Source organism: Mytilus edulis, chromosome 4 (assembly GCF_963676685.1).
Source record: "Mytilus edulis chromosome 4, xbMytEdul2.2, whole genome shotgun sequence".
Classification (NCBI taxonomy): Eukaryota; Metazoa; Mollusca; class Bivalvia; order Mytilida; family Mytilidae; genus Mytilus; species Mytilus edulis.
In genome coordinates, this window is record NC_092347.1 from 97462391 (window position 1) to 97584286 (window position 121896).

General features: G+C 32.0%; 2 protein-coding genes across 19 annotated transcripts; both read left to right on the forward strand.

Annotated features, from left to right (window-relative positions):
• Positions 1-4008: 4008 nt before the first annotated feature.
• Positions 4009-13525, forward strand: LOC139521189 (lim and transglutaminase domain protein ltd-1-like). The gene is made up of 10 exons (XM_071314511.1): positions 4009-4210; positions 4604-4944; positions 6140-6262; positions 6906-7132; positions 7697-7947; positions 8927-9912; positions 10425-10593; positions 11465-11736; positions 12328-12513; positions 13283-13525. The coding sequence occupies exons 2-10, from the start codon at positions 4606-4608 to the stop codon at positions 13394-13396; spliced, it is 2667 nt and encodes an 888-aa protein (XP_071170612.1). The 5' UTR covers positions 4009-4210; positions 4604-4605; the 3' UTR covers positions 13397-13525.
• A 60452-nt stretch (positions 13526-73977) lies between these two features.
• LOC139521190 (tetratricopeptide repeat protein 24-like) lies at positions 73978-121488 on the forward strand. Of its 18 annotated transcripts, none has more exons than XM_071314513.1 (17): positions 73978-74106; positions 83810-84469; positions 84962-85174; positions 89053-89181; positions 90527-90750; positions 91115-91147; positions 91844-91926; positions 92303-92320; positions 97249-97446; positions 98690-98722; positions 100506-100705; positions 101361-101449; positions 101999-102102; positions 103070-103323; positions 109102-109216; positions 114353-114376; positions 119380-121488. In XM_071314513.1, exons 2-17 carry the CDS (start codon positions 83824-83826, stop codon positions 119495-119497), a joined length of 2481 nt encoding a protein of 826 aa, XP_071170614.1. In that variant the 5' UTR covers positions 73978-74106; positions 83810-83823; the 3' UTR covers positions 119498-121488. The 18 variants fall into 18 exon arrangements, with proteins under 18 accessions (XP_071170614.1, XP_071170613.1, XP_071170624.1 ...); XM_071314512.1 differs by lacking the exon at positions 73978-74106 and adding an exon at positions 80339-80465; XM_071314523.1 differs by lacking the exon at positions 73978-74106 and adding an exon at positions 80339-80465 and having other exon boundaries at positions 103070-103209.
• Positions 121489-121896: the final 408 nt, after the last annotated feature.

The window sequence follows — 121896 nt, forward strand, 5'->3', positions numbered from 1 at the left end:
AACACATGCTACAAGACCAAAAAAAACACTGAAGTATAAAGTTCGTTTGTTATAAATATTGTAGGCTTTAATGTGGAATACATGATTGAATATGGAAAATTGACTTTATTGTAAAACAGTGCTAAATTAAAGCAATCATGTCACTGCCTAGTTCTGATAGTTGGTATATAGTACATTAATAAATATGGTGCTTGAACTTGATGGCAAAATGTAGGATTGATGATGTGACTTAGTTACTAACTAATGGATATTGAAACAATATGATACTTCCAAAGGCTATCTAGATTTGGAAGTAAAAATGTTATACCAAATATACATGACTGTTACTTGTATAAATGCAACTTAACGCAAAACCTCAAATGAACAAATATTACTGATTTGTGAGTTTCTTCTGTATAAATGATGAAACATTTATTTATTATTCAAAATATACTAAATTTTATTTAAAAATAAAATGTAACAAGTTTACTATCGCCTATTTTATATATATATTTTTATAAAAACATACAGGAACAAATTTACTGTCGAATTTTAGAAAGACACCTTACATACCTGCCAAGTTTTTAAAATGCCCATGGGGGTTTTGCGTGCAAGATGGCTGCTATACTCCTAAAAAACCTTCAAGGGGGCTTTCAAATACAATGCTATGTTGTTTTTTGGCTTGTTCATACTTTTATAAGCCTCAATTCATTGTAAAATTAATTGTTTTGTTAAAATTGAGGACATCATTGCTCTTTAAAAATTTCAATCTGGGAGCCTCCATGGGGGAAATGCCCCGCAAATAGTGACAGTTGGCAGGTATGACCTTATTATTACTATAAACAAACAACCCAATAATTAACAAAATCAAAAAGTTGGCTAAATGAGAATACCTTATTTTAAAAAGTTGGATAAATGAGAAGACACCATTTCTTGGCACCATGAAGCCATTTAAGTGCAAAGCCACGTTGACATTTTGTTGTTTTGATAATTAGTTGATCATCTTTGATATTTTTTGGATAAATTTTGTTTACAATGTTGGTTTATATACAATAGTTCAAGAAAAATACAAAAATACTTTTGTAGAAATAAGTGTTTTTTATTCAAAGAAAATATTCAGAAAAAATGAATTGTGACTTTTTGTCCGTGACTTTTTGTCTGTGACTTTCTGTCCTACATTCTTTTATTTTCCCGCCAAACTCGTATTCTGTCGTCTACTGATGGTAACAGAAACCGACTCTTATCTGACAATGATTAATTTCCAGCTTCTTATGTTCCTGCGTCGATGGTTATTAGCCCATTGAAACCTGAGTATACGTGGTACTTAAGAAATAATTCATGGAAGCCATAGATTGTTGGAAATTTACACATGGCCTGGGCCGTGATATTCGAATTTTATCCCTGAGCGTTAAAATTAACGAATATCACGGCCCAGGCCATGTGTAAATTTCCAACAATCTATGGCTTCCATGGATTATTTCGATTCTAATAGGACAAATACGGTCATTAAAATACTGAAGCGATGGTTGGTTTGGTGTGTGTGTGGCTGATCTATTTTACTCCCTGTTATATAAAGCTCAAATATCTTAATAAATCCGTAGCTTGCATGGGTTATTTCGTGAACATCCGTTAGAAAAAAAAACTGATTAATTCTTCTAATTCTCAAACCCAAAATTTGCCATTTTTAATTTACATAATTTTCTCGTAAGCTTCCGTCAAATCCCAAATTGACATTTCGTAACTAAGGAGCCGCCATGTTGACGTGCTCAAATTAGTAAATATGCAAATAACTGCAATAGAATAGAAAACAAAACAAAACCTACCTCAAAAATCAGTTTTAATACAATATCATACGAATTTCGATGGTTCACGTAACAGAAAACTTTCAACTTTAGCGGTTTCATTTGTATGACGTCATGTTTTGAAATCGGACTTAAATGCGCCAAAAAATTAATAGACTTTCGCAGAATTTTATTTTATTTTTATTTTGTTGATTTCTCCGAGCTCTTGTGCATTACAGCTTTTTATTATGCATCCGAATAAGAATAACAGTTATTTTGTCTTTTTTTAATTGCACTTTTTAAATTAATAAAATTGTCAAATAGGTTCCAAATACATGTAGTTTTACGTGGGAAGTATATTGCAACAGCCATTATTATGTATATCTCTGAGTCTGCGCTAAGTATAGATATATCGAGAATTTTATCACAGTGTTGTTCACAAAGCGAAAGAAGCACGTCATATTAGAATTGGTTATTAGCAATAGGGCAGGTCTCTTGACCACACGATGTGCTCTTAGGTTATGTCAATGAAGTCAACGGATAAATGTGCGAACACTAACCCGACCACATAGAGGCCAGTGGTGTCTTTGCTGCGGAGCAGGAGTACTGAAATAAGTTGGCTTTAGCACGACAAATAAGCAGTCTGTCGTCATGACGGGTAGTTAAACGGGGTGTTTCAGAACCTTAGTCTATCATTTACAGTTCTTTTGTCAACATTACCGTACGTTGTAAAAGTCTGACAATGACGGAGTGAATAACATTGAAATGCTCCTAGTAGATGTAGTACTCCTACCGGCATTTGACATCAGTGTTTGACATGCCAACGTTCAACCACAGATAACTTATGCCTTGCAATGTTACGCAAAGACTCGATGAAGGTCAAATTTCACCTGTACGCGTGACTTGTAAAAGTGCAAATAACCTTTTATTAATAAAAAGTTGCTATGCTGGTTTATCGGAGGTCAATTTTTTTTTGGTAGTAATGAATTAGCTTAGTGTATGTGAGGGTAATTCATAACATCACACATTAATAATTTGTTCGCAATAGTTAAACAAATATTGCCAGTTATATTCATATATGGTGCTTAACTTTTGGCGGACTGTATATATAGGTATGTGCAGTTTAAACATATCTAAAACATTATTGTGTCGAGCTATTAATTATACACATGCAATTAGTAATTTGATCTCCGGCTATTATTGTGTCTCGATCGTCTCATAAATACATGTAAAACCTTGATTGGAGACAACTCGAGTATTCAAATTATTTAATGGCCGGAACTCGTCGTTTATGAAACAACATATAGATCTATTGGGATATGTTAAAAGATCTTTTACAAAAACTGCAAGAATGTATGATTTCACAAGTCAAAAAAGCAGATGATATATATATAAAGAACATTTGGAACATTTATATATATATATTGTATCAACGTATCCGGACAAGCTTACATCATCTACAAAAGAGATCGACCGACCTGAAACTTAAATCCATAATTCTTCGTGTTGATAATGATTTTAGTGATGACTATCCAGTTCATTAAAATCTTTACACAAAACTCTGAACAATAAGATTAACGTAGTTACAGACAATATCAAATAATTCTTAAGTTTTTATCGGGAATTTAAAAAAATACTGGTATGATAGATAAGCCAATGTTACTTTTCCTTTTCAAATTCATACTTCTTTGGAGTATATTGGACTTGGAAAGTATCGGAAATTGTTTTTATAAGTCCGGAAAACTTTAAACACCAAATCTATTGCTTTTCTAAATATATATTTCTATCACTTGTAACGTTTTTAAAATTTTTAAAGCAGTTACAATGGAAAATTCGTTCACATCTAAACAAATCTTTACAATAATGAATAACTTTATTACACAGAAATTTAAAAAAAAGACAACCATTGTTAACACCTATATATATACTGTATGCTTTACATTGAGCTATTGTGTGAAAAGTTTCCTCAGCAAGAATAGAAATATAGTATGTACAAATAACAATCTTCACAAATTTAAATTATACAAAATGAACAATGAATCGGAAAACAAATAGGCTATATACCGTGACAACCTTTATATACTTCTTGTATATCAAGACCTATCATCAAGTCTATTGTCACTGTATTATAAATATCCGCCAATACAACAACTATCGGTATTGTGTTAATTTGATTTGGTGATAATTGAATATTTGTTGATGATCTTATGTTTAAACATTATCCCATAGTAACTTAAACCGGGCTTAAATTAGGCTCTTTCTTTTAAACACATGTTGCATTTTTTTGATAAAAATGTAATTATTGATAAGAAATTATTGGATGAGTATTATATATCTTGTAATAAAAAGTCTACAGACTACATAATATTAACATGTGCATGTAGATTCCAACGAATTCTAGGACTTTGCAATAAATTTGAACCTGTGATATATCGTTTCCATAGTAACAGGTAAGTTAAGTTTAAATGATGGCTCTCACAAATTTTCATATCCCGATTTTTCATTAAGCTCAAACACTGACTTTCTAAAAATTAAAATGTTATCAATTCTTTTTTAGATTTATTCTGTTTTATATTTTATTTTTAAAGACATTTCATTAAACATTTAATACATTCAAACCATTTATAAGACTTATGGCAAATTAAAAGCAAAGAAGAATCTATAATGTCTTCATGTATATTTTGTTACACTGGAGGTTGCTTTTTTTTTAATGAGTTTACATGTAGCAACATGGTAATATTAGGAATAAAATACGGCCGATAAACAACGAGATCGAAACAACAAAACTATTGTCACTAAACAAGACTCATACTCCACACAAATTTCGCCTATTTTTTATTAAGATATGGAGGATAGACAGTCATCATACTTCCCTACGTCATCCACACCTCGACCAGATCAACATTCATCCATGCGACAGCCATCCGCCATAGACACGTCATCACGAATGGGTCAAAGGTCGAGACTCGAACACCAGGAAAGCGACCGTTTGTCTAGAACCGGACAACCATCTGCAATTCAAAGACAACGTAAAGAGCAAAAGATATTTGAAACTGAAATTGAAAATGATTTAATAGATACTAAAAAGATACATAAATCAACCTCTCTAAAGAATACGTCTACAAAAACAGACGAGAAAAAAACACAAGTCGACTTCCAATTGACAAAAGACTTAAAAAAAGAGGTAAATATGGCAAAATTATATCAAACAAGTATCACAGGAGTTCATCGTAGAATGCACATAGATTTGTACTGATTAGATAACCAGCTCTCATCTGACATATTGAACATCAGTGATACTACACTGTTATAAAGGTCACCTCTTTGCAGAAAAAAACAGTCTTGTCAAAGTTATGTGTTCCCGTTACAGTAAAACCTATGCATTTTGAACATCTGTTTAAAGGTCGCCTCTCTTTGAATTTTAGTTTTCTCCCTTAGGATGAACTTTATATACTTATTTGACTGTCCACATACAACCACATACATGTAAGTACATACAGACATTTATTACTGTAATAATACAGTACGAAACATTTGAGATATTTCAATTTAGTTCAGTTGAAATTCTGAATATCAATGAAGATATAAATATGAAATAGATATAGGAAGATGTGGTGTGAGTGCCAATGAGACAACTCTCCATACAAATAACAATTTAAAAAGTAAACCATTATAGGTTAAAGTACGGCCTTCAACACGGAGCCTTGGCTCACACCGAACAACAAGCTATAAAGGGCCCCAAAATTACTAGTGTAAAACCATTCAAACGGGAAAACTAACGGTCTGATCTATATAAACAAAACGAGAAACGAGAAACACGTATATATTACATAAACAAACGACAACTACTGTACATCAGATTCCTGACTTAGGACAGGTGCAAACATTTGCAGCGGGATTGAACGTTTTAATGGATCCAAACCTTCTCCCTTTTTCTGAAACAATAGCATAACATCACAACATAGAAAAACATACGATAAAATATCAATTGGCAGACTTAACTCAATCAAAAAACCTATGATTAAACAATGAACGAATAAATTTGATCTGCGATATCTGAATACAAATGCACAGTTAATTAAATATTAGAGACAAACATAAGTTTGAGAACCAAACAATAGATTGCAACCACAACTAACATGTGGTACACACTTTAGAGATAACCTTTATAAACCTAAATAGTATGAAGTTAAAAAAAAAGAACACTTCAAAAATATAAATTTGAAGTAATTTAAAAGAGAATGGCAAATATATGACACTGTAAAAAATGGGAAGAAATGCAAAAGTTTAACATCATATGAAATAATCATTAATATATGACTCATGTTTGGTACACTACTTGTCGTCGCTCAACAATGAATACATGTTGATTTTCCCAGGTTGATGTTCAAGAAATTAAGAAGAAACAACTAACATATCCAATACCAAAACCCCCTCCAACAAGGAAAGCTGATATATTCAAAATGGAAACTGCTGTAGAAATTGATAAAAGAGTCCTAAACGTAAGATTAGAATAGTGAAATGTGTTTTAATAATAATCTGCAAAGAGTGACAACCTAATGCTCTGACGTCTGACAGTTTTGCAGTAGATGTGGGACCACCGTTTGAAAAGTCTGCGAATATCCATTGAAGGTGTTGTCGCTGTTTTATTTTCATCCAACATAAGTAGTTCAGAATTTTATGAGAAACGCCTGAGTCAAAATACAAAGTTATCTATTGTTTTAAATATCAATTTACAAACGAGAATAAAGTATCATATCTTCAGTTGAGACGTCATCATTATGGAATAGACAGAAGTGCTAGTACAGCAGTTTTATAAAAAAAAAATATACTTTTGAAGGCCGTACTTTGACCTATGATGGTTTACTTTTATAAACTGTTACTTGGATGGAAAGTTGTCTCATTGGCACTCATACCACATCTTTCTATATCTAATTATCGAGGAAGAACTGACAGAACAAATCAAAATATATGTCACACATACTACATGAAGTAACTCAATATTCAGCATTACTAACTGGGTAAATATTCGACTTCTCTGAATTTGTAAGTAATTCCTTATCTACAAATGACACCCGTTCCTCTTTTTTTTATTCAGCTATGCTATTGCTATTGATTTCACAAATATTTTACGTTTTATTTAAGGTTGACGTTGAATCAGCTCCTGACATGAAAGCTTTAACTTTATCATTGACCGCAAGATATTACAAGGATGTCGATAAGGTGCGAGCAATATTTGCCTGGATATGTCTTCAGAAGTTGGATCAACTTGATTACTCACGCTCAATAAACGACAAATCACCTCTTCATCATCTAAAAGAAGTGAAAGATAAAAAGTCATCCTATCCTGAATTGTTTGCAATTATGTGCAAGTGAGTATAAAAAGGTCTATTGAAACATAGTTGCATGATATTATATAGTCTAGATAATGTGTTGCATACTCATAAACACAAGTATTCTTGACGGTCTAAGAACAAGGAATAAAAAGGGAAAAAATGAAGAATAGAGAATGACGAATAAAAACATAAAGAAAAGAGACAAATAGCTTTAAAATTAAAGTACAGAAAGGAAGAAATCCATACCTCATGTATTGGTTATAAAGATAAATAAAACTTGTGTGTTGACAATGCTGAATTTATCATCAATGGAAAGATAAATACTTAATTTAAAGACTTGATACTGGAAGGAAAACAATTATCAATAAATTCAAAGAAAAATTTAAGAGTTTTCTATGTTTTTAAATGTAAAACCCAGAATCTTGAACATTTGTGCTTTCAAATATTAGGCTTATTGGCGTTTCTAATAAAGGTGAATCAAGAAAAGCGTTTAGGACGCATGAACTTATAATGTGTTGTTTTAATGTTTTTACATGTTTCTTTAAAATGACAGTGAATGATTTAAAAAGAAAATTAAACAAGTAATATTTCTTTCCACAGGAATGTTGATATCCCTTGTCATGCTGTATCAGGTGTTGCAAAACTAGAAAACCATGAAATAGGCGAAACAGAAATCGACAAAAACAGAGTTAAATGGAATACGGTTTATTGTGCAGATGGATGGAGGATTGTTTTCTTTCAATGGGCGTTCGATACTGTATCAACCAAGAAAACAGAGCAGCAACCAGTTCCCTTAGAAAACACGCCACTCTCGAGTAAAACAGGTTCATTTAAAGAACCTTATCAAAACGGTACCTCTTTTCTTCATTTAACATGTAATCAACAAATACATATCTTTTTCGTTTCATATATTAGTAAAATTTATTCATTGGATTTACTGTGGACATGCGTCATTGTTAAACTACATTTTAAAAATCCTTTCAGTCAGTTCCTTTGTTCATTGCGCAATATGATTTAAACATCATTTGTTACTTTGTCATTTTTTAATGCCAGACTTGAAAAAATGACAAAGTAACAAATGATGTAGGTTACCATTCACGTGATGCTATGTAACGAACGAATAAGAATCAAAAGTCAATCATAGTCTCTGTATGTTCCATTCGAAACAAAAAATCAACAAAAGATAGTTAATCATCTATACAAAATTGCTGCCAATCTCTTAATCGTATGAAGATAAACAAATGTATTAACAAAAATATCCAACACAAAATTAAGGGAGCTACCATTTGATTTTTATGGGGGGGGGGGCTAGGATGAAATTTGAAAAAAATAGGCAGGACAGGAGTTTTGAGTAAAAAAAAAAGGCAGGATGAGACACTTTGCAAAAAAAAAAAGGCAGGATGACATAAAAATCAAATGGTAGCTCCCTAAGTTAAAAAAGGTAGAAGGTTGTAAAACTAAACCATATCCAACGTTAGACGATATCACCAACGGACCGTTTAGAAAGAGAAACAAAAGATACTAAAAGGATATTCAAACAAATAATTCGAAAACAAACTGAAAATGTCATAGCAAGAAACGAAAACCGACGAAAAGATTAACAACAGCACATGGGAAAACACTTGCCTCCACAATAACAGCATAATAGATAAACAAAATGCAAAACGATAAGAAACAATATAATATCAAAGAATACTCACTATCCTTGAGAAAAAGCCTGAATAACATGATCTATTAATATGTAATCATGTCGCATTACACTCTGTTTTCCTTAAAGACGACGAGCTAAATACTCTAAATAATTTTGACTTGGCTTTGTATCTACTTCAGGTGAATCGTCGACCCCGAAACTCCCTGCGATTTCTAACTCTTCAGTAACATCAAGATCCTCAAAGACATTTGCGCATACAGGCAACTATAACCACGGTGTTTTGAAAAAGTTTGAGAAAGAATCCATTTTGAATGTGAATGAATATTATTTCTTGACTGATCCGGAAGAGTTTATCTTTCGATGTTTTCCTGATGAAGACATGTGGCAACTGCTTGGAAAACCACATTCAATAGAAAAGTTTCTGAAACTACCAGTTGTATCACAAGCTTTCTTCGATCATCATTTGAAAATTTCAAGTCGCTTAAACGGCATTAGAAAAGCTAAACACGGATCTTGCATAATATCAATCAAGCGGATGGACTCAAGACACATTTTTCTCGATCATAAATTTGAATTGATTGCATCTGAGAGCCCCGATGTTGATGTGGAACTAGATTTTAAGTTCTTGGTGGCAGTTGTTCATGACGAAAGGAAAACACATTTCCATATGCGTTTCCCAGTTGAAGGAATGTATGATTTCAAAGTATTTGGAGGAGCTAGTGAAAGTGATTCAGAATTCTTGTGTTCATTCAAGGTGAATTGTGAAGAACCAAAACTGAGATTCGAGGCACTGCCGTTAGTGCCGGAAATAGGATTTGGACCTTGTCGTGTGACAGAGCGTTTCGGCATGAAATTGGTTTCGAAGGTTACAGGGTTGATAACAATACGTGGGCCAGACACAATTGAAATCGATTTCAAGGTGTTGAAAGACATCAAAGTCATTGCGGAGATGATTCATCATACGACTCCTTCTTCGGACCTCGAAGAATATATTTCACTTAAACAACACAATGACGATTTATTCATTACTGTTGGTGTTCCAAGAAACGGAGAATATGTTTTAAAATTACATGCAAAACATAGACGTTCGAATAAAGACTTCATAAATGTGTGCAATTTCCTTCTGATGTCAGAAGATCCAAAGAAACCAAGAAAACCTTTTGAAGTAAGTTTTAAATCATTCTATCTATTTTAAACTCAAGCTGACTGGACACAAAATTCGCTTCTTTCAAAATTCCTATTCATCAGGTTCACAGAGTAAACGCCCCAACTGTTTGGTCTTTTTTAAAGTATGAATGAACAAGCATTTTATTTCTTCTAGTAAAAAAAAATTTCATATTCGAGAATCCTCATACTTACTTGGAGTTTGCTAGTTTTGTTATACTATTTTTTCTAGTCTTTTTATAGGTGTTATTATAGAAGTATGCATCTAGTTTTCAATTCTAGGTATAGGTGTTAATTTTTAAAATGGAATTTTAGAAGCTAGCGTTGCACCAACTCTATCAAGACGAATTCATTACACGTACAGTGCCAGGTGATAGGAAAATGTGCTCACATGTAATTGAACAACGCAAAAATGAGAAAACCACATGAATACTAAACATATTATGAAAAAAGCAAATCATTTAGTATGGCACTTCAATTTCATTTCAATTTTTCGACCGAAATTATTTTCAGAGTGCAGGAGATTTGATGATTCGACAACAATTGATGAATACACTTAAGACATCCAAGAATCCCGAGGATGTACAAATGGCAATCGATAAGTTAAATAAGGAGGATTTACCAGACGATGGATGGCTAACGAAAGCATATGAAAGGCTAGAATATCTGAAATTAGCTAAGGGTAAATATCTTAAATAGGTTAGGTTTCCAGATATGAAATACCATAACTTAAATGGCTGTGGGTTTTTTTTAATTTGCCAATGAACAAAAACAGGTACAAATAAATGGTCAATATTCTTAAGTATGGAATTCTCGTTTTTATTAACAAATCTGCTTTTATTTAGTTTTTTCACGCACAAATACAAGTGCAACATATCTGTAGATAATATGGTCTTAGAAAGAGAATTGAGACCCAAAAAAATCATTCTTTAAGAGTAAATAAGTACTAGTTTTTACACAATATATTCCAAAAATTTGAGACAATAAAATCATTCTTTTTGACTAGATTATAGAAAAATTCGTCTACATATCCGTTACTGACGAACAAATAACTAAACAATCAAACGTTCTTGTAAGAATGAAAAGGTTAGTCCTACAAAACTGACCTAATTTCCCTATCTGCAACTAAAGAGGACTCTGGGACTTGTTTGAGCTGCTTTGATTACTTTTGCTGAATCTTGATTACAGATTCAGAGATATTTAAACAAATTACACACTTCAACGGTCAAAATAACGAACAAAGTTTTTCCCATTTTTGTTTTGTTTTTAGATATGCAAATTTTTCAAACCTCAAATACCATGTGTATTGATACATGTGATATAAACACACCAAAACGAGGATAGAATATATTTGGTTTTATGGAAAATGCATTTACAATAAAGTCATCATAGATACCAGGACTAAATTTAGTATATACGCCAGACGCTCGTTTCGTCTACAAAAGACTCATCAGTGACGCTCGAATCCAAAAAAGTTAAAAAGGCCAAATAAAGTACGAAGTTGAAGAGCAAGCATTGTATCTTATCAAACTTTCAAATTGTTTTTCCGATAGCATTGCGAAATGGCATCAATCGTAAAAATGCTGATGTACTAGAAAAAGCAATACAAGATGCGAAGCAGTCAAGTCTATCAGATAAGTTGAATAATTATATAAGGGAGGGAGAGCAGATGTTACAAGAGGCTGATAATAACTCTATGTTTATACTGGAAATGAAACGGACAACAATATCTGAGGTCCATCGCTACAAGAAACCTAAACCTGTGATGTACGATGTAATGAAAGCAACGTATATCTTACTAGGAGAAAAGCCAGAATCGTTGACGGTACGTATAATATTAATGATCAGTTGTATAAACTAGATTTGAATTTCAACACTATCACCAACATGTACACCAATGATTAAGTACCAGATTTTCCGGGTTTTGTGGTGTCCTTGTGTTATGTTATGCCCTTTTGATTTGAGTGAAGTAGAAAAACCATGTTAATGAACCTGGTTTCGCTCCTTTTTAGAGTTTATGCAGTATTTGTTTGTTACTGTGATTTGTCTGTTCCTAATCGATATACGAGATTTTAACGCGTTCAAATTAGCCGAATCATAATGTACTAGCATTTGTACAATGTAAAATAATGTTCAATCTAAAAACAGACCACTGAATTGCACTCTAGTGTTTAAGTTTTAGAACGTCTGTTTCTGGTGAAGGTTTTTTTTTATAACTTCAAAACGGACTAGAGCTGATAAACATACAAAGTGATATAAACTTAACTGTGAAAACAATGTATTTTATTTTTTACATTTGAATAAAACAGATATTTATGTCCAGTAAATAAGAGCAGTTAAATTAAACTTAGTAGCAGGCTAGTTATGAAATTTGCTGAATTCAAATTGTATATATACATAATAATTTTATTTCAAGACATGGGATGCGATTGTTTACCTGATGAGAATGACAAGCAGAAATAGTCTCTTATATAAGGTCAAACAATTTGATAAAAACTACATTGACCCTTCCACTGCTCAAGAAGTGGACAGACTCCTTAAAACTCACACATTAGAGGAGGCAAAGGCATCTAGCGCCGGTGTAGGCACTTTCTTCATGTGGGTATGTATAAATACGAATTTAAACTACTACAACATAAGCTCTAGGTACATGCAAACATATTTTAGTAATAAAACTGCATTCTCTGTTTGAAAGTAATTTGGGCTGCTTTTTGGTGTTTTTAATTTTCATATGATCATGTTTTTGAAATCTTCTTTTTTTTCTGTTATATATGTGTTCTATTCAGTAACTTTTAATCGTCCAACGCTTCCTCTCTCTGTTCGTAGAATGTTTTATTTGTTTTCTTCATTTAATGAAAATGAAGAATTTAATTATATAACTAAAGTTAGTTATGATTGTGACTTTAGCAATGAGTGCTGAAATACTAAGGCTTTTCTACCTCAGGCATAGATTACCTTAGCTGTATTTGGCAAAACTTTTAGTAATTTTGGTCCTAAATGCTGTTCAAGTTCGTACATTATTTGGCCCTTTTAACTTTTTTGGATTCGAGCGTCACTGATGAGTCTTTTGTAGACGAAAAGCGCGTCTGGCGTATATACAAAATTTAGTCCTGGTATCTATGATGAGTTTAATTGATATTTTCTCAGAAAATCTTAAATTTGGATGACAAAAATAAATAAAAATAAGTTAAATGATATCTTTATTTGTTGTCCTACTATATATATGATATAGATATGATTGTTAGTTGCAGGTCTTCTTGTTACATAATAAGTTATCATGTAAGCTACACTAATGTTGTACATACCTTGTTTTAAACTGTATTAAAATATAATAAGAATTTAACGATAACGATAATGTTCACTTTTTTCAGGCGAGCGATATAATAAAGCCTTTGACAAAAGTAAAGAAATCCACTCAACCGAAAAAAGAACAGACAACCAATGGATATAAAGAGGAGGACACAATACATACTACAGAGAAATAGACATTTATAAATTACATTATATCATGAGATATCAAACAGGGTGTTGAAAAAACATTTGTCTATAATCTATTAATATTATATATTGTTGATTGATGCAAAAATGTCTTTAAGGACCTGTTGTCATGCACTTCATAGAAAACTTTGTCAAAGGTTTGGTTACAACCGTCAAAGAAAACTTTGAACAAAAACTTTGACGGTCTTTTTTGAATAGAAGAAGGACACCATATGACACCTGGTCAAGTCTTCTTGTTCCAAGTTTTCTTTATCAAACTTTTTAAAGTGGGAAAGATTTGATATTTAAGATGATGCAAATATTTCAAATATTTGTTGATAATTTGTATTATTTTATATAATCTATTAATACGTATACTGTAGGAAATATGATATACTGGGGTTTGTATACTGGGATTTTGATTCATATCTGAAGTACTGTAAACCAACTAATTTTCGCGGATACTTTATTTCGCGTTATACCCTTTCTAGTCCACTTCGCGGATATTTAATTTCGCGATTTTCTAATTTACTTGATGTAATTTGATAAAGAAAGATCCAAATTTTACATATTCGCGACGAATTATTTTCGCGTAATTTGTCTACTCGCGAAAGTCGCGAAAATAAATCGCTCGCGAAAATAAGTTGGTTTACAGTAATATGAATAAAGAATTAGTTAACAATAATAATGTATGTTTGTTGCTTTTGAATAAGTATAGATCTGAGCATCAACCTTTAGAAGACCCGTTAAATAAAATAAGCTTCGAGGTTTAAATCATTTGCAGACATGCATGGGTGGAAGTATAGCATTACCAATACCATCTTATATGTTGCTCAGCTTTCTGTGTTGTGTTTTCCTTTCCTTTGGAGAAATGGCAGTTTATATTCGACTTATTCTTTCGCCTTACTTTTAATTTTCTTTCAGGTTTTATGGACGTTTGAATTGTCAAATAATTAGTTTTTCAGTTGTTTTGGTATCTGCCTGTGTATTCATGGTATGATACTATTTCTAATTTACAAATCTTAGTTAAAAATTGTGTTTGAGTTGTTTCTCTTTTTACTATAAAGATCGGCTTTGTATTTATATTAATATTCGCGTTTACCAAGTCAGGAATATGGCCATTGTTATATTATAGTTCGTTTCTGTGTGTGTTACATTTTAACGTTGTGTTTCCGTTGTGTCGTTTGTTTTCTCTTATTTTTTAGTGTGAATTCACATTACTATAAGACGTGTCACGGTACTTATCTATCCCAAATTCATGTATTTGGTTTTGATGTTATATTTGTTATTTTCATAGGATTTTGTCTAATGCTTATTCCGTTTCTGTGTGTGTTCCATTTTAATGTTGTGTCGTTGTTCTTCTCTTATATTTAATGCGTTTCTTTCAGTTTTAGTTTGTTACCCCGATTTTGTTTTTTTTCCATGGATTGATGAGTTTTTAACAGCGGGATACTACTGTTGCCTTTATTTTTCTCTTTGTATTCTTCTGATCAGGATAAATTCTTTATGATTGTTTGTTATATCAAGCAAAAAGTAAAATCACATAACTACTGAACTCGGAGGAAAATTCAAAACGGAAAGTCCCTTATAAAAGGATATAGAGGTACAGCAGTCAACATTGTGTTATAAATTCAACATCAAAACGAATAAATATGTCAACAAGAAAAACAAAAAGGTATATAGACAAAACATATGAGCAAACACGGGAGAAAAGAATAAAAACAAATCATCACAGCACAATGACTCAATGACTAGATGTACACGTACCGAGTCACGTCAGGTGAACACTATACCAAAACAAGACTTTAGTAAAAATAATGATTTACAAAGACAAATAAAAGTACTATACCACGTTACTAAGACGTGGAACTACGTCAGTACCTAGAATCTATACTTCAAGGCCAACGTGTTCTATAATGAAGTTGATACGAATTATTTATCAACAACGTCTTTGTATCGATGATTTTTTTAAGGAAACGGACGAGACGTTGTTTGACATATGCCTGGTTCATCAACTTTACTCTGACGATGGTGATGTTACAAAGTCTGAGTTGCAGTTACAAGCTTTGGAATACATAAAGAGTTCGGAAGTTTATAGGCAATATGCAGGTGAAGTTGGTATATTGCTACTCAGTTTGGGGAAATTGGTCATTTCAAAATTAAACTCATCTCGTTTATAATAGATTCTGGTACTGACCGGTTATTTCGTATAATTTCTAGTTCTGGATGATATACTAATGAAACCAATTCAGAAAAGTTTGGATTGTTTATGGAAAGAACATCATCAATATATCTGAACATGAAATTAAATGATCTGGCTTCTTTGATCTTGTTTTTGACATGTTGGAAGGAACTCGGATTTACATGAAAATAAGTAGAGATCGACACGAAGAGGCCCACAGTTTGTTCCCATAGGAATGCAGACAGTTTGTTGAACAAGTCTACCTTCAAATTAAAAATTTGCTATAAATGAGAAAAAAAAACTCCAGCATATTGATCACTTGTTCCTCTGTGTAACATTTTTTATTGTTATTAATATATGTTATATCAGTATTACAAATCTAATCTTGAATTCTATCCTAATTCTATCTTATTTTTGGGATTTTTTTTTTTAGAAATTCAAATGTGACGCTTTGTGCGTTGATGACTTTGGCTAACTAGTGTATTTTTATGTGCTTGTTTAGGTTGTGTTATGTAATGAATCCGTTTTTATTCTGTAGTTTGTCACCACTCCAGGTTTATCATGTATATGTATTATATAGTCATTTTATAAAAAATATTTACTGTTTGTAAAAGTATGAATTATTCTTAATAATAAGGGTGTTCTTATCCAAGGCAGTAAATCCTAGCCGTATTAGGCACAACTTTTTGGAACTTTTGGTCCTCAATGCTCTTCAATTTTATACTTGTTTTGGCTTTCAAACTTATTTCTTCCGAGCGTCACTGGTTAGTCTTGTGTGGCCGAAACGCGCGTCTGGCGTATTAAATTATAAACCTGTTACCTTTTGTTAGCTATTATTCGTGTGCTTCTCTGTCCTACTAGTAAATGTTCTCCCATTTATTTGTATTGCAGTCCTGTCATGTAATGTTGTCATTGTAATGTAATATTTAACATTGCCATAAAAGCGGGAGGTGTTGCATGCCGCAAAACCAGGTTCAATCAACCATTGTTTTCTTAAAATGTCCTGTACCAAGTCAGGAAAATTGCCATTGTTATATTATAGTTCGTTTCTGTGTGTGTAAACTGTTACATTTTAATGGTGTGTTTCTGTTGTGTCGTAGTTCTCCTCTTATATTTGATGTATTTCTCTCAGATTTAGTCTGTTACCCGGATTTGTTTTTTTTTCTCAATCGATTTATGAATTTCAGCGGTATACTACTGTTGCCTGTATTTACTTTTTTGTTCACTTTTAACAAAATATGCCGTAGGATATCCCAAAGTGATAATTTCATAGCGTTTGCTTATCAATGTTTTGATAGAACTAATTTCAGCAACTGTCATACAAGTGAGTTGTTTAGCTAGCTTTAAAACCAGGTTTAATCCAGCATTTTCTGCATAAATAAATGCCTATAAAAGTAAGGAATACGACAGTTGTTATTTATTAGTTTGATGTGTTTGGGCTTTTAATTTTGCCAATTGATAAGGGACTTTCCTTTTCAAATTTTCCAAAGAGTTCAGTACTTTGTGATTTTACTTTTTCAGAAAAAAGTTAAGATTTAAATGTATCCAGAAGTTCTTTTAAGGTTCATCATAACAAATGGACAACTATGGCCGTATTTTCACCTCTAAAATTACTCTGTGTACAAACTTACCTGTGCTGTTTGGAAAGTTTTAAGGCCTGACATCCACTAGATATATAAAAGTTAAATGCATTTTGTGCTTCAAAAAGATAAAATCGTTTTTGGATTTTGATGGGCATTTTTTTTCCTTCCTGCAGAAGATGTAAAAAAACAACAACTGAATTACATTGATACTGTCCACTCAGATAAACTCTTTAACTCACCTATAAATGTGTAGATATCTATTGTCCATGCCAATCAAGGACAAACATATTTTTACACCATCTACAGGAAAGAAAAAAAAGGCCCAGTAAAATCCAAAAAAGATTTCATCTTTCTGATATGCAAAATACATTTAACTTTTATATATCTAGTGGATGCTAGGCATTAAAACTTTCCAAACTGCACAGGTAAGTCTGCACACAGAGTGATTTTTTAGTTTAAATTACGGCCATATTTGTCCATTTGTTATGATGAACCTTAAGCTTTTAGAATCCACATATGGATATCTCTACGCGAGTAAACAATTTCTAGTTATTTGTCCATCCTGGTCGTTATTTTGGTAGATAGATATAAAATGTGCCAATGAGACAACTCTCCATCCTAGTTACAATTTATGAAAGTAAACCAATACAGGTCAAAGTCCGGTCTTCAACATCAGCCCTGGCTCACACCGAACAGCAAGCTACAAAGGGTCACAAAATGACTAGTATAAAACAATTCAAACGGTAAACCATCGGTCTAATCTATACAAAAAAACAAGACATAAGAAACACTTATGAACCAAATCATCAAACGATAACTACTGAACATCAGGTTCCTGACTTAGGAAAGGTGCAAACAAAAGCAGCGTGTTTAAACGTTTTAATAGTTACCAACCTTCGCCCTTACATGAAATAGTGTAACATCACAACATAGAAAGACACAATAAAAAATATCAATTAAAAAAGAAATATGTTGCTTCTACCGATGATAAATGAATTCCTGATGATCAGCAATCCATATAAAAGAGCCATCCAACGTATCGAAGAACTTTTAAGGTTTAACCTTTTCATTATTTTTAGATCTCAATATTATTTTTAAGATGGATTGAGATACACTTGATGTGTCCCACTGTTATAAAAAAAACAATTTCAACAAAATACCAAAATACTAAAATCCAATGCAATTTCAAATAGAGGAAGTAAAAACTGACAAAATAAAACTATATCAATCAAATAACTATATACACAGGACATGCCTATACCAAGTCAGGAATAAGACAGATGTTTTCTATCATACACAGTACATGCCTATACCAAGTCAGGAATAAGACAGTTGTTTTCTATCATACACAGTACATGCCTATACCAAGTCAGGAATAAGACAGATGTTTTCTATCATACACAGTACATGCCTATACCAAGTCAGGAATAAGACAGATGTTTTCTATCATACACAGTACATGTCTATACCAAGTCAGGAATAAGACAGATGTTTTCTATCATACACAGGACATGCCTATACCAAGTCAGGAATAAGACAGATGTTTTCTATCATAGACAGTACATGCCTATACCAAGTCAGGAATAAGACAGTTGTTTTCTATCATACACAGGACATGCCTATACCAAGTCAGGAATAAGACAGATGTTTTCTATCATACACAGGACATGCCTATACCAAGTCAGGAATAAGACAGATGTTTTCTATCATACACAGGACATGCCTATACCAAGTCAGAAATAAGACAGATGTCTTCTATCATACACAGGACATGCCTATACCAAGTCAGGAATAAGACAGATGTTTTCTATCATACACAGGACATGCCTATACCAAGTCAGGAATAAGACAGATGTTTTCTATCATACACAGTACATGCCTATACCAAGTCAGGAATAAGACAGATGTTTTCTATCATACGCAGTACATGCCTATACCAAGTCAGGAATAAGACAGTTGTTTTCTATCATACACAGTACATGCCTATACCAAGTCAGGAATAAGACAGATGTTTTCTATCATACACATGACATGCCTATACCAAGTCAGGAATAAGACAGATGTTTTCTATCATACACAGGACATGCCTATACCAAGTCAGGAATAAGACAGATGTTTTCTATCATACACAGGACATGCCTATACCAAGTCAGGAATAAGACAGATGTTTTCTATCATACACAGTACATGCCTATACCAAGTCAGGAATAAGACAGATGTTTTCTATCATACACAGTACATGCCTATACCAAGTCAGGAATAAGACAGTTGTTTTCTATTCGTTTGATGTGTTTAAGCATTTGATAAGGAACTTTCTGTTTAAAATTTTCATTTGAGTTAATTAAATTTTGAGAAAGGAAATGGGGAATGTGTCAAAGCGACAACAACCCGACCATAGAACAGACATAAAAAAAGACAACTAAGTATTTTTTGCATTTTAATTTTTTGGTACAAACATTTTCCGAAGATAATTCGTAATTGAATGTAACAAATGCCGAGCTTCTAGTAGATTATCTAGTGTGAGCAGGATACACTTTTCTTTTCCCGTTTGTAGATGGTGGTAGTTATTAATAGAAAGTTAAATGTTTTTTTTCCTTTAATATGAAAACAAAACGATAAAGTATCATGATTAAGACAAAAAGACAGGCATTCAGAGGTTCATATACTTTTGATTTTTATGATGTTTTTGTACTCTACGATTTCCGTGTAAAAACGATAAGTTTATTCTCTGTCCAAATTCTGAGCCCGTGAACTATTATGTCGACAGTACTGAATAATAGTCTTGGTTTTTTTTCAAGTTTCCTTTTCGATACTTGGATATTCCGTACTGCAGTTACGGTTCTCTGCTAGCCCGTCTTTTTATGCATCTTTCGAGAAAATATAGTATACAACAAATCAATGACATAGTCATGACACGAAAAACAAATTAACACTTACCGGTGCAAAGGAACAACAACGGTGCTTATATGTGTATTATTAGTTTTAGTCTTCGTTTACTTACCATCTCACTAAGCTTAAATACAGTTTGAGTTGCTTCCCTTTTTCTTTATGTTTGATAAGATCATATTTTGTGTATTGGGCACTTGTCACTTTTTGTGAGCTGTTGGTTACGTCAAGATATATGGTTTGATAAGTTGATTCGGTGTATGACACATACCTCACATCTCCTTTTATTCGGGGTAAATTGAATTGATAGCTATCAGTTGCTTCAATGATTAGATGATTCGGTGTATGACACATACCTCACATCTCCTTTTATTCGGGGTAAATTGAATTGATAGCTATCAGTTGCTTCAATGATTAGATGATTCGGTGTATGACACATACCTCACATCTCCTTTTATTCGGGGTAAATTGAATTGATAGCTATCAGTTGCTTCAATGATTAGATGATTCGGTGTATGACACATACCTCACATCTCCTTTTATTCGGGGTAAATTGAATTGATAGCTATCAGTTGCTTCAATGATTAGATGATTCGGTGTATGACACATACCTCACATCTCCTTTTATTCGGGGTAAATTGAATTGATAGCTATCAGTTGCTTCAATGATTAGATGATTCGGTGTATGACACATACCTCACATCTCCTTTTATTCGGGGTAAATTGAATTGATAGCTATCAGTTGCTTCAATGATTAGATGATTCGGTGTATGACACAAACCTCACATCTCCTTTTATTCGGGGTAAATTGAATTGATAGCTATCAGTTGCTTCAATGATTAGATGATTCGGTGTATGACACATACCTCACATCTCCTTTTATTCGGGGTAAATTGAATTGATAGCTATCAGTTGCTTCAATGATTAGATGATTCGGTGTATGACACATACCTCACATCTCCTTTTATTCGGGGTAAATTGAATTGATAGCTATCAGTTGCTTCAATGATTAGATGATTCGGTGAATGACACATACCTCACATCTCCTTTTATTCGGGGTAAATTGAATTGATAGCTATCAGTTGCTTCAATGATTAGATGATTCGGTGTATGACACATACCTCACATCTCCTTTTATTCGGGGTAAATTGAATTGATAGCTATCAGTTGTTTCAATGATTAGATGATTCGGTGTATGACACATACCTCACATCTCCTTTTATTCGGGGTGAATTGAATTAATAGCTATCAGTTGCTTCGGTGTATGACACATACCTCACATCTCCTTTTATTCGGGGTAAATTGAATTGATAGCTATCAGTTGCTTCAATGATTAGATGATTCGGTGTATGACACATACCTCACATCTCCTTTCATTCGGGGTAAATTGAATTGATAGCTATCAGTTGCTTCAATGATTAGATGATTCGGTGTATGACACATACCTCACATCTCCTTTTATTCGGGGTTAATTGAATTGATAGCTATCAGATGCTTGAATAATTAGATGATTCGGTGTATGACACATACCTCTCATCTCCTTTTATTCGGGGTAAATTGAATTGATAGCTATCAGTTGCTTCGATGTATGACACATACCTCACGTCTCCTTTCGTTCGGGGTAAATTGAATTGATAGCTATCAGTTGCTTCAATGATTAGATGATTCGTTGTATGACACATACCTCACATCTCCTTTTATTTGGGGTAAATTGAATTGATAGCTATCAGTTGCTTCAATGATTAGATGATTCGGTGTATGACACATACCTCACATCTCCTTTTATTCGGGGTAAATTGAATTGATAGCTATCAGTTGCTTCAATGATTAGATGATTCGGTGTATGACACATACCTCACATCTCCTTTTATTCGGGGTAAATTGAATTGATAGCTATCAGTTGCTTCAATGATTAGATGATTCGGTGTATGACACAAACCTCACAACTCCTTTTATTCGGGGTAAATTGAATTGATAGCTATCAGTTGCTTCAATGATTAGATGATTCGGTGTATGACACATACCTCACATCTCCTTTTATTCGGGGTAAATTGAATTGATAGCTATCAGTTGCTTCAATGATTAGATGATTCGGTGTATGACACATACCTCACATCTCCTTTTATTCGGGGTAAATTGAATTGATAGCTATCAGTTGTTTCAATGATTAGATGATTCGGTGTATGACACATACCTCACATCTCCTTTTATTCGGGGTAAATTGAATTGATAGCTATCAGTTGCTTCAATGATTAGATGATTCGGTGTATGACACATACCTCACATCTCCTTTTATTCGGGGTAAATTGAATTGATAGCTATTAGTTGCTTCAATGATTAGATGATTCGGTGTATGACACATACCTCACATCTCCTTTTATTCGGGGTAAATTGAATTGATAGCTATCAGTTGTTTCAATGATTAGATGATTCGGTGTATGACACATACCTCACATCTCCTTTTATTCGGGATGAATTGAATTAATAGCTATCAGTTGCTTCGGTGTATGACACATACCTCACATCTCCTTTTATTCGGGGTAAATTGAATTGATAGCTATCAGTTGCTTCAATGATTAGATGATTCGGTGTATAACACATACCTCACATCTCCTTTCATTCGGGGTAAATTGAATTGATAGCTATCAGTTGCTTCAATGATTAGATGATTCGGTGTATGACACATACCTCACATCTCCTTTTATTCGGGGTTAATTGAATTGATAGCTATCAGATGCTTGAATAATTAGATGATTCGGTGTATGACACATACCTCACATCTCCTTTTATTCGGGGTAAATTGAATTGATAGCTATCAGTTGCTTCGATGTATGACACATACCTCACGTCTCCTTTCATTCGGGGTAAATTGAATTGATAGATATCAGTTGCTTCAATGATTAGATGATTCGTTGTATGACACATACCTCACATCTCCTTTTATTTGGGGTAAATTGAATTGATAGCTATCAGTTGCTTCAATGATTAGATGATTCGGTGTATGACACATACCTCACATCTCCTTTTATTCGGGGTAAATTGAATTGATAGCTATCAGTTGCTTCGGTGTATGACACATACCTCACATCTCCTTTTATTCGGGGTAAATTGAATTGATAGCTATCAGTTGCTTCGGTGTATGACACATACCTCACATCTCCTTTTATTCGGGGTAAATTGAATTGATAGCTATCAGTTGCTTCAATGATTAGATGATTCGGTGTATGACACATACCTCACATCTCCTTTTATTCGGGGTAAATTGAATTGATAGCTAAGACACCCCCCCCCCCCCTCCAGCTATCAGTTGCTTCAATGAAATACAAATTATTCAGCAAGTATAAAAAGAAAATGTATGTTTGACTCTTAATGGATGAGAAAAATATCATATGATGTCTATTTTGACAGTTATACATTACTAGAAATAGAAACAGACAAATAGCACACTTCATTTCAATCTATTTATATCTTTAACAAATGTTTAAAAAAAATGTTTATATCTTAAAATATCTTATTTATCTTAGAATTAAGATTGTGATATATATGATGAACTACACTTGATCTGCATTTAAATAATGACTTTGCGTTTTATCTTAAAATAAAAATTATGATGGATATATATTATTCTCTTCTCAATTTGATCATAAATTTATTTTAAAATAAAACACCAAGTCTTTACAGAAATGCAGACCAGTGGCAGTCCAATTAGAACTTTGGACTATCACTGATCTAAACACGTGATGATATTAACAGCCAAATATGTTATTACTTCTGTGCTGGCATGACAGTGAGGGTATTGTTTTATTGAAATTTCTTTCATTAAACTAAGAAACTCATTTGGAAGTAAGGCATGTATCCCTTGCGCATGACTGTGATTCCTTGTTCGTGTTTTGCTAAACTGTTCCGTTTTCGGTTTTATCTTTTCTTTGGCGTTTTTATTTAGTTTTAAATTCTCAAACAAATTTGCCTCAAGGGTCACTGAAAAGACATAAATTGTCGGAATGCACTTTTATTCCATTTACATTGATACTTCAGTGTTCTTACACATATTGGTCGATACCGCTGCTAGTGGAATGTTAGTCACGAGAGTATCACAAGTCCATTAAATCAAGTTTTTCATACCGGCAAGATATTACCAATACTGTCTAATTGAAATTTGCTGTAATTAAACTAAGACTAAGAAAATAAGGAATATGTCTACCTTTCGCATAACCCTGCTCCCTTGTCTCGATTTGGATATACTATTGTGTTGATGGGATTCCCGCGCTTTTAGTTTGTTACCCCGATTTGTTTACGTTTTATCGATTCATGATATACTTGTGTTCCATTTATTTCGTCTTTTTCTGTTATATTTCCTCTTTAAGCTTTTTAAAGGTTTTGGATTTTTTAAATACTCGAACTTCATTTAAAATATTAATTGTCGAAACGCGCTTCATGTGCATTGAAATTTGTTTTATTTCATATTAAAAAAAAAAAAGATCTGAGAACAAGTCATCACAATTATGAGGCAAAATACTCGTTTGGTTTTTTCCACAAAAGTAGCAGACTGAAACGTCATTAAGTATCTATAAGATATGGACGGTTGATTGTTTTGGTTTCTCTCTTTTGGAGTAATACAACTTCACCTTTCTTCGGTAATTTTATTTAATAAGGTAAAAAGTCAAATCACAAAAATAGTGAACTCTTAGGAAAATTCAAAACGGAAAGTCCCTAAATGAAATAGCAAAATCAAACGCTTAAACACATCAAACGAATGGATAACAACTGTCATATACCTGACTTGGTACAGACATTTGCTTATGTAGTAAAGTGTTGGGGTAAACATAAGCAATGGTAGTTTGAAAGAGCTGTCATAGAATCTACAAAGGCCGAATAAAAAAGGTGCCTCGTTTTCATGACCAATATAAATTCAACTGTAACAAAAAGTATGTCTCCAAATATATTTTATATCGTCTAGTGCCTAATGCCCGTATATTTAACTCGTCAAGCCATCTAATAAAACTTATGATTTCTTTAGAGGTCAAATTTCAAATCTTGTTATAATTTCGGAAAACGTTTATTTGTTCTCATATCAGTCTTTAATTCGATTGGTTGCCTTTTCATCTGTGTGTTCATTCCCCATGTCTTGTATACATAAACTGTTCTCTTATTTACAAATCTTAATGTGGAACATACTGAAAGAGTTTTAAATAACTTATGAAAACCTATGTTGAAAACACATAGGATAATTCAGGACAGCTAAAAAGACTAATGTCATCGCATTGCCAAACATCAGACATAACCACACCTAAGCAAAACCAAAAAGGCGATTCAAGCTTATGAAATACAAACTAACTTACATAAATACAGTGAGTAATATTAGGTGATGCTGATAACCTGACATATCTTGTTGGTCGAACCTGCGGTTACAATACCACAAATAGTCTCCCGTTATGTTAGAAACATCTGTGTGATGTTGAACCAACTCGTGATGGTGTTAATTGTTCATAGTTTTGTCCCTATGTTGATCAAATCTTTCCCGTTCAACTTGAAAAAAGAGTTATATATATTTGGTTCATTCAATAACCAAAACCTAAAAGAGCAATTTACGTTTTAACTGCTTGATAAAGGTATTGACAATTCACTTGGAAACTCAACATATACCATCATGACACTTACCAAAGATGAAATCCTGGATAATTATAGGTCTGTTATATGTTCCTTTGGAACTTCAACCAAAGATGAAGAACTGAATCTTCCATCACTGTATTGGATACCTAAACTACATAATTGTCCTTACAAACAACGGTATATTGCTGGGTCTTCCAAGTTCTCCACGAAACCTCTTTCAAAATAAATAACATCTAATGTATCAGCAATCGAAGCCGGGCTTCAAAGTTATTGTGAAACTGCCTATTCTAGAGGTGGCGTGAATTAGATGTGGATACTAAAAAATTCCAAAGATCTTTTAAAAGAGTACATACAATCTAACTCTCTTTCATCTTGCAATAGTATCAAAACATTTGACTTTTCTTCACTTCACACGAGTATTCCACATTCCAAACGAAAAGACAAATTAAAAGAGTTGGTATTGATTTGTTTCATAAAAAAGAATGGCCAACGTAGATAGAAGTATCTTGTCTTAGGGAGGGATAAATCCTACTTTTTAAAGGATCGCTCTGATTCAAAAAAAAATTCTCTGAAACTGACATTATCAAGATGCTTGATTTCACATTGTGAACATTCAACTTTATAAAACATCATCCGAGCAACTCCTGGGTAGCACTTGAGTATAGAGATAACTATATGCCTTGAAAATGGAGCTGAAACAAGGGTTCTTACGGTGGCTGGGTACAGATTGTGCAAAATTGTCTGATTTTTTTTTTATAGATTATGCATGGAAAATCAAATTTTGCGTAATAAAATGAAAACTACATAATAGAATTTAAAGATATACTAGTAATGCTAGAAGATACAGCTTATAACATGCTTTCAGATTAGAAAAAGTAAAAGTGGGATCACCGAACTTATTTTCTTGCTACAGATTAAAATAGGTAAATTCACAACACTTTCTATTATAAAAATTATCTTATCTGAGTTATCTTCCCTTATTTGGCAAAGTTGAAAAAAAAATAACCAAACACAAATTAAGTGTTTTTGAGAAATTACCGCCGTAATAATGATAAAAAAAACACATTTTTCTATATTTACATCAAAAGTCTTACACATAAATTACATACTACTCTAAAATTTGCACATTTTATCAAAGATCTAGACCAACGTTATCTGCTAATTTAAAATCCAAGATGGAGGAAAACACCCGACCCACCTTAATAGTAAAGTTGACGGTATTTACCACAGGATTTGGTTGGTCGTTAAAGAATATGTTACATTGGATACCATGTATACGTTCGTTTAGTACCAGCACAATCTAGTGCTACTTTCCGCGTTTTTTTTTTTTTGTATGCATTGTAACACCAGACGTTTACTGTTCATGAACAAGACGACGATAGCTTTAAATGCAGCACGAGTTTCTCACCATTCCGGACAAATAGATTTGGCCTCATGTTTTGATTGAGCTCGTGTTGCTTTGTTTGTTATTCCGTTTCTCTGTGCTAAGTGTTCTTGTTTTTGCGTTTGTTTGTGCTGCATTTCTGTCACATAGGGTTGTCATTTTAGCGATATGTTTAAACATTGCCACGTAAGCGGGAGGTTCGGATAGCTATAAAATTGGGTTCAACTCATCATGTTTTTCTTAAAAAAAGGGGTTGTTCCAAATCATGAATATGGCTGATGTAATTAAATGACTGTTTCTATGTATGTTGGCGTTTGTTTTTGTTGTACATTTTTGTTTCTGTTGTTTCGTTGTTGTCCTCTTATAGTTGATGAGTTTTCCACAGTTTTGAACAGCGGTATACTACTATTGCCTCTATTAATTAAGCACTCCATGTGGTGTTTCCTTAAATGGTGTGACTGTACGTCTTTATGGAGATGGTATTATTTGTTCCTCGTCGATTGGTCCAATATATGCCATCTCACTTTTTATACAACACGATATAATTCCTGTGTAGATTATTTTTTATCATCATTTATATGAATCAATAGAACTACATTGTTTTAAGATCTCTTTGAAGAGATTTTTTTTCAATTTCCGGCATAAAAACTTTTGCCATTATTAAAATAATAGTACCAGTTGCGTGTTTGTATGCTATATTTAAGATAAATATTATGTGGAATGTTAAAGACTGTTCTTTGTAAATATTAAAATAAAAGGCGGCTAATACAAGGTTATATGCATCAAGGTCATTCTATTTGCTTCATTCTGGATTCATCAAAAATAGACCTGATTGTATATCTTGTCGAAATCGCTGTTTTCTTATAAGTATGCTCTTTCTTGGTTCCAAAAGTATCATGCCATGTAGGTGCGTTTAAAGTTACATTTTCTGTTTTACTGCTGATAAACTGAATTTTCTTTTCACAATGTAAATTATTCCTTTTCGGAGAATATTTATCAGGTAAGGAAACACTCTTTGTTCCCTGGGTTGTTTCTGTTTCCCTGAAATCAAAAGAACTAACAATTGAATTGGTATGACCTCATTGCAGATTTCCTTTTTGAATGCATACATGTCATTCTGTTGATGGTGATTCACAAAACATGTGTTATCCCTTATCATCTTTTACAATTCAGTCACAATAAAAAGTATTGAACATCTCTCCTTAACGTCCTACAAGAACACAATAAACGGTATACAAGCCTTAAAATAAATATGTCTTTCGATAAACAAGATTGCACTTTCTTTTTTCAAGAATGGACCAATAATGCAGATATATTTCGTTGGAATGAATGAAAACATCTTCAGAGAATATGAAATAAACTCATCATAGACACCAGGACTAAATTTTATATATACGCCAGACGCGTGTTTAGTCTACAAAAGACTCATCAGTGACGCTCGAATCCAAAAAAGTTTTTAAAAAAAAGAAAAAAAAAGAAAAAAAAAGCCAAATAAAGTACGAAGTTGAAGAGTAATTTAGTTCAATCAAAGGGATATCGGATATGTTCCTTACGTCGTAACTACAATCCCCTTCCCTTTCATGAATGTGACCTACCGAATTAGACTATTTACCGGATTTGTAATCACATAAGCAACACGACGGGTGCCACATGTGGAGCAGGATCTGCTTACCCTTCCGGAGCACCTGAGATCACCCCTAGTTTTTGGTGGGGCTCGTGTTGTTTATTCTTTAGTTTTCTATGTTGTGTCATGTGTACTATTGTTTTTCTGTTTGTCTTTTTCATTTTTAGCCATGGCGTTGTCAGTTTGTTTTAGATTTATGAGTTTGACTGTCCCTTTGGTATCTTTCGTCCCTCTTTTATTTGATTTAGAAGGCTTTAGGATTTTCGAATTTCCAACACTTTGGTTGGTTATTACATTTTCCCGTTCATTGAAATCAACCGTAAATACTGTATTCATATCTAAACTATAAAGAACATTTTATACAAATTGCATTTGGAAAAGAAGTGGAAGGTGTCAAAGCATGAATCAAATTTTCAAAGTAGAGGAGAGACCTACAACAGTTTGACGAAAAGACAAACATTAATCTAAACAACACCAAATAAAGAACTAAAACTGAGCAATAGAAGAATTTGGCTATTATTCTGGGTAATTTTTTATTATATAGCTCTTTAACTGTTTCAGTTTTATACATCCTCGACTTTCCTATTTTCGACTTTAAGCGTTCCTGATGAAGGTAAATCAAGGTTAGAGCTTCGGACGCAATAAACGTGTTGTTTTCGTTTTTTATTCAATACGAATTCCAGCGACTAATTTTGTTGATGGCTATATGTTTTGTTGATTTATCATTAATGGCAATATGCAAAACGATATCAATATCAACCTATTTGAATAAAAAAAAAATTCTGAACAAATAGTGCTGGGAAAAAAGTGATTTTAGATTCAATCAAATAGTACATCTAAAACAGCACCTCAAATTCCGAAATATTGGTAACGTTGTCTACGCTTCTGATGTCCTTCGTGAAAGTTCTAAAAAGTAACATCGCCACTCAGTGTTTAGAAGTTTGACGACCCTTCATCAGACACCAAATCAACCAATGAACACCTTCATGTCTGTACATTGAGTGACGATAACCTTACAATTGAACACATTTTAAATCTTTCTGTCAACTGAAATTTTTTCAAGTATCAGCATCAATGTATCAATAATGTCAAAGGAAATGTCTTGGCTAACCGAGCTGCTGATGGCCTCGAGATTTTACAGTCGTCAATACTGGCATCAACCAAGTACTACATATCAATTAGAAAATATATGATGCAGTCATAATTTCATTCTGACAGCATATGTGCATTCCGAAAAATGCTTTTGTGATCAGTAGTGCTTGAAAAAAAACGAGTTAAACTTTATAGATCAATAAATTAAAAAAACATGAAATGGCACCAAAACCATGCAGCTGAAAATTTAAGATGAATCGGTGCTTTGATAACTGATAATCTAGGCCAATCGAAATATTATTCGATAGTTTTTATCGAGGCGGCTTAATTTCAATCAAATACTGGTATCCTAATAATGTATTAAAAGTTGATACAAAGCTGGATTTTTAGATAGGAGTAATTGTTGCGAGGAAATATTAACACGGAATAAAAATATACAGATATTTTTTAATTGGCAGTCGTGTGTATTTTTAAGCATATATGTTTTTACATTATCGGATTAATTGTTCAAATATTGGTCTCCTTTCTTAAGAAACGGAGGCGGGTTCGATAAAATGACCATTAACAAAATATTTAATTAAACTTGAAATAAAAGTCATACATTTGTCATAAAAATCTTTCATGCATAAGAAGTTTACGTTTGACAAGTGAAAGATATCAAACGAAAGGAAATGGCCTTTCATTTCTTTTCACATATCTCAATTTATTTTTTAAAATGTGTTTTATATGAAGTCCTGAAACTAAATGATCTCTGAACGGAACACTGCACAAATGATTTGAAATGAAATTTTGTGTATACTGAATCGATCAAGTTAAGTGGGCTTTTATACCTAGACGAATTTATGCGAACCCAGTCAAGGTACTTTGACAAAGAACTACATCAGTTTTATGTTAATATTTTCCTTCACGTCGATTCACATGGTTGCATTTATATAAATGTATGTTGATTACCTCGCCATTCCTGTTCCAATAGCTAAGGGAAAAATAATCAAAATATTGATAATAAAGTTTGCCGCGTCCATAGGCTTTCATAAATTGTTTAGATTTCGATTTTCGTTTCGTTTCAATTGTGGTATTTAACGCCTGATGAGGATATTTGAAACTGGTTTAGATAAAAATTATTCTATCAAGGGAAATGGTTTCATATCTGGCCATTTTATCAGCTTTGACAATTTTAGTGAAATTTGGTATGTACTGATTTTAACTTAATTGTATAATCGTTTTAATATGTAAAAAAAAGACGAGTTTTCATTTTCTAGAATAGACGAATAATAACATTGTACAAGAAGTTTCAACACAACGTAAACGTGCAGACATACTACATTCTTAAGGGATTATAGTTTAAAATTGGCTAATACGTAAAGTTTTTAATTGGAGAAAGGTTATGAAAGTTCGCCTTTTGTTATTTTAAAGCGATTAAAAGATCGCTAACATCAGACGAAAATAATCTTGGGTTTTGGAATTAAAAAATGACCTTATGTGAGTTTATTTCAGACAGCTAACTTACTGCATTTTAAGAACTAAAATATGATGGATTGTCACTGGTCTTTATTTGTTATGTAAATGGATGCTCGAATATTTGATGTTCCTTCGTCTGGCACATAAACAAATTTCAATCCTGGTATCTATGATGAGTTTATTTACAGACTTTGAAGCCTTCAAACGGAAAGGACAATTCATACATCTTACTAAAACCGTTTGGAAATAACTAATTACTATAACTTAGATGCAATACCAGCTAGAGTTCCTGAAAGTTCAAGGTACAGTTTTGCACGTTTCGTGTGCTTTTCGCACAATGTAAACAGAAAGTTAGAACATGGTGATGTCTATATTGAGGTAAGGTTGTGAATGTATCATGAACTCCAAATAAAGGAATTCCCCGAATGTTTTCTCGTTGAGACTTTAGTTATTCATCCATCATAAGGATCGAACGTTTTAACCCTTAGGATATTTGTCCGTCAGATTAACATGCTCATAAATGTTTGAATCTTTTAAATCCTTATTTATTTTGCCCTAACGGTAAATGTTTTTATTTCATTATCGCTACTTAATGGAATTTATAAGTTTGATTTGTTAATACTAAAAATACAGTTTCAATATAATTATTACTTAAAGTCCAGTTATTGTCCGTGGTAGATGTTTGTTTATTCATATATATACAAATAATGGAATGGGTATTTGTGGCACTTTTAAAAGTATTTCAAAACTGTATTACTTTATTTGATTTATTTCTTATTGTCAAAATTTGTAATTTATTAAATTAGAATACACATTAAATTTTACTTAAATTCTACAAATACCTCAGATTTTTATATGAACTTACAAAAATATATATGATTTATATTCGTCACTGTTAATCTTCTAATGAAAATGTTCGAGTTTGCTTAAGGAAGTATTTTAATGTTTAATTACCTCGCCATACATTTATAGTATCTTTTATTTCAATTCTTTTGAACAGGATTCATTCTTAAACTAAAGACACCAAATATTTCAATAATGTAAATATGTTTATGATTTGAATCTCAGTGACAAACAATACTTTTGTCTTTAATTTTAAGGTTTTTTTCTATTTTATTTTCATTCTTCATTTTTTACTTGCTATGGTTGTTGTGTTGCAAACAACGCAGATTTCGAGCAAAAATATACCACATATATTGCAACTTGAAAATAAATGTTCAAGAAAATAAAAAAACACATGGCATAGACTGCTTCGATTCGAAACTAAGACTAACGAATAGAGTCAAATCTAATTCCTAAGAAAATATAATATCTGTCAAAAATGTATCCGTTTTCAATGAAGTATATGGTTTTCAATACATAAAATAAAAAATAAGACGCAATCAAAATACATGATATTATTATATTTTTCATACTTTTTGTTTACAGAAATCCTAAAATAAAATTTCGTTAATTTGTAAATCTCGTATAATTAATTCTATATTTGTTAAATCAAAATGATGACTTGTAAATCCTCAACACATATTAAAAAAAATTAAAAAGGGAAATTTATTTATACAAACTCCTTGGAGTAAATAAATATCCATACATCATGTATTCTCCCTGCATATATTCCGTAGCTACATCGAGGTGACCTTTTACTTATCATGTATTCTCCCTGCATATATTCCGTAGCTACATCGAGGTGACCTTTTACTTAATAAATAAAATCAGGCATATATATATATATATATATATATATATATATATATAAATTAACATTAATCAATTTTGTTCTTCCCATCCTATCGTATAAATTCAATATGTATACTGAATGTTTTGTCGTTTGACTTCAACTATATGCCACAAACGTGTCTTGCAAGTTGTCTTGTCTGAGTGAAAAATCTCTTTATATGTTGTTGCATCCATGTTTCTTTAGATTCCAGATCCATAAATTACACTACAGAACAAATGACTATTAACTTCATACTTAATGATTTAGGATTTATATGTTTGTTTGGATTTGTTCGTTTTCGACTTGTTCTTGATTGTTTGTTGGTTTTTTTTTTTTTTAATTATTTTGATCATTTATTGTTGCATGATTGTCATAAAATTCTGCGTTTAAGTATCTTCCATTTTGGTGATCTTGTGAAGCTTTGTCGATGCCTCAGTGACGTTTTGAACATATGAATAATTCAACATTTAAATTATCCATTACCATTATAAATAATGTTGTACTTACAGATGAAAGATGGCCTAGAAAAAAATATCGTTTTTAACAATTCAGAATAAATTATATAATTGAAATAATTTCTTCATTCTTTTTAACAATTCTATAAAATCAAAACTTAATTCGGTCATAGTACATTTTAGTCACTAGTGAATATTTCTGCTTATTTTCATTTTCATTTTTATTTTTACATTGCAGCACATTTCGAAACCAAAACAAATGAATATCTGTTCACATGAGCTTTCTTAAAGGACTTTTGTTTTTGATTGAGATAAATCATATTTTGGCTACATGTTTAATGATACTATGTAATTTTGACAAAAAATCAAAACGGGGTGGGTTAGAGTGAAATTCAGTATACAAAATTTAAGGACATTTTGGAAATGACAAATGTATAAAATATTAAAGTGGATGTTGGCCTTAATTAACTCTGTCTGAACACCCCTTTAAATAGTATAAGATTCGTAAATGTTTGAACTAATATCAGCATTAGATTTGGTAAGGTGAGAATACTTGGGAGGAAAGGTGGAGTGGCAAAAGAGGAATAATTGCTACATACCATTTGGACCTCTTTCCTATAGTTTTAGGAGATCATTAATGAATAAAATGAACATCTTATACTGTAATTTTGTTTTAAATGTGCTGAAAGGAATGGCGAGATATATTTTCCGGTCTCTTACGAACAATTAAGACTTAGTGTTCTTTATGAGTATTCTGACAACTGAATAACACTGTGTTTTGGTTACTTTAGTTTGTGTTTATTTTTTATTTAAGTACATCAACGTGCATTTTACTTTTTTTAATATATGGCCTGTAAAAACCTATAGATGGGAAATTATTCCTACCAACATTTGTCACATCAAATGTGAAGCTAACTAACAAATGGTCATTTAAAATGTGAAGCTAACTAACAAATGGTCATTTAAAATGTGAAGCTAACTAACAAATGGCCATTTAAAATGTGAAGCTGACTCACAAATTGTCTCACAAAATGTGAAGCTGACTCAATGATGGTTCACACCAGAACAGGACCTAGTTTGAAAGGCGGGAAAATCTTTTCGGATCGATGTTCACAGGTTTAACGAAACTTGCTGAACCATGATCAAATCTCGTCTTCCGTAAATGCGTTTTCTATTCGTGATAATTCCTAAGTTTTGCTGATAAGAAATATTGGAAGCATTTGAAAGGGTCCTGTAGACCGTGACTATTTAGTGAAGTTCGTCTCAAAGTTAATCGTATTAGAATTTCCCACTTAATTTTAAGCCTACAGTTTGAGAGTCCATGGCCCAGATGCACTCAATGTAAAATACTAGCAAACAATTGGATTATTTTTTTTCATTCAGATTTATCTGATATTTGCAGCTAAGACGTTCATGCATATTATTATAACGAGTCTGAATCATGAGTTTACGCCATTTTTCTCCACAAAATATGCATTGCTTCTTCTATAATTTGTGTTTGGGCTAAGTTTGATTTATGTATAAAATAAGATATACTGTATATTCTCCCTGGATATCAGTTATAATTGTATGAAACAGAGATACTTGATGGAATGTTGTACATTAAGTAATTTGTTAAAACAGCAAAGATTGCAATAAAGAATTTATGAATGTTAAAAAAAAATCCAATCGCACCATGACTTCTTGTGACTTCATTGGAATAAAGCATTTCACACAAGTTATATGTCCTCAAGTTAAAAAAATTAAATTAACCTTTTATAAAGGAGTTGCTTTGCTAAAGTATCATATATTACAAAACAGAATACGCATTTCCCGGTCATAAATCATTAAGAAGATACGGACAAGTTTGAGTTTTTCCCAAATACGTTTCAAACAACTCGAACGTGAATTAACAAAGAATTGGTGGACTATTAAGATAATAAAATTTGAGATTTTGTGTTATGTCAATCAATTGTCATATTTCTTTTGTAACAACCAATTTGAACCTTGCGTCTAAAATATTAAGTAAAATAAATTTAAAATATCAATGTTCCGCCAACTACTGGGATATCAAGTTCCCTTAACTCTAGATATAACACGGTTAAATGAGGGTTCAAGTGTCATCCTTAAACTTCATAAATATAGGGTCATTAAGTTATTGTAATATGAGAGGAACAACACAATTCATAAATTATCACATGGTAAACGCATCTTTGGATTATACAAGATACACGCAAATTTATTAAGGCGCTTTATAGTTTGCATAAAATCCAAAAATTCAAAATGCTTTTATTTGAATGATTTTTTTAAGCACACTTATACACTAGAAACTTTTTACGATCTAAATTTTTCAGCAAGAGAAAAAAAATCTAAAAGAAGACTTATATAAATTTTACTTGATAATGTTACTCGACATTGTAGCGACAATCACATGGAATGCTTGTTAATTCCTGGTGTTGTTCATACATGTACATTTTCATTCTGATTTAACGTCTTATAGGACCTAACATGTACTACAGATGGGTCTGTCTGGATTTTCCTTTCCTTTTTTATCCCATTATTTTTGTTTCTTTATATATTAGCACCCAATTAACCTCTTTTCTTTATTTCTTAGCCTATTTTTCTCTATATTATTTATGTCCCTTATTTTTTATTCTTTATGATAAACATTTAATTCATTCCTCAATCAAAGTTCAATGTGAACACTATGTTCTGTAAGTAACCTTTGTTCACATTTATTATGCATGGTCCAAGAAAATCAGAGATTTCAATTAAATAAATCTGAAATTGTATAACCTCCAATCTTTAAGAAAAGAGAATAATAAATGGATCGCACTGCCCAGTTTTTTCTGTCTTCGTACGTTGATCTTTCATTCCTATTTCTATTTTGGCCGAGAAAAACTAAATTGTAAAAAGCAACTCTTTCTGATAACCTTAAAGATTTACTCTTCCAATTCATATTCTGGCAAAATTTTGTTTCAATCGTATAGAAACGCAATGGTATGGTCTGAATTCTATGATCTTTCGTAGGAATGCAGATTCGAAGAATTCTAAAAAAAGAGTATTGTTTAAGATTTGTTTGTGAACACAGTTATAAACTGTATCTATAATTTATGAAGTTGAAATATCAAATGTTCTAAATTAAATGGTTTTTTTTTTATACATGTGTGTATGCAAAATGAAACCAAAATCTTTTGGTATTTTAATTAAGGACGAAATATTAGCTAAAAGAGTTATTTCACCTTATTAAAAATTATTATTATTAATTGCGACTGTAAGGTAGAATCATAAAATTGGTATTTTTCATAGAAATATAGTAATTCCACCAAAAATAAAATGGGTTGTAATTTTTGTTATGTATGTCTGATGTCATATTACAAATTGTCCCCGGTTAAATTCTGGAAATTGAAATGCGTTCATAAATTCACATTTTAATTAAATACATTGATAATTACAAAACAACGTTTTTGAATTTTTACATCAGAATGAAAGTCTGAAATATGTATATATTACTAAACATCAGTTCGGGAGAGACCAAAAGTCACTCAGTCTGTTACTAAGTTGGTTACATTATCTTAGTCCAAGCGTGATAGTATATTCTATTAAAAAGTATTTTCACGTGGAAATTATAGAATACTGCTTCGCTGATATGTCCTGTGCCTTCTTTACTCATTGAAAAATCAAAAGTGTGGTAGAAATGTTTTTGTATCAAAAGAAGATACTGAGAATGTTATCCTCAGTTTACAATTGGACACAACTAAATTGATATAATGAAAAAATTGAAAAAATGATGAGATAAAAAGCAAAATATGAATGGGGACTATAAACACGTTTTTTTTGGGGAAAAACAAGGATTGTAATAAATATAACAGTAAGGATTTTAAGCTTTTTTTTCTAGTTCTAGTTTTAGCACAGTAAAGACATAAAATAATTATCTTTCGACATCGAAATGATTTGAAATCAGTTCCTCTAAAGATTCGTTTTGGGGAAAGCATTCATAATAGCCATATTTTTCTTGAATTTGAAAAGAAATGGACAAGTTCAATTTTCAGAGATCGCAATTCAATGTTTCACGTAAGACTGTTCTACTTCTAAAACCTATTTTTTTTTAACCATAAACAATATATATTTGAAAACCAAAGAACCTTAATATTCATTTAATAATTTTATTTGATAATTAGTTGCATCAAAATATTAGATCATTTAGAAAAGAACAAAGCAACGAAAAGTGTTTCTTGAATCAGAAAAAAACAGCCACCAATACACTGAAGAAAAGTTTAGTCCATTTATTTACCTATAAAGCAGTTTTGGCTTTTGGTCCTATATAATGAAAAGAAAGAAGAGTTTCTTGTATTTTAAATCTTCATTGAATAACATTTTCAGGAATTGAATGGTTTCCAAGTTGACACTTAATGTTTTGATGTTCATGTTTTGGTATTTTTACAATTTTCGAAAATTACATGAAAAAAGCAGAAGTATGTTAAGTATTTCTTTTATAAACGAAGCTCAAACTTCTAAGATGTTCTGCAATTAACTACCATGTAAACTAGAACAGTTTTTTGCAACAGCGCCCATTATAGACAAAAGGCTTCTTTGCATCGATTCAGATAGAGGTGCCATGAAACTTTTTACACGACATGAAACATGGGTAACTATAAATGTATAAACATATCTACACGTTTTATAACTGTGATTGATTTTAATATGTTCGATTTAACATTGCCTAAAACAAAGTAATGCCTGAAATTTTATGTTTGAAATTTATTCTCTGAGAATTTCCCATTGACATATATTAACAATCAACCCTTAACCAAAAGAGAGTATAGGTTGAAAAGAAAAAGATTCAATTATTAGTATGTCATAGTTCTAATTTCACTTTAATCAGTGGACAGATCATTACTATATAAATGGGAGAAATAATGCAGACTTGTAGGCTGGTGAAATCTATTTTTATATAGAAAGTGTTATATCAGTTATCTCTGAATTGTTAAGTCTAACTGGATTGGTGGTGTCTATCATGTCGTGAAAATGGTCGCTGATGGTACTGATGCTGTTGTCTAGTCTGAAGGATTTTGATATTACTGTGTGGTTGCTTTCATTAGGTTTGGATTGATGTCCTGTTGAAAATGTTACCCTTGTCTTGGTTTTTCTGACATTGTGGTTACTACTGTTTATTATGGCTGTCAACTGTTAGTTCTTGACGGTATTCTTGGTTTTTTCAGTTACCACTTGCAAATCTCCAGTATAGTTCATTAAAACTTTTATTAATAGTCGTATTTTTTCTCACGAATTATACATGTATGTACATAATTACATATGTATAAATTGTATGATTTTACATTGACTCATAAACAATGTTTTCTAACGATCAGTTATAACTGTTGACGTTAGGTTTACCTGAGGGGCTATAGTCCGTCTTTACACGACGGCATACCATACTTCCTTTTCGATCTTCCTCTTCCGCGGGTATATATTCAATCTATTCCCCGACATGGTCATTCGGAACATAGAGTTCAACCGCAATACAGGGTAGGATTTGACTAGACTGCATGGTCATTTTGGAACATAGAGTGCACTCTCAACACGAGGTATGATTTAATTAGATAATCTAAATTTTCCTTCAGTTTTATTTATTTTTATTAACTACATGTAGTTTGCTTGACACTCTAACATCTTAAGTTTCACTTCCAACGTGTATTATTACCAATTTTCAATTTCAGTTTCAAAATATCAAATATGAAAATTGATTACACGCCCTTTCTTTCATTTACGTCTATTACTTTTCCTAACTATTTAAACGATTGAACTATTTAAAATAATGTTTAAAATTCATATAAGAAAATACGTCAACATTAAGTGAATATACATTTTATAAAAGAAAGAAATATGAAAATATTAGGACAGGACAAATAATATTTAGTATGATTCATGAGAAAAAGAGAGTGGTTGTCTTTTTAATGATCTGACTGACATTAAGGGCGAGTATCTTTGTCATTTATTGTAGGCAGATCGTTACACGGTAGAAATCACAAAGAAAAACCTCACTTTCAAACTAATGATGGTATACAATATATCATCGATAGCTATACATCTGTAAAATTATGCGCTCATTGTGTGTGAAAGCTTTAACCATCGAATTATACATGTACTTGTATACATTTTATTTTACTCAGTTTTCGGATGTACCAAAAGTAATGTACTGAATATCTATGTAAAGGGATCTTTGAAATGGAATAGATTTTACAATTAACACCATAATTATGATTCATCTTTTATTTTAGGGGGGGGGGGAGGGGGTCGTAAAATATTTACCAGTAACAGTTAACTTCGCGATAATACTTCACTATTTAGAGTTAGTCTACGAAAGTAATAAAATGAATTATTTTTTTTGGAAATTGTGAAGTCTTTTATTTGCTGACGATTTTATTTAGATTAAGGCATAACTCCGATACTATTTATTTAACTAGTTTTAATCTATAGATTTGAAATTAAATTTTGTCAAAACATGTTTTAGTCAATTGGTATGTAATAAAATTTATTCAAATATATTTTCATATTTCACCCTCCTCAGGCAGATATTTTTGCTTCAATAATTTGGAATGGTACGTATTTCTCTACCCTCAGGGAAACCATGTTAAAACATGAAATGTATCGCCAAATCTTGCCGTGGCACTTCAATGATTTTTTACGTTAAATTGCTATTTAAATTGCTTTAAAAATAAGTATTTACTTGTACATGTATCATATCTTAACTACATTAAATAAATAATTTCATAAAGTGAATTGTCATTCAATGCATTCATTTTTCATCTCGTATTTACAAATTTTAAATTTATATTTAAATATTAATATTTAAAATGTTTTTTTTAGGTTTTGTTAAATATTCTTATATTGTAATATTTTTATTAAATACTTTGCGTTTGTCGGTAAAACATTCAAATGAATGAGAGGCCGTAGAAAAATCAAAACTTTTTGATTTATTAAACATCTCTAATCAAGCATATTTAAAACATCTTTTTTAATCGACATAATTGGAATTTTTAAAACAATTTTAATCTTACGAAGAAACAATTATCTGAAACCTCTAGAAGCTGATCGCCTGAATACTTTATCGGTTTCGTAGCGTTCTAGAGCCCTCCGAATGTCAGTCGCAATGGACCTCCGAATGTCAGTCGCATTGGACCGATCAATGAGTTTGTCTGGTTGTGACAAGAAGGCGGTTACCATATGAATAGGCACAATCTGATGGGTGGTCTCATAGTTGTTAACATATTGCATTGACAAAGCTCAAAATTTCAAGCACTATCAATTAGGACAAAATACATATTTTAGGATAGTTAAATAATATTAATTTACTGAGAGGGTTATAATATTAATTTACTTTGAGAGTTGTGTTTTACTAGATGGAATGTCTCCAAAAACTGAGATTTATAGGATTATTCCACCTTTTGTTTAATAATTTTCAGCTAACATGTACCTCAAAAAATATTTTTGAACCTAGTAATTGTAAGCTATCTTATTTAAGGAATACTCCAGTTTTTAAGAGAATACCAACTAACACATTTGGTTCTTGGAGTAAATTATTAAAACACATTAAAAATGACAATTTTACTATTGAAATAGACTAAATTCTATGCTTATCAACAGGCTTTTGAACTTCAAAATCATTGTAAAACTTTTGAAAACAAATTGTCTCATTCGTAATCATACCACATCTACATATTTTTTTTTTTATAGATAATAAAAATACTATCATCTGTTTGTTCAAATCATCAAACATACTATATAGCCCGAAAATTTGTCTAAGAATATTCATTTTAGTTGATAAGATCAGCCATTTTTGTTCCGAATGTCCTAGCTGTAGTCTGGTCGCCTTGCGGGACTGTTTAGAGCCTGTTCCATGTCATCAGCTATAAAATAGCCGCCATGTTGTGTCATAGCGTCCACGCTTCAACACCTTTCCTCGTGTTCTCCACATTTTAGTCTTTTTGAAGTAATTTAAAGACTATCATTTAATTATCAAGAGAAAATTGGATATACCAGGATTGGGTTTTCCAACAAATAATGTATGTTAATGAGATAATGTTAATGAAAGGAAAGCTAAACTTTATAGCAAGAGGTGTAGCTTCTGTTAATGAAAGGAAAGCTAAACTTTATAGCAAGAGGTGAAGTTTCTGTTCGAGATAGTAAGATAAAAGAGGTAAGTTGATCTCTTTTTCTTTGAGTACAAACAAATATATTTAAAAATATATAAGTATAGGAATATAGATGATTAATTTTTCAAAAAATCAAGGTTTATATTTTTCTTCTTTTCTGAGATTTTATTTTTGCTGCTAAAATATATAGGCTAATTTTCCTTGATTTTTTTTAAAATGTTAAATAAAATAAAGATCCAGAAATTATTGTATATTTATTATTTTAATCGAATAAACGCAACTTACAAAATATTTCTTTTGGATATATTGTAAAGTTTTGTATATTTGTTAAATATATCATGACGATAAATCTTTTCAATTACAAGTATAAATGTAGAAAATTATATTTTAAAATTTTCACCTAGTCTAATTAGAATTTTCTTGTTTTAAAGAATCAAAGTTTGTTCATGGATATATATTATTAATAAGAATTTATAAATTAATATAAATATTTTTTTAATTTAGAGTTTATTAATTGATATGATTATAAAACTTGAAAAAAATGAAATAAATTGAAATATGACCATTGTTCATTAAATAATACAATGCAAATTCTTTCTGAAATTATTTCTTGTAAAACAATATCAGGATAAAACTACAAATCAAAAATCTAATAATAAACCGAACACAGGTTACGCCATCTGTTGACTAAAAGCTACATGATGTTCAAAGTTTTATCATTAAACTGAGTTATTTATTTTTACATTAAATATCTATATAGCCAGCTAAACTAAGAAAAAAATCTGTCGCCTATAAACCTGCAGTAACTTGAAAGAAAACCATTGAACCTTACTGTGTGAAAATATCCTATATAGTCACTCAATCATATCTTGTCACTCATTTGCATATTTACTTATAAATGATTCATTTTCTCTATAGCTGTTACATATCTTATGCATATTTATAATTCTTGAGAAATGAACATACAGTATTGACAGAGATTTTTTTTAATTTTACAAAGTAATTGTCTTAATGGAGTCTGAAACTGATGAAACTGATGAAAATTCTAGCTTTAGGAGTAAGTTTATTTTCAATCTTCTATTTTTCTGGTGGTGATGTAATGATATTTTCACTAGAGATTTGTGTCACTCAATCTTGTGGGCCTATAGATGTAACGAAGAAATAATTTGCTTTCTTTCAGCATTGTACTATTGGAAGTTCATTTTCATGTTGCTGATCACGCAACCGTAAAGAAATCAGGACACGTCATGAAATGACGGTACGCAAGAATGACAATTGGACAAAGTGTATATACATTTTTAATGGAAATACTTGAATAAATTTAAAAGATGCCTTCAAGTAAACCATTAAAAAACAGATGGCTACAAGATAGCAACACCAACAGTGAGCATTCATGCCGGAAGACCAGAAGATTGTAAACCGGAAGTGCAATGGAAACAACGTGGAAGACGCTAGTTTTGTCTTTGGTTATCTAGCTGTATGATTGTAGTTGATAGATTATAAAGCTAGGTTACCAAAGGCAAAAATGGTAGTTCAGTTCTTCACTGTAAACAAAGATGTATCTCAGTAAAAGAGAGGAATAGATACCAAAGGGGTAATCAAATACAGAAGACGGAAACGGACTGTAAGTACTCTATGGAGGTGGCATCAAATGTAAACAAGTTCTTTTGGGTTTTTAGTGGAATATTCTGCCTTCATATTCGATGGTTTGCTCTGTATGAAGTGGTTTGGCAAATCGAGACTGGTACTTGATTCAGAATCTCGATTGGCTGGACCTACTACCAACACATTTCAATAGAAAGCAGACTGTCAATAATGACCTTCCTAGTTGAACAATTAACCTCTGTTGCATGACTACGTGATATATACGTACATGTACTAACTGAAGTTGTACCAGTTATTCTTATTATTCGGTCTTTCGGTGAATGGTCTCATTTGCAATCTTGTCAGATCTATGTTTATGTTTTATTCATGCAACCAAGGCTTCGTGTTGAAGATTGTACTTTGATCTATATAAATGGTTTTTCTTTTACAAATTGTGACTTGGATGGAGAGTTGACTCATTGGCACTCATATCGCATCTTATATCTATCGATCTCATTTTTTTCATAGTTCATTATGTGTTTGGATGGAGCAATTTGATATCTGTATCTTCTACACAGTGTGTGTGTGCTCGTGCTCATTCTGCCTATGTACTGTTGGGTCACTGTCTCATTTACATTTAATACAGAAGATCTCAAATTTTGTTTTCATATTTATTTGTTTTTTGTTTAAGGAGATAGAATTGTGACTTTTCAACGACTGTTCATGTGGTGCAATTATTTAACATATTGTAATTGATATGTATGTACTTTGGGACAAAAAAAGTTGATGCACATGTCAATCAAATTGTTCGTGGTTGTCAAGTTTTTTTCTCTCCTCGTTTTTTTAGGATAATTTGTTCATTTAGTGAATTTGTTTTTATTGAGTTGTTTTTACAATTGGTAAAATTTTAGCTCATGAAGTTTATACTCATTTTAAATGATTAAGAATTAAAGGAGACGCGTCTATGGTAAGTAATAACCCAACGACACAAAACACCTAAACATCTGTTCTTACTCTTAAAAAGGGGAACTGTTTTTAGCGTTTTAAGGGGTATTATCACATTTTCTTGTGTATTTTCTCTAAAATGATTTTACTCAGCAGCCTATTCACTTTTACTCAACTTTTATTCATCTCATTTATGCTTGATTGATCGGTTGTATTTGTTACATATTCAATGAGTACTATGTCTGTTACTGTCATGTGAATCTATCTGCTCTTTGGCAGACGGACATGACAAGTAAGATTTTAAATGTACTTACACAAAAGAGTCCGCAGAAAAGATTGTTATCATATTTGGAAACGTTATATCACAATTTCGAGTTAATATAATTCCTTGAGATGATCTTTGTTTATCGGGAAACACAAGATATCTAACTTAAAAGCTTTCAGTCGACTTGACCATAATATATCTGCACTCGAGGCGAGCGAGTGAACCATTTTCGCAAGAACTAGGAATGGCCAAATATATTAAATAAGTTTATAGTGTTTGTTTTTATGATTAATATGAGATATTCTGTAATCTAAACCTTTTACCCAAAAACTAAAATTATTGAATCTTCTATATATAGAATTACTTTGTATTGGAAATTAATCATCAGCTCACAGTATGAGGCGTAAGTACCAATATCTGACATTCCATAAGTACTCAAAATCTTCAAAATTTGATATAAGCCAAGACCTTACCCTTAAAGACGTTTTACCCCAATTTACATTTTTTTATAAAACATTATGGAGCAAACATCTTTAAAGATAAGACTATTAAAGCTAAAATTTGGAGCTCATCGGTAAATCTAATATAAAATATTAAAACTAATATCATACTTATAACTTGTGAATTATTATTATATTGATGTTTTGGGAGGCGACTTTCCTGGTATGGAACTTGCGCCCTTATAACTTGTGCACATCTGAAAAGGGGTATTTATAGATATATCATACTTTTCACCTGCCAGAGTCGAGAGCAGATTCAATAACTGCTCCTGCCAGTCTGTCCGTCTGTTCGAAAAGATGAGTGCCGTTACATAGTTGGTGTGAGATCTGTCTTCTTTTTTTTTTTCATTGAATGCTTTAAAGGTTATCTTGTTACTCCAACATTTTACCTACAATGTTTTTCGATCTTTGCCTATTGATTGTACAAATATTGAAAATATGCTGATCATGCGGTATGGGCTTTGTTCATTGTTGAAGGCCGTACGGTGACCTATAGTTGTTAATTTCTGTCTCATTTTGGTCTCTTGTGGAGAGTTGTCTCATTGGCAATCATACCACATCTTCTTTTTTATATTCTTATTCTGGACATAATAAGGTCTCCAATGGGTGGGATGAAGTCGTTCAGTTTGTCTATATACCAATAAGAAAAAGAAGATGTGGTATAAATAACAATGGCAATGAGACAACTCTTCACAAGTTTGTTTCATATTTAATTCAATTGGTGTTGCACCCGCATTATTGAATATATTTTGCACAGTGGTTGCAAACAAATTCAAAATATCTTCTCAAAGATTGGACAGGTTTGAATAAATAAGAATTCCAGTTTACCTCTGTGTGTGGGACTTTTGTGGGATCAATTATGTCAAGTACCTGGATTTTGTCATATATTTCCATCTATGTCGTTCAAGCCTTCCATTTAGGACCAAATGGAGAATGTATCTTTTGTAAATTTGTCAAAATTGCCAGAATAGTATCTAGCTATTGGTCAATTGAACTGAAAACTTTCCTGAAGGAAATATTAATGGTGGTCTGATAGTTATCCCACTGAATGGTCCCCGTTTCTGAGAGGTAAACATCTGTATATTGTATATAACCTCAGTAATGTATTTCACGTAAAAACCCTGGCTATCATTAATAATAAGATCTTTTTTCGCGCCAACGTTATAAAATCATTTTTAGTCTGAAAATTACTATTCAAAATCGTGACACTGAACTGTTTTTAAAAAACGGATTGGTGCGACGCAGGTCGAGACACGGTTTTGGTTGTGTTGGTTCGTATTTCAAAAGCCAAACAGTGGCCATATTCTACCTTTTTTTCCTATTTTAAAACTTTTGAATTAAAATTGACAGATATTTCTTTCCGAAACTGTTTCAAGAATGGCTCACCTTGATTTTAGTGTATATGAACTCAGAAATGTTTGTCAACTATCGATAACACCTACAAAACCTAAAACCAATCCTTCTTTGAAGCCATGATGATTATCTTTAAAAGTATTATTGTTTTCATTCATAATGCAGGACTGTATTTAAAAAGTAATTAACGCTATTTCATTCAGACACAGAGATGCAGAACGGTAGATTTGAATAAGAGGCTTATTTCTGAGCTGATTTTTTTTTTTTGTCGATATGTAAATTTGACATGATAAATTCTAGATACATTCTAGACACTTTAAGATATCTGGCATTAATTGATTTTATCATTTTAACTCGTAATTTTTACTAACATTTGAGATATCCCTCAGGAATACATATCCAAAATACACAAACTTTGAAAATTGTCTTTAATTTTAGTACTACATGTATAATAGCAACATTAGTAAAAATTGTTACCTCTAAATTTATAAAATCCCAAAGTTCCCTGGCTAAATTTTGCCACTTATGCCAATCAATGCCTGTTTCCAACAGAAAGTTAAAAGCTGGCGTATCTATATATCATCAAAATGTGTCGCACATAGAGGGAAGTTATGATTTAGTAAGTGCTTCGATTTATTTACAGAATTTGGAATATTACTGCTGTACATAAAATGCTGGTCTTTTACAAGCTCGGACCTGTACGAAATATGTATAAAAATAAGGAGATGTGATATGATGGCCAATGAGACAACTCTCCACAAGAGACAACTATAGGTCACCGTATGACCTTCTACAAAAGTAAAATCCATACGTACAGTCAGCTATAAAAGGACATAAAATGACAAATGTAAAACGATTCAAACAAGAAAACAAACGGCTTATCTTCTAAATTAAAAACAAAAAACTCATTATTTGATTAAAAGTTTAGATTTGGACAGTATCAGTTATCTCCATATTATTTCATTTTGAAACCGTCCCCTCAATGAGTTGTGCAGCCGTCCCCTCAATGAGTTGTGCAGCCGTCCCCTCAATGAGTATTGCCGCCGTCTCCTCAGTGAGTTGTTCATGAGTACCCTCAATAAGTTGTGCAGCAGTCCCCTCACTTTGTTGAGCGGCCGTCCCGTCAATGAGTTGCAGTCGTCCTCACAATGAGTGATGTTGTGGTTTTCAGATAGCTGTTTGTATACAAGATCTTACAGAATATTGATACAATATGGATACTGAAACACATTTAACCAATCCTTCATCTACTGTTTTATTGCTCCCCACATAACTGTTCTTTCATTCATAATGTATTTAAAAAGTAATTAATGGAATTTCAGTAAATTGAGTCACAGAACAATAAATATGAAAAAAACATATAAATTATCGATGACTAAAAGTCAGCTTACTTTTGTTGATACGTCCACTACTTTGATATATACTTCTGATATGTCAGTTAAAGTCATATTGATTTATCATGTATTCAATGATAAATACTGGGAGTTTGTATACACATATTATCAGAGAATGGTTAATTCGATATCAATTGACTGAAATTTGATATAACACCCTGAAAATCGCACGATCCGTATACACACTCGTGGCTACATTCTATTATTCATAGCTGGCAAAAGACCTTTAAAAACAATATGTTGTTTTATGATTGTTTAGTTACTCAATGTTCTTCATCTTCGTACTTTATTTGGCCTTGTAACGTTTTTGAATCGAGCGTAACTGATGGGTCTTTTGAAGACGAAACGCGCGTCTGGTGCATAAAATTTTCAATCCGGATATCTATGATGAGTTTATTTGTGAGGTTTTCAGTAAAAACACAATGTCAACCATCGACTTTTATTTGTATTCCTTAGGATGCTATAAACAAGTTCTGTTTGATGTTATTATTTGAGAAAAAAATGTTTAACAACCATTGCACAAGGCAATGTGTTTCTCAGATATTTATACTAAATCCTTTGGATGTTTACTAGGCTAATTTAGTCTGAGGGATCTTTTATTTATAAATTTTAAACTAGCTTTCGGTAAATGCGAATACTCTTGTTTCGGTACTTTGTTTTGATTGTTTTGATCTAAGTTATTTTTTGTTTGTGTGTGTTTTCCTGAATGATTATTTTTTTGTGGGAGGGTAAGGGATATGGAGAGTTGGGAGATGTTATTTTTTTCTTTACTCATATAGTTAATTATAAAAAGTAAAAAAAACGCTCGTTTGGTCATCTATTCAAACAAATCTGCTAACTGAATACAATTTAGAATAAATTTAACCGTTCAAAAAAGTTATGGAGTTATCCATAGTATCACAAAATGTGTTCAGCTTTTGTCTTTATCTTTTTTTAGATTTTGTCTTTTATTTTTCAAAATTATTTACTAGTATTACTTATTAATTAATTTCCTGATACTTTTATTTGGATTTCATATTCATCATTATGGTTTCATATTCATCGTTATGGTTTCATATTCATCATTATGGTTTCATATTCATCGTTATGGTTTCATATTCATCGTTATGGTTTCATATTCATCGTTATGGTTTCATATTCATCATTATGGTTTCATATTCATCGTTATGGTTTCATATTCATCGTTATGGTTTCATATTCATCATTATGGTTTCATATTCATCGTTATGGTTTCATATTCATCATTATGGTTTCATATTCATCGTTATAACACGTAAAAGTACAACAATATTAAGTATATGAAATGCGACCTAGCAGGGAATATGCTGCATTGTTTTGGGTTACAGATAAGGAACTAAGTAGAACATCAAATAATTAACAATTTATTCATTGGACGAAGGGGGGTTATTCTAGAATCTCCATGATTAGACTTGCACGCGATTCATTTAATTGTGAATGAGTATTTTTACTCTCCCTAATTTATTATTTATGTTTGGTACAAGTGAATTGATACTCTCGACATCATTATCACATATGTAGTACACAGAGATAGTAACATATTGATGCTTTAAAGTTACCATGCTCCAAGGGTTGTACTTTACAATGTTGATGCTATAGACTCGAGTGTTGGTTGTTTTGTTTTTTCAGACCTTAACTTTTTTTTAAGTGTTTAATGAGACAGTTTGACAAATGAATAATTAAAACATTTAATTACATACTGGTCTTGCCGTACCGAAAAAAACTTAATCGGAGTACCTGAGTTCAGCTCTGAATTTAGATTAGGTTCATGGTGTTAGTGTTTTGAATCAAGGCAACAGTAGTATACTGCTGTTCAAAAGTCATAAATCGATAGCGAGAAAACAAATCACGGGTGAGGAAAACAACTGAATAACAAAAACACTGGGGTGCACCAAAAACAAACGCCAACATACATAGAAAATATTTGATAACAACTGCCATATTCCTGACTTATAAAGAAGAAATATAAGAAGTTAGCAACATCCTTTAACTTTTCTTTTCGCTGTATAGATGATGTTCTCTCACAAAATAATTCAAAATTTGGTGACTATGTGGAACGCATCTATCCCATCGAACTAGAGATAAAGGATACAAAAAGAGGGACGAAAGATACCAAAGGGACAGTCAAACTCATAAATCTAAAACAAACTGACAACGCCATGGCTAAAAATGAAAAAGACAAACAGAAAAACAATAGTACACATGACACAACATAGTAAACTAAAGAATAAACAACACGAACCCCACCAAAAACTAGGGGTGATCTCAGGTGCTCCGGAAGGGTAAGCAGATCCTGCTCCACATGCGGCACCCGTCGTGTTGCTTATGTGATTACAAATCCGGTAAATAGTCTAACTCGGTAGGTCAAATTCATGAAAGGAAAGGGGATTGTAGTTACGACGTGAGGAACATATCCGATATCATTTGTGAAATGGTTATTCCATAACGGTCAACCAACTCGTGATGGCGTCCGTAAAATTTACGAAGGGATGATTTCAACTTCACCATTTGGAACTCTTGATTTAATAGCTTCCTTGTGAGCAGTAACCCTCTATCAAGAAAATCATGATAGGAAATGCAAGCACGGGAATATCGTATCAATTGAGAGATATATACCCCGTATGCAGGTGCTGCTGGAATGTTGCTACTTAGAAATGGAAAGTTCACAATTGGAAAGCTGAAATCATCTCTTTTGTCGTAAAGTTTTGTCTTCAACCGACCCTCATTGTCAATTTCTAGATGTAAGTCAAGATATGAAGCTGACTTAACTGTATCTGTAGTATCCTTTATCTCCAATTCGATGGGATAGATGCGTTCCACATAGTCACCAAATTTTGAATTGTTTAGTGAAAGAACGTCATCTATATAGCGGAAAGTAGAGTTAAAGGATATTGCTAACTTCTTATCTTTCTTCCTAAGAAGTTCCTGCATGAAGTCAGCCTCATAATAATAAAGAAACAAGTCAGCAAGTAGAGGGGCACAGTTTGTTCCCATTGGTATGCCGACAGTCTGTTGAAAAACACGTCCTCCGAACGTAACAAATATGTTGTCAATCAAGAAATCAAGCATCTTGATAATATCGGTTTCAGAGAATTTTTTGTTTGAATCAGAGTGATTCTTTACAAAGTAGGATTTATCCCTCCCTAAGACAAGATACTTGTATCTACGTTGGCCATTCTTTTTTATGAAGCAAAGTAATACCAACTCTTTTAATTTGTCTTTAAGTTTGGAATGTGGAATACTTGTGTAAAGAGTAGAGAAGTCAAATGTTTTAATACTGTTACAAGATGAAAGAGAGTTAGATTGTATGTACTCTAAAAGATCTTTGGAATTTTTAAGTATCCACATCTGATTCACGCCACCTCTAGAATAGGCAGTTTCACAATAACTTTGAAGCCCGTCTTTGATTGCTGATAAAATGGATGTTAATAATTTAGAAAGAGGTTTTGTGGAGCACTTGGAAGACCCAGCAATATACCGCTGTTTGTAAGGACACTTATGTAGTTTAGGTATCCAATACAGTGATGGAAGATCCAGTTCTTCATCTTTGGTTGAAATACCAAAGGAACAAAGAACAGACCTATGATTATCCAGGATTTCCTCTTTGGTAAGTGTCGTGAGGGTATATGTTGAGTTTCCAAGTGAATTGTCTATACCTAATTCGTTTATCAAGCAATTAATGTAATGACTTTTACAGACAAAAACGATGTTATTTGGGGCTTTGTCTGCGGGGACAACAACATATTTATCATGGAGGTCGGATAGGTGTTTAGCAACATTTGGGTCTTTAAAAATTGACGTAGCATGGGCATTGATGGACCCATTCAGTTTCTTAATTCTGATTTGTATTAAGGACCTCACTGCCTTTATCCATTCGGATAGAGTGTCTACGTCTTCCTTCTCGCGCTTAGCCCATTGCCTGGCATAATCCTCGACTGAATCCATCAAAATTTTAAAGTTGTATTTCCAATTGATGGATTTAGGCTCACGATATTTCGGACCTTTCGATAACACGTTTCGTAGAGAAGTGTTATTAACAATGTTAAGGTCACCGGTAATAACGTGGCCAGCGGGATTATATGTGAATTGTATGTACAACAGATACAGTTAATTCTGCCTCATATCTTGACTTATATCTAGAAATTGACAATGAGGGTCGGTTGAAAACAAAACTTTACGACAAAAGAGATGATTTCATACGGAGTGTATATCTCCTAATTGATACGATATTCCCGGGATTGTATTTCCTATCATGATTTCCTTGATAGAGGGTTGCTGATCACAAGGAAGCTATTAAACCAAGAGTTCCAAATGGTGAAGTTGAAAGCATTCCTTCGTAAATTTTACGGACGTCATCACGACTTTGTTAACCGTTATGGAATACTAGTAACCGTTTCAAAGACGATATCAGATATGTGGCTTAAGTCGTAACTACAATCCACTACCCTTTTAACCCCGAATGTGGCCTACCGAATAAGACTATTTACGGGTTTGTAATTACATGTACAACACGACGGGTGCCACGTGTGGAGCAGGATCTGCTTATTATTCCGGAGCACTTGCACTTGCGATCACTCCCAGTTGTTGGTGGGTTCGTGTTGCTGAGTCTTTAGTTTTCTACATTGTGTCTTGTGTACTATTATTTGTCTGTATGTCTTTTTAGCTCACCTGGCCCAAAGGGCCAAGTGAGTTTTTCCCATCACTTTGCGTCCGGCGTCCGTCGTCGTCCGTCGTCGTCGTTAACTTTTACAAAAATCTTCTCCTCTGAAACTACTGGTCCAAATTAAACCAAACTTGGCCACAATCATCATTGGGGTATCTTGTTTAAAAAATGTGTCCGGTGACCCGCCTAACCAACCAAGATGGCCGCCATGGCTAAAAATAGAACATAGGGGTAAAATGCAGTTTTTGGCTTATAACTCAAAAACCAAAGCATTTAGAGCAAATCTGACGGGGTAAAATTGTTTATCAGGTTAAGATCTATCTGCCCTGAAATATTTAGATGAATCAGACAACCTGTTGTTGGGTTGCTGCCCCTGAAATGGTAATTTTAAGGAAATTTTGCTGTTTTGGGTTATCTTGAATGTTATTATAGATAGAGATAAACTGTGAACAGCAATAATGTTCAGCAAAGTACATTTACATATAAGTCAACATGACCAAAATGGTCTGTTGATCCCTTTAGGAGTTATTGCCCTTAATAGTCAATTTTTAACCATTTTTCGTAAATCTTAGTTATCTTTTACAAAAATCTTCTCCTCTGAAACTACTGGGCCAAATTAATCCAAACTTGACCACAATCATCTTTGGGGTATCTAGTTTAAAAAATGTGTCCGGTGACCCCACCATCAAATCAAGATGGCCACCACGGCTAAAAATAGAACATAGGGGTAAAATGCAGTTTTTGGCTTATAACTCAAAAAATAAAGCATTTAGAGCAAATCTGACCGAGTTACATTGTTTATCAGGTCATGATCTATCTGCCATAAAATTTTCAGATGAATCAGACAACCCTTTGTTGGGTTGCTGCCCCTGAATTGGTAATTTTAAGGAAATTTTGCTGTTTTTGGTTATTATCTTGAATATTATTATAGAAAGAGATAAACTGTAAACAGCAATAATGTTCAGCAAAGTAAGATTTACAAATAAGTCAACATGACCGAAATGGTCAGTTGACCCCTTTAGGAGTTATTGCCCTTTATAGTCAATTTTTAACCATTTTTCGTAAATCTTAATTATCTTTTACAAAAATCTTCTCCTCTGAAACTACTGGGCCAAATTAATCCAAACTTAGCCACAATCATCTTTGGGGTATCTTGTTTAAAAAAATGTGTCCGGTGACCTGGCCATCAAATCAAGATGGCCATCATGGCTAAAAATAGAACATAGGGTTGAAATGCAGTTTTTGGCTTATAACTCAAAAAATAAAGCATTTAGAGCAAATCTGACCAAGTTCCATTGTTTATCAGGTCAAGATCTATCTGCCATAAAATTTTCAGATGAATCAGACAACCCTTTGTTGGGTTGCTGCCCCTGAATTGGTAATTTTAAGGAAATTTTGCTGTTTTTGGTTATTATCTGGAATATTATTATAGATAGAGATAAACTGTAAACAGCAATAATGTTCAGCAAAGTAAGATTTACAAATAAGTCAACATGACCGAAATGGTCAATTGACCCCTTTAGGAGTTATTGTCCTTTATAGTCAATTTATCAATTTTCATAAAATTTGTAAATTTTTATTAACATTTTCCACTGAAACTACTTGGCCAAGTTCATTATAGATAGAGATAATTGTAAGCTGCAAGACTGTTCAGTAAAGTAAGATGTACAAACACATCACCATCACCAAAACACAATTTTGTCATGAATCCATCTGCTTCCTTTGTTTAATATTCCCATAGACCAAGGTGAGCGACACAGGCTCTTTAGAGCCTCTAGTTATTTTTGGTCATGGCGTTCTCAGTTTATTTTCGATCTATGAGTTTAACTGTCCCTCTGGTATCTTTCGCCCCTCTTCTGTCTATTTTCAGGGAAATCTTTGTTAATATCAGTTTCATAAGTTTTAACAATATGAATAAAACACGCCTGCAAAGATAAACAGTGTTGTGCTAAACACACTTTTTCGCATTTAGATTTACCATTATATCTGTAACACCTTTTGATGATCAGTATTGTTACTTCACTAACCCGTATGTCTTTTGTAATCTATACACAGTTGTGTTATTACTAGTTATATGCTTTCATACAGCAAATATATCGTAATTCATAGTTTGTTTGTGTAGTATTGGTTTTGCAGTCATTAATGCTACGTTTTGATTCTCCAATCCCGTACTGGAATCATATAGCGAACCGTTCAACAACCAAGAACTTTACCAAAGCCAACATATTTCTGTTATGAATACGACTTATTTTCCTAGTATTATACTCTTTTCAAACATTCCTTTGTTTAGAAAGAAATTCAGAAAACACAATGTTTATTTTGTCTCTAGATATATATCAGTGCAAATTATGTGTTAATAAAACACACAAAGGTGATGCGAGTTTATGGATTGCAGATTCTTTGATTGATAAGCAACTCTCGAGCAAACCGTGCCAACAGAACTAAATTCATAGATCCATATCCTTTGACAGCACTACAAAATCACCAAAGATATAAGGCTTTCAGATTAGTACGACAGACACGCATTTTGTCTTCACAAAACTCATTTATACTGAAACTCGAATTAAAACAGTTGAAAACCAAACGATGAGGATTTTGAAGAAACTCGCATTACCTAGTGCCTGTCGTACTGGTTTTGAGTCACCATTGCAACAATTTGGTTAACTAGTTTTCAAATTTATTCAAAAGCTGACGTAAATTTTTATTCGGTTATACATTCCTGGGATAGTGACCAGCATCGACCTAGTGGTTCAAAGATATCGGGATTATAGTTTAATATACTACAGACGCACGCTTCGTCAATATGAGTGGCGCTCAAATCAAAACAGTAGGGAAGGCAAGACAATATGGTATTTGAAAAGCATCTAAAAACACAAAATCTACAAATCTGGTTTAAACTTTTCATACCTGGAGGTAAAATTTGATCAGATCGAGAAAAAATACTTCGAAAGAATAAGTTCAGTTGCTGTTATTTTAACATCATATTTATATACAGAGAGAGAGCTTAAAACAACGATGATAGGTGTAAACGTACTTTTTAACTATTCCAGATTGGTACTGTTCTAATATTTCAATAACATAAATTGAACAATAATTCATACTTATAACTGTAACTGCAACATTATCATTATTTTTTGTATTTTAATGAGAATTTCATATTGTAATCGTTAATCTGTTTTGGAGAAGTCAACTATTGACTTCATATCCTTCTTATCCTCTACAGATAAGTGAACTTCCTCCAAATGCTGACTTAAATAAACTGTTATATAACAACAACAAATGCATAGCAACTTTATCTTGAACTGTGATCGTATCCGAAGAGAAATTTTTCTAATTATTTTCTACCTTTAACTGTTTTCTAATTAGTATGCCTTTCATCGATGATTTTTTGTTATTTTTTTCCAAATTAATTGTGCGTCAGTTTGACAGTGCATTGTAAGACTTTTTGGCTGTCTGTATTACATGTGTATAAACGTGTACCTGTTGTATATACAGGTTCCACTATAGTGAACCATCCTTTCGATCAATAGTAAACATTAACCATAATTTATTTTTACCAAATACATTAAAATTACGGAACTCCAAGGTAAATTACCGAACTCCAAGGTAAATTACCGAACTCCAAGGTAAATTACCGAACTCCAAGGTAAATTACGGAACTCCAAGGTAAATTACGGAACTCCAAGGTAAATTCAAATAGGAGAAGTTTATAAAAACTGACAAAACCAATTGCTACCAACCACATAAACCAGTGAAGAACAACGGTCACATACCTGAATTCGCCGTTTCAGAATCTAATGCATCCTGGGTAATATTTTCAAAAGTGTACACCACAACGTCCTGATTGGTTAAAAATATCATAAACAATGGAAATTTAACCAATGCCGTGGCGTTATTTTCATTTTGGGGTACGAACAATGAAATTACCCATGATTCTTTAGATTCTGAAACGACTAATTAGTACAGACATGTCCTATATAATTGACAAATAGACAAGAGGCACAGTAGATGACCGATATTCAAAACTTGTCTGCTTTTATATATGTGTTCATGAAAGAATATTGACATTTAATGAAAAAAGACTAATTGTATTCAGATTAAGAGCGTTAAGCCTTTTCCAAAACGTTCCCCAAATACTTTCATATTTTTGAAAAAAAATCTCTTATGTGACAACATTTTCAAATGCTTGCTGTTCCTGAAATGATATTTTTTTTATACAGAGTTGGTATTGAAAAAGAAGCAACTGAAAAAAGTGTTCTGAAATGTAACATTTCGTGACGCCATCATGACTTAGTTGACCGTTATGAAATAATTGTGTTTTATGTGACCATTGGTATGATTTACGTGTTGCAATAATAAGTTTCATATTTCTTATCAATAGAAAATGTTCCCTCAATATGGTACATAAGTATTTCATGACATCTTTGGTATCTTTAATTTCTCGACTTGAATCAAGTTAGAAAACGGGCAAATTTAAACTGGACTATTAAATATAGGTCCATTGAAACGAAAACTTAAAAGGATACATACAAAAGAGCCAAAACCATGTAAGGTCGGAAGTAAAGGAGCATTTTTTGGATTTTTTGTCGATGCATTTATCAATCTACTTATTTATCAAGGTAAAGATATGCGGCTTGATTGTCATATATACAACTATCATGATACGCTGATTGCATTTTTGTAGTTTTTATGATTTGATTTTACCTTTAATTTACTAAGAATGGACTATGCTCATTGCGTCATTTGTCAGTGCATGTAAATATTTCAATTATTCGACTAATAATAATGGTTTTGTTATGTCAAATCAATATTTCCTTGTATTCATTCATTTTTTACAGGCATTTTTTATTCACGGATAGCAGACGACCTGTGAATATGTTTGTATTTCTATTGATGAATGCAATATAAATTGCAAATAGGCGTGGCTTACTGACTAAAGAAATATACTTTTATTTGTTGCGTAAATCTGATGGTATTTATGACACACATCTTGTACAACATTCATGTTTATGATTGTAGTTTTCCTTTTTGTGTTCAAATTAGGAATGATATGTGACAATGAACATGCATGTAAATATTAGAGATGTAATTTCTCCATTCTTAAATTCCATTGGAAAAATTTAAATGTGTGCTAGAAATCGGAGCAACCTTATTTCTGAAATCTGTTTTTAATATTACAGTGGTGTTTACACACAGTACCACATTCTCGTTTCAGCTACAATCGCCAAGCAAGGGTGACTATAAAAATCACAATTGATAAAATTGAATTATTTCACACTTTATCTGGCTTTGCTAAAAGTTCTTCATAAGGAAATTACTAGAGCAAGTCAGGAACATGACAGTTGTTTTTCATTCGTTTCATGTGTTTGAGCTTTTAGTTTTGCCATTTGATAAAGGACTCTTCGATTTGAATTTTCGTTTAAGTTTGGTATTTTTGTTATTTTACTTTTTACATAAATGATATATTAAGTTAAAAAAACATTGTAAACCTATACCCTTTTATCCCACAATTATAGCAACTTTTGTCAAAATTACAGGTCTACAACCATCTGTTTGTTTTATTTATAACTACAACTGGGTTGACGCCGTTGGTGGTCTGTTAGTTCGCGAGGGTATCACCAGTGCACGGTAGCGAAGAACTAGAACGAACAGTGTTTCATTGAAATTTTGACTAAAGTTTAGGTTCTTTTAGGCTTTACTTTTGGTCCTTTTTGGTTTGATCCTGTTCTTGATGTTGGTATTCGGTTTTTAGATTTTTAAATTATTTTCATCGAGTATCGCTGTGAAAAATTATTAATTGTCAAAAAGCGTTTTTTTTTACATATATGTAATTTATTGTATACAAATAAGGACTATAGATAGTGGGTAGCTCTCTGCCAACAGAACAGGTGTATTTCTCTTCAGAACTGTGGAAAATATCATGAGTGTACTGAATAATTAATATGCATGACTGTATTTCATTACCTTTTTTTTTTTTTTTTTTTTTTATAACTAAAGCTAAGTACTATGCGTTGTGACCAGTAGACTGTTGTTGGAGCTTTACATTTGTGTCTGTCTTTATTCTTACTTTTGTTTGTGGTTGACCCTTGTAATTTACCTATCTATTTTTTTGTGTTTGTGATGTTCATTTGGAATAAAATAAATGGTTTCTACTAGTTTAGTTTTTAAGTTGTAACATTAAATCGTGTTTCATTTCCAGCAAATTACATTTATTTACAATTTTCATCACATCAACTATATATATATATATATATAAAGTAAAATCACAAAAGTACTGAACTCCGAGGAAACTTCAAAACGTAAAGTCCCTAATCAAATGGCAAAATAAAAAGATAAAACACTACAAACGAATGGACAACAACTATCATATTCCTGACTTGGTACAGGCATATTCTTATGCAGAAGATTGTGGGTTGAACCTGGCTTTATGTGTTTCAACCATCTATGCTTGCATACTGCATTAATCTGTTTGCTTGTTTTGCTTTTTAATTATTTTTTTTTTTTCATTCCTTATTTTTGTACTTTATGATCAATGTTCCTATTTATGACTTAAATTTTGAACGGGCAATTTTAAATAATTACATTTTAAGATGACTCCTTATGTATTTGATAACAGTTTTGTGAACAGTCTCTGACAATCGATACAACGTTGACAAATGTTACTTTACGAAACATATGTCTCTTAACTTCATGTTTGTTTCAACTAATACTTATGTACTGAATTTATAGTAGTAAATTGTTAATAAGACTGAAAATTGTGAAATGACAGTCTTTTTTACTTCTTCAAAATTCTTCAGTCTTATGTTAAGATTTGTCTTCTTCTCTTTGATGGATCAAATTTATAGGAAAAATCTCCGTCTTGACATATTTGTCGATTTTTATAAATTATAATATATTTTGCTATTTCTATATGCTTTTGATCATTATTTTTAATTGTCATGATAAGCTGTTTTTTAAAGATCGAGAACCGCAGTATATTACTATTATTGGTTCCATTCCTAGATTATATATGACTGTCACACAAAGTGAAAGGTTTGGTAAGATATAAAACAAGATATAAAATCGCTGTACCAAGTCAGGTCAGTTGTTTTCCAATCGTTCCGTTGATCGTTAAAGTCCAACGTTTGATTTGGTCAGTCTTATGGACTTTTTTAATTTACCTTGTAGGTCAGTATTTTTGTTTAATACTTTAGTTTATGGTTAGTATTCCTTACTTTCTAAATGGTATAATCATGCACTGCTTCTTGGACAGGCATGCTGATAAGCTGGTGTTTGAGGGAATTTCCCTGAAGTAGTCACTGCTTCAGTCCTAGGAGATATATCTACATATCTTTAAAATAATGAATTAATTTGTCATTTTGATATGTCGGAAAAAATATAATGTTGGGAATTACAGAACGGTTAAAGTGTCTCGGTTTATAATAAGTTTCATTAGTGGATTTGGGTCGCTCAGTTTTAGCTTGTAACTCGGATTTTCTAAATCGTACTATGTCTATTAAACAGCGGTATATTACTGTTGCCTTTATTTACCAGTCTTCAGTTTTATATGTTGTGTTTTGATTACTATTGTGTATCTGTTGTTCATTTTCTTTTTAACCATGGCTTTCATATTTTTACTATTTTATTTATTGTGTCTGTTTAGTTAACGCATCAATATAAATATAACAGAATTTGATGAGACTGTCATTAAAGTGAGAGGTTTAGCGCTATAGAACCAGGTTTAATCCACCATTTTCTACATTTAAAAATGCCTGTACCAATTCAGGAATATGACATTCTTGTCCATTCGTTTTTGATACGTTTTGTTATTTGATTTTGCCATGTGATTATGGACTTTCCGAATTGATTTTCCTCTAAGTTCAGTATTTTTGTGATTTTACTTTTTTTGTCAGTATGTTTTCGACTTATGAGTTTGAATGTCCCTCAGGTATCTTTTGACTCTCCTTTATCCATTCGTTTGACGTGCTTTCGCTTTTGATTTTGCCATTTGATTACGGACTTTCCGTTTTTGATTTTCTAAGGAGTTATTTGTTAATTTACATTTTACAGTTGTTGTGGAAATTTAAAATGACAAAATATACTCAAGGGACAATCAAAATTCATATAAAAACGACAACGCAGAAAAAAATAATTGACCAAGAAGAATTAAGACGATAGACAGCAACAGTGTACAAAATACCACACAAAGAAAGTATTACGGAATTGTGTTTATGGAAACTATGTGAACCAATTCATTGTCCACGCATCAAAGAATCAGGTTATTGAATGTTTCTAGTCCTTCTCCTAAATATAATAAAATCCATATACCATATAAATTCGTTGATTCTATATCATTGACCGAAGGAGAAAGTCTGAAATGAAATAGTGGTTTTGTGACCGTGAATGGACAAGACATATACATACAAAACTGATTTCAATTTTACATTTTTACTTTTAATTTCAGGTTCATGAAGTGTGTAACTGTTCATAAGATTATCGTAGACGGTTTTGGCTGATTTATACCATTTTTTTTTAATATTATGACCTTCCAATATTTTGTGACGGTATTATGCCACTGCTGGTGGACGTTTCGTCCCCGAGGGTATCTCCAGCCCAGTAATCAACATTTCGGTGTTGACATGAATATCAATAATGTGGTCATTTTCATAAATTTCCTGTTTACAAAACTTTGATTTTTTTGAAAAACTAAGGATTTTCTTATCCTAGGCATAGATTACCTTAGCCGTATTTAGCACATTTTTTGAGAATTTTGGATCATCTATGCTCTTCAACTTTGTACTTGTTTGGCATTATAAATATTTTGATATGAGCGTCACTGATGAGTATTATGTAGACGAAACGCGCGTCTGGCGTACGGTTTATTCAAATTATATTCAAGAAAGTTGAAATTCATCAAGTGTCTGTATCAGCTTTTAAAGGAGAAAAGTATATGAACAAATCTCAAAACGACAACAAGCAGAAAAAAAGAGAAAAGACTTCTTAAGCGAATTGGTCAGAAAAAAAAATCCAAATATTGAAAACCCATAAAATATTACAAGAATGAGAATATAGTCGATGAAAAAAGGTAGTTAGAAGTATAAGCATATACTGTTCCACATGCGGCAGTTAATTTGTTGTATTCAGATGCAGAAACCAATTAAAAATTCAGAATAATAACAAGAAGAATTCAATTTGATGTTTCCATGATTATCTACGAGACGGCTCTTAAATGGAGTGACTATCTAGTGTTCGCCCGATGTCGGACATGGTGTTAGCTGTTTTGATAGACGACTTAATACGTACCAGAAATTATCAAAAAGGCAATAACTTCGTTTCGCAACAAAAGACTGATCAGTTACGCTCGAAACAAAAAGTTAGAACGGCAAGTGAAGTACGAAGATAAATAGCATGGGGAACCCGAAGTTCCGGAATGGTATGCCAAATACAGTTAAGATAATCAATTGCTTGGATAGAACATCCTTAGTATTTCAAAATAGGCTGGTAAACAGTTAAGTTATAATTATGATTATACCAATGATATTTCATGTCAACACGGATGGTCTGTCCACGGGGCAGGTGACAGCTTCGCGGAGGAAACATCAACCAACAATGGCATCAACCCAGAGGTTGTAGATAACCTAAATAATGTACGCCAGAGAGCTTTCGTCTACAAAAGACGTGTCAGTCACATTCATAAAATTTAAAATGGCCAAAATAAAGAACGGGGTTGAAGAACATCGTAGACCCATGATAAGAGTCTTATACTTCCCTTTTTATAAAAATAATCATATCTATGTCTTTTGAAAGGCTTCAATGGAAAATAATTTATCTATTGATTTGTATTACTCGTTTTGATTGTACTTTTATCATTGTGTGTATTTAAATTTCACCTAATATGTATAGGCATATATGTGTGTATGTATACTCTATAAATATTTGATCAACTGCTGAAGTCTTTTGATTCCCTTATGGTAGAAATGTTCCATTTGATGTATAAGCTAGTTCGGAATAATGGTATGATCACCCGATAAAAATACCCAAGCACGGTGAATGCACTTATAGTTCTATGAATAGAAGATATCGTCAGTAACAGTAACAGTAACGCCAAATCTAGTTGTGTTATTTAACAATTACTTTCATTTGATTATATAGTTTAAGAAGATATGGTATGACTGCCAATGCAACAACTCTATCATCCAAGTCGCAATTTGTATAAGAAAAACCGTTATAGGTCAAAGTACGGTCTTCAACACGGAGCCTTGGCTCATACCGAACAGCAAGCTACAAAGGCCCCCAAAAATGACATGTGCAAAACCATTCAAAAAAAATCAACGGTATAATCTATATGATAATTGAGAAACGAGAAACACTTATGAACCACATCAACAAACGACAACTACTGAACATCAGATTAATGACTTAGGATATGTGCAAACACATGGAGCGGGATTAAACGTGTTAATAGATACCGAACTCCGCCCTCATCTGAAACAATAGTGTAACATCACAATATAAAACAAAAGACACACTCACTGTTAGTGAATTATTTCCATCTTTCTGTTTAATTTTTGAAAGGTAAAACTCAAACTCAATTTGTTTAATGCTTCAAGGTAGAAACTCGTTTCTTTTTTATTCTTGAATGATAAACCTATAGGGTAAAACTCGTTTTGTTTAATTCTTGCAGGGTAAAATTCATTAGTGAAGAACAGTAGTACCGCTCTACAAAAGTCATAAATCGGTTAAGAGTACACAAAGCACATATCCGGATTACAGACTAAAACCGAAGGAAACACATCAACTATAAGAGGAAAACAACGGAACAACAGAAACACTGGACTGCAACAAAACAAACGCCAACATACATAGAAACGGACTATTTGATAACAACTGTCACATTCCTGACTCGATACATGACGCTTTAAGTAAAAATATCATTGGGTTTAATTCTGGAAGGGTACACAGGCAAAATTTGCTCACGTGAATTTCACGTGAATCTCACATGAAATTCACATGAAAAATTTCACATGAGATTCACATCAAACGAGCTTATACATGAAACTCGCGTGAAAATTTTCATGTGAATTTCACGTGAATTGAAATTCACATGATTCTCACATGAAAAATTTCACATGAATTTCACGTGAACTTTTCAACAAAAAAAAGTCTGTATTTTTCATGATTTTACATAAATTTGAAAATTAAGATGTTGTTTGAATTACTTTATCTAAAAAAAATCATGTGAATTTCACGTGAACGAAATTCATGTCATTTTGATGTGAACTTCACATGAATTTCACATGAGATTCATGTGAAACTCACATAAACTGATTTCACGTGAGTTTCATGTATAAGCTCGTTTGAGGTGAATTTCACGTGAGATTCACATGAATTTAAATTCACGTGAAATTGATGTGAATGAAATTTGCCTGTGTAAAACTCCTTTAGTTTAATTATTGGAGGGAAAACTCAATCGGTTTCGGTCTTGATGAAGGATAAATCCCAATTTGTTAAGTTCTTGAAGGGTTAAACTCATTTAGTTTAATTAGTGGAGGGGAACATCTCAATTATTGAATGGTGAACTTGAAGGTTAAATCATTTGGTTTAATTCTTGCAGTATAAAATCCATTAAAGAAGGGTAAAATTGATTTTATTTTTCGTAGGTACGTCATGAACAGTGGTCGTTACATACAAACGTTCACCTAAGTTGTCCCAGTCAATGAATGATTTTAATGTGTCAATCAATGGCCACAGCTACACTGTTTTGAATTTCATACTATTATCTATTGGTAAAACTCATTTGGTTTAATTCTTGTAGTGTAAAACTCATTTCGTTCAATTATTTGAGGGTAAAACTCATTTGATCGAATTATGTATTAGTAAAACTCATTTGGTTTAATTCTTGTCGTGTACAACTTGTTTGGTTTAAAAGAAGGACGAAAGATACCAGAGGGACATTCAAACTCATAAATCAAAAATAAACTGACAACGCCATGGCTACAAAAGAAAACGACAAACAGACAAACAATAGTACACAAAACACAACATAGAAAATAAAGACTAAGCAAATTAATTTCTGGAGGGTAAAACTCATTTGGTTTTCTTATTGAAGGGTAAAACTCCTTTAGTTTAATTATTGTTTGTTCTTGATATGAAGGAAACTACTCAATTGGTATAGTTCTTGAAGATTTACACTCATCTGTTTTAATTCTTGAATGGTAAACTGGAAGGTAAAACTCATTTGGTTTAGTTCTTGCAGGGTAAAACTCATTTAGTTCAATTATTGGAGGGGGAAAACTCAATTGGTTAAATCCTTGAGGAGTAAAACTCCCTATGTTGACCCTTTTTATGGTAAAATAATGTGAGGTACAAATCATATAGAACATTTTTTATAAAAAAAAAAAAGTATCTTCAAAAACATATTTTTTAACAAATCAATTATAGCGAAAATATATAGTGCGTGTTTACTGCAAAATCATGTGCATTTACAATATATTTTTCTTTCATCTTTTAAGTTTTGTGATTTAGTCCTTTTCACTGACAGGTTATTAATCGTTCATGTCTTCAATTTTTCAGTGACCAAATTATACAATGCCACCATTGAAACAAATAGAGTAGCATAAAATTTATTCATGAAAATCGATCTTTTTACCCAACTTTCTTGTGAATTATCGGTTAAGGTCAAAAGGTGTAGTGGGTACGAACAGTCTGTGTGAATAAGATTATTTGTCAATGATCGTTCCAAGGTAATGGTATAATTCTAGTTGGTTGTTGGTCTGATTTTATATGTCAATATTCCATTAAAATTTCTCATTCCATAGAGTTTCATTGATTTAAAATGAGCATCCCTAAAAAAAATCTCAAAAGAGCATAACCATTTGATCCTATATAACAGATAACAATTATTTGACAAGACTGTCAGCGTGAGAATGAAGCCTAGGACTACATTGGCTTTACGTACCAGAGTTACATGACCATCATATTAGATGTTGTGTAATGTTTGAAGGTCAAATGAGCATGATCGAAATAAAACCTTATAAAGCTGATTTTTTCAATTTTCTGTTTGTAGAATCATAAAGAGTAAAATTACAAAAATACTGAACTCAAAATTCAAAAAGGAAATTCCCTATTCAAATGGCTAAATCAAAAGCTCAAACACATCAAACATAAAACACTTTACTCTGCATGAATTTGCATATACTAAGGTATGATACAGGCCAAATATTTTGAAAACTGATAAAACATAATTATAAAATTATCTTAACAGTCTGAGCAGAGAAAAAGTTGCATATATTCAATATATGAGCCTTAATTGTTATATGTTATAATTGTATTAACTCTAAAGAAAATTCATAAACGGGAGAATCCACCTGTATGAAGTTCCGTCATGTTGACAAAATTGTGTGAAGAACTTCAAATTGTGAAAACATAGATCATAGATATACAACACAGCTAAAGAAATAAAACACTCAAACATTATCATAAACAAAAATACTTTAGCAAACAGTAAGGGTGAACGCATGTGCACCGGTGAGATGAGCGGTTCAACAAAAATAAAGGTACAAATTAAATCATTGTTGGTGTTTGGTTATCACCCAATCAAAATCTATTATTTGAAAAATGTTCAAAATATCAATGGTTCTAAATATCGTCTCGAAGATTTCATTATAACATTGAAAAGGTTTTATATTTTTTACTTGACGAAAATAATCACAATCTAATTAAGATATAGAGCTCTAAATTTGTAATGCTCATATGAGCACGCGAGTTACTTTAATCAGATTTGGACTCCTTGATAGAACAAGGTTTTGTACAACTTGAATCTAAAGAAATGATGGTTGTTCTATAGATAAACTGATTGTATCTTACTGTCTCCTATATTTACTCATACATGGCATGCCGAAAGTCCTTTAATAAGACATATTAAAATTAAAAATACTATTTTCAACATTTTTTCTAGTACTAGTATAATGATTCAGGAAATCACTTATAATGCACTGTTTGTAAACACGCAGGTCAATATATTGACTTATTCTGACATAACTATTGGGTTGGAGGTATTGTGTGTTATGTTAAGATTTGTAGTACAATATTCTAAAAGTATCTACACAGTAAAACCAAAGAAATAGTACTAGGCCCTACAAGTATCTATAGGTGAACCGTATAAATTGATGATTTGGTGAAACATTATTTAACCTCATTCAAAGAAAAAACTGACGATGGCCATCAAGTGCAATAAAATTAAAAAGTGGAAAACGTCCATTGTCTTAACAATAACTATCTTTCGTTTGGTCCTAAGTAAACATTTATGGTTAATATCCTCTATTCACATAAATACTTCCCAACAACTTGAAAAGATTCAAACATGCATGGTTGGGTGGTAATGGTGATATATTACCTGCTTTACTTTGATGTAGGAATAAAAACATCTTGTCAATTATTGATTTTCCAATAAAGAAGACTCATTTCAAACGATTTTGCAATTTCAGCAGAAATAACGAATCCTCGGATTTTTTAATTATTTATTTTTTTATTTTCACCGGAGTAGAAATAATTGAAATGGAACATTTATGTGTGTAAATAATTTAAACAGTGGACTGACAAGTATATACGCTTATAAGCTGTTAACGAATTTTCTTGAGGAAAGCCGGGATGCGTGATAATAAGAAGCGATAAAGGTACTTTAAATTCGACACGTTAATGCAATATAGGTTTACTTAAAAGAGAAGTTCACCACGATATCAATAAAAAAACAATCAAGGTACTAAGAACTACTGTCGTGTTAACCCAAAACCATGTAACAGAATATCACTAGAGGTTTCCTTATTCTTAAAAGAATTTGATTAATGTAAAGGACTTGACTGCCAAGGGTATAATGGTTACTCGCACGCAAACATTGGTAATGCATTTTCCATAGGGTACCAGTGGTGTTCCAAATGAATAAAGAGGCTAGAAAAAGGGTGGCAGACCCTGATACTAGAAATGTCAGCTTTGTATATATAATTTTTGGATTTAATGGGAATACTATATTTCTAATGGCTCTTTAGTACATGCATTGAACATACTTTCTACGCTTTGTTAAATATAACTTATTTTTTATGGAATTTTAACACCCTGTATAACCCCGATACAGATGAAGCCGGACGTTGACGCGTTCGAATCGAACACACTGTGTAACACTGAGTTCAGACAGTAAGGAATTAATACTTTTAAAGAAAATCCAATATCTATTCTTCGGATATTTTGCTCGAATATATTCTTTGCCATAATACTCATTAGTTACTAAAAGGTTTTTCAAATATGTGACATTTTTATATACATACATCAAAAAACGCACAACGATATCAATGATAAAACGTGCTTGGTATTTTTAAATATTCAAAACTTAGTGTTTCTCGTACCTCATAGTTTTTAAAACATACATTTTTGAAAATTTCATAGTATAAATTAACAAACTTATAAATATCGTTTGTTTATGTTGTATCTAGAAACCAAAAAAATACACGTTTTAAAGTGTCTTTATTTTCATGTTGTGTACGCTTCGTTGTCATTACACCTTTATATACTGTACGCTTCGTTGACACAATATTGCGTTTGTCAATGAATTTTACATGTATTGAATTATGCTTTTATTATAACCAATATGCATATTTGAAAATAATAATTTACCACCATAACATGCAGACAGCAACCCATAATATCCGTTATATTGTCGAAACACTCTTGGAGGAAATGTGTACATGTAAAAAATCCTTATGTATATATACGAAAGTGTAAATTGGTAGGAAAATAAAATAAAATACAGAAAAAGGGTCTCCGACACCATCTCGAATACCTTGACAAGAAAATGATTTGTGACAGTTTTTGTCAACGAACTGTACAGTGATTATTTAAAAACGCACAACGAACGCGACACATTTGATGGAACGAACAATACAGTAAGAGAAAATTTATTTAGTATGAGATTGCGTTTATTCTACGTTCTAGGGAACATTTGAAGGCACGTAGTAATTCAACGTATAGTTATTTATTATTGCTTAAGGTATTAATATGCAAAGGTGTATGCACGAAAAGATATTCAGCATTGTTTACCTCATTAAACGTATGAAATTGCACCATGTCTGTGCGTTTTGCATCTAGCAGTTTTATCAAACGTTATATGCAATATCTAAAACTTACAACAACTGTATAATTGAATAAATAAACTAACATACTCAAATAAGTTCTAGAGAGGCATTCGAAATTGTTGTCATCCCAAATGTTATCCTGATTATCGCTTCGAACGCGTCATCGTCCGGATTCATTTGTATCGGGGTTATAAGGGGTGTTTAAAGCCTTTATGAATAAGCTTTCATCAAAAGATCATCCAATCTGGAGTCGCGAACAAATTAATTCTGGGTTCCATCGGTGGTTTATATAAAATCGTGTATAGATATAGGAAAATGTGGTATGAGTACAAATGAGACAACTCTCCATCCAAATAACAATTTATAAAAGTAAACCATTATAGTATGCTTCTTTTTTAGCAAATGAATATTTTTTTACCTTAGAGTTGTCTCCCTTTTAGCAGATTCGCTGTTTTATTGAAAAAGAAATGTTTATGCAGTCATACCAGCAGGTCAACTACCAAACTCATTGTTTTGCCAAAATCCTTAAATGTTTACTTCTAAACCTAACTTACTGTTGTTCCTATGAAGCGCATAAGTGTGTAATCCGGAAGAGTGGTTGGAGGTCACGGTGGGCTCGAGATAAGATCTGGAAAATTTAAAATTAAATATTATAGAAAACCTACATAAAATGACATATAGACAATTTACATGTACAAGAAATAGCAGTAGTTTCCATTTCCCATGTTTACCTTTAAAACATACTGCGTGGTCTTCATTAATGTCTGCCATTCTATACAAAAAAAATCTATTGTAGCAGACTGCGTTGACTAGGAAATGTTTTGCTCGACTAGATAATTGTTGTATTTTTTAAACAAATATATGCAGGGAATTATTCAGATATTGTATTTAAAGTATAGGTTTACAGAAGTTGTTGAAAGATGTTTAGCATGCTGTTAAGTTTGTTCGGTATCATCTGGTCAGTCTGTAAGAATACTGTGACAGCCGTGAACTGACAGTCAAAAATATAACAGTGTGCATCCATTTAAAAAAAAAATATGCAAAGTAAAATCTAAGACTAAATGTAAAATAAACATCAATGTGACAGCTACCTAACAACCGATCGAATACAAATAAATGTAGAAATGAACACATGCAGTCTTCTGTTGGGGTTTCATTTGAAATTAGTGCTTAAACCCTCCTTTCTTGGACTCGAGTACTGGAATGATAGAAAAAGGATAGCTGGTCGTCAAATTACGTAACTTTAAAAAAAAAAACTAAAATTCAAAACTTCATTTAACTAATATTATGTAAAGCTACTAGGTTTTAAGGTGGCAAACGTATGGGTTTAATGATTAACTTTTTTTATATATATATTAAACAGAATAAGATGGGCGTGCAGTGGTGCAATGAGATGTGAACGTATAAGGAATCATACTAGTAGTTAAAATTTTGATTAAAAATCCAACAAAAATGCATTCAAACTCCCATGCTTTACCACTTTACCTGTATTTTGCTATCAATTTTATTTCATATGTATTCATAATATTCATGCTGGCTATTGGTGAAGAATTCATGCATGTATTCACACATAATATAGGAGGACTTTTATTGTCATATATTGATGTCATACAATATGTCATTTTAAATGCTTTTCAGATATTCATGTGCATTGTTAATTGATGTATACATGCGTTGTGTATATAGGTATACGTTCCCACTGTGCGACAATTGTAACTATAAAGTAACTTAAATCGACGAAATTCCAATAGAGACATATTTTCAAATTGAACTTTTCAAAAACAAATAAATTACTCTCAGAGAGAGTTTTGTGTTTTTACATGCTAATAAAGCAGCCAACACCGTCCAGTCGTTATTGACGTTTATGCTATACCGAAATTCTCCAATGTTCAATTGTACACATTTCGACTCTTGTAAGTAGTACTCTCACAAACATAAAGGAGCTCGTACGCAAATCACTATAGTAACCATAAAACAAAGAAGGTTAATAAAAGTATCAAATGTTTCGTTAAAATATCTTAAAAAGTCTTGGATACGTTCACTGGAATTTCATTATGTTTTTTTTGTTGAATTGTATACTCCATTTACTACACTTCCACGTTATCTTGTCAAACGAAAATGTTTTTGTTCAATTAAAGGGTATTCCGATTGTAACTATGTCTATGCATTACTCTGGGTGTAACTATGTCTTTGTGATCATTTTGTTGGTTTTTTCAGAATAGACCTTTCAAATATTTCAAATGTGAACAGATTGGACATGCACAGATATGTTTCGAGCAATTGGTTAATTTCCATTAATTCTTTGCTTGATAATATTGTTTTTCGTTTTGGAGATAGTATGGACATGTCAATGTTCCTTTTTGTTGATCAGGTCGACCTGTTTTTGTTTGAAAAAAATGCTGTTATTTATGAAATCTACTTTTTAGAATACAACCATCTGTAGTTCAAGCTTGCTTGCAGTAACTACGAGCATTCTATTTTTAGAATACAACTATCTGTAGTTCAAGCTTGCTTGCAGTAACTACGAGCATTCTTATTTTAGAATACAACCATCTGTAGCTCAAGCTTGCTTGCAGTAACCACGAGCATTCTATTTTTAGAATACAACCATCTGTAGCTCAAGCTTGCTTGCAGTAACTACGAGCATTCTATTTTTAGAATACAACCATCTGTAGTTCAAGCTTGCTTGCAGTAACCACGAGCATTCTATTTTTAGAATACAACCATCTGTAGCTCAAGCTTGCTTGCAGTTACTACGAGCATTCTATTTTTAGAATACAACCATCTGTAGCTCAAGCTTGCTTGCAGTAACTACGAGCATTCTATTATTAGAATACAACCATCTGTAGCTCAAGCTTGCTTGCAGTAACTACGAGCATTCTATTTTTAGAATACAACCATCTGTAGTTCAAGCTTGCTTGCAGTAACTACGAGCATTCTATTTTTAGAATACAACCATCTGTAGCTCAAGCTTGCTTGCAGTAACTACGAGCATTCTTATTTTAGAATACAACCATCTGTAGCTCAAGCTTGCTTGCAGTAACCACGAGCATTCTATTTTTAGAATACAACCATCTGTAGTTCAAGCTTGCTTGCAGTAACTACGAGCATTCTATTTTTAGAATACAACCATCTGTAGTTCAAGCTTGCTTGCAGTAACCACGAGCATTCTATTTTTAGAATACAACCATCTGTAGCTCAAGCTTGCTTGCAGTTACTACGAGCATTCTATTTTTAGAATACAACCATCTGTAGCTCAAGCTTGCTTGCAGTAACTACGAGCATTCTATTTTTAGAATACAACCATCTGTAGCTCAAGCTTGCTTGCAGTAACTACGAGCATTCTATTTTTAGAATACAACCATCTGTAGTTCAAGCTTGCTTGCAGTAACTACGAGCATTCTATTTTTAGAATACAACCATCTGTAGCTCAAGCTTGCTTGCAGTAACTACGAGCATTCTTTGATTCAGTGTGTTTTATTTTTATTTGTGTATTGGTCATTACAATGATACCCTTTTCATTGAGTTAGGTGCTTTGCCTGATATTTATATCGTTTCATTTTTATTGGGTTGCTGTATCATATACACTGGCATTGGCATACATGTCACATCTCTTTATTTTCGTATGTCATTTAGAAACAAATACTTTGAACGTGAGAAAATTCAAACCTACAATATGCAGTTATACTTTGATTAAATAACCGTGGTGAAAACTATTTTGATACGAAATGTTTGTTCATATAACGGATAATTCAATGGGGGGAAACAACAGTAAAGACTTTTCTGTTAATTCAATAAAGTATATGTTTATAAATCAATGAATACAAATAACTGATGGGTTCATAATAACCAGACGGGGTGTCAATATGTTTTTCTTAAGCAACATGAGTTGTTATTTTCTATTAGTGTTGTTCTTTTAAATCCAACAAATTTATTTGCATTTTATTGCAAAGTTAAAACATCAAGATTGTATCTTTTAATTTATATTATACTTGACGACACGAAAACACTAGTGTGGGGTCTATCAAACAGCGAAATCAAAAAGTTTTTTTTTCATTTACAAATTGGCTATGTTTTTTTACATTACAATGGGAAAGGATAATTTTGAAAGGTCACTCGAAAGTGTGAATATGTTCTAAATTGGTCAGACAATACTTGGTCATGTTTTAGGAAGAATCTTCATAAAACATGACCAAGTATTGTCTAACCTATAATTATAGATGACCAAGATGATTGGGTTATAAAAACATGGTCACCTAGGTTTGTGTTATTAAACCGCCATCCAAAGGGCAATGTCCGCAAATTCTTTGAGGTATTCGTAGGTGGCAAGTTGCAAGATCTTTAAGTCTTTTAATTGTATGTATCTAACAGTGCAATAAAACATACTTTTAATTATCTATACATACAAATATCAATTCAATTGGAACTTTTTTTATATTTGTTTAATTTATTAGTGTTCCCCAATGAAAAGTGATTCTTGAATAATTTTTATAAGAATAAAGCTAAGACATAATTGAAATATTAACCTGAATTGAAATGCGTTGGACAATGGTAATTGAGACTTTCCACGACAGTAATTAATTTAACACTAGGGAGAACTAATAAGTACACCTAGAAGTACATGGACCCGGAACATTGAAGGAGTAGTTATGTATTACCAGAAGAACATATGTAGGCGTGAATTATTTTCTTAAAGTTGTAAGAATTTTGATATACTGAATAAAGTGCCATCCTCATAAAGTTCAGATTAAAACCAGTTTTGAACTGATCGTAAATTAAAAGTTGGAAGTTACCGTATAAGTAAGTATAAGATCTGGACGATAAACATAAAGTCTATATGCACTGTAGCATCAACAATTTGAAAATAAACTGTAAAACATGAATAGGACATACATTTAACACGTGAAGTAAATTTACTACTTTACCCCCATGCAAAGCTCCCAATGAATTATATTAAAAAACACACTTATACGTCTGAAATGTAAAAAAGTAAATAAAATGAAGACTGTGATCTTATTTTTTAGATGATCTCTATTCTGTGGAAATTACTTTTCAAAAGAACTTAAGTCTAATAATATCATTTAGAATATAGATTCGTATAAACTACGTGCAAATTCGTTGTTTCTACTATCGTATTTGAAAATAAGAATAGTTATGCTGGCGGTGATAAGGTGCAATCTCACGGTATATTGACACGAAACACAAAGTTCTGGAAAAATAATAACACATGTTTCGAAGTATAAACATACGGGATGTCATTGCTACGAGTTAATAATCTGTAAATGAGGGTTCATCATCTAATATATATCTAGTTATAGTTTTATATAAAATCTTTCTATTCAAATTCATATCTTCTCTTTCAAGAGTTGGTACTAGTTAGTCATAAAATTTCCTTATTTGTGCAAGATAAAGCTATTTTGTTCTGTATTACTCTGGTTTCAACACAACCAACGCGGGTTTACCTTTCAAAAGTATTTCCAGGAATTGTTTTCTTAGTCACTAAAAATATCGTGGTTTTAATGGAATTTGAAAATATAATGTGAGGAAATGATCGTGTTTAAAGAACATTAACTGACTGTACAATCAGTCAACAAATATTATACGCTTGAAAATGGATTCATTATTCTGTGTTTTCTTTGGTAATCCGGCATTATGATTGCAATTTTTCATCCTAACGCTGGGATTTACCGAAGAGAATCGCCGAAATAACTCTATCACAGTAAATCGGGGAGAGCTGTGGTATGTCAGTTACTATAATGCGCATGAGCAGGTGAGTATATACATTTTACAATGATTAATTATTTTTTTCACGTTCTTTGTACAAAAAGATATATCTGACTGAGTTTGAAACTTAGCTTATCTTTGTTGAGGTTTTTTTTGGGGGGGGGGGTCACAAATTACAAAATGCATCAACTAAAAATTTATCAAGACGTCGTATGCACGTCAAATGGTAATATAGATGTGAATCAGAATGACATAATTTAATTTCTGGTTGTGTCATGTGATAGCACGTACTAATCAGACCCATAATGTTTTTTTTCCTAGTAAAAATCAGAATCCAGGAACATTATGATGCTGGAATAATTGTTGCTAGACACCCACTATTCATTTCATTGTAATCTTGTACACTAAATTATACATATGTAATACAATTATAGAAGCAATATTCATGTTGGTTACTAAGTCCGCGTGTCATTGGTTGTGTTTTAATGGCGAGTAAGGGTACTGTTGGATTAGTAAAGTTTTTGGTAATCCGGCTTTATGGTGTGGAAAATGTTCAGCATATTGCTTGTGGTTACCATGGAGTTTACTGAAACTCGTAAGCATTTTGGTGTACTAATATTAGTTTTTGATGCTTATAATACCGGTTACCAAATTCAATGTAATTGCACGCTTGCATGGTAATGTGTTCAATGCATAATTGTATAAACCGTCTATCTTAATATTTAGCATTTACAAAAAAAACCATAATGGTAGGGATGGGGTATAAAGAATAACTGCAAAAATTAAGAATTGGGTACCAATATACTGATTACAGAAAAGAACTTTAATGGCCAGAAAAAAGTTAAGTAATTACAGAATAGTCAGTGTTCTTAAAGATAAAGAATATTGAGCGCAGATATTTAAGAATACAGACATGAAGGACCCCCAATCCGTACCCTCAAACATGCGTCAGTTTTGTTTTTGGCTGGGTTCGGTTTAGCTGTCTTACTCTATTATGTACTTTATGGTGTGCTTACATATCATGTTGATCATAAGGTAATGTTTACATCAGTTATACATTTCATGATTGTTTTCATTAAACAATGAAATAGATTTTGTTTTGCTTATTGGTTGCAAGTCTATCAGATAAACATAATGTTTGTCATGATTAATTAATATAAAAAATTAACAAATACCTGAGCAAGCAATGAAGAAAAGGTGTGAGTGTTTACTTTTATAGGAAAATTGCATGACAAATTTTCATTAGTACCGAATTTTAAAATTGCTAGATAACGATTAACGATTCATTCTGGAAATTGCTTCACGTGACAGTCTTACGCGATGAAAAATCAGATCATAAATGGTTATTTAAAACATTAAAGCGTCTTTGAAGTATGATATTGAAATATATTATATAAAAAGAATTTTATGGTAAAGAGAGTCTATGTGGTCGATTTTTCAAACGAACATTTTCAAGGATTTAAAAGTCCATGCTTGACAGGATGATCAATGTTCCCTTCAATGTCAAAGTTAAACTTCTTATTGTTCTTCTTTAGAAGAAGAACGGATAAAAACTACATATCGGTGGTTTTGTATATCTGCAGTCGAGCTATACAAATTGTCTCCCTTTGTCATTTTTATGCCCCACCTACGATAGTAGAGGGGCATTATGTTTTCTGGTCTGTGCGTCCGTTCGTCCGTCCGTCCGTTCGTCCGTCCGTCTGTCTGTCTGTCTGTCTGTCTGTTCGTCCGTCTGTCCCGCTTCAGGTTAAAGTTTTTGGTCAAGGTAGTTTTTGATGAAGTTGAAGTCCAATTGACTTCAAACTTGGTACACATGTTCCCTATGATATGATCTTTTTAATTTTAATGCCAAATTAGAGATTTTACCCGAATTTCACGGTCCACTGAACATAGAAAATGATAGTGCGAGTGAGGACACATTCTTGTTTTTTTATGAATTTCACTGAGTTTCTGACTTATGATTCAGAAGTTCAATCTAAAGCTTTGCATAATTAAGAACTGTTGAAGGTAATTTTGCAATACAATTTTACCTTTTCTTTGAAAGAATATCCGCCTTAAACTCATGATAAAAGGTAAAATTTCTATTCGAAAAACTTGCTTTTATAGCTAGTATTCATCTGAAAGTCACAGGAATGCCTTCAATACGCAGCAATAACTATCACTTTCTTGCAAGGTTAAGACGGACATTAGCACCATTCAGTTTAGGTGGAGTAAATTTCTCTGCAATACATTAGCTTGAGTTGCCATGTCAATTACTTTTTATCGGTTGCCATGACAATTTTCTACATTTGTTAGTTCTAGGTTGAGTCGATTCTATACAAGACAAAACCGATGACTGCTATGGCAGGATTAAAACTAGAGGCTCTAAAGAGCCTGTGTCGCTCACCTTGGGTCTATGTGAATATTAAACAAAGGAAGCAGATGGATTCATGACAAAATTGTGTTTTGGTGATGGTGATGTGTTTGTACATCTTACTTTACTGAACATTCTTGCTACTTACAATTATCTCTATCTATAATGAACTTGTCCCAGTAGTTTCAGTGGAAAATGTTAGTTAAAATTTACAAATTTTATGAAAATTGTTAAAAATTGACTATAAAGGACAATAACTCCTTAGGGGTCAATTGACCATTTCCGTCATGTTGACTTATTTGTAAAACTTACTTTGCTTAACATTATTGATGTTTACAGTTTATCTCTATCTATAATAATATTCAAGATAATAACCAAAAACAGCAAAATTTCCTTAAAATTACCAATTCAGGGGCAGCAACCCAACAACAGGTTGTCAGATTCATCTGAAAATTTCAGGGCAGATAGATCTTGACCTGATAAACAATTTTACCCGTGTCAGATTTGCTCTAAAGGCTGCGGTTTCAGAGTTATAAGCCAAAATCTACATTTCACCCCTATGTTCTATTTTTAGCCATGGCGGCCATCTTGGTTGGTTGGCCAGGTCACGGGACACAATTTTTTAACTAGATACCCTAATGATGATTGTGGCCAAGTTTGGTTTAATTTGGCCCAGTAGTTTCAGAGGAGAAGATTTTTGTAAAAGATAACTAAGATTTACGAAAAATGGTTAAAAAATGACTATAAAGGGCAATAACTCCCAAAGAAATCAACAGACCATTTTGGTCTTGTTGACTTATTTGTAGATCTTACTTTGCTGAACATTTTGCTATTTACAGTTTATCTCTATCTATAATAATATTCAAGATAATAACCAAAAACAGCAAAATTTCCTTAAAATTACCAATTCAGGGGCAGCAACCCAACAACAGGTTGTCAGATTCATCTGAAAATTTCAGGACAGATAGATCTTGACCTGATAAACAATTTTACTCCGTGTCAGATTTGCTCTAAATGCTTTGGTTTTTGAGTGATAAGCCAAAAACTGCATTTTACCCCTATGTTCTATTTTTAGCCATGGTGGCCATCTTAGTTGGTCGGCCAGGTCATCGGACACAATTTTTTAACTAGATACCCCAATGATGATTGTGGTCAAGTTTGGTTTAATTTGGCCCAGTAGCTTCAGAGGAGAAGATTTTTGTAAAAGATGACTAAGATTTACGAAAAATGGTTAAAAATTGACTATAAAGGGCAATAACTCCTAAAGGGGTCAACAGACCATTTTGGTCCTTTGACTTATTTGTAGATCTTACTTCACTGAACATTTTTGCTGTTTACAGTTTATCTCTATCTATGATAATATTCAAGATAATAACCAAAAACAGCAAAATTTCCTTAAAATTACCAATTCAGGGGCAGCAACCTATCAACGGGTTGTCCGATTCATCTCAAAATTTCAGGGCAGATAGATCATAACCTGATTAACCATTTTACTCCGTGTCAGATTTGCTCTAAATGCTTTGGTTTTTGAGTTATTAGCCAAAAACTGCATTTTACCCCTATGTTCTATTTTTAGCCATGGCGGCCATCTTGGTTGGTTGGCCAGGTCACCGGACACAATTTTTAAACTAGATACCATAATAATGATTGTGGCAAAGTTTGGTAAAAATTGGCCCAGTAGTTTCAGAGGAGAAGATTTTTGTAAAAGATAACGGCGGACGACGACGACGACGGACGACGGACGCCGGACGCCGGACGCCGGACGCCAAGTGATGAGAAAAGCTCACTTGGCCCTTTGGGCCAGGTGAGCTAAAAAGTTAGACGAAAGTGTCAACTGTGACAACAGCGCCTGTATTCATTGGCAATACACTCCACTGAGTTATGATATATGGAAAAAATGAATATTTATTTATTTTACATTTGGTTAAATCTGTCTAAAAGTGTAATTATGATTTTGCGGGTTCTACTGTCTAATGGTATGAGAAAAGCAGATGATTATCTACTATTTGATCTAGTACTGTTTTGTAGAACATTATGTATCTTGTGTATGTTCTTCGTTCTTATAGAGTGTGCCAGTTAAGGGTGTTTATCATATCGGCTGTCGGGCTACTGATGTTATGGTACCTGTTACAGACATATCTGCGGGCAGCTCTCCTTTGGACCATCTCGATTTTAGAAGGGGAGGGTCCCATACTGGACATGAATATTCCAGTTTAGGACAGACTAGTGCCAGATATGCCTGAGTTTTGATGTTCTGACATGATGTTTTTAAGTTTCTTTTTAAGAAGCCCAGGGATTTGTTGCCATTAGCTATGATGTTGTCTGTATGTTTTGACCATTTTAGGTTTGCTTGAAGTGTAATGCCCAGATATTTAGTTGAAGAGACAAGTTCAAGTTTGTGATTGTGCAGGATATAGTCATGTTTAAACTTGTTTTTCTTTTGTGATACTGTAAAGACTGTGCATTCATCCCATTCAGTCGATACTGTATGTATGGGGTACAAACCGTCCAATTGCGGAATAGAATGCTTATGTTGGATACGATTTCATTTAAACAAGTTTCAGTGCTACTTACAACAAAGGTTTATACACTGAATCAATCGTTTTTATGATATTTCCTATACATAAGTGCCTGTGGTTTGCCGATGATGGTTCAACGGAAAAGGTTTGATCTCAAAACTACAGTAGAGCAGAAAAATTAAAGACCGTTGCCATAGCATATGTACTGAACTAGAGGATTTTCGCATCTGTAAAAAAAGTGTATCTGAAACTATAACCATTTAACTTCAAGGGGTGGGGTATGTATGGTTTTTTCAGTCTGATTCTGAGATTTTTTTTCTCGCGCGAACAAAGGACTAGGTTCAGTAAGACCCCTTTTTGGCCTCAAAATATAGCAGTTTTAGAAAACTGTGAAAATGTAATCGTTTAGATATTTATTGCAAAGTAGAATGCCTCTGCTACATAAATATGGGCTGTTTTTGACAACACAATGCACATATATCGGGTACTAGCATCATTAAGTCATGCTAAATTACTGAAATCTTCACAATTGTAGCATTTTAGCCAAGTTAAATTTAAGACGGTTTCCGTCTGAAATGAAAGTGGCCGCATTCGTGTTCATTCATAATATTGAAATGTAAGTTGTATTTGATAATAATACATAATATATACAAAGGTTGAGGATGAACACGGATGCGGCCACTTTCATTTTTGACAAAAACCATCTGAAAAGTGACGATTTTTGGCATATTTGATAGATTTTTCATATTTAAGCTTGAATCGGGGCGTTTTAAATGACTTATTAAGTTAAAATCTTCCACATTAACGAATTGAATCAATTGAAATAGACACTTAAGTGTTTAGAAAGTGTCTAAAATCTTTCGTTAGATGAACTTGAAAATTGAGGCCGAAATCGGCCCTTACCTATTCCTTTATTTACTTTTTCGTCGAAGCTATCAGCCAAAATATTTTTTTTCGAAATTTAGCACTATAAGCTTGATAAGGTATGGGGGAAATCTGCATTTTTTCTTCAAATTGGGGATTAGAAATGACAGAATATTTTTTTGTGAAAAAACATACCCCCCCCCTTTTTTTTTTAAAGTAAATTGGTCGTTCCCTTACAATGAAAACTGATAATACAGACGCTAAGTCCAGGAACATATATATAGATATACTGTTATCAGATAAGACTGACTCGATCATCCCTTAATTATTCTAATTTCACCTGCATGATCCAGCATATAATATAGGCTAAAGCCTGGTATTTTAGCAGCAAATTATTATACCTTTTCAAAATCTGATCCTAATGCGAAAAAATACTCTATTAAATTAGGCTAGATGATTTGTATTAACTTTATTTCATTACCAAAATTATAGATCATAGACAGGAAAAGTACGTTTATATTGTACCAAGATCAACAAGCACTTTTTGAAAGAAGAACTCTTTTGTGTTAGAGTTGCCAAGGGACGATGTAAACAATATGGAGGTCGTTTGATGCATTATCTCGTAAAGACATATTATTTTGCTACGGTAGCTTTTAAATATTTATTGTGGTAGGTAAACACATTGTGATTTGCAAGATTATATCATGAAATATTATAAAGTTTTCACAGGAAAGCTAAATAAGTGGGGAGAAACGTAATTCCAAGGGAAGGTAAATAGGGTAGCTGGCTAACTCGGCCTACAACAAACTCGGACCATAACGATCTCGGACTTTTTTATTTACAAATAAAGATAACAGGAAATTGATCTTGTTTTCTGTTGTGTTCTTCACTTTTTGTTTTAATATGAGGCAGGCATTACCTGTGAATGGGGACGAAGTTTGTTTAAATTATTTTTTTTGTATTTTAAATATTTGTTAAAAAAAAGATACGGAAATACCGTAACCTTTCCCATTTTGGTTCTGTTGTTAGGGATTTTACTTGTGACGTTATTTAAGTTATGACGTCATGTTCAATGTAAACAAAGAAACGCAATGCATCAGGTAGGCCTAACGTTTATGCATACCAAAGACAAAGAATGATTAAAAAAGAAATATTGGTATTCAACAGTGTTCCTTGAGTTCCTACATTTGTATATTTTAATAGACTAATCAAAGTCTCACGACAACAAGACCGGAAGAAGGAAGTAGAGTTATGTGTTCTGCGCAGATCCGGAAATTAAAAAACACGACAAAAAAAAAATTGAACGATTTTGAGTTCATTAGTACAATGAAAAATTCGGGAAATTTTCCCGATTTTTAAAAAAAAAAATTTATTGAATTTTCTACTGTAATAGGGGACTTTGTCCCCATATCTATAATACTAAAATTACGAGGTCCAATTTGTCAGCCGTCATCACGTAAAAACGATGAATCAAAGAATTCAACTTTATATACGACTAATATAGTACAAAGGTGTAGATTAGAAATTACACCACTCCAGGCCCTTTTGTTTTCCACGTAATTAATATTGCCAATAATTAGGAAGTTCCGGGTCGAGTCCGATACCGATACCAATAGTATAATCACCTGTTACCTATTACCTTATCTGTACGTTCCGCATATGACAGGCGCACCACCAAACGGTGTACTCAGGATTAATATACTATATACACGGGTCATAATCACAGGGTTGACACTACTTAATTGTCAAATTGTTACCTATTGTAGTATTTTAATCCGTAAGACTTTCTAAGATAACAATACGAATACTAAAAATCTGGAAAGTTTCAATTTGTTAGCGGGCATGACGTAAAACAGCGAATCAAGGAATTCAACTTTATTTATAACTAATATAGGACAATGCTGTTGATTTAAAAATACTCCATTCCAGGACCTTTTGTTTTCCAAATAATTAATATTACCAATAATTGATAAGTTCCAGTTCGACGGGTTCAAACAGAAAGATTTGAAAGCAGAGAAAATTGTGTATCTTACAATCGGCATGACTTTATCAGATGACAGTACTAATACTAAAATAAGGCTTGCGCATAGTTATATACTTTAATTCAGTCACGGACCCGCGATATCACGGGTGTGTTCTAGTTATTTCTTATAAATGCTTATTTTCATTTAACTATTTCAGTGTCATGAACAAATAGAGGGTTGCAGCTCCCTTGGCCTCTGTCTCTGTATCCTTTCTGTAATTTTTATAGAATAACTAATGTCCTGAAAATGCCCTGACGTAATGAAAATGCTAATTACGATTTCATTATTAGAAGGATTTACTTTATATTTGGAACCAAGCAAGATGATAACATTTATTTTATAAACATAAAAAAAAAAAAATATATATTTTTTTAAGAGTTATAAAACTTGACCCCAGATCTAGATCAACTTCGACATTGAAATGAGTAGTGTCCTGACAATGTCCTGACAGCATTTTCATATCCGTCAGGACATTTATGAGTGTAACCCACTTTATGTACGGATTTATAAGTTGATAATGACAAAAAATTACATTGGTAAAAATAATAATAATAAAAAACTAATATGTACACTGATGATGTATGAGATATTACAATGTAAAAAGTATAACAAATTCAATGTAATGTTTCTCAGACTGCCTCAGCCTATGACGTCTTTACACACTAAATCATTTGGATGTAACATGTACTTAATAATAATTTAGTGTGTGAGTTCACAATTTATTTATCAGTTGACTTATAATTGACTTTGAACAAGGTTTCGGTAAATCTTATTTTGGTGCTTTCTGTCTTTGTTTTTTGTGTAACTAATAGTTGTTTTTGTGTCTCAGGATCCGTGTCTCATACCTATCATTTGAGTTAAGCCAGTTGCAACTGATTTTGGCAATTATGGTATAATTATGTTGTGCTAGCTGTAGTCAGTTTTAGGGGTATCATAACCCCTCTTTTAATTTATATATCCTGTGTTCAATTTTATTATCTGAATTTTATTTTGATCACATGTTCATGATTATGCACCTGTCCTTAGTCAGGAGTTCAGTTGCTGTTGTTAGTTGGTGTGGTTCATATGTTTCTTTTTTTTTATATATGAATTAGACCATTGGTTTTCCTGTATGAATTGTTTTACACTAGTCATACTGGGACTCTTTATACAGGTAGCTTACTTTTTACTCTGTCTTAATGGTGATTATCAAAAGGGAAGCTATTGTAAATGATTTTTATAAAGTCACAATTTATATGAAAATAAGATGATTAGGTATGATTGCCACTGAACTATCTACATACATATAGATCATTGTAGTCGTTAACAGTAGCAAAAAACATGCGGAAAAGTAATATCTTATAGAAGGCACTAACATTACAATAAGTAAAACAATTTTCAATTGAGAATACAAATGGCCTGGTGCTTCTGCTTTTGTACAAAAACTATAAATGAAAATGCTTATGATAGACGGCACCCAACATCAACCACTGAATTATAGGCTCCTTACTTGGAACAGGCTCATACACAATGTGGGGGGATTTAACATGTTTGCAATCCCTAAAGTACCCCCTAACCTGGGACAGTGATGTAGCAACACAAAATAAAATTAAAAACTAATTGTAACAATTAGTTGAAATCTGCTTGAATCATGAGATTGACCCAAAGAGCAAAAACAAGTAACAAAAACACAAAAGACACAAAGTACTGATCTGAGAGAACATGCATCTACGATAGAATATCAATCAGTACAAATCCATTTGATTTAGTATGAAGACGTCACAGTACAAAAGAGAGTTACAATGTCACATTTATATGTTCTTTTTGTAATTATGCAAGAGGTGTTTCCTGATAAGCAATAATATAATTGGGCATGTATACATTGACAAACTTTATGCAACATTCTTTAACAAATAAATGTATATATATATGAATGTACAATGTTCGATTTATAATGTGATTTTTTGTGTTTTTTATTTTTAAACTATATACACGTATATATATTTACAGATTAAACCTTTGTAATGAGTACCATGATTGACAGAGGAGCTACAATAGCTGCAGCTGTAGAAGTAGAGAAATACTCCAAGCAAGGGACAGAACTCTTACAAAGTGGTCATTTAACAAATGCAGTCAAAGCTTTTAAATATGCCTACAAGTATGCCGGAGATCTGGATGATGAATACATGGAAAGAGCATGTGCATTTAATCTTGGTGCTGCTTATATTGCCATGGGTCAGGGAGAGAAAGGATTGAATGTCCTCCAACAGGCTGTTCCCTCAGAAGACAGAAGAGATGGAAGATCTAATGGCGATTTGTTCTTTAATTTAGGTCTAGGATATGAGACGACAAAAAATATCCAGGAATCAATCCGTTATTTTAACAAAGCTTTGGAAGAGTACCGTTATGAGAGGGATAACCTAGCCATGGAGATAGAAACCTTGACCAAACTGGCTGTTTTATGTACTACAGTACAGAATCATCATTTAATGAACCTCTACCACCAGTTAGCTGAGGCATACGCCATGCAGGGCAATGTTGAGAAACAAATGTGGGCGTTGTGTGAGAAGGCTAATTCCTACAACAGTTTTGGTGATCCTCAGAAGGCTGAGTATGCTGCTGATGAATGTTTAAAACTTTCTGATAAATGTCAAAATACTGTGGAGTCAGGTATGGACACAATCTGGGCCCTCGGTCATAAAACTTTACTGACAGTTACAGTACTCAGACTCAGAGTATAACATTTTTGCTGGAAACAGCAATTCCAGTATTGATTGGTTGAAGTCTGAGTCTGAGTAAGATAATCATACTCAAAAATTTATGACCACAAGACCAGGTCTTAAAAAATATAAATTAATCTTGATAGTTACAATACAAGAAAGATAAATAGATTAAAATACAAAAATATACATTATTTTAAAGTTAGAAATGTTTTTCTAATTCAAAAATAATATTTTTTTTAAATTTTTTTTTAAATATTTGGAGATTGAAAAAAAATCTTACTGAAAAAAGCTATGGCCATTATCATAAAACATTTGTAAAATTTGTTGATATTGAAATAAACACATAAATGTTTTCTGCTGTTATAATTGCTTTTCATATACATTTACATTATTCAAATATATATACATTTGTACATCAATTTTGTGACTCTAATTACAGGCAGCATATTTAATGACCTTGGTCTTCTGTATACCCAGCTACAGAAATATGGCATGGCTGTCAAATGTTTTGAAGAAGCATTGCCATTGGCTCAGAGTAGTGATGATAAAAAGAGAGAGGCTGTGATTCGTCAAAATTTAGGTGCTGCCTATAACTTTGTTGGAGAATACCAGAGAGCTATTAGCTTTCATAAATCAGCTGCAGATATGTATGGTAAAACAATTGTTTATTTTTATTTTAAAATACTGATCACAAGCTTAAGACTTTGCAATCCTACACATACATGTTCATGTCTGTCTACCATTTTCTCATTCAAGATTTGGCTATTTAGTCTTGCAAATTGTCAAAATATATCATAAGGACCTAAGAGATTCTTTTCCGCAGCTACAACAAAATGTAGTGATTTGAGTGGTTGCGTTTGGATCATTGTTAAATGGGGTATGTGCACAGATGAATAAGAAATAAAATCACCATTTCAAGATGAAACAATATATTTTAAAATTCATTTCAAGTTGCTTTTCACCAATTTACTAGAAACAGTTATAATTAGCATTGAAACACACGAAATAAAAAAAATGAAAGTCGTTGCAAAACTAATACCCCTTTTCCTATAACCTTGAAGGAGTAAAAATTTGAACAATTTTTTTTGTAGGAAAATTTACACAATTGTTTTGGTTTAAGAAAAAAGGTTAGAATATGCAAATATGGATTTATAAAATATTCTATATACTTTGTTGTTTAAGATAGATAGGGAATCTGGTGATTTTATTGGTTAATGACACTGATGCACACTCAAGCACAGTTGAGGTATTTTTGTAATGGTGCAAACTCAAGAGAATATTTTGCATGCACCACTGCACAGTTGTGCAGAGTGAGAAAAGCCATAAAGAGTTTTCCATAACACTATATAAACATCACTTACTTTAAGGATAGATTTATGCATCTAGATTTTAGCTTTTATGACCTGAAGGATCAGAAGTCAATCAGATCGGTGTCTTCTGGCTATTCCTACATTTTGTATTTTACTATTCTGGCTATTCCTACATGGGGGATTAGTGGAAGAACAATACATGTTTTTATTGCAAAATATGTTGTTTTAGTCATTAGTGTCTAATTTGGTCAAAGGTAAATTTACCTGTGGAAATTAAATAAAAATTATTACTTATATGTAATAAATGAGACTTTTTTGTTTGAAAACATGCATAAAGTAATAATTTTAAGTATTTTAATACCATAGAATTTCTAAAAAATAAAACTAATTGAAAGAAAAGGAAGTAAAAGCATTGGAAAAATAAAAATAAAATGAATGAAAAAGTAGTAAAAGCATTTAAAAAGAAAATAAATAGTTACCCACATTTTCAACTTCAGAAAAATTCTCAAAGAATTTAATAATTTCATTATTTTAACAAATTATGATTTAAAAAAATGAATATAATATCAAAAGTACTTAATTATCATAATCAGATAAGTGTATTAATTGGCCTAATAGATTAAGCAAAGCCAAATGACTATGAACTTTGATTAGCTTAACACTATTAACTTGTGCTCAGTGTCTTAACTGAACACCACAAGCTCTACCAAACAATTAAGCATTACTATAAGAAGCCAGATTTTTCCTGTAATGATCATTCTCAGTTCATCATGGCAAATGCACAGTTAGATATCAAGTTTACAACAAATAGATTAGGCAACCAGAACTTAGTACACAATAACTACAAGTTCCAGATAAAGTCAAGACGTGGAGACAGATGTTATTGGAAATGCTCTACCCGTAACTGCCCTGCTACTGTCAACACACACAACAACATACCAACCAAAGTGGATGCTAATCACAACCATCCCTCAGACAGAATGCAACTCAGAGTAGACGATGTATTACAACGTATGAAATCTCGTTGTAAAGATGAACTCACTGCAATACCAACTATTTATGAAGAAGAATTGGTAAAACTACGAGACCGAGAATGGAATGATGACACACACCAACTAGTAGAACACATACCAACCTTCTACTCATGCAAAGACCAGCTTTACAACGAGAGACACAAGCTAATACCAGCACTACCAACAACAGTAGAAGATATCACAGTAGATGGTGAATGGGCTCAAACTACTACTGGCCAACCCTTCCTACTTGCAGATTATAACACCAATGGGCGAATGCTTGTATTCAGTACCCAAGAGAACCTATATCATCTAGCAGCAGCAGACACCATCTACTGTGATGGAACATTCTATGTTTGTCCAACACTGTTCTACCAGCTGTACACATTCCACGCCAAAGTTGATGGTACTATGTTTCCACTGGTTTACTGCTTCCTACCCGGTAAAGATCAGCAGATGTACACAAGGCTACTTACTATTATTAAAGATTTATGTAACCAATACAACATCCTTCTTCAACCAGCCAAGATGTTCCTCGACTATGAAATAGCCATCAGAAATGCAGCAACTTCAGTCTTCCCAGATATCCACATCAAAGGGTGCTTTTTCCACTACACCCAGTGTATCTGTAGAAATGCACAGAAGCATGGTCTGCAAACTGAATATAATGAAAAGGGCGACATACACCAACTTGTTCGTAGAGCTGCAGTACTGCCACTGTTACCACCCAATACAATTGAAGATGTTTGGTTTAATGCACTTGAAGACATCGATGATTCAGATACTACTACACCAACACTTAGCTTTACTGACTATGTAACCAGCTACTGGGTAGAGAGCAACCAAAGTCTGTGGAAGCAACAGAAGGTCCTAGAACAACAAACCATTTAGAAGGTTGGCATAGCAAGCTAAAGAAATTAGTAAAGGCAGCTCACCCAAACATCTTTAGTATGATTAGTTTGTTAAGACAAGAAGAAGCCTTCCATGCTCTAACATTGATCCAGTACAGAGCTGGCGGGAAACGTATCCCAAGAAAGAGGAAGTACAGGGAAATTGATGACAGACTCCAAACACTGAAGATAAGATTACAGAATGATGAACTTACTCCAGTGGAGTATGGAGATGCTGCTTCTCATCTCCTGCACATTGATTAATACTTTGTATTCTTTTATATGTTCAATCATGTTCAATGTATTACTATGTGAGTGCTATGAATAATGTCAATTTAGTATACTTTTGGTGCTTTGTTTAGTGTGACTCAAAATTTAGTGCTTTGGTTTAAAGAATGATTTAACATTGATATTTCAAATGATATCATTTACTTATATATATTATTGTAAATAATTGCAAATACTTGTGCATGTCATTATAGCTATAAATTCATATTGTGCTTTTGAATACTATTTACATAAACTGTGCTATGAAATTATTAAATGAAATAAAAGATTGTGATATAAATTATTCTTTTTCTTTATTTTCTACAAGAATTACCTGGATTTACCTTGATTCATTAGATCTCATTAGTTTAGTGTTGTTACAACATAATCCTACATAATCCCATTGTTTACACAAAAATTCTGGGAACTCCTACATGAAATTATACTATTTTACCTATAAAATTCAAAATGTAGGAATAGCCAGAATGAACCATCAGATCATTCATTGCAAATTTTTTTTCAATTGCATTCATTTTTCAGTTTTAATTGTCATATTTTTTTTAAATTTAATTTTAGAAGAAAAACCCTGAGCTGGTAAAGTCTCATGTTTACTTGTCTTGCTATGAATAATTTTCTCTCTCATAAATAGGAACATTAAGTTTCTTAATATATACACTTTTAAAGTCTCCTGTAATACTGTGGATTCATTCATTTTCGTGGGTAATAATTTTCGTGGATTGAGGAAAACTTGCATCTACATGGATATTTGATTTCGTGGTTTAGCAATCTCTGTATACAAAGCCTATATGAAATTTGTTATTTGTTGAACATTTGAATTCATGGTTCCCATGTACCCACGAAAATTGGTATCCAACGCATAATAATGAACAGTATCCACAGTACTTAGATAAATAGGCAACCTTCAATTTTTGCTATTTTTTGATGAGGCCTATGCTTCATTTTCTAAATGTTCTAAAGCGAAAAGGATAAACAAATTATTGATTTGTTATTTCCTTATATCTTAATAAACATATATACTTTTAATTTCAGCTCGTTTACAAAACCGTAATTCACAGGGACAATGCTATGCCAACTTAGCCTATGCCTACAGTCAGCTTGGTGATCTGATGAAAGCCAAACAAGCATTTGATCATGCTCTCTTAGCAGCTGAGGATACAGGTATAGAATTTGATATTCAATAAGAAGTCTTCTTAATAAAATATTTTCATACCCCATTTATGATCTTTCTAATTTTAATGCCAAATAAGAGATTTTATCCCACTTTCACGATCCACTGAACATAGAAAATGATAGTTTGGATGGGGCATCTGTGTACTTGGAACACATTCTTGTTTAAAGAGTCATGCATTGTAGGAAACAATTAATCGGCTTAAATCAACTGTAAAAGTAATATGAGAATCAAAACAAAAATAACGTCTGCTCTTGTGTGACAACCTTTAATGGGTCATTCTATTTTAAAAATATGAAGATGTGGTCTGATTGTCAAAGGGACAACTCTTTGCAAAAGCCCAACTAAATTAACAACTATAGTATGGCCTTCAACAATGAACAAAGCTGCAGAATATTTGCTTATTTAAACCCTAGATTTACAAGAATGGCAAATTTTTATAAGGTCACAGGCTTATGAACTGGCAGAGATTAGTTGTGGTTGTCTGTTTAGATATGGCGTTGCTATTTCAGTTCATTTTAATTGCATCATTGAATAATAAGACACCAGTCATTAGTTCTGTGAAATGATAGGTACTGATATGCATTAGAGATGGTGAAAAAAGATATCTTTCACTGGTGGGAGACTTATAGTCATGTGTTCTTGTTCTGCTGGTTTTTTTTTAGACAAAAAAAAATATTTCTCAGACTCCCATGATTATGCTAGCTTCAATCCTTGTACATATTTATAATTTTGTTTGACCATCCTGGAGTTCAACATGTTAACTACTTCTAAGCTTTTTCACTACGACTGTTGAGTCTTATGTAGAGGAAATGCATGTACGAAAGTAGAGGGGCATTGTGTTTTCTGGTCTGTACGTCCGTTCGTTCGTCCGTCTGTGCATCCGTTCGCTTCAGGTTAAAGTTTTTGGTCAAGGTAGTTTTTGATGAAGTTGAAGTCCAATCAACTTCAAACTTAGTACACATGTTCCCCATGATATGATCTTTCTAATTTTAATGCCAAATATAGTTTTGACCCCAATTTCATGGTCCACTGAACATAGAAAATGATAGTGCGAAATTCAGGTTAAAGTTTTTGGTCAAGGTAGTTTATGATGAAGTTGAAGTTACATTAACTTGAAACTTAGTACACATGTTCCCTATGGTATGATAATTCTAATTTTTATTCCAAATTAAAGTTTTTACCCAATTTCACGGTCCACTGAACATAGAAAATGATAATGCGAGTGGGGCATCCGTGTACTATGGACACATTCTTGTTTTAGTTTCTATTTAATACAAAAACTTGAATAACACAGTGGATATAATATTCTTTAATATCTTTTTTCATATATAGATGACAATCGTACCACTTGGCAAGTTTCTGAAGGACTTGGATCTGTTGCATTTAATGAGAGAAAGTTTGATGATGCAATAGAATTCTTCAAGAAAGCTCTGGGTGTGTTAGCAGCTAGGGAGAGTAATATCACAGCTCAAAACAGGATTGTAGAGAAACTAAAACAGGCCTTGGAGGCTCAAATTAAAGACAATGAAAGACCATTCGGTCACATTAGAAAAGAGGTACTGTTAACCATAGTTTGGATACTATTGATTCATTATTACTTATGGAACTTCAATTTTTGTGGATTTCGTAGGAATATTTGAACCAAAATTTTAATGATTAGTATCATTCTGTTTTCTATTCACTTGTATGCAGACTTTTTCAAAAACCATAAAATAATAATCTCAAAAAAGCTCATTTTTCCAAAATCCATGAAAAATTGATACCCACAAAATTAGATGAATCCAGTAGCTCAAAGAAAAAGAAATCAAAACACTTATTTAGCTAAAACAGGTTAATGAAGAACTATTTAAAGACATATTACCTGATACAGAAGACAAGTGAAAAAACAATTATGAAAATAATTTCTTTTATCTCTTACAGGATGTAAACCCACTTAAATCTGGATATAAGAAGGTAATAATAAGAGGATGGTGATTCAAATCTTATTCCTTTAAAACAAAGTTGCAGAAGACTTTTCAGGGAAACAGAGTATAAAGCATTTAGTGTTCATTCTTAATATAAAAAAGGAGATGTGATATGATTGCCAATAAAACAACTATCCACCAAAGTTCAAATGAAGTGGATGTAAGCAATTATAGGCAACTGTACAGGCTTCAATAATGAGAAAAAATAATGCCATATGGAATATTGAGAAAACTAACTGCCTCATGTATAACAAAACAATTTACAAAATCAAATATTACAGTCATGAACCAACGACAAGCACTAAACTACAGGCTCCTGACTTTCCTAATCATGCTTTGGTAACATGGTGGTACAGATTTACTACCAAACTTGATTAAATTTAAAGTTTTACATAATCAAGACATTTAAGAAACACAGGGAAATTGTAAAAAACATTAAGATTTAAAGAACTAAAACCAAATAATTAAATGAAATCCAAGACAACTGTTGTGTAATTGTTTACTATGAGCAAGAGAGGACATTATTTTTATCAATCAGAGATTATAAGTAAAATCTGAGGTCAAGGCTTCTGGTCTAAATCTTGTTAATAGGATACAAATAAAACAAGCATGATCAATCTATCTCAGACTCTGTAAAACATTCAAGGTTATAATTAATTCTACTTTTTGTTGATATTATATTCAGATTTTAGCTGAAAAACCCACAAGACCCAGTTCTGCAAAAGCAGTTGCTGTAGGAGGCCCTGTGACAGATGAAGTACCACGGAGGTAACATTTACTTGTCAAACTTCAGTGTGAAACAGAATATTTTCAAAATTGTCTTAATGAAACGAAACCTTTCTCTTGCTAAACATTTCCTTTTTTTATGAATAAAATTTTTGGTAGAATTTAAGAATTATAATTTTGGGGGTATTTTTGGATAGATTAAATATGACCATTATATTTTAACTTTACTATAAAGACTCCTTGCTCCAGAAATGAAATGCTATTTTTCCAATTTGATTCAAATGTTTGGAATAAATAATGCGAGCAAATCTTTATTACTGTTTTGATCATACTTAGCTTGCAAATATAAGATATAATAAGTGTAAGTATAAGATTTGTACTCATTAAAAATGTTTATCTTTACTTTAATTTTGCACAGACCAAAAATGAGGAAAAAGTAAGATTATTGTTTTGGTTTTCTGTGATGGTTGCGATTCACTAAATGCTAGTATTCAAACACACAAACTTATGCCTGTATTTCAAGTTAAGAGTTTAAGGGAGATTGATGCTTAAAAAGTTCCTATTTTTCATAATCTAAAATGTAGGAACTGATTTGTTTGCAGTTATTTTTATCTCCCCCTAATGATAAAGATAAGTTATCTCCCCCTAATGTCCTTTTTGAGCAACAGTTGTTTCCCTTGATCATTTACATCTATAATTATGGTACATTTCTCATTTATGAAATTAATGAATGATAAAATCATGATAATAATAAATAATAGATGTAGTTATGATAAAGTTTAGCATTGTTATGATTTAGGTACCATTCAACAAGGTATGGTTTAAATCAAATATTTTAAGAATCCTTAATTGTTCTGAGAGGTCATATTATTAAAATTTTCTTGCATAATATGGTTTTATAGTGACGCTCCCATAGTCAAAATTTAATTTTACAATTTGACAGTTTTATTAAATTTAATTAATAGTTTTTGTTTACTACTCACCTCTCAGATCAAGTTGCCGCCTCAGTCCAGCATGACACCTTAAGAAATAGCTCAATGCATTTATAGAAATTAAAATTTTTATCAGACATTTTTTTTATGTTTCTGCAAATCCTCACGAATGTTTTAAGTATGAGTCCTGCTTGTTTGCACAAAAGATGCAGAGTGATTTGTATGGAGACAGGCACTACTGTATGGGTTGAGGTCAAAAGAAAAAGCTCTTAAAATTTTGTATAGAGTTAAAGACTAATTCATTAATTAAATATGATCAATTCTGGTTATGTAAAATTTGAAGGAAAAATCAGTTATAAGTACACATATGTATAGCAATTTGACTTTATCTTGGTAGTTATTTTGTTATGCATAATTGTATAATGCAAGCTAAAGCTAACAATCAGGAAACTATTTCACCTTGCATAATAGTTTTTGTCATTTTGAAACCTTTATGAATATTAAAGCAGTTATTGCATGATCTGTTTCTAATCCCTAAATACTGTCCCTCAATGTCCCTTAAATACTGACAAATTTTGTTATGCATAATAAAATTGAGAAAGGAAATGGGGAATGTGTCAAAGTGACAACAACCCGACCATAGAGCAGACAGCAGCCGAAGGCCACCAATGCATACCTGTCAACTCACCCGTTTTTTGTGGGTGACACCCGTTATTTTCACCTTTCACCCGGGAGTTTTTCTTTACCCGGCGGGTCCCAGGAATTTCTAACATTACCCGTTTCACCCGGATTTCTGACCGGAATTGTTTCCGGTATTTAGAAGTAATACGACCTTCGGTTTTATCGGTCTTTTTCAATGTAACCAAAAGTCAAAATGTAGGACTGTTTACCTGAGCTACGTAACTATATGAAGAGACAACACAGCTACAAGATGAGTTCAGTGACTATCAGTTGACCCCATTAGATGAACTTCCACTTTGCACTTCCCCTGAAACTGACATTGGTACATTTTGGGGAGAAATGTCCAAGTTGCATGACATTTTTATTAACAAGCCAAGATTTTTTGTTTTGTCAAAACTTGCTAAAACATTACTGGTTTTGCCAAACAGCAATGCAGACAGTGAGAGGGCATTTTCTTTAGTAAAGAAAATAGCTACAGAGTTTAGGGCTGATCTTAATAAGGATACACTGTGTGCTCTTCTTTCTTGTAAAATGAATACACATTTGCATTGGCAATTGCTATGAACTGAAACCAAGTGCAGTTCTTTTAAAGAATGCCAAGTCTGCTACTATGGAATATAACAATAGTCTGAAATAAACTTGTATACATGTTCTAACTGTTTCATATACATATTGACTATATAAATTATATGTAAACATATTTTTGTTCTTCAATTGAGCCCGCAAAATGTCGTACGCGTTATGACCTGAGATTTTTTTTCTCAATGCAGGTCATGACCTGACTTTTCATTTTCAGAGGTTGACAGGTATGCCAATGGGTCTTCAATGTAGCAAAAACTCCTGCACCCGGAGGCGTCCTTCAGCTGGCCCCTTAAAAAATGTATACTTGTACAGTGATAATGGACGTCATAATAAACTCCGAACCATACACAAGAAACTAAAATTAAAAATCATACAAGACTAACAAATCTAAGGCTTCTGACTTGGGACAGGCGCAAAATTGCGGTGGGGTTAAACATGTTTATGAGATCTCAACCCTCCCCCTATATCTCTTGCCAATGTAGAAAAGTAAACGCATAACAATATGCACATTAAAATTCAGTTCAAGAGAATGTCTTGCATCTTTTTAAATTTTACAGTGCAAGAAATTGAAATGTTATACTGTGTATAACAATGTTCTAAAGAATGATAGTAATTTATGTAAAGCTTTAGGTGATAAGCCTTTACATCAGATATAGTTATACAATAGATAGAGAGCATGATTTAAACTATGTCAGTGTAGATGCTATTTGATGATAATTTTGTTGCCTAACTTTAGAGAGCATGTGTTAGATTAATGTGTTATAAGTGCTGCTTGAAAATGAAATAATAATATCTTTTTTTGCTATTGATTGTTGAAAGTAAATGTTCTTGAATTCCATTTTCATATATAAACAAGACATGTGCCACTACTAACTAGGTGTTAAACAGACAGCAATCAATCAAAGAATTATTAAGATAGCAAGTTGATGACACAAATGGGAAACAGTAATAAGAGAGATTTGAAAAGTCTGACATTCGGCCCAAACAAATCCAATCTAACATTTGCTCCTTTTAAATTTCACAGTATTACTCTATGGAAATCATTCAATTTTTAAAACTAGGAAGTATTGTACCCTTGATCTAGTTACTTTTTCTCATACTATATAATGTATATCTGCATGTAAAAGAACTGTATCCACACTTCTCAAAACATTTTTTTCTGAAATAAAAACTTGTATATTATTGAAATGATTGTACTTGGTGTAAATAATTCACATTTTAACTTGTGTTCTCATATTCTGTATATTCTGCATGAAAACAAACAAATTACAAGTCAATACACACTGCTAAATCTGCAATGAAGGGTATGTTAATTGTTAGTTCATTCATCAAACCACCTTGTATATGCCCTAGTGTTTCCATTTTTATTATATGACCAAACCTCACTAGCATTGATCCATACCAAACACCTGAATATTTTAACCAATTTATCTGTTGTCTACTTAGATAAATCTTAGATCATTATGTAAAACAATTATAGAACCTATGATGTAAAAACCTAAAATTACATTAAATATTTGACTCTTTATAAAATTTCAGAAGACAACCAGAGTAAGTGTCAGTAGAATAGATATATCTCCCATATTATTATTTTTTTATAAAACGTCCTTACATAAACTGCCTACCAGTATTTTTTTCCATTTTTCCTGCGTATAATTCCAGCACACAATCCTACTGTAAGCTCACATTGCCCATTGGTCATCACTAAGCATCCATCGTTGTCTTTATATCTTTAGCATAAATTTTATCCTTTCTTTGGTATTTAGTATAAAGTTTCTTTTGTTTTGTTCCTGCCAACATGTCGCTATAGCTATAAATACAATATAAGGTTAAAGTGCAAGTATTATCCAATCTAGTATCATAAAAACCATTATAGATACAAGAAGTAATAAATTCATCTGGCATTTCTCAAAAGAACAATTAAATAGCTTTTAATTTATTTGAATCGACTTACTTACCAAGCTGTATAATTGAAGAAAAAAATAAGTCAGATTGTTTTTAGTAAAACTATATATTTTAAAAATGGCAAATTTTTGCTAGGTGAGTTATTCAGTCTCTTAGTGGTTGCTAGTTTTATTACTAAAAATGATGATTTATTTTAAGTCATATAAAATGTTACCTTCAATGGCTTTACTTTTATATGCTGAGTTCGGGTTTTATGCATGGCTTTGTCTTCAGTTAGAATAAATAAATGATGGTGAGTTTGGGTTTGCATTGCTTTGTCTTTAGTTAGAATAAATAAATGATTAGATGGTTACATGTAATCGTGGTAATAAAAGATGGTTACTGCATGCACCGCTGTAAAATATTGTACCACCATTAGATTCCTTTGGCCACAGTGTATGCAAATGCATGCAAAATCAGTTACTCTATTATATTTAACAACATGGTCATTCTATTAATTTTTCAAAAAGTGGTTGTTATGATCATAAGAAGAGTTATAACAATTACTGCAATTTATTAGTTAACATTGTGTACATTTGCAAGAATTTTGCAATGACCATGTTGTATACTTCAGTACAGCTTTTGATGGATCAATCTTTTTTCTAATCAACTTTATGAACTTCAGTGCTTTGGTCAAAAGACAGTTGGCTGACACCAATTTCTATTAAATTTTAAAAGTTTAATCTTCTTTTTATGCCCCACCTACGATAGTAGAGGGGCATTATGTTTTCTGGTCTGTGCGTCCGTCCGTCCGTTCGTCCGTCCGTCTGTCTGTCTGTTCGTCCGTCTGTCCCGCTTCAGGTTAAAGTTTTTGGTCAAGGTAGTTTTTGATGAAGTTGAAGTCCAATTGACTTCAAACTTGGTACACATGTTCCCTATGATATGATCTTTTTAATTTTAATGCCAAATTAGAGATTTTACCCGAATTTCACGGTCCACTGAACATAGAAAATGAAAGTGAGAGTGGGGCATTCGTGTACTGAGGACACATTCTTGTTACAGTTCTGTTCCAAACACATGTAAAACTGGCTGGAAATCTCTCTTGCTTCTATGTTAATGTCACTTTCATTACTGTTAATTTATAGTAACAATAAATTTTGCAGGATATGCAAAGACATGTTAAACCAGAGGGAAAAAAAATTTAAGCTAAATTGATAGAATTGTATTGGTGATTTATAATCTAATGTAAAGATGACAGTGTCTCCATTCTTGTTTTTTTTTATAGATTTGTTCGTGTTAATAAGATGGGTACATCAAAGAGGTTCAGTAAAGTAGCCCGAGGGTTGTCTGACATGATGGAGCCGTTTGAATTGACACCTAGATCTGGTAGTGGCCTACAAGGGGAGACAATGATGCCCGTCCAGTCTGAGTCAGAGGATTCATCTGAGGAGGAAACCGATAGTGAAAGGGAAGAAGATAAAAAGTAGGTTTTGGGTGATTACTTTTCTAGAAAAGGAAAAAAACTGGTTAATAAATTGTCTTGATTCCAGAGTAGACTAAGGATTCACTTTACTATTTAGCTGCTGAACAAAACTTCACAAATTAAATTCTGAATTATCCCTGTGTTTTATTGAAAACAAATCCTGGACAGTTAAAACTGTTGAGTCACAGTATTTGTAGCTAAAGTCTGTTTCCAAATCATTACTGGAAGTCATATTTTACAATGTTAATCCATTCTAAAATTAATATCTCAAGAATAATACTGAATCCAACGTAGAATGTATGGTTATCGGGGAAACAGGTATATTTCTGGTTGTTCTCTTCAGGGGTCTTGGCTGAGTGGTCTAAGCAGTAACTACTGTAATCACTAGCCAGTCAACACTGAAGTTTGTTCCCAGCTCCTGTGGGTGCACTCGACTCCAATCTTCATTGACTAGGATTGTTAGTTTTCCTTTCCAAGGTCAGTGGTTTTCTCCAGGCACTCTGGATTCCTCCACCAATAAAAAAATGGTCGTCACGAAAAAGCCCAAAAGTGGTCCAAGGTCAGTGGTTTTCTCCAGGCACTCTGGATTCCTCCACCAATAAAAAATGGTCGTCACGAAAAAGCCCAAAAGTGGTCCAAGGTCAGTGGTTTTCTCCAGGCACTCTGGATTCCTCCACCAATAAAAAATGGTCGTCACGAAAAAGCCTAAAAGTGGTCCAAGGTCAGTGGTTTTCTCCAGGCACTCTGGATTCCTCCACCAATAAAAAAATGGTTGTCACGAAAAAGCCCAAAAGTGGTCCAAGGTCAGTGGTTTTCTCCAGGCACTCTGGATTCCTCCACCAATAAAAAATGGACGTCACGAAAAAACCCAAAAGTGGTACTTAAAAGTGGCGTTAAAACACCAAAAATCTAATCAAATCTCTTTGCACTCTGATTACTCTAATAAATGCTGATTGCCATTGAAAATAGCCAATAGTGTTGAAAGTGGCATTAAACTCCGTTCAGTCAATCAATTAATCAAATATACTTGAGAAAACACTGATCAGAAAAGGTTGTCAAGGGATACTTGTTTTTGCATGGAAAACTCACAGATAAATTCTCATTAAAAAAATGATTACGTTAATTAATTGTAAACTGAAATTGATTTAAAGTCTAAAAACAATCTATAGTATTGATCAAAAACTCATTTATTGTTTCCTTTTAAATGTTTGTTATTAGATATGTATTTGTAATTCTTTTATAGAAAGAAACAAGACAAAAGAACTAGTAAAGTTGTGTATGTATTGTATTGACTTGCTAGTTCAATTTGTGGCAGATTTGTTGTAAAAATTGTGCTGCACAGCTGCAGTGATACCTTGTTACCATTTTATCAAACCATTTTTGTGTGATTTTGTTACAGGTGATCACGATTTTAAATTCGAATAACGTTTCTCTCCATCTTGTAACTGAGCTTTCACTTTGATTGTTAAATGACACTGATTTTAATTAATTAATATTTATAAACTATCATGAGGGATATATCTTACAAGGAACCTTATCTTTAAAGATTTTTTTAGAACCTAAAGGGAATATTTTATGGTCAGAATTAATCTCATGATAATGGCCTAAAATATCAACTTATTCATAAAACACCAAAAGAGTCACAATTTGATTTGTAAATGGATCTATTTCAAAAGCCTTCATGTGAAATTAATCAGTTCTTTTCATAAAAGTACAAAATACTCTCCAAAGTAAGCCCATTTTGGACATTTTGTCAAAATATGTAGATTTTGTACAATTTTCAGACCTAAAAGCTTTAGGGATTCCTTGGCCGCCACCTATGATCCAAATGTTTTGTAACCAAAAGATTCCAATTTCAATATAGAATTCATCAATATAAAACCTTTTGGGATCGTGGGCAGCCATGGTTAATTATGCCAAAAACAAATAAAATATGGAATAAAATTACCAAAATTGACCTTGAAATACAAATAATGTTTATTTACGGGGGCAAAACTTCATAAATTTTAAAGGAAGGTGCCAAAAAAATATATTTTTGTCTTAATAGTATTATCACAAGTATTTCTAAGTGAAATTTGTAAAAAAAAATTGCCTGATTTAAAAAAACATAAAAAATTTAGGGCCAATTTAAACCCTTCATGAACCATCTCCTTTGAATAGTTATACCAAAATGAAATTTCAGCGTTTTTAAACAGTATTTTATTAACATAAAATACCTTAAATTTCTCTTATCTGGAGTGTTTTTTTCTGGATTTATCAGAAACCATTAAACCTGAACATTTGCATGTATTGGATTGTCTTGCTAATTGCTAGTTCAATTTGTGGCAAATGTATTGTAAAAAACAATCTGTATTGATACCAGACACAATGATCTGTCCTTTTGATTGTAGTGCTAGTATTACAGGTTAAAACTGTTTGTTCATGTGTGATCTAATACCATCACTCAGCACTGCTCTTCCATCCTTTTATAGTGTCTGTGAGCAAGTTTTAAAATTTTTCTCAGAAATTCTAAATTATATCTGATTCAAAAAATCCAAACAAAATTACAGTCATAAGTTTGAAACATAAGTTTCCAATTGCTTCCAAATTTTTTAATTTATCTACTTTTTGTGAAACTATTGATATTGTGAAATTTTATGAAATCATATTGCTGATCACATATTTTAGTATCCTTATATTTTTTTTTTAGACTATTATGAAATAAAGTCATATCAGGGTAGGGTCATGAAACAGGGGTTGCTTTAGCTATAGTTATGTGCAAATCAAGGACTGATATACCAGTACTACAAATTCAGAAATAATATACATTTATAGGCAAAAATAAATTGGTTTGCAGTAAACATTGTAAGAGCTTTATATAACCCTACTTTAAAGAAAGGGTATACTGGTTGTCCACTTTCTGTCCTTCTGCCTGTCTGTAGTACATTTTTTGTGGTATTTTTTCACAGCTACAGTATATAATACAGAGCTTCATTTGTTTATGACGTACCAGGAGAGTTGTATCATAGGCAATCGTACCACATTTGCTTACCGGTACTTTTATGTTTATTCTTTTTTAGATTTCAGTCAAGAACTGATGCGTCCAAGCAGTTTGCTTCTCAGCATTCTGAGAATAGGGAAACCGCATCAAACAGATCTATACATGGATCTGAATCAGACGACAGTTTGGAGGAGGAAGAAACAGAAAGTACTTCTGAAGAATCTGAAGAAGATATAGATAAAAAGGCTGTGCTTGAACAGATGGGAAAAATTAATAAAAGTAGGTTGATTTTCGCTAAGATTAAAAAGGGAGATTTGTACCATTTGAAACGCTATTTAACAAAATGATTTACTTATTTATCAACTTTAATAATAAACTTTAACAATAAAACTGGGTTCCTAACCACTTTGATCCTATTCATAAACTTTATCACTTTATTTACATAAAAAAAGAATAACTCCATAATGCAGCATATATAGTTAATTTATTTTAAAAATAAGATTTAAGGCCCTTTGATCAGCTATCAAACTTGGTTGTGCAAACATTTTCATCTTTTATATATAAAACGGTACTGATTGTGTTCACTCACTCATTATCTTTGAGAATATATACTGTGTTTGTTGTCTCCCTTCTCTTATATAGTTTTAGTTTTATTGTCATGTATTGTAATTTCAATGAAAAAAATCACCACAATTATTTGTACACTTTAATTCAAACTGTAATTGTACTGCTCCCGGGGGTGTCTTGATTGACAAATAAAAATTGTTGTTGTTGTTGTTGTTGTTGTTGTTGTATTGGGAAACCAATCTCTATGTTTAATGGGACCTGTGTGGTCAAGTAGTCTAAGTAGTGTGTCAATACTGAGTGTATGTTCTCTAACAAGGAGAGGAGAAAAGTATTTAGACTTTAATTTGAAATTTTTCTGTTATTCAAGGTGAAGGTGATAGTTCTGAATCAGAAGATGATAAAGACAAAGGAAATGAAAAGATGGACAGAAGACACAAAGAAGACAGAAGAAAACAGGTTTCTTTAATTTACTTTTATCTAAGTTAATTGTATATGTTGATTGTAACCACAGTGATTATATCTTGCCTTTACAACTCTATATTGTACTACTGGGGGATGACTTAAAACAAAATATATGTGATCAACTTTGCCAGGGGGCCTCGATGGCCAAGTGGTCTTAAGTTTTTCTACTTCTGTCCTCACCTAGCCAGTCAACACTGAGGTTGTTAGTTCGAACCCCACTTGTGCAGGTGCACTCAACTTTATAATTGACTAGGATTTCCTGAAGGTCAGTGGTTTTATCTTGGCACCCCTGCTTCTTCCACCCATAAAAACTGACAGCCATGTAATAAAAAGTGGCCATTAAAAAGTGGTGTTGAATCATCAACAATCAATCAATCAACTTTGCCATTGTAGTGAAAGGTAATTTGTACTGAAAAAAAAAATGTTATTTTTTTAATTTTTCAAAACAGTTCTATTTTTTCAAAGTTTATTATTAATTATTGTGGACACATATATGGTAATTAAGTGTTACCCTAATTGTTAAGTTATATTATACATTTTTAGCCTGTAGAAGTTGAAGCTAAAGTTCAGAATGGAGATGAAAGCTCTAGTGAAACAGGATCCTCATCATCTGGGTCAGAGTCAGGAAGTACAGATAGTGAATCAGAGTGAGTAACTACTCTGGGGGAGGTGACATGAGAAATATATGCATCAGTTAATGACATTTCTGAGAATTTAAAAAAAGATCTAATCTGTAACATAGTGAGAACATGGTTCACTTTTTACAAGAAGATTTTTTATAACATTAATCTAAATCTGTGAGGTTATAAAACATTCATGTTATTTTCAAAGAGTGAAATCTTTAATGGATGTATGTACTTCAAATCATCATATTTATTTAAAAAAAATATGTCATAATTTCACAGCAATAATTGATGATATAGAATAATATATCTTGAGAACTTAAACAAATATAGTTGACTGCATTCAAAGTAATTTGTCAACCTAATTGAAAAAAAAATCATAATTTTTAGAGTTATTCCCCTTTACACAACACACAAACATTATAATCTTATGGCAAACATTGTGCAGTTAACAATGAAAGTTGTTCTTTAGCTCACCAGCCAAAAAGCCTGCTGTGAGTTATTATCATCACTTTATGACTACATCTGTTTTTATTGACTATAATTGACACTTTTGAAAACAGATGACTAATCCACTACAGCACTAGTTATTCAAACATTGTTCTTAATTATAAATGAATTTTAGAACTGATAAAAACAAATCAGTCCTGCAAAGAAGTCAGGTTAAATTGTGCTGCATTAAGAAAAAGAAAGATTGAATTGGTTTGATAAAGTTGGATCCCATTTTGACATTTGCCATAGATGTCAAGTTAGCAATACATGCCAATTGGAGTCTGTTGATATGTCTTAAAGTCTTTATTAAAAAAAAGGTGATACATAAAGAGTATAGTATTAATTCTTGTAGATGCATACATGGTTATCAAGGGTTTCCCTTTTGTTAAATGATATTATATATATTTTTAGCCTGTAGAAGTTGAAGCTCATGACCAGAAAAAAAGGGGGGTACTTTAAAATTATTTGAGATGCTTATATTGTGTTTTTTTCTATTTAGTGATGAACCACCTCCAGTGCCATCAGGTTCTCTACCAAAATCTGGAGAAATCAAAACCTACGAACAGCCGTGGGGAAGAGCAGACTCCAAAAAGAAAATGAATTATGCAGATATTAACTTTGATGGAGGACCTGAGAGAGGTGAGATTAACAAATCCAAAAAACATCCCAACTATCTAGAAAATGAAGATTCCGAGAGTTTGAGGGTCAATATGGGAACCCGAGCTAGTGGACAGTATGATAATGAGGGAGAAGGTGAATTCTACATGTTGTCATAATATATCACATGCTAATTTATCCTTTAAATGATCTATTATTAGTGCAATCTTGTAATAATAATGCTAGTAGTAGATAGTTGTTGACTTCTAAGATGTAGAATAGCTTATTTAATATTATTATTTTTGCATGGGTTTTCTTATTTTGAAGTTTTTTTTAATATTTACAGTGCTTATCCAGTAACCTTTTGGGGTATCACAATAGCAATGGCTAAAACAGTTTACCAAATTGTAGTTTGATTTCTTCTCCCACAAACTGATCAACTGGTAAAATATTTTAGCAGATTGCTAAGTGAAATGTTGTTAGTTTAAAGTGAGTGCTGTAAAATCAAAAGTAATACTTACCATCTAGATCCAGTTAGTTGATATCTTTGTCATGCTTTTCAAACAAAAAAATGACTTACTATAGTATGAGTCGCTGAATAAGAAGATCTAATTTTGACATGGAAACTTCTATCATAAATAGATTTTATAAACTTGGTAAACTGTTTGAGCCATTGCTATTGTGATACCCCAAAGGTCACAGGATAAGCACAGTAATTGTAAATCCATTGTTTAACAACATACCTTTAATCTTTTATTGGATTGGACATTTCTTTAAACATTTCTATTCACCTTGGGAAAGGTATCGTTACTTTAATCATTTAGTCTCACTAATGATTAGAATTTGAATTCTTAAAATTGCGTATTTAAATTCCTATCTAAACCACTGTATAATCACTTAAGTTTTAAAACTGTGCATATGAAAATAATTCAACTTCCAAATTGAAAACAATAGTTCAAACATTGCCATTCTTTAATGTTTTTAAAATTTCTGTACACCAAATGCACACAAATTTTCTTGATCGCATTATACCATTAAAATTTATGCAAATTTGTAATATGCTAGAAAGACTTTTGGACTTAAAAGATAATATGCTAGCTCCAAAGTAATCTGCTTTATAATGACTTGAAATTTAATTTTAAGGTACATGTATATGGAAACTTTAGGGAAAATTGTAAAAAAAAGAAAATAAAGTAAGAATTGGATTTTTTGTGCAATAATAAATTTTGTGTTCCAACGAAGAAATCTAGTTCAACATAAAATTGTAATATACTCATTTATTCATGGTGCTTAGGGGTCTTGGTGGCCAAGTGGTCAAAGTAGTTAATTTATACGGATCACAACCTTGTTGACACTGAGTTCGGAGGTTGAAACAAACTCATACAGTTGCAGATGTTTCCTATTTTAATTTACTGGGACTGCCATTTATCCTATCTAAGGTCAGTTGTTCTCTCCCTGTGAGTACTCAGACTAACTCCACCAATAAAATATGGGAGTGCCATGAGTGTGAGAATGTAAAACACAATAATACCACAACATGTATGTTTCATTATGTTATTTTGACATTCTGAAATCAACCTTCATTTTTAAATGAAATGTACCAATCATGATGAATCAAGCTTCCACAATAAAGTTCAGAGGTAAATAAAATTGAAACTTGATAAACTTCATGAGCCTATAAAAAATGTAATTATAGATATGGAATGCTTCTTTTAGTAATTAGTTAGGGTTGTTAAAGGGTTAACTGTGTGTACATTTTAAGCATGAATTTTTCCACACTTCATACAAAATGTACTTTATTCAAGGCTTTTACAAAATTTGCAAAAAGAAGCATTCAAATTTTAAATAAATGATGACTCACAAGTTAATATCCCCATGTGAGAAGATATAGTCTATAATGATGGATCAAACCACAAAGGCTATATATCACATTTGTAGAAGAAAGGTCATTGACATATTTGTACTTTTGTTTGTGCATTTTTTTCTTTATATCATGTACACTATAGTATCTAGCCTATTCAATTAAAAACAATTGAAAATGAATACTGCATGGCATACATCTGATGAAGAACTATATACACAACTCCCCCTTTTTTTCAAAATACTGGATTCGCACCCAAGAACTGCTAGTCCACATTTAACCAAAGCTTTATAAATTAAAGGTTAAGGATGTTTTGTTAGGGCATCTTTACGTGATTTAAATAAAGACAAAAAAAAATCCAAGCTAGATGACATTTTTACAAGCAATGGGTGATGAGGAAGATATGTATCAACCTGCATTGATTTTGTTAGATATTGTCAGTACTGACCTGAACTTTGTAATCATATTCAACTCTTTGTTCCATTAATATAGTCTTGAGAACTTAAATGACCTGAGTAATTGGTAATAACGGCATATTTTATTATGACTGCAATATCATTAACAGTGTATTGAATTCCTTTGGTCCTCACCATTAGATTACAAAGGCAATGACATCCACAATTCACTTCTTTTATCTATGCTTTGTTGCTAGTGGTTTTTATACGAGTAGTATATATTTTCCATTTCTGTTCCAGTAATTGCCTAAAGGATCTAAGTTAGCAGTGTTGTTTGCACTTTGTTGTACATTTGCTTACTGTATATTTTTAATGCAATACCAATTTTGACAGTGATATATGATTTAAGCTATATTTCTATACATCATGTGAATCACTTTGCTTGATGTTGTACCTATAATGGACTTTTATTTCTATTTCAATTTCAGCTATTCCCTTATGTTATCTGGTCATATCTGTTATCTTTTACATGTTTGATGAAAACAAAAAATTATTGATAATAAAAATAACAGATTTTGAAACTTCTGTCATGGGAATTTTTATTTCAGATTTTGAACCCAACAATATATTAGACTTTAATTTCTAGTCATTTCAATTTCAGCTATTCCCTTATGTTATCTGGTCCAATCTGTAACATATTTGATGAATACAAAAGTTTATTAAAAACAAAAAGTAACAGATTTATAAATGGTGTTTATATATCTCAACTTGTACAATTCGCTCGTGTATGTAATAATGTTTTAGATTTTAACGAGAGAAATTTATGTATTACTGAAAAATTATTACACCAGGGTTTTCGATATCACAAACTAGTCAAAACATTTACTAAATTTTATCATTGGTATAAGACATCATTCGTAAATATAGCTCAACATGCAGACTTCTAATACGTTCAGGTATTTCACATCCAATTTTTTATGGAAATATTCTTTATAAAGCACAAAGGTGTCAGTATTCACATCAGAAACTTACAAAACCTTTGAATAGACTTATTAGAAGGGATATAATTACGATACTGTTGTCAAGTCATTAAAGATTGCATATTTTGGCGATAATATTGAGTCACTGAAAAGGTCTTTGCATAGGAACTAAACACATTTATTCTAAAAACAGTTGTTGGCATGACACGGGTTATGTTCTTCTCATATATGTTATGATGGTATGATACTAAACCCCTAACGGGAAGGATTGTGCCTGATGTTCATATGATGAAATCATAATCTTTTAGTCAGTTTAATTGAAGTCTGGAGCTGGCATGTCAGTTAACTGCTAGTAGTCTGTTGTAATTTATGTATTATTGTCATTTTATTTATTTTCTTTGGTTACATCTTCTGACATCAGACTCGGACTTCTCTTGAACTGAATTTTAATGTGCGTATTGTTATGCGTTTACTTTTCTACATTGGTTAGAGGTATAGGGGGAGGGTTGAGATCTCACAAACATGTTTAACCCCGCCACATTTTTGCGCCTGTCCCAAGTCAGGAGCCTCTGGCCTTTGTTTGTCTTGTATTATTTTAATTTTAGTTTCTTGTGTACAATTTGGAAATTAGTATGGCGTTCATTATCACTGGACTAGTATATATTTGTTTAGGGGCCAGCTGAAGGACGCCTCCGGGTGCGGGAATTTCTCGCTACATTGAAGACCTGTTGGTGACCCTCTGCTGTTTTTTTTTTATTTGGTCGGGTTGTTGTCTCTTTGACACATTCCCCATTTCCATTCTCAATTTTATTTTGTCATGGGACTGTTTTTTCAATTTCAGTTGTGACCCAAACAAAATGCCTCATTTGTCTTAAGAAGATCTGCTTTGAAAATCATGTTAAATAAGCACATTTTAACAAAACAAATTGTTGAAATATAGACCTAGGAACTAAAAATAGAAAAAGGGAGAAAATTAATCAGAGTTAATATCATATGCAGTAATTGACCCAATTTATTATTAGAATAATTAAGTTGAAAGACCAAGTAAGCCATTGTTAATATATCTTAAAATAGAAAAATCAATTTCCTATCTTATATCTAAGGTGTTTTTAGAATGAAGATAATTATTATGTGTTATAGGAAGCTATAATTCTGCTTCATGCTTTAATATAAGTTTACAGTTGCAATTTTAACTCTCTCCCTAGATGGACCAATAATTGGTCAATTTGTATGCATTGAATTATTTTAATTTTAGTTTCTTGTGTACAATTTGAAATAAGTATGGCGTTCATTATCACTGAACTAGTATACATTTGTTTAGGGGCCAGCTGAAGGACGCCTCAGGGTGCTGGAATTTCTCGCTACATTGAAGACCTGTTGGTGACCTTCTGCTGTTGTTTTTTCTATGGTCGGATTGTTGTCTCTTTGACACATTCCCCATTTCCTTTCTCAATTTTATTGGTGATCAGTAAGCAATATCAGCAATTGGAATTCTCTAGATTCATTTTCCCAAAACTTACATTTAAATTTCTCACCCATTCAGATTTGTTGAACTTTGTACCCCTTTCAAAAATGGTGGATATGATCCTGAACTACCTGAAAGGGGATGTTTTTTTTTCTTTTTTCTTTTCTGTTTTCTGTTTTTTTTATTATTATTATTCATCTCTTTAATTTGTGGTTGTAATTAATATTACAATTAAAAGTTATAAGTTGAAGCTATTCTATGTGATATAACATTGTAATATTGATGTTCTTTTATATGGAAAGAAAAGACTGTTATTGCTAAAGTCAACAGAGGAACATACTGTGGTTAATGTTCAATATGCTATCTAATCAATTCATAAAATTGAGAAAGGAAATGGGGAATGTGTCAAAGCGACAACAACCCAACCATAGAGCAGACAACAGCTGAAGGCCACCAATGGGTCTTCAATGTAGCGAGAATTCCCGCACCCGGAGGCGGTCTTCAGCTGGACCCTAAAAATATGTATACTAGTACAGTGATAATGGACGTCATACTAAACTCCAAATTATACACAAGAAACTAAAATTAAAAATCATACAAGACTAACAAAGGCCGGAGGCTCCTGACTTGGGACAGGCGCAAAATTGCGGTGGGGTTAAACATGTTTATGAGATCTCAACCCTCCCCCTATACCTCTAGCCAATGTAGAAAAGTAAACGCATAACAATACGCACATTAAAATTCAGTTTAAGAGAAGTCCGAGTCCGATGTCAAAAGATGTAACAAAAGAAAATAAATAAAATGACAATAATACATAAATAACAACAGACTACTAGCAGTTAACTGACATGCCAGCTCCAGACCTCAATTAAACTGATTGAAAGATTATGTCTTCATCATATGAATATCAGGCACAATATCAGTGTAACAGAGGAACATACTGTGGTTAATGTTCAATATACTATCTAATCAATTCATATCAGTAAAATCAAGTCCATTTATTTCATAGAATTTTTAAAAAAATAGGGTCAGAAAGAAATGAGATGAAATGGCATTAAATTGTATGAATTGATTAATTGTATCCTTAGATGTGACCACTGTGTTAAGTAAGGCCATTACCACATAGAATAATTGATTGAGTAAAAGATGTCTTGTCCATGTGATAATGTGGGAATAACTTGACCAGTATAAATACTATAATTACACCACTTAGACCACTTTCTTTCTCTGTAGACGAGGAGGATCCACTCTATCAAACCATACCATCAAGATCACTCAATGATGATAACGAATTCCATGCTAAAAAACCAAACTTTACCGATTTCTCCAGTCTACCAAGGGGAGAGAAGTATGTTTGCAATTAGTGTTAGATTTTTGGTTTTTGCATGATTTGAATAATATTAATCAATGCTTGTTTGCACCAGTTTCTTTATATGGAAACATACAATGATTAGCTACACATCAAAAGAATTAATTTACATAAATGCATTTATCCTGTGAATTAGTTGTTGCCATTGTTTGACATAAATAATAAAGTTTGGGAATAATTTCATGATCTGATTGATATACTATAAGCTCACACTTAGCATTTGTTTGATTATTTTAGCTATTTTTAATTGTATAAGTCCTATAAACTTTTAATTTTGAAAGCCCTTCTGGTGAAAACATGATAGAAGCAAGATTTCATATTTAGATAAACAATTTATCATTATTGTAGCTTCATGTAAAAATTTTAGATGAACCTATAAAATGGTAGTATTAAAAGGTTTCTATTTCATTCTTCTTGGGTGATATCTTTTTCACTCTTCTGAGTTTGAGAGTTATGTCCCTTTAAAAATGGAACAACTGCTGAATTTGCAGTATAGATATATTACAAGCAAGGGGGAGTATCTATGTCCCATAAACACATTCGTCTAACAAATATCTGGTTAAAACTTTGGACATAAGAAATATGTTCTTGTTGACATACTTTAGACCTAAATTGGTTTAAAAAACTTAATTTAATAGTTCATATGAAAACAATTTTCCCTACACTTCAAGTCCATGTTGAGAAATATAGGTCAACTAAGTTCATTTTAATAGTATTAATAATACTAAGAGGAAATTAGGGTTCATTAATAGAAAAACCAAAGAAGAGTTTCAAAACGAAAAAAGATTATTTTCTTTAGTAAAGTAATGCAATGTTGAAATCATTGATGTCAGAAAAAAGATAAAGATAGCTCTTCTAAAAAAGAAAATTGTACTTTTAAAAGAGCTAAACTGAAAACTAACTTATTAATATTGATGGCTGTTTTGTTAGTCTCACGATTTAATTCCCTTTTGGTCCTAAAATAAAATCATCTCATTAATATCCAGGCGCTATCAGTATGATCACAGATTTGTATTTTGTAGTCTATCAAGTTTTTATACCCCATGCACCATAAATGAAATTATCTCATTACTTTGGTAATAAGCATGCACAGTCTTTCAGATTTGAGATAATAAAACTTGTTATTTTTTTCAAACTTCAAGTGTTGTTCCTATAATTAAATACATCTGTATGCTTTTCAATTAATACATGTTTTTCTGTATCAATGATTTTAATTTAAAAAAGCAAAAATATACACAGAGGAATAAAAAGCTGATTTATTTTATATGCTATAGCAATTCTAAATCGAATAAATCAATTGAAAACAATTACTTGTTTCATCATAATTGTCTGTCCTGATCAAACTCAATTTGTGCATGTATATGTTCACCAGGTGTTGTTATCAAAAGTCAATTAAGAATGATAGTATAAAACTTCTACAATTAACTTTTATTTCTACACTAGCATGTAAGTAGATTTGTACTTATACTTCAAAAATCATTTCAAAAGTTCTCAAACAATATTGTTATTTAAAAGTCATTCCTACCAATCACAGAGAACTAAGCAATGTAAAGATAAGGCACATTTTAATTTTGGGTTCTGTATGTTTACTGAAAATTGTATTGTATCAATATTTACCACAAAGTTTTAAAGCCAAAGCTGTCAGTAAAGCTGAGCACAAGCTAAGACACCATGACATATTTGACTGTTTTTGTCGTCAATCATAATTCCAAGGGTAAACTGTGCAATGATATAGTTGTATTATCATGTCAGACAAAATGGCATAGTTTAAAAGTTGTGTCAGAAACTAAAAAAACAGTTTTACTGTCATGCTAGACACTATGACATGGTTTAACTGTTATGTCAGACATCATGACATAGTTTGACTGTTATGTCAGACATTATGACATAGTTTGACTGTTATGTCAGACATTATGACATAGTTTGACTGTTATGTCAGACATAATGACATAGTTAGACTGTTTTGTCAGACATTATGACATAGTTTTACTGTCATGTCAGACACTGATAAAGTTTTACTGTCATGTAAGACACTGACATAGTTTTACTGGCATGTCAGATACTGACATAGTTAACTGTCATTTTAGACACTGACATAGTTATACTGTCATGTCAGACACTGACATAGTTTAACTGTCATTTCAGACACTGATATATTTAACTGTCATTTCAGACACTGACATAGTTTTACTGTCATGTAAGACACTGACATAGTTTTACTGTCATGTCAGACACTGACATAGTTTTACTGTCATGTCAGACACTGACATAGGTAATTGTCATTTTAGACACTGACAAAGTTATACTGTCATGTCAGACACTGACATAGTTTTACTGTCATGTAAGACACTGACATAGTTTTACTGTCATGTCAGACACTGACATAGTTTTACTGTCATGTCAGACACTGACATAGGTAATTGTCATTTTAGACACTGACAAAGTTATACTGTCATGTCAGACACTGACATAGTTTTACTGTCATTTCAGACGCTGACATATTAAACTGTAATTTCAGACACTGATATTGTTTTACTGTCATGTAAGACACTGACATAGTTATACTGTCATTTCAGACATTGACATAGTTTTACTGTCATGTCAGACACTCGTATAGTTGTACTGTCATTTAAGACTCTGACATAGTTGTACTGTCATTTCAGACACTGATATAGTTGTACTGTCATTTCAGACACTGACATAGTTTTACTGTCATTTCAGACACTGACATAGTTGTACTGTCATTTCAGACATTATGACATAATTTTACTGTCATGTCATTTCATTATATCATTATGATTTGTCAACTTATAAGCAGATATTGGTAAATTTTATACCAATGCCAAAATTATTCTTATCCCAGCAAATATATAAACATAAAACACACTTCCCTGTGTACAGTAAATATAATCCATGATATTTAAATTGATGAAAACTGAAGTGTTTTATTAAGGAACATAATAATATTTATTTTATCTACTGAAAATCTTTTGAAAAAAAAATACAATTTCAGGCTAGTTGACCCAACTGAACGTTCCACTTTGTGTAAGCCCTACAAAATGATGGACAAACTTAAGGATTCTTTTGACTAAGATGAGAACTTATGAATTGATATTGATTATATCTCTCTGTTTCTAAGATATTGCACTGAAATGTTGTTCCAACTTGAATGACCATCTTATGGTCAGTGTGCTTACTTTATTAGGTTACCTAGATATATGCCAATACAGAATTGTTCTGTGACCTTGAACTTATCTGTCTTTTTTTATTTACAATTTTATGTTCTGCTGAGAAAATGTCTGGAGCATTTATAGATTTACAATTTTCTGTTGACTGCTTTTGATTTTTCTTAGTTTTGCATTTAAGTTTGCATGATGATATATCAGTAATATTTTATAATTTTTGCTGTGCTGTTTTTAATTTATTTGTTAGCTTTTAGAAATGTTAAAACCCTGTAGACTTTCATTACAGGTGTGAAAGAAAGAGAAGTTTTCTTTTCTTTAGAGAATTATATTTCAACTATTTATAATGATAAATCAGTGTTATATAGTCCTGTTATGAGACTATATAACAGTATAAATCAGTAGTATATAGGATAGTGTGGGGATGGGTATATAACAACTTTTACTACCCATGAGGATCTTGCACAGTTTGTGCAGTATATAAAATGTTAGCATTACAAATACAAAACATTTATATGACCTGCATTTTGTACATAAATCATAAATGACTAAATTATTATCCATATATCATGAATTTCAGGTTCTAGTTAATATTAAAGTTCTGAGTTTGATTTTGAATATGTTTCTTAAATTGCCTCCTGCAATAGTTCAGCAGTAATATCAGATATCAAGTTCCTATATGCATTTTTTTTTTATACTTTTCAAGAAGTTTGGAAGGTTTGTAGATTAGATATTTTTTGTAAATGACAGACCATTGTTGACCATGGTTTAAAAACATTTAATGTATATTTACTGTAAATTTTCAAACACTACTTAAATGATTGGATATATTCCTGACAATTTTCTGAGGGTGTTATGATGACGGGATGTATTGAAACCAAATGTAAATTAATACTCTTCTAATTAGCTGATTGTCATACAATTCTTACAATGTTAAATATTTATTCAATGTTAGAATATGTACTTTTACGTCATTCGATCTAGATTGTCAAAGGGGAGGGAGGCTTGTTGTGATGTAATGCAAAATGATAGCTTTCAATAATTTAAAATGATGCTCTAACAGGAATTTGATCTTAGTTTAGGATTAATATAAAATAAGGAGATGTGGTATGATTGCTAATGAGACAACTATCCACCAGGGACCAAATGACGTAATGTTAGCAACTTAAACACATAAATTCAGGATATGTAATTACAATTAACGACACTGTTGTGTAAGCTATAAAATCTCCGATATCCAACTTGTGCTTTGACATTTGAGTAATATATTTTGCCAACAAAGATTTTCTGATCTTCTTACAAGAACTTATATACCAAACAGGGTCATTAGATTATATTTAGGTCACCATGACCTATGTTTTGTACTTGCATACCTTTGTTTTAAACTATTATATATCGTGGTATTTCAATTATTGAATAAATAGTCCTTTAACTTAAATGAATCCTAGAAAATATTACCTGAATTTACAATAAATCATTTCCTATGAAGTCAATCAAGGTACATTTTGTACCTCACAACATTTTGAAAATACCAGTAATACAGTCATATTTTATACAAGATTTTTTAATTAATCTTCAGCAATCAATTTATATAAATCAATAAATGATATACAATGTACTCTAAGTCCTTTTATTTTATTACATTCATTTTCTCTTTAGGTAATGGTTTGTCATCTTGTTAAATATCCCATCAGAATTTTACGCTGAAGCAAGGGTTATTTCTCTTTGTAAATGGTTGTTTCCCTCTTTAAAAACTGTTATACATCTCCTTATAACTGATGATTTAATATAATGCATTAATCATTTTCCACATAACAGGACTGAGGCTCAGTACTTGACTGTCACCAGTGATACAATAAAAATTAATCTTTACATTTCTTACAGTGCTGAAGATTTATCATGTTATTTAAAATCTATTTTATCTTTTTTCCAGTTTTGTTGAAGACTTATCAGAACGGTACATAGTTTGCCCTTTACCCTTGTCACTAATACTCCTCTATTTACATAATATCACATGATCAACATTATTCACAGTAATGATATCACATGATCAATGTTGTTCTAAATAATTAATATCACATGATCAACATTGTTCACAATGATAATATCACATGATCAACGTTGTTCACAATAATTATATCACATGATCAACGTTGTTCACAATAATGATATCACATGATCGAGGTGTTCACAATAATGATATCACATGATCAAAGTTGTTCACAATAATTATATCACACGATCAACATTGTTCACAATAATGATATCACGTCATGATCAACATTGTTCACAAAACACATTGTATTCATTCAACACCTAACAAATTTTGTGTATTATAATATATATTGAACCAATCGTGAATATTTATTTGAAAAACTTGCCACTGGACACAAATCAGCCTGTAGTTTTTCAATCTATCTCAATTTTCTGCTAGTTTCAACTGGTTTGTGTACCTAATTTACATTGTATATTCTCACATGGCATGAGTTTGTAAACATGTTTTGAGGGCATGAGTTTGTGTACATGATTCTGAGGGTATGTGTTTTTGTACATGTTTCTGAGGGTATGTGTTTTTGTACATGTTTCTGAGGTCATGAGGTCTTATACAAGTTCTGAGGGTATGTGTTTTTGTACATGTTTCTGAGGTCATGAGGTCTTATACAAGTTCTGAGGGTATGAGTTTGTGTGAGAGTTTCTGAGGTATGAGGTTATTTTTATATGTTTCTGAGGATTTGAGTTTGTGTACAAGTTTATGAGGGTATGAGTTTGTGTACAAGTTTCTGGGGTATATGTTTTTGTACATGTTTCTGAGGGTATGTGTTTTTGTACATAGGTTTCTATGAATATGTAAATGTTATCAGAAGGTATGATTTTACAGGTTTCTAAGGTTTGTATATGTATTGAAAGCATATTTATTGGTGTTCATGTTTTTGAGACCATGAATTTGTATTCATGTCATCAGAGGGTATGTGTCTGTGTACATGTAATTATATATGACACAAAATCAGTACAGGTACAGGCAATCATACCACATTTTCTTATTTTTAATAAGTTGATGTACATGTAATAAGAGGTAGGAGTTTGTATCAATTCTATCAGAGGGTATTTCCTCTTGTGTTATCAGTGGTTATGAGGTTGTGAATATATATAATATTCTCTTTGTTATCAAATCTATACCATGGCAATGGTAATGTGAGCTTTAATCTCCTTATTCAATACTAGTCATGATTTATCCATGATATAAACATTGTGTCTCATATTTTCCCATTCAGGCAGAAACCCAGTTGAAATAGAACAAAAGAATCGAAGCTCTTTGTTAGAGAAGGCAATAAATGTTTACTGTAGTGTTTACTATAGTAACAAAAATTTTAAAAGTTAATAGAAACAAATCAAATGACAATTTTCTTCTCAATTTTTTTATTTTAAAATACCATTTGCATGAGTTTTCAATTTATTTATTACATAGTAATGCAGAACATTTAGATATCAAGTCGACAACATGGGTATCTATCAAGGTGGATTTAGAAAATGCATAACCTCTGATTTAAAAAATAATAATTACCACGGACGGAGAACATGTCAATCTATTAGTTCATTAATTTTCGAGTCTGCCCTTCCATTATGTGACTCAAGAAAAATTCCAAAAAATGGGTAACAATTATATCGAAAAGAGAAAATCGAGTGTACCTTTTTATGTTAGGGTGTGTTTGAGGTGTAAATTTTGTCTCTAAAACGTACAAAGCAACAGTATTTGATATATCATCTTGCTTCAAATTCTATCATTTTATATATCAAAGGTACAGGTTGACTTAAGCTTTATAACATAAAAAAATCACAGAACAAAAAGATGAAATATATTGGTCAAGTGAAATACCTATCTAATGAATCACTAAAACAGAGTAGGTGTGTTCGAATAGCTATTTTTTTACTAAAAGTACTTGACGACAGTCTTTTAAGTTGGTTGAAAAAAAGCATATCCTCGAAAAAAATATAATTTTTTGTGTGTGATAACTAGGCCGGTTTTATATAATCTAGGATGAAATTTGACAAAAATAGGCAGGACAGAAGTTTTGACGAAGTAGAATCCTGACTGCATTGAAGTACTGGATTGACTTTTTATTGTACTCCTTGATGCATGTTAATCATTCTCCACAATTCCGCATCATACCTTGATTGGATTTTTCACCTGGTCCATGATTTGTAAAATATTTTCCAGCTGATACTTTTTGAAATAACATGAGATATGCTTGGTCATATAAATGATTTGTGGTTAATATTTTCCAGACTAGCTTCCTCAGAAAATTAGTTATATTTGATGTTATTTTAACCATAGTAAATCAGCATAAATTGTGTTCCTCAGAATTTCTTTTGGTAATGGATAAACAAAAGCTCACTCTGAATTCAGACACATAGGGCAGAGAAATTCTATATTGCAGTATTTAATTTGCCCAATCTATTTGCTAAACAATATTTAGACAGACATTTATATTCTTTTTTTTTCATGCCCCCAAGGTAGCGGAGGGGGAATTAAGTGTTAACCTTGACCTGGATGTCTGTATGATCAAAAAATTAGTATCCATTCTCTTATTTTAGTTTGCCTCAACCGAATGTTATGAAAGTTAAACACAATGCTTAATTCTACAAAACAAAGATGAAGTTTTAAATTGGGTGGCTTCACTTTTACGGTCTTGAGTTATGCCCCTTTATGGAGGGAAAAATGACTAAATTAGTCGTTTCCATACTCTATTTTTAGTTTGCCTCAACCAAATGTTATAAAACTTATACACATTGCTTATAATCACAAAACTGTCTTCAATTCTTAATCCAGAATCGGTATGTGGAAGTTGACTTAAGTATTTATTTACATGTGGGGGCCCATAGACACATTCTTCATTTATTTTCTAAATGTGTTCATTCTGTATGAAGACATTAGGCATGGTCCTCTTTTTTGTGTATTACATTTGCAAAACTAGAGAGGCATGGAAATTTGATGGTTATGTGAACTATACTCAATCAGAAACCGAAGCCAAGCCTAACATACCTTGTAACAATTACAATTGTCTATGAAAAGTGTTTTATAAACACAATGTTACAAGTAATCATTCAAAAAGAATTTGTTTTATGTTATTCATGCATTCCTAATTGTTTTGTTACAGAAGTTATAACTGAAATGTTTTCTTATCAAGTAAGATAGTCTGTCTAGGGACTATATATATAGAGAGAAGATCACTCATGCAATCTTTTTGTCTGTTACTTCAGTTCACAAGGGACCATTTCATGTCTGTTCTATTGTATATGATTTAGAGGTTCTAGCCTTTGTTTTTACTTGTTTTGTTGTTCTATTGTATATGATTTAGAGGTTCTAGCCTTTGTTTTTACTTGTGTTGTTGGATCACCTTGTTGTGAAGATGATTCCTATGTAGAAATAAAGGTATTCCAAATGTCCTCAATGAAATTATTTGTTAACCTTTTATAATTCTACTTTTGACTGTATAGATAAATAATATTCATACATTCTTTTATTTGTCTATGATGAGTTAAGCATGTATTCTCTGTAGAATTCCAAATTTTATTGACCATTAGGTTGTTTTATGCTTATTTTGGTTTCTTGCTTGTGCTATGCCATAATGTAAAGTTGTTTGAAATTATCCCAAGCCCTGTCATAAAATATCATTTAAACTCAACACAACCCAATGAAATTGTTTAGAAAAAGTCAAATCCCAATAAATAGAATCTTGTCAAAAGAGTTAAATATTTTGGTAATATAAAAGTAATAGGACATCTTTATATTCAGTAATTTCAGTGTTTGGAGTGATGTAATGTGTACATATTATTTTGACAGTGTACCTCTGACCTTGACCTCAGTGTCATGGTTTATTTATCAAAATAAAGTTTTAATGGTTAGGTGACCTTGACCTCATTGTCATGATTTATTTATCAAAATCAAGTTTTAATGATTAGGTGACCTTGACCTTGTTTTTTTTAGTGATAAAGTTTGCTTCTCAGAAACTATAAGTATTTAAATAAGTTCAATTATATTGGTTGCAATGTTTACAAGTCTGCCTATAGTATGATTCATCTCAGACCATGAATATATTTTTCATGAATCATATATAATGTTTCTGTTGAACATTTTATAGTAGGAGCCTTGATCTTAAAGACATAAAATTCAATCATGATTGACAAAAAGCAGGCCAGATATTTTAGCATGTGCACTGTTGTTCTAGTTTCTCTATGCTCATCTATACATAATTAATGGACTGTTTTAACCTGATATATATAATTCATCTACATTTAATGCAATATAAAAAGATTTTGTTAACCCATTATAAAATATGAATAATATAAATAATGATTTTTGTAAAAGATAATTAATTTAAGGAAAATCACTTCTGGTCATTTATTTATGAAGAGATTGTGTGCTTCATCTACATTCAATTTAGTGATATGTTGTAAGCCATTAGCAGTTGACAATTTAGTGATATGTTGTAAGCCATTAGCAGTTGACAATTTTTATAGCACTGTGTAGTTGTTTCTTACACAAAAGATCAATAATGGTCTTAGATGTTATCTAGCTGGGTTATTTCACTGGGAAATTAATTTTATCATTAATCTTAGTGTCATAAAGCATATTTACTTTCATTTGAACCCTTGAGATATTCCAATGCTGTAAAATATGGAACTACTGTGAAAGTACTCATGGCTTGAGGAATTTCATTGTTTCAATTCTGTGCAAGTTTATTTGCCTTCTGGTATTTATTTTGAATATACTTCTATGTTCTATCTGTTTTCTTTTTTTTCAGCGATTTGTATATAAAGCATGAACATAAATTTCATGAAGGTTTATTGATAGACTATTTTGTTTTAAAATAAGTTATGTGGAATGAAAAAATATTGACAGATTATGATTATTAACAGCGAATTATTGCATTGATTCTTAATTATTAAATTTTTTTTCAGAGAAAAATTAATGTATGAGAAACACCGCCATGATCAGCAAGATCGACACCAAGCTCCACCCCTTCCTGAGAGACGAGACAGAGGGGAAAAAGATTCAAAAACATGTTCTGTCATGTAATCATTTTAATGTGATTTTCTACCATTATAAATGGTCATGTGATTTTCTACCATTATAAATGGTCATGTGATTTTCTACGATTATAAATGGTCATGTGATAAGACAACTATTTAGTCAAAATATTTTACACTTATTTTCCGTCCTTTCCCGACAAAAAATAAGACTTCAGTTCTTACTATATTTTGATAAAGTGTTAAAATTGTTTAGTTATTTTTCTGTCCTCTAACTATATTGTGATAAAGTGTTTAAGTTATTCTTCCGTCCATTAACCTTTTCAATCATTAAAAACTATTTAGGGGGTATATTGTTTTGTATGAACTTTTTTTATGTTTTTAATTTTAACTGTTTAGGAATAGCATCCAATCAATTTTGCCCATTTCATCAAATATGCCATGTTATAAGATATATATACCAACGTAAGACAAAATGTCATAACATACCCAAGTGTGGTAATTCATTTTCCTTTGAAAAGCCGCTCGATCATTTTGCTAACATAACATTGATTGTGGTGCAGACTTACCACATGAACAAAATTACCAGCAAGCATCATAACTTTAATCCTTTTTTTAAATTTATTTATTTGAGTACATTCATATGCAGCTTCGTTTAAATGATCCTATTCGTGAACCTCCATTCCTAACTTCTGCAATTCACCATGTAGATAATAACAGCTTGTAACATTCTTATACATTTGTACTTGGTTTAAACTGCAAAATAAGCTGTCAATTATACATGTTCATTTTGTTGCAATTGACATTTTTGAATTCCTGAATGGTAAAAGAAGGCTTGCATTTGATATAACAATTTAAATAGACGTTGTACATTTGTGTTCAAGCTTGCAGTCTTTAAAACTATAAGCATGATTATCATACCGTGTCTGACATTAACCAATATAGATTATTGTGTGTTAAAGCAAGCATTATAATCCTGGTACCTTTGATAACTATTTACACCACTGGGTCGATGCCACTGCTGGTGGACGTTTTGTCCCTGAGGGTATCACCAGCCCAGTAGTCAGCACTTCGATGTTGACATGAATATCAATTATGTGATCATTTTTATAAATTTTCTGTACAAAACTTTGAATTTTTTGAAAAACTAAGGATTTTCTTATCCCAGGAATAGATTACCTTAGCCATATTTGGCACAACATTTTGGAATTTTGGGTCCTCAATGCTCTTCAACTTTGTACTTGTTTGGCTTTACAACTATTTTGATCTGAGCGTCACTTATGATTCTTATGTAGATGAAATGCGCGTCTGGCGTTATAAATTATAATCCTGATACCTTTGATAACTATTAGTACTCTTGAGTACTGTCAGAATAAAGTTTTATTTCTGTGTAAGGCACAGACCATTCATCTTTTATAGAGGTGCAGAGTGGCATGAGTGGGTTTTTTTTCTGGGGACAAACATTTTTTGAGGACTAAGATCAAAAAACATTTTTAACAATAACATACAGGAATAAAAAAATTCATGTGAAACTCAATGTTGAATTTATTTTATTTTCATTATTTTAAATGTAAACAATGTTCCCTGAAATTATTTTTTATGAATGGTATGTCTTTGTGCTATAAAAAATAGTCTGTGATATTATTTCTCATCTGTCCACACTACTGTAAATTCAAGAAAAATGTATGTATATTTATTATTGTGATTGCTGAATAATTGATGCAAATTTGAAAATAACTATTGCAATTTTTTTAAATACTGCACACAAATATGTTATTGTGCAAAACATATCCTGTAGCAGTTTTGCAATGAAACATATCCTATAGCAGTTTTGCAATGAAACATATCCTATAGCAGTTTTGCAATGAAACATATCCTATAGCAGTTTTGCAATGAAACATATCCTGTAGCAGTTTTGCAATGAATAAAAACATTGCAACTATTTTCGAATTTCCATTTTCTGTTAATTGTTCTATGAAAAAAACTGTTAGTTGTGTGTTTATTCTTATTTTTAATCAAATAAAGATATGCTAAACAAAAGGCATAAAAATTAATTTTGAGGTTTTAAATATAAATGCTTTTGAATATGATATTTATTATTTTACACTAAAGATGAAGACCAGTCTGATAAAATCACTGTATTGTATTTTTAAACTGCTTAATTTTGGATTGATAGTATTGTATTTTGAGAAAACTCAGGTTCAAACATCCAAAAGAAGAATAAGAAAAGGAAAAAGAAAAAACCACCAGAATCTATTTCATAATAATGTTGTTTTAGTCACTGAGAATTTACTGAAATGATTTTATTTCAAATCGAATGCACATTCAAGTAAAATTCTAGTGATATGTTAGCTGCATTCATTCAAAATCATAAGTGAGAAATGGAAGATAGGATTGTGAACATCACAAAACAAACATATGTATCTTTCTTTAGCGTTCTTAGAAGAT

Bases quoted from the DNA above. Each gene is read 5' to 3' on its own strand.
- LOC139521190 (XM_071314513.1), top strand. From the start codon at position 83,824: ATGAGTACCATGATTGACAGAGGAGCTACAATAGCTGCAGCTGTAGAA. The intron at 101,450-101,998 runs GTTTCTTTAATT...ATACATTTTTAG, and splicing joins AAGAAGACAGAAGAAAACAG to CCTGTAGAAGTTGAAGCTAA. The intron at 114,377-119,379 runs GTACATAGTTTG...ATTTTTTTTCAG, and splicing joins GTTGAAGACTTATCAGAACG to AGAAAAATTAATGTATGAGA.
- LOC139521189 (XM_071314511.1), top strand. From the start codon at position 4,606: ATGGAGGATAGACAGTCATCATACTTCCCTACGTCATCCACACCTCGA. The intron at 6,263-6,905 runs GTAAGATTAGAA...GTTTTATTTAAG, and splicing joins TTGATAAAAGAGTCCTAAAC to GTTGACGTTGAATCAGCTCC. The intron at 7,948-8,926 runs GTACCTCTTTTC...TATCTACTTCAG, and splicing joins TAAAGAACCTTATCAAAACG to GTGAATCGTCGACCCCGAAA.